The 122707-nt window shown below is 40.8% G+C and overlaps 1 protein-coding gene across 5 annotated transcripts; it reads right to left on the reverse strand.

Annotated features, from left to right (window-relative positions):
* Nucleotides 1-2611: 2611 nt before the first annotated feature.
* Nucleotides 2612-93394, reverse strand: znf618 (zinc finger protein 618). Of its 5 annotated transcripts, XM_067258339.1 has the most exons (14): nt 93040-93394; nt 55008-55282; nt 54674-54751; nt 53127-53171; nt 51966-52055; nt 47480-47560; nt 47110-47199; nt 40245-40325; nt 33308-33385; nt 32654-32698; nt 31431-31508; nt 19025-19189; nt 17752-18860; nt 2612-5226 (listed from the first exon to the last, which is right to left on the reverse strand). In XM_067258339.1, exons 2-14 carry the CDS (start codon nt 55261-55263, stop codon nt 4663-4665), a joined length of 2760 nt encoding a protein of 919 aa, XP_067114440.1. In that variant the 5' UTR covers nt 55264-55282; nt 93040-93394; the 3' UTR covers nt 2612-4662. The 5 variants fall into 5 exon arrangements, with proteins under 5 accessions (XP_067114440.1, XP_067114443.1, XP_067114442.1 ...); XM_067258342.1 differs by lacking the exon at nt 51966-52055; XM_067258341.1 differs by lacking the exon at nt 40245-40325.
* Between the last annotated feature and the right edge of the window lie 29313 nt (nt 93395-122707).

A 122707-nucleotide genomic window follows, 5' to 3' on the forward strand; every position in this document is an offset into this window, starting at 1 on the left:
ATCTGACCCCCTTGTTTATAAGATGCATCTAGATAATTTGTTCACATTGTGATGATAGTGTGAAGAGAAAGTACATACAAATCTGTCTTATTATCTGAAAATCTCAAAAAGGGGGCATATTTTCAATATTCTTGTCAATGCAAATTGCCCAGTAAATTTTTGGTGGGGCACTTGCACCAAGAATGAATTACGCTTCTTCACTAATTCTAAAGAGTCAGAGTTACAAATCATGGAAATGAGATGACGGAATGAAAATAAAGTCACTCATAGCTATATCATCCAGAATCCAGTGGCCCCTTATAATGACATGAGCTGGAAATGTGCCAAAGCCTGAGCTGTTTGGCCTCTTGAGTGGTAGAATGTAATTCCTAACCACCTAAAACTGCATGCTACCCTAGAGAAACTAGCTTTGAGTGGATACCAGTCTGTGTTTCTTGTCCATTAACAAAATGAATGTTGTGACAACATGGAAAATTTATTTGAGTGATATCACAGGAATTGTTCAGTCTATGTCTCATTGGTCTTATGATATATTTTAGACCAAATAACTGTTCTCTTTGTAGTTGTTCAGCCTGGAGTATGTAACTGCAAAACATCAATCTTTCCACATACTATATACAAATCTGAATTTTTAATATGTTTTTTCCATGTTTGTCACTTTTAAAGCATTCTCTTTGCTTGTTAGACATAGGGGTTTTAGATCATGACAACATTGAATAATGTTGGACATAGTATCGCCTATAGTTATGTTGGAGGTGATTTAACCTTGACTTTGTTTCACACAATGAGCACACACACTTCCATTGGCCAAGACTTCTACAGTTTCACACGTTTGCCTCCTCACCTGATTGCTCTGCCTTGATTTGAAAGGAAGGAAGAGCAAACAAAATGACATACCTGTGCATTTTATGACTCAAGGATTGTAGACCTCATTGTTTTGCCAAAACTGCAGGACACACCAATTGTATACAGTATATAGAAACAACTACGCATTTCTAATAGTTTCTCTTTTATGTTATCTCTTTACATACAATACCCTCTTTCATGCTCTATGCCCAAGTGGACCTAGCATTATGTAATTTAATTTAGACCTGTGTGTGTTAATATGTATGTGTAGGTATACAGAGGCAGGCAGGCACACTGTGTACCTGTGTGTTCAAGGGGCTAGGCGGAGTGTTAGTCGGGGCGACACCTGACAGTGGTGGGGTGGATGTGCCCTGGCAGTTCTGTGCATTGGTGTCACAGGGGATTAAGTCAGTGTCTTTGAGAGAAGGTGCTACAGGGGTGCTGCCATTGAGTGCTCACTGCAGGCCTAGCAAAGGAAGGAACTGTTCTGTTCTAGTGTCCTTCTATGTCTCACCCCTCAGTTACCTGACCGGAATGGACAGGTGGTGTGCCCACGGGTTAGGGTTGACTGTGGCAATTCAATCTTTATTTATATATATATTTTAAAGCTGTATTGGAGGGAAGTGCACAAGGATTCCTACTTAATCCTTGGAAAAGGAAGGTAGTGTGTCCCTGTGAAGTTCTGCTCACTGTCCCATGTAAATATAATGTGAAGACCTACACACAGCCAAAACAGTTGGAACTAAAGGGTCCCTGGTTCTTAGCAAGGACAGCAAACTGTTCAATAAAGGTGTTTTTTGAACAGTTTAACAGTTGAAGATTAGTGAGTGAAAAGCAAAGGAATTTTCTCTAAGCGATCCAAAATCAGGCTTTCAGTAACAACCATAGCTAGATACCGACACCTGGTGGCTAATACATACTGTAGGTGTGAATAGGGTATCAAACCTCATGTTCCTATAGAAATAAATTGATCAGATTTAGACCAAATTTCGAATTGGATCAAGGATATTTTTTTAAATAGAAATGTAAAGCTTGTGATAGGTTGCAATTTAAGTTAGTTGGTAAAAATCTGCTGCCGGCTGAACCTTTTCACAACCCATGATATATAGCGTATAACAGAAGCCATTGTCTGTTGCATAGGTTGTTTTTGCTTCTACAAAGTAATGAAAATGAGGACTTCCCAAACCTAATGCTGTAAGCAAATATAAACCACATCCAGCTCTGTGGTTACACGGTGTGGAAAAACTCACCTTTAACACAAGGGGAGGGGTGTGCAGGCATGAGTAGGAATGAGAGCACATATGCTGTGAATTAGGCCTTTGCGATGCAGGCTTCTGGTGGGAGTAACCTTGGAAACCAGTGTGGGTGTTTCTGCATGGCTGCAACACCCTGAGGTCTTACTGACCCGGGTGTAAGGGGGCTGAGAGTTACGCCCTCTCTTTTCCTTCTCTCTTTCATTCCCCTGTGGAGCCCTCGCACGCACCTACAGTAAGGTCTCTCCATGTGTGTCCTTATACAAGTTATCCCTCATTCCCCCACTACATGTTCGTGAAGCCCTCTATTATTCTCCCTTAGTCACTTATGCCTTCCTCTTTATGTGTTGGTCCTCCCTCTCATGCAGGACCGTGCACAAACATGCATCTGTTCCTCATGTACACTTAACTACAGATATATTCACACAGTGAAAGTATGAATGTTTTTTTTCTTCATACATTCCAATATCATGACAAAAGACAAAAGAACAATTCAAAAGAATGCATTAATTTCAGCAAATTTATTTAACAGCACATACTACAGTGGGTTAAGTATGAAGAACATTGTGTACAGTCCAGAAACTAAAGCCTTGGAATCCAACTGTCTGCTGTATTTAAAAAAAGTGTTGCTATAAAAATAGAATAGCTAAATGATCAGAGTTGAGGAATAGAGTTGACACAACTTAAGAAAAAGGGACTGCTAAAGTATTATAACGAGGCCTAAAGGTTTTTTATTTTTTTTGCAGTTAGGCAGAGAGTGAAAAATAAACATTAAGACTACAGAAATATTAACTGAAAGACAGAAGGGATGTAGATCAATTCATGTCAGTCGCTTTGCATTTACATCAAACATCACTAGGTTGTCAAAAACACCCAACATTTAAGAACAAAAATTTACTATGAGGGTTTAATCCTCTTTATAAATTGGTCTCCAAATGTATTTTACTCTTAATACAGTGAACATCTGTATTATAGTTTAACTGTTTTCATAGTTTCTAGTTGTACTTCTATTAAGATTTGTTTATCACAGCTTTTGAAATGATACAATATAAAAAAGAGGTATGGGGTTATAAGGTGTTCACTGTTTCTAAAACACTTGCTCCCTCTAGTGTAATACAACAGCAGCCCTCTTGTACACACATAGCTTCACCTAAACGGAGTAGGAGAAACCCACCCTTAGACAATTAACTCAAACCAGTTGTTTGTTTCTTTTTGGTTGAAGTTAGATTATTGGGAGGCTAAACTGATTCTAGTTTAGTGCCTTCACTAATTATTTAAATTAATTAGGTTAATTGGATCTACACTTCAAGAAATGTATATATCTTAGAAGAAACTCTGGCTTATATGATAGTAGATCAGTACTTTTAATATTGATTGCATGCATATCTCTGTAATATTTCTCGTAGCATTTTTCTTAGTCCATTTATAATAACTGAAGTTATAAAATAATCCCTACACTATGCTTGTATAGTAATGGAATGGCTATATACTATGACTATATAATTGTCTGAAAGGACATTTCGGACGATTTTCTTTTCAAACAATTCCCAAATTAAACATGCACAAGTCACCACCCCAAAAAATGATAAAAAGTGGGATGTAAAAATGTGAATATGTCACTGGCCATAAAATTGTATATAGGTACTAAAATAACAAAAATCATTACAACAGTCCTCAATCAGATAAATCAACCAATGTTTAAAAGAAAAGAATAATGTGGGTAAAACCTAGCGAATAAAACATGACCAAAAAGCACATAAAAATAAATCCAGTGCATTAGTTAAAATTAATAAAACAACCATAAAAGTATATTTCTTTCGAGTATTTGCTTGTGAAAAGTTCAACTATTTCCACATTCAAATAAAAAAGACCAATAAATAACAGAAAAATATTTGATTAATAACGTTTGGACTCAGGCAGAGTACAAACATGGTTTGACAGCTTTGGTCGAAATGAGCATCAGTTATACATAGATCCCGTCAAATCGTCTTAGACAAATTGAGTACAGTGTACAGTACAGACTTGATGGTATGGCATCACTGACCAAAAATCCATCCGAAACTAAATGTTATCCTCAGAGGGATCTGTCTCAAATGAGGAAAATTGATTAAATTCACAGTTTCTTAAAAAAAAAAAGCTAGTCAGTACTGTAAGTAAAGACATTACATGAACTATACTTTAATGGGTCAGAGAGAGAAACCTGGAAACATTTTGAATAAGCTTGATATTATTTTAAAATGTAAGAAAATTATAATTTACATTAAGTCACCATGTCCCAGTTCCTTACTGAAATCTTGAATCCAAAACAGACAATAAGTTAAAACATGTTGTTAACATCACTAACCAAGCTATGTTAAGAAGATAAATTAGGTTATTATCCAGTTGGTACCAGACAGTACATAACTGATCAAAACTTTGGATGAGTGTTCTATGGACATTCCTGTTCCAGACAAAAGCTTAACCTTGCATGGTACAATACAGCAATGGTTAGATACACTCCATTAAGCCATGGGAAAATGTAGTTAATAATCCCATCGGATGAACATTGGTTTTGTTTGGTTAGTTAGGCCATATTGGAACGGAGAAAGATGAGTTTATTCATCTCCTCAGGTGTGACAAGCTGTCTCCGCTTCATGGCTAAGCTTTGCTCACACACACTAACACACTCATTCCGCACACCCACAGCAGGCACTGCTAGCAGCCACAGTGCTAGACGTGCCAGTCTGGGGTACTTGTCTCCCACAACCGAGCTCCAATACTGGAAAAGGTCTGGGGAGCCCTGGAGGAGGGGCTCGGCCAGGTACTGGAACATCTCCTGTCTGATCTGGGTCTGACTGTCATCGCTATCTGAAACCGCACATGGCAACAACCCTGAGGGTACCCGGGCAATGCCGCCAACACCCTCTGTGCCCTCAACCCGGCTTCTTTTGGGTTTGGATGGATATTCGCCGTCCCGCTCCTCACCCCCAGACCCTCCACAGCTACCAGTGCCACTGAGGTTGGCATCTCGGGATTCTGTAGACATCTCACAGGCCCGAGCAATAATGTCCTCGTGTTGGTAAGCAGGGACGGCGCGCAGCTTTAGCTGGGGATCCAGAACCATGGCTACCTGGTGGGCTCGCTCCACCTAAGAGGTCAAGTTTCTTTGTGGTTAGACCCTGGTCAAACAACTTCATGAATGATTCATTCCAGTGTTGTATTTGTACAAAGCTAACCTACATAAAGCTGAGGGGTAGAGTAGTCCCCAGATGGAAATTGCATTTTTACAATACAGCTGCACAAGTACAATACAAAATCTACACAAAAACAAACAAGTACAAACAAAGTAACAGAATATTAACATTAATAGTACAATGTACATTAGTGCAAATAGAAAGTGGTCATTGGCATGCCTAGAAAGTGCAAAATATGCCCCTGGTGTGCAACATGGTGTCTGTAAATTAGTCTGTAAATCCATGGTATAAGTCCTAGTACCTTTCATTAGGATTACGGTCCACAGTGTCTGGACAGTGATATGCAACAGTAAAATGGACTTCCAGAACACACAATCCAACATAGTCTCTAGAATTACTTCAAGGACAGAGACTGCCCTTCATTAGTTTGTCAATCCTGTAGCCTGCTTTCACACTACTACCTCAGCACACAACAGCGTAGAGATGGCACTCGCAGACTGGTAGAACATTATGAATTTAGTGTACTCAGTAAGAAGTCAACTTTGGCCCTTCTTGCATATGGCATCAATGTTTCTTGCCCACTCCAGCCTATCAACCCTTGGGGAGACACCGTACTTCTGACCACTCACTCAGGCGTGCATCCCTCAAGTCTCACAAATTGTGGTGGATTGCAATAAGGTGGACAAATCAAGGAAAGTTTTAAGTCAAAATGTAATTGTAAATGTATTATTTAATTCATCGTAAATTTACTCATAAAGCCAGATGTTAAATAAACATTTAAAAAGATGAGATAGAACTTTATTCATCCCTGAATGCAAAGTGATGTGAAAAAGGTTGGCATTCTTCAAATCGCGCTAGAACGTGAAATTATATATATAAATTATAATCTATTTATATATTTAACCTCTTTTTTCATGTTACGAATTTAGTATTGAAGAAGTCACTCAATTTTGTGGGGGGATCACTGAGCACTCTGTCAGCAAAGTAGGCCTGTTAAGGCATAATTTCTAGTCACATTGTGGGAGTTGAGTTTGATAAGCATCTTTCATTTTGTTGGCTATACTAGTTTTGGTCAAGCCACCACCAATAAACAAAGATGCGTATGTTTGTTTGATTACCTTAATTATGCAATGAAATAGCCACTGTTAACAAACATATCGTTGCTGGTAAGAAAATCAACAATGAATATAGTTTTTCTTGGAGTACATGCAGGATGGAAATTAAACAATGTACACGATTCACAACACTGTTTTCTGCATTAAAATGTCTGTTTTGTAATTTGGTATGTTTAATATTTCCAATTTAGGGAATGTGTGAATGTCTAGCTATATGTAGGAAAGCATGATCATGTTTTTCTGTTGTGTGCTAAACTTGCAGAGAATCTACAGCCATGTGTTTGTATGCCTTCCTTAGGCAAACAGTTGTTAGGAATGTTAGCTAGCTAGTGTAGTTGCAACGTTGGTGTCCATATGGTTGGAGGTGGCATTAAGCAACTATTGTTCCCATCCATTGCCTGCTTGGGGGAAGTGTGGACAAGTTTCAAATCTTTCAACGGGATTTTCTCTGCCAGTTGATTTAAGGGGTACCACCATTCAACTAAACATATATATTTCAAATATTTTCAATAGATGTTATATGATTTGAAAGCTTACAATCTGCACTTTCATGATCTGTAAAGAACTGAGAATTGACCATGACCTACAGTACATGCAGACCAAAATACCAGCACTTTACAAATGTGACAGCAGTCCCGTTAAAATTTACATTAAAAGGAGTGTGAATCATCGGCATTGGCTATCTGCAAAACTGTTATTGTAAACATACAGTGAGGGAAAAAATTATTTGATCCTCTTATGGTTCTTCCCTTTGGCACTTACTTTGGTTGTTCACAATGTGTGCTTCATGTTTTGGCTACTCGCGATGTTTTTTGGCTATCTTGTTGTTATGATCAGTGACCTATGCACTTTGTAAAGCTCTCTCTTGGAAGTCGCTTTGGATAAAAGCGTCTGCTAAATGAATAAATGTAAATGATCCACTGCTGATTTTGTACATGTGCCCACTGACAAAGAAATGATCAGTCTATAATTTTAATGGTAGGTTTATTTGAACAGTGAGAGAGAGGGTAACAAGAAAAAAATCCAGAAAAACGCATGTCAGAATTGTTAGAAATTGATTAGCATTTTAATGAGTGAAATACGTATTTGACCACCTCTCAATCAGAAATATTTCTGGCTCCCAGGTGTCTTTTATACAGGTAATGATTAGGACACTTTTTACACTAGAAATTATGAGCCATTTTTACCTTAGAATTGACCCATAAGTCTACAGACAGGGACGTTGTTACTGACATGTAACAGATGGCTGAGCAGTTAGGGAATCGGGCTATTAATCAGAAGGTTGCTGGTTTGATTCCTGGCCGTGCGAAATGATGTGTCCTTGGGCAAGGCACTTCACCCTACTTGCCTCGGGGGGAATGTCCCTGTACTTACTGTAAAGGCCGATTTATACTACTCCGACTCCGTTACGGACAGACAATCGGACGGATTTGTTGAATTTATAGTACTCCGAAGGCTGTGGGTGCTGAAAACAATTCACTGCCAGAACAGTAGGTGGCGCTGCACTGCGATGCTAGCTAGGTTAACGAAAAGTCGGAGCAAATTTACAAATTTGCAGTTTCATCAATAAAATAAGCAAATTTTCAGCAACTACACTGCCCATTTCTCGTCACATTTTAATTCAGATGTTGATTTACATGTACTGTTTAGCTGAAATATGGATTGTAAAAACTTACAGCAATGGCCTGACGGAGGAATCCTAATGATCGCTAGATAGTGCTTGTTGCACAGAGCAAAAGTACGGTCTTAAAATGAACGTGTCTTCGGCAATGTCATTTATTGGCTAAAGCATGTCAAACATGTTGCAGGTTAGGCTAGATCGCAGTTGGTCATTCTACATTCTATAGTCGGCTGACAAGATTGCGTTGTTGTCCCCAGTCAGAAGTATAAACAAACACACAGGGACATCATAAACATTCAATGGTCTAATTAGATCCAGTTATATTGGAAAAACATGTAATGTTCTTCATTTATTGTCAGAACACAGTCCAAGTATTGCAAAAATAAGAGCTAATTGTTTGGAAATTCTAAGCAATATGGATTACTTGATATTAGCCTGTTGATGCTTAGCCTATTCGATTTAACAACTTTCGGAATGACAAGACACAGTGGATAATATGTCCGAAATAATATCCAGAGAGGTTGAGAATGTGTATTTTGGTTTTATGTAGGCTATTGTATTACTGTAATATTGGGACTCCAGTTTCAAGTGTAGATGGCGGGTTACGCATGGGCAATAGCGCATGTAAAACGAGAGTTGCATTTGATAAATCAATAGGCGGCCTATGTACTACAACTAGCCTGACAGATCATTTAGAAAAGCCTACGTTTTGTTCCATTTACATCTACGGACTAAATAGAATAAATAGGCTAATCTTGGGTAGCTACTGCATTGTGCACAGGATTTATTTTGTTTGTTGAGCTGGTAACCCGTGGATGCATCTTTCAAAGATGTGATCCCATCCCCCCTAATGATCGATCGCGTAGTGAATCAATGCATTTGATCTAAACAGTTCCTTTCAACGGAGTAGCTCTAGCTTAAGGCCGATTTAGGCCGATTTAGGGTATTCCGTTTTCCAAAAACGGACACATGGGAACGCCTTCGTCTGAGCTCTCCGAGAGCCCTCGGTGAGCTCGACGTGCACCTCATGAATTTCTTAACTATCCGTCTTAATTTCGGATAGTTACCGATACCCCCTTGGCTGTGATTGGTCCGCTAACTACATCATTACCGTTGCGCCACCTACTCTTCTGGCGATGCATTGTTTTCAGCACCCACAGCCTACGGAGAACCATAAACGAAAAAGAGTCGATCGTCTATCGGTTGTTGTAACTTTAATGGATTACAAGTTAATGTTTAAGTTAATTCATTGAGCTGTATCTAAAGATATATTCTTTAAAGTTATTTACATGTGTAATCGTATTACAATTTGTGAGTTGATGATTGAGAGAACTACATCCATATTGTTGTATTGGTTAATATTGAATTACGCCTTTGACTGCAAGTTTCAGAAGGCCTTGCGACAGGAAGTGGATAGAACGCGCCAGTTATGTTCAGATGACAAGTGATTAACCTGACTTTTCGCTAGCAACTTACCTTTAGTGTTCTGTGAAATCTAAAGTTGTTAAATGTAACGTGAACAAGTATTCTTACTAAAAGAAGCTTTCATTAGAAACCCGGCGTCCCGAGTCATTACTTTTGAAGATAGTTATTCTATAGAGGTGGGGGCAGATTAGAGCAGTGGTAAATAAAACTGTATGCATCTAAGGGTGTGTTCACACTTGGCAGGTTTGGTTTGATGAAAACGAACTTTGATGCGATTGCTCTGTCAGCCAAGACTATCTACTATAATTCAATTTTTTGGTCTGGACCAAGAGATCCAAGAGAATCAAACTACAAGTGGGAACACGAGTCATGAACTCCTTCCAGCGATCTGCAGTAGCCTAATTAGAAACTAGAATACAGTTTTAGCCCCATTTCGTGTTGATGTACACAAGCCACAGTCCAATTTATTGTTCAGGGAGCAAACAATTGAGAGCATAAATAAAGAACAATAACTGTTTTGCCAGGGTAACTGTATCTATCAGACCCTTGAATGATTATGAGACCATTTCAATAGCTCCTTCTATGGACCTACTGATCGAAAACTATAGTTTGAGAATCCACTAATTCGCCTTATATACATAGATTTTCATTGGTGATTTTATCGGTTAATTATTTGTTAGACCCATGTTTAAATGCATGCAAAAATGCTTTCATTAGTTACGTTTATCTGCTTTACAAAACATAGCTTATTTGCAATCGTAAATTATTGTTGTCGGTCTAAAATAATGAGACATAAGAATTGCGCTTATACAATTGTCTACACACAATTGCTTCACTTCACATACGGGAGCCCTTGCGACATCTGCTGGTTGAAAATAGAATCGCAGCTTTGGAATGCAAGAAAAAAAATGGCTGTACGCCAGGGCTCCAGAATAACTTTTTTTTATTAGGAGCACAGTAGCCCCTGATTGTAGGAGCGCAAGCAGAACATTTAGGGGCACACCTTAAATCGACCCGCAATGCAATTATTAATGTAACTGGAGAGGGTACAATTTCTGGGGAAATTGTGAATAATTTCTGGGGAAATTGTGGGGTGTGCCTGCGTCGGTTGCAGATGTGTCCGTTTTTTAACAGAAATGTTTACAGCTGTGTACAGCGACGCACCACACAAGCTAGCACAGTAGCTAACAAAGCTAGTGCTAAATAAGTATTTAGCTGCTCGGCTCCATGACGCCGGGTAAGAAGGACTCGTGAGACTGCTCACCAAAAGAACAAAGGGGAACCCACTTGTCTGACAGATTAAGACATGTTTGTAGGAACCTATCGAAAAATAGCCTAAACTTTCCAAGACTTTTAGCTAGGTTTATAGGTACCTAGCAAAAAGTAGCCTCAACTTTCCTAGACTTTTAGCTACGGTACTAATGCTGAAGGCTCGCTGATATCAGTGTTTACTAGAACGTCGTATCTATGCGTCGTTGCTAACGTGTGATGACGTTATGCACACCAAATACATTCCACATTTATAGGTCGCACTAGCCTGGGTTCCAGCCGAACTTAGCCCCGCCCACAAAACATTTTGGTCGGGAAGTTGGGTCTGGGGTCGCTCGGTTGGGGAAAAATTATGTCCGAACAAGAGCTGTTCGGACCAATCAATTTGTCAGGGAGGGCTTTATACAATGATGGACAGATGATCGACAGTAACGTAATCAACCACGTCACCAAAGAGCGCTTGTGTTGAATTTGTTTTCAACAAATAACATACTACGTTGCTCTGATTGGTTGTAGGTCTATCCAATTGAGAATTTTTTTCGGGTTCGGTTGAAACACGTCCCATACTCACAGCCCAACGAAGCGGTATCAGACTCATATTCTGACTAGAATTATGAGTATGACAACGTCAGGCTAAGGTCGCACATGTGCGAGTACTTGTAATAAATGCTTGCACTGTCTCAAAAACTGGTCGCAAAATGCGACCAGTTGGTCACAGTCTAGAGCCCTACCGTACGCGCACCTGGCAGCTATTTAACAGTAAACAGGAGTGAAATAGCCTTAAGTTAGCTTTTACCAATGAGATTTTGAAACATTTTAAATACTGGATGATAAAACAATTATATCTATGAAAAGTCAAGAAAGCAGGGTCCTGTAATTTGATCGAGTGCAAATATACAATTTGTTTTTCTCTTCACTGGGTCAAAAAAGCGCTTCTAGTATTAAAGGGAGTGCTTCTAATCTCAGTTTGTTACCTGTATAAAAGACACCACAGAAGCAATCAATCAGATTCCAAACTCTCCACCATGGCCAAGACCAAAGAGCTGTCCAAGGATGTCAGGGACAAGATTGTAGACCTACACAAATCTGGTATGGGCTACAAGACCATCGCCAAGCAACAGTTGGTGTGATTATTTGCAAATGGGAGAAACTCAAAAGTACTGTCAATATCCCTCGGTCTGGAGCTCCATGCAAGATCTCACCTCATGGAGTTGCAGTGATCATGAGAACGGTGAGGAATCAGCCCAGAACTACACGGGAGGAACTTGTCAATAATCTCAAGGCAGCTGAGACCATGGTCACCAAGAAAACAATTGGTAACACACAACACCGTGAAAGACTGAAATCCTGCAGCGCCCACAAGGTCCCCCTGCTCAAGAAAGAACATGTACAGGCCCGTCTGAATTGGTCAGCTGAGACCAAAATCGAGCTCTTTGGTATCAACTCAACGTGTTTGGAGGAGGAGGAAAGCTGCCTATGACCCCAAGAACACCAACCCCATCATCAAACACGGAGGTGGAAATATTATGTTTTGGGGGTGTTTTTCTGCTAAAGGGACAGGACAACTTCACCACATCAACGGGACAATGGACGGACCCAATCTTGAGTGAGAACCTGCTTCCCTCAGCCAGGGCATTGAAAATGGGTTGTGGATGGGTATTCCCGCATGACAATGACCCAAAACACATGGCCAAGGCAACGAAGGAGTGGCTCAAGAAGAAGCACATTAAGGTCCTGGGGTCTCCGGGCCTTAATCCCATAGAAAATCTGTGGAGAGAGCTGAAGGTTCGAGTTGCCAAACGTCAATCTCGAAAACTTAATGACTTGGAGAAGATCTGCAAAGAGGATTGGGACAAAATCCCTCCTAAGATGTGTGTGCAAACGTGGTGGCAACTACAAAAAACGTCTGACTTCTGTGATTGCCAACAAGGGTTTTGCCACCAAGTACTAAATCATGTTTTGCGGGGGTCAAATACTTATTTCACTCATTGAAATGCAAATCAATTTCAAGTTTTTTTTTGTTTATTATTCAGTCTCTCACTGTTCAAATAAACCTACCATTACAGGGCTGTAAGCTAACCTTTTCCGATGGTGGCACTTGCATACAGATGTGCACTTTAAGGCTCCCATGGCATGAAAATTTCACTTTATGTGGTTATTTAACATTAATATGAGTTCCCCTAGCCTGCCTTTGGTCCCCTGGTGGCTAGAAATTTCGATAGGTGTAAACCAAGCCCTGGGTTGGCCCTTTCCCCTTATGTCGTCATAAGAGGAAAGGTTACCTCCCCTTTCTCTGCTTTGCCCGCACAGAGAATTTGGCCCCCCAATGAGAAAATGAGCTACGACCGTGCGAGCACGATATTGTTTTTTCATGGCTTGCAATGGCTGTTAGCCCTGTCTTTCTCCTCCTCATAGCATTTAAAGTTATAGACACAGAAATGGCACGTCCTAAGGAAAGCCCATTGTGGGTCTGCTCGTAGTGGCTTTAATTCTGCACCAAGGCTGAATTTCAGAAATAAGACTTCAGATACAGTATTAGGGGACCACTAAGGCCTATATAAAAGCATCCAAAAACAGCATGCCATGGGACCTTTAATTACTTGCCATCTTTTAAACCACACGCCTTCTTGTTTTCTTTAACATTAATTGGGATATATTTACTGCAATAGAAAATACAGTAGGTTTTTTACATTATACATTATATCACATTTTACTACATTATGAAGTGCAAAATGAATTTATTTTAAATTTCAACATGTTATGGTTGGGGTACAGATGGGCAAACTCCTGAACACTTATGGAAAAATAACGCCGAAATGCAGTCGGGGGTGCTGCTGCGTTACGGGATATGTTGGCCAAACCTGTCTCTACACATCGCGTGCTTCATCCTGTCATTGTGAAGCTTCAATGTTTCGTGTTTGAATTGTTTTGACGCTGTTACAAATTTGGACAGTCTTGCAATTGAAGGCCCACAGAATTTACAGAACACACAGTGCATTGCTTTGCTCCGTCTTGGTACCTTAGCTCTAACCATTGCCGCCGCCGTCAGTATTGCCAGTATTACCATGGCAATACTACTTTTGAAACAAGAATTGCCTCATTTGCCTGGCAATACTACTTTTTCGCAGACCTTATGAGGTTTATTTAATTTAGAACACTTAAGTAAACTGCAATGACAACCACATTTTATGTAGTGAGGAATCTGAAGCGATACAAAAACATTAGACTTTTCAATAGGCTGCACGTTGCGCCTTGCACTGGTGAAAAAGTTTGGCAATAGGCTACTACTTATACGCTGGTGATGGCACATATGACCACTGGTATTCTTCGAGCCACTGGTGTCGAAATTCATATGTCCGTATCATTCTCACTCACATGCTCCGTACATGGCGAATTGTCCGCTTCCTTTTTAAAACGGCAGATTTGAGGACCCTATATGCCATTGCTGCGTGCATCTTGACGAGAGGTAGAAAAAACTTTAGGCTACACCATTTTGGGAGGGGGGGTCGCGGGGCTAAAGCCAACTTGATCTGTTGAATGCTCAGAGCACGTCGTTTTAAAACGTATTCTTAAAATACACATTACTGTTTTAACAAATGCTCATAATAAATCATAGCATATTGCCTAAAATCTAAGGTAAGCACAAAAATAATGATACAGTGATACATTTGCGACCCATTAAAAATGTTGGTCACAATGGCATTTCAAAAGGTCGAAAATGTGACCATTTTGGTCGCAGTGTAGTGCCCTGCATTAAAATTATAGACTGATCATGTTTCCCCACCTTTGTCAGTGGGGAAACATACAAAATCAGCAGGGGATCAAATAATTAATTTATGATCGATGCATCTCTAGTTGCTACACATACCCATCCATACACCATTGTCAAATACTCTTATTTCAATTAAATAATTTGTATTATTTCAGTACGGAGTACCGCAATACAACACTTGGTATCAGTATCAAAGTACAATTTCGGTATCTTGACAACACTAGAGTGACAACCTGACACCACAATAGAAAGTTGCAATATTCTGAAAGGGAAACTTTCAAAGTGACTTTGGGGGCATTTGTGGTGATGGGAATTAATGGGGACTTTTTTACATGACATATGCAGAATGTGGTAACCACTGGGAGGGTTTGAAGGGAGCTGTATATAAATCTAGAAGGATGAAAAACTAAATCAGAGGTTCATTATTTGGACGTAATCCTTAATCCATGTCACCAGGGGGGCTTTCATCTGCAGCTTCTTTCGCAGGAGTAAGGGCTGTAGAGCTTTCAACTGGAGAAATTAAAGCAATCAAAGCTGTCCTGTTCAGATAAGAGTGGGACATATGTAAAAGGTAGATTTCAGTGTTGTCTAGTCCTATCTGAGGTTGGTAGAGAAATTGCAGGGGGTCCAGGGGCCTGTTCCATAAAGGCCGCTAAAAAGTCTAAAGCGGTTCTAGAATATAAATTCTAGTTCGCGCAATCCAACAAATTCAAGCCAGATTCAAGAAGTCACCATAATTGCGGGTGCACCCTATTCTTTAGCAGTCCGAGAGGTAGAACATGGATCATATCGATCCACCACGGTAAAACAATGTTCACGACCATGTGACTTCTTTCCAAAAGAACATTCTCTTTAAGCCGTGTACTATGACAGTTCATCCACCACTCCATCTAGGTCCTTTTTTATAGACATTTACTTCATTAATTTAAAAAAACATACACCCTCTAAACACATCAAAATAGAATTTTTTTGACATTGTTTTAAATAAATAAACTCCTCGAAAAAATTATTTCGATCGATTATTCCTCCCCTTCAATAATACAAATTGGTATTGTATTTTATATAATTAGAAAGCCTGATTAGTCACCTTTACAACGAGGTACAACTTGTAAGGATTGTGCATTCGTGGAATGAGCAACACAACTAACCGTGTGGGTAAAAAAATTGCCAAAATCCCCTGCAATATTCTTCTGTTGGTAGGGCTGTCCCCGAGTAAGATTTTCTTTGGTCGAAGAAGCTATTACTAATAATAAGCCTCATGTCACCAGTCCTGTTGTTACCAAATGCCGATATAATACAAAATGCCTGATTATTTATTATCTCTTACAATATACTACAAATAAAAAATATTGTTTGTTTAACATGCAAATCAGCGCGCTATTCACTGCCTGAAAAAGTGCAGCATGCGAACTTACGTAGAAGCCGAGTGGGGAACGGTGCAACAGAGAAAGAATGGCATTCGATTTGGATGTGATTCTTATAATAGGCATATTCATTTTTCAACCCAGCGCGTGTTAGCATGAGCGAAGTAGGCCAACTTATGGTTTTCAGGTGGTAGGCTACATCATATTCAAAGTCGAACTATGAAAAATAAACCGTTGTTGGCAGAGTTTGCGTTCAACGTTTTTTTGAGTCACCCGGTACTTTGTAAATGTACTGTAAATTAAATGCTGCCATACCACAGATTTCTTTGCCATTTTGCCTAATAACACTGACAAAGTAGGCTATGGCAGAATTTGTAGTTCGGCAGCCAATTGTGCTCGTGCCGTGTGCAAAAAACTAACAAAACAACACATTTTCTTTTTAATATATATATTTTGTAGTTGCTTTATTTGTCTTAAATAGTATAATCTACAATTTATGTAGAACATTTCTTTAATTCTGCAATGGTGACACAAGCGGGAATCAGATCTCACACTGCCATACGGCCGCTCGACTAAAAAAATCTTAGTCGACCAAGAGCATATCGACCAGAAAACTAGTCAGAAGACTAGTCGACTGAGTGGGGACAGCCCTATCTGTTGGTATTCACTCTGGTTTTGAGCTTCAAGTGGGATCAGCTTGGGCGTGTTGTATGTGCCAGAGTGACCAAATCAAATATGTTGGCTGACTTGCGACAAATCCTGGTTGAGGAATGGGATTCGATCCCACAGCAGTGTGTGACCAGGCTGGTGACCAGCATGAGGAGGAAGTGCCAAGCTGTTGTGGCTGCGTATGGATCTTCCACACGGTACTGAGGTCCCTGACAGTGTAACATGAATAAAGTGTAAAAATGGCGAATATGTGTTGTTTTTTCCTTATTACTGTGGGAGTGCAATCATCCAATCCACCAAGCAACTGAAAACGAGACTATTTACCAGCAGAAGAATAGTGCAGGGGATTTTGGCAAAAACAATTGGCCTGCTACCCACTAGGTTAGCTGTGTTGCTCATTCCACGAATGCACGATCCTTACAAGTTGTACATTGTTGTAAAGATGACTAATCAGGCTTTCCAACGATATAAAATACAATACCAATTGGTATTATTGAAGGGGAGGAATAATCGACCGAAATAACGTTTCCAAACTTTTTTTTTGGAGTTTAGTATTAACCAATACATTATCCAGTAGCCAAACTTTTTAACATGGTTTTTGTGCCGGGAAAATGGAAGATAGATGAATGGATTTAGGTTTGTTTTGCAATTGTAGGCTACTGTTAACTATTATGTAGCTATGATAATTATACTGGGATAATTTAGATTGAGATATATGTAGCATCAGCCTAAACATTTGATATAAAAAACTACCATATAGCCATACGTTTAAAGTAGGCTATGTAGGTTTGTATCATTGTGAAATCATTGTTCATCATTGTGTAATGCATACTTTTTAGATTTTATTTAAGTTGATTATCTATATATGTACATATTGAACTGATAATGGTAAAAAAAAGGCCTCACGCCAGAAAGTCCGTGGTGAATCATCGTTTTCCCGTTGGGTCAGTGTTACAGGAACAACTGGTTAAGCAACAACACGTGCTAAGCCTCACAGTTAGTCTGCCCCGGACCAGGTTAGTTTTGCAGCATAAGTTGCCATAGTAACTGAGTTCGAACTACATAAGTGAAAAAAAGAACGTTGTAAAAGCATGTGGTTTTCATCCTGCGTATTTACATTGCTTTCCTTGAGATCAGAAATAACGGAGCCAAAAAATGTCTAAGCTTAAAAGCAAAACACCAAACTATACTAGAACACAGTATAATACAGTTCATGCATCCAGACATATATTTGTGGTACATACCTTGAAATTTTCCTTGAGTGCCTCCAGAAAGTAGTGGTAGAGCTTGCTTGCCGTGCCCGTCCCAGCCTCGCCGGCCTTTGAGGTAAAGAGCTTTTCCAGACGCAGGTAGACAGGCAGCACCTGCTGCAGGGTGGGCCTTCTCTGGCTGCTCAGTTCCAGGGCTGCTAAGCGCAGGGGAGCTAACAGGAATGCTAAGGTGCCCAAAAGGTGCTTGTTGAGGCCCTGCAGTAGTGGGGCGGTGGCCTTGCTGCGGCCATAAGACTCACAGATCTGCTCAAAGTGGGCATGTACTTGGAGTAGGGCCTCAGCTGTGCGGTCCCAGCATGGGGGTGTGGGGCACTGAGCTGGAATACTGGAACCAGAACTTGAATCTTCAGTTGAAGACCTCTGAGTGATGTTGGATGAGGGCTCTTCACATAGTGAAAGGCTAGTGGATGTGGCGATGTCTCGGCAGGTAGCAAGGAGCTCGGCAAGCTCATGGAGCCCCCGTGCTTGGAGGCTCCGTTTCCCTAGCACGGCCTGGACGACAGCACCCAGTGAGCATCCAGCACACTGCAGACACACCCTCCCTCGTCCACCACTCCCCAAAGTTAATCCCCCAACTCCTGTGGCCCATACCCTAGGTTCAATCACGTACACCGTGCGGATATCTGACATCACAAACTCCGACAGCACGTTCTGTACCCACTGATGGACTTGCTCTGGACCTTCCCTCAGGTCTGCTTCCTTCACACCCAGCACGTAGCGCTTTAGTCGCACCCCCTCAGCCTGGTAGGCAGTCAAGATGTAGCAGGCATCTGGTCCAACTGTCTGGGAATGACAGGTGATAGCAATACCCAGAGAGCAGTTGGAGCCCAGAGCACATGTGACCTTTACCTTGACCTGGTTGAACATGCGGGGCAGCTGGCAAAGTGCCAGTGTACTCATGTTTCCCAGAGTATCACGGGTGGAGTAAGCACCATGGCGGGCACCACTGTCAACCAGGGTCTGGGCCAGTTTCCAGAAGTCCTTGCTATTGAGCACATTAAGCAGGTTAAGATCAGAGCACATTACCCTAAGGAGACGCTCAGCCACCTGCTGTTTCTCCTTCTCAGGTAAAGTATTGTTCTCTGCAGAAGGAAGAGAGGGAAAGACAAAATGAGAAATGGAACATTCATTAAAAGAAAATATAAGAATGTGGAAGGACAAAGAGAGAAAGGGGAATAGCAGTGGAAGACAAGACAAGAGTTAGTTCTCCCGAATAAAGTTCAATGAGTTCAAATGTAATACTAACGATTTAAGAGGTTTCGTTGTGTTGGCTGAGGTTGACTGTGAGGCTGGACTTGAACTTGAGTTTGGACCTGGGCTTGGGGCTGAGTTGAATTCCATTGCTGGTCCAGTGATGCCTGGCCTGGGGATATCTTTGGAGAATCCACTTTGGTGTGGTTCTCATTATCGGCTGTTGGGACAGAGAGATGAATTGTGCTAAAAGTATACCCCAAAAACGTATTTGTGAATTGCCAATTGAAAGGAGTAAGTACGCCCTCGTTTGATGACGCCTATAGCAGTGTTACTCATTGCGTGGCTCGCATGGCAGTAAATAATACGGTCATTTGACCTAATGTGAAAATAGGTGGGGCAGCCAGAAATCTGTCCCAATGGCTCTCTATGAGAGCACGCTGCAGTTCCATCTTTCACCACGGATGAGAAAGTTGTGAGGCGCTGTAGAGCTAGGTAGGGCTCAGAGACAGGCTCAACCCGGCACTTAATACGCACATTATAACAACAACGCTAGCTTAGCTACGGTTATTTCCAGCTTATATTTATAGTGTTATATACAGACTGAAAATGGAGTCAGTCTGTATATAAGCTACAAGCAACAAATACAACATGAAGTAAAGGAAATGCATGCATGCTTCCACTCATCCCAGCATTAAGGTGATCCAGATTTTTTGGTCACAAAATATACAAATTAGAAATCTGTTACAAATTTTACTGGTAAATGTTAAAGAATGATACCCCCCCCAATGTTCAGGGATGACAGATTGATAAGCAGAGAGACATGCTATTTATGACTGGATGTAACATTTGATACTTTGCAGTAAAAGTGGCTCTCCTATTGACTTTGTCCTATCATTGTGGCTCTCATGAATTTTTTTTGGAAGATCACTGGCCTAAAGCAATGGAAATCAGGCTACACCGTAATAAATGTTTTTGTAGGCCTAGTCTACACTTAAACAATTGTAGCTTATAACCTTCCAGCTGTACATACTGAAATCAAGTATCCACTTCAATAATGTCTTTCTCCTGGATAGCTGGCCAGCATTTCACCAAAACAGAAAACCATGCTCATCATTGCGGACGCCATATTACTGGCGTCCACAATCTTTTGCAGAGTCCGCTTGTTTTTAATGAGTTTGTCATAGAAAGCGATGCACTTTGTAGGACTATTTAATTTTTACAAACCACTCATCAGATACACAGCATTTCAACTCCTCACAGTGGCGCGAAAGTGAACTGAAAGTGCATTGTAGCTAATAACATTCCAGCTACACTGAAAAAAAGTATCCACTTTCAATATTATCTGTCTGTTAGTTAGCTAGCCAGCATTTCATCTATAAAGACAAACCAGTTGTTAAAGAGCTTTGTGGAGCTAAGCAAAGCGCTATATAGCCTAAAGTGCAGCTCAACGCTACGTGTCGTGCCAGCTCAACATGGCTGAAAGAGTTTCATCATAAAACTGGCAAAAAATATTTTTGAGGGATTTTGAAGAGCTTATCCAAACAACCTGAAACGCGGAACTGTTCTCCCTTGGGTTCTGAAACAAACACCTGCAAAATTTGAACTTTGCACAGTGCCTGGTTCTCAAGACAATGGTGGGAAACTTGCTGCCCTAAAATCCCATTCAAAAAATACACAGGCAGACAGACACATATATTCTAATACCTATGTATTATAAGAGTGGTAAATAATTGTTCCAACATCACATTACAGTGTTTCCACTATATGCACCTAACGGCGTTCGGTGCATGATTATAATAAGGACGGGGTTTGAGAGCGTGTTCACACTGCAGCGTATTTTAACGCTCTGCACCGCTTGCCTTCCCACAGTACACCACACTCGGGGGTGTGTTAGACAAGTAAATGCAGAGTTGTAGTTCTCTAAGGTCACTGTTGTAGTCATGGCCAAGCGTGCAGATTTGTGTTCATGTACTCACAATATCGATCAAAATACCACTTTTACACAACATTTATGTAAAAATACAGAATTCTTATCAGTGCAAGATTACAGTAGAATACATGTTACGCCACCGGTCACTCAACCAGTCGTTTGTAGGCTGGACTAGCGAGCTAGCAGTGGCACAGAACAGTCACGTAATGTGACGAGACTGAATTTAAAAGTAGGCTATAAAAACACACTAGGAACACTGACGACATCGGCAACCATGCACTATTAGTTTAATGTAATCTTTAAATTCAGGCTCGTCACATTAGTAACTTTGTTCTGAACAGAACTGGGTGTGCAGACACATACGAAAAGTTTCTCCTCCATCTTGAAATTGTAAAACCTAGAAATGTTTATCATGACCAACGGTTGCTACGTTATAAGAAACAAGAAACCAATCCGATTGGCCAACGCTAGCGTTTTCACGCTCCTCATTTACATAAAGTTGAGAAAATCCAACTTGCAACGCTCCGCTCGCCTTCCCACAATGCCCTACGTGAGCATCAACGCCTGGTTTCATTGAAAATGAATTGGAAGTTGCCGCTCCGCACCGCTCCGCTGTAGTGGACACGCACCGTAAGCCAGGGGTTTTCAAAGTGTGAGGCCCGCCTCCCCTGTGGGGCGCCAAAGAGTTTCAGGGGAGGCATGAAAAAAGCAGGGATATATATAAAAATAAAAATACATGCTTTCTGGAAAATAATGATTTGGTAGATGAATGGAATTACATACAGAAATATATATTTTAATGCAATTTGATAATCACTCTCTGTCCTGACAGCGGATATGTGAAATTATTTTGAAAGGAAACATCTAGTTAGCTAGCAGTGAGAGCAACTTTACCCAGCACGAGAGAAAATAGGTGTGTTTGACATTGGCTGCGACTGCCTGTAATTGTTTTCGCATTAGAACTTGCTCAAACCAGTGCATTGAAATTTGTTATTGTGCATTGAATTATGTTCTCTTTTTCCAATCTGCAGATTGATAATACAACCAGAACTCAATTAAACTTCCGTTAGTTAAGAGGCGGACTTAAACCCTTTCTTCAACAATAGTAGGCTATCGCAGTCTGTCAATAAAGGCAACGGTGGAGGCTGCTGGTCTTTCAAAGAGAGGGAGCTAATTTTTGGACTACATCATAAAAATTGTCAATTTATTTATGTTGGCATTAGGTTAAACTGAAACAAGGAATGTGGTGTATAATTGTATGAAATGTATGATGAAAATTGGCTAGCAATTTCACCAAGCAAATACCAAGATTTAGGTTGCATCAGTTTTTCTTTCGACTACACTTGCAAAATCCGCGATGGGACTGAGCTCTAGTGATGTGTCGTTCGTGAACGATTCGTTCATTTTGAACGAATCATTAGTATGACTCTGGAGTAACTAGTAGTCTCAGAGAGAGAGATTTGTTCATTTTCTCGTGGCTGAGAAAAAAAAAGTTCAAATAACAAAACCTATAATTATCACTGGTGAACAAATAAAACGTCTTACTAAACCTAGTCACGCGAAAGTGAATGAAGTAAACAAATACTTTCTGTTTCCTCTTCTGAGCCTATGCAAGGCACGTGAAAAATGATTCGTTCATTTTGCCTTGGTCTTCGGAAAATTTTTGACGTGACCTATATAGGCTCAGAAGAGGAAACAGAAAAGATTCTTTTTACCTCGTTCACATTCGCGTGATTAGGTTGAGTAATACGTGAATGATATTCGTTCACAATTAATAATTACAGGTTTTGTTATTTTGACTTTTTAGTACTTTACTTAAAGTTAAGTGCAGTGTAATTGTTTGACGCGATAATTAAATGCTAGTGTGAAATGGATATTGGATCTTGGATATTGTCAGTAAATGTAAAAATAAAAGGTCAACTGACTGTGATGGCGTTGACATGACAATAATTAAGAAAGTAATTGAGGACATTATTCAGCCTCTGACTTACATCTGTAATCTGTCATTTCAAGTGGGTAAATTTCCAGAAAGATTTTAAATTGCAAAAGTCATTCCACTTTATAAATCTGGGGACAGACACCATTTCACAAATTATAGGCCTGTTTCTCTGCTTCCGCAATTTTCCAAAATTTTGGGAATTTTTTTTGTGTGTAGATTGGATACATTCATTAGTAAACATAAACTCCTTTCTGATAGTCAATATGGATTTAGATCGCAAAGATGTACAGCAATGGCAGTCCTTGAATTAATAGAAGAAGTCACTAGCTCCTTAGACAAAAAGAAATCTGCAGTTGGTGTATTTATTGATCTCAAAAAGCATTTGACACAATAAATCATGAAATATTAATCAAGAAACTGGAGCGCTATGGTATCAGGGGAGTAGTCTTGCACTGGATGAAAAACTATCTAAGCAACAGGCAACAATTTGTGCAAATGGATGACTGCCAGTCATCTTGCTTGGACATGTCTGTGGTGTCCCCCAGGGGTCAGTATTGGGACCAAAACTGTTTATTCTCTATATTAAGGACATCTGTAAAGTTTCTAAAATACTTAAATTTGTTTTGTTTGCAGATGATACCAATATATTTTGTACAGGTGATAATTTGCAGCAGCTTTTGGCTGAAATCAACTTAGAGTTATGTCAACTTAAGATATGGTTTGATATTCATAAATTATCTATAAACTTGGATAAAATTAAGTTCATGTTGTTTGGAAACTGCAAAAGCAAAACAAATTTGCAAATCCAAATAGATGATGTGTCGGTGGAGAGAGTTAATGTGATTACGTTTTTGGGAGTGATGATAGACCATAGGATTTGCTGGAAACCGCACATTAAATACATTCAGTCTAAAATATCCAGAAGTATAGCTGTTCTCAGCACTGCTAAACATTTTCTAAATTATGTTGCACTACATACTCTATATTGCTCACTTATCTTGCCTTACTTGAGTTACTGTGTGGAAGTATGGTGCAACAACTATAAGACCTTGTTGAGACCGTTATACACATTACAAAAAAGAGCCATCAGAATGGTTCATAAGGCAGGATTCCATGACCATACCAACTCATTATTTATAGAGTCCTGCCTCCTCAAACTCCCAGATCTGGTGGAATTTCAAACAGCACAGTTGATGTATAAAGCTAGAAATAAACAACTACCAGATATCATTCAAAAACTGTTCACTGATAGAGTGGGGGGCTATGACTATAGGGAAAACCTTAACTTCAGAACCTTGAGGGTTCGAACTACCTTAAAGAGAATGTTCATTTCAGTCAGTGGCGTGAAGGTCTGGAATAAACTTCAAAAAGAGCTGAAGCAAAGTCCAAGCATGAGGCTGTTTAAAAAAAGGCTCAAACGGGTGATTTTCAATAGGTACTGTGATGAAGAGGGGAGGTGAATGGTATCACTTCTCAGCACTGTTTATATGTGTGTATGCTATGTGTCTGTATGTGGTGCATTTAGGGGTGCTGGCCCACTTCACTTCTCCTGGTCCTCTGTTGCTGCATCCTGAGACTGCAGTTGTTGATGTCTGGATTCTCTCGCTGGGGGTTTGGGGAGGGTCTCTGTACTCTGTGTGCTGAGGTACAAGGGTGTGAATGTGTATTTAGGTGTGATCGTCTCACAAGGGCCTGCTGTAGCGTTGTTGTTATAGAGGTTGAATACAGTTTGGTATGTGGATATGTATGTACATGGATGTATGTACATATGTGTATATGTTTTTTGTTTTTTTTGTTTTGTGAATTTTGGATAAAAGCATAATAATCAAACAGGAAGGTTGCTATAAGGGCATTTAGAAGTAGAAGGGGTATGAATAAATACGTTTTGCTTTTTCATACCCCTTTTCAGACAATTTGTATGAATTCATGTCATATCTGAAGGTATATATATAATTACAAGTTTATTCAATTGGAAATCTTGTTTAAATGATCAGTTTCAAAATGTATTTATGAATATGTAATGCGAGGCTGAGCTAATACTGGTGAATATGTATATGTTGTTCGGGATTGTTCTTTTCTTTTTATAACTACTGTTTACCAATCACTTTTGTGGTAAATTGTCTGACATAAATAAATTCATTCATTCATTCAAATTCATTCAAATGACCATTTTGAACAAACTGTCATGATGCATTATTTTAATCGAGGAATTTCTTTTAAATAGTCTTTTCTGGTTTACATCCAGGCTTCCATGAGAATATGAACAATGTTTGCAGTGGACGTTTTTAGACCAGGGAATTGGCCAAAAAAAATTGAGCAACACCCCCCCCCCCCATTTTAAACGCATTTAAAATGTTAACACAATAGTAAATATTTGACCATGAATTTTTTGACATTTTAGGGAAAGCCGATCTTCCCTTGCAGTCTTAAAGAAATCGCCACTGAAAGGCAAATATTTAATTCAATTGCACTGTTTGGTCCAGATTTGAGCATTGGCGAAACTGAAGGTGTCAGAATAAATACAAAACACGCATCAAAGTTGTCGTGTGTGAGTATGGCCAATCATGAAATTGTTGTGTCGTCATCAGAATCCATGCAGTTGCTCTTGAGAAAATGCGCTCGGCTACACAGCCGGCAGTTCTCGAATCAATCTCAAGGTACTTTGATGGATACGTCACAGTGACCGAGCCTCGGCGCCGTCTCGAGTCGGACAAAAAGTCTAACCAGAATTCACTGCTTCATGCAACCGGCGCTGCATGAAGTCGAACACAGCAGAAGGCGTAGAAAGTATGACGATGTATATTTAAAGTTGGGATTTTCTTGGACAAGGCAAGCTGATGTTCCAAAGCCACAATGTGTGTTCTGGCTAACGATAGCATGAGACCCTGGAAACTCCGCAGGCATCTGAAGACCAAGCACCAAAGTTTGATGTTTAAGCCGCTAGAGTTTTTTAGGTCAAAGCTAAAGGAACTAAAGACACAGACGAAGGTAGTCGAAACATTCAGCACTACAAACTGCAAGGCAACTGAAGCATCATATCTCGTAGTATTTACCTACATACTAATTAACCATCAGCCATATTATTGATTTTTATTAAAATGAGAGATCGTTTAGGACTTGTGTTCAAAATTAACTTTTTCAAACCCTTTATGGCTGCAACAATTTATTTTTAACACAGTGTTATTGTTATTATTAATGAAATTAATATAATGTATTTTACTAAAATGGGGGAGGCCCCGGTGACTTGATGTTCTCTGATTTAATTTGATGTTTTAATGTACTTCCTTTCCTGTTATAAATCAGTCAACCTTGGTATCAAATTTATTTTACTCTACAAACCAAACCATTTATGAATGTTGTGAAGATATATTATGAAGTATATGCAAGGTATGAAAAATTTAAGGACACCATCCAAAAGTTACATCACCTTCACACCTATCTGTGAAAAAGTTTGGACAACACCCAGGCCAATGACGTTGTGTCCTTGGGCAAGGCACTTCACCCTACTTGCCTAGGGGGAATGTCCCTGTACTTACTGTAAGTCGCTCTGGATAAGAGCGTCTGTTAAATGACTAAATGTAAGGACCTGATCAATGAACTATCTTACTTGCCTCAAGACACTTCCCCTTTATTCGGATTATAAATACCAACAACAAACTAGAGAGGGTACAATTTCTGGGGAAATTGTAGGGTGTGCTTGCTTGCATCGGTTGCAGATGGGTCCGTTTATTAAATGTAATTTTTTAACTGATATATTTGTATATTTTATATAAAAATGCCTACTTATTATTTATGAAGATTGCATAGATTTAAAAGCATAGCCCACATTTGTTTCTGCTCATGTACAATTCAAAATACAAAAAGTGAAGTGTAGCATGTCCCTGTACTTACTGTAAGTCGCTCTGGATACGGGCGTCTGCTAAATGACTAAATGTTATGAAGAATGAACCTAACCTATATGACTTAAACGTCACCTTAAGTTTTTCCCTTCTACAGTAGTGATATTTTCAAGCATTTAGCCCACTCATATGGCATTCATTCATTAAGAACCAACTTTGAAACAAGCTGAACCCCCTTGAAACAAGCTATTCTAAGTAGTGCTAACAACGTTTTCACCAGCAGTATTTGATAGAATAGCGATTGAAACAGTACAGTACCATCTGCTAACTGAAAATATACCCCCAAAAAACATAAATAAGCTTGACATTTATTTAGGGGGAAATGGCTAATTCAAAAGAAGTTTGTTGGAAGCGATCATTGTCAGTAACAATGCCAAATACGACCATTTGATCTTAGACTAGAGCCCTGCACGGTGGAGAAGCTGACCTCGGTAAATTGTGCTAAGCTAGCCTAGCTGCTGTTGCTAGTGAAATTTAAGAGGATTGTTTGAATGCGCCGGAAATGAAAAACGTTTCTTTTGACATCAAGTTTAGGCTGTGGCATTGAAGACAGCGACACACCACACAAGCTTGAGTTTAAATACATTATTTAATGTGAAATTACTTACTGTACATGCAAGTCTTGAATTACTTAAATGTATGATGCTTCCAGTAGCCTACTGTGCGCAACAGTCTTACTACATCTATGCACGTTGTTGTTATGCGGGTAGTTATGCGGGGGGGGGGGGGTCACTACCTCTCTGCGTAGTGACTGAGATCGCTACAATATATATGTGAGAGAACAATTGTTGTGCTCGCCGAAGGCAAAAAGGATCTCGCCAAGCTCTTGAGATTCAACATGATGAGTCAATGGTCAGATTAGCCTCTGACGCAGGCTCTATCTCTGTCCTGGTTCTCCTGGACCAAAGTGCAGCATTTGACACTGTAGATCATTCAATCCTCCTGGAACATATTGAGAATTATGTTGTGATCTCTGGTACGACACTCCAGTGGTTTACATCGGATCTATCTGACAGATCACAATTTGTCCACTATGACGGCCGCTCATCCAGGAGCTCTACTGTAAAATACGGAGTACCACAGGATTCTGTCCTAGCCCCTCTGCCATTTTCTCTCTACATGCTGCCTTTAGGAAACATAATTAGAAGCTCCGGAGTACATTTTCACTGCTATGCAGATTACATCCAGCTATACATGTCCCTAAAGCCTGGAGAACTACCACGCGGTCTGGAAACATGTGTTTCTGGGAAAAGAACTTGGAAGACAGCAAATTTCCTGCTTCTCAATTCGGATACAACAGAGGTGCAAATTTTTGGACCTAATAAATCCAGACATAATTTATCCAATCTCACCTTAAACCTAAACGGCATCCAAGTCTCCCAAAGATAGCTAGTAAAAAATCTAGGAGTCACAATGGACCCAGACCTCTCGATCGGGTACCATACTACGCGTATTCCCAAAATAATAAATGTTTACATCTACGTAACGTAAGAAATTTCCTCTCAAAGGATAATGCTGAAAAACTAATACATGCATTTGTTACATCCCGATTGGACTACTACAATGTATTATTCTCTGGCATCCCAAGCACCTATATAAAAAATGTATAGCTGGTGTAAAAAACTGCTGCTAGACTACTGACCAGAACCAGAAAGTATGATCGTATAACATCTACTCTCTTCTCTCTACACTGGCTCCCAATCCAAGCCAGATCTGATTTTCAGTCATACTACTAACTTACAAATCTCTCTATGGATTAGCTTTATTTACTAATAAAGCATCTATATGTCTGCATAGGTATCATATAACTTGAATTTACATATAAAGTAAACCTGTTTCTATTATTGTTTCTGTTGCTAGTTGGAGATGACAGGGGATGGGGCCATAATTTTTCATATTTTAGAGTTTCTCATTCCTGGAACAGATTTCATGTTACAACCGAGGGGGGCTGGCGCTGTCTTAGTGTCTAGGGCTGCATCAAATACACTTTTTGGTCTGCTAAATTGCAGCACTAGTTCACACTTGACCGGTGGGGACCTCGTTCTTAATATTACTGTAACTTTTAGTTTCTCCTTGCATTCTCTAATTCTTGCTCTCCTCTCTGTCCCCCCTCCACACCTCCCCTGTGGTGTGGGGGGTTTGAGCTGTCAGCATCTGCCTGGTCGTCGGTCTGCCAACGTTGGACCTGGTCGCCAGTGGACATCGATCTGTGACTGTCAGCCAAAGCTGGATCGAGTCGCCAAGTGGACATCAAACTACCTGACGGACAACACCGTGTTCCTGGTTCCTTCCCTCATCCACCTGCCTGTGATGCTGGGACGATCACAGTCCTCCAGCCCTGTGGCTACCTCTGCTTAAACTGACATGTACCAACTCTGACCCAAGTCAGACCACCACTGGATGTTGATGTTTCAACACCAATTGACACTTCCCTGTTGTATGACTATGTTTAGCCTGTGTTCTGTACCTCTTTTTCACCAACCGTCTCTGGAGTAGGAGATCCCTCACTGAATTGCTCCTCCCAAGGTTTCTTCAAACCTTTTTCTATAGTAAGTTTTTCTGGGAGTCTTTCTTGAGGGTTTAGGTTGGTTGAGGGGCAGTTCTATGGGCATATGTGAAGCCTTCTGTGACATTGCTTGTAAAAAGGGCTATACAACTACATTTAGATTAATCATGTTTTTTGTACATTATAGTGACTGCAACACTTTCTGGATGATTCTGCAGAAGTAACCAAACGCAATTCTAATTGCAACACTGAGATAACCAAACTCAGTCTCACCGCAGATTAATAAAAATACTTTCACGAAATAACCTTTTGATAGTATAACATTTTTTTTTTTACTACAGCCAAGATTTAAAGGGCCCATGACATGACAGGAACATTTTCAAATCGGAGCGTTTGAGCTTTTATTTTCTCAAAGGCGGAGAAGAATACCCAGGGTTTGGTTTATACCTATCAACATTTCTAGCCACTGGGGGACCAAGGGCAGGCTAGGGAAACTCATATTAATGTTAAATAACCTCCTAAAGTGAAATTTTCATGTCATGGGACCTTTAAATGGACTCCGCTTTTGACCCACAACTTCGACACACCTGCGACTAGTTATATTTCTTACTTGTAACATTGGCATGAAGTAATTGATATTGTGTGTCTTTTCCATCTGACCCATTGTAAATTTTTACTTGCGTATTCCCTCATGTTATTTGATCCGCTCTACACTTAGATCAAATTCATTCCTTCAGACGAGACTGTTTATTACATATTAAACCTATTAAAGGGAGTCAGGTGGCTGAGCGGTTAAAGAATCGGGCTAGTAATCAGAAGGTCGCTGGTTCGATTCCTGGCCGTGCGAAATGACGTTGTGTCCTTGGGCAAGGCACTTCACCCTACTTGCCTCGGGGGAATGTCCCTGTAATTACTGTAAGTCGCTCTGGATAAGAGTGTCTGCTAAATGACTAAATGTAAATGTAAACCTGGGTTTCCCTGATGTCCTAACTCAATATCAGGGTTGTGCCCCCCTTTAACTAAATAACTGATTATAGATCAAGTATATTTATTCTTAAACGAGCAAGCCCCGCTACACATGCAGAATTTATTTTCTCCCTTGTCCCTTACACGTAGATATTTCTCCAGACTCTCAGAATTATTTTAATATAATGTATCTACAGTGCAATTATGCACTGTAGATGATGATATATTCAAAATCTTCACAATTTTATGTTTTATGGTTCCGCAATATGTAGATGAAGGTTTTTGCAGATTGGTGAACCTCTGCCTGTCTAAGATACTCATTTTATACCCAATTATGTTACTGACATGTCATTTTACCTAGTTAGCTGCAAATGTTCCTCCAGCTGTGTATTTTTTTGTAACACTTTCTTTTTCCAGCCTTTTATTGCCCCCGTCCCAACTTTTTTGAGACGTGTTGCAGTCATCAAACTCCAAATTACCTTGTTGTTTCCTTAAAATAGTACATTTCCTAAGTTTAAACATTTGATGTGTTCTCAATGATCTATTGGGAATGACATGAGTTTATGAGATCAATCTAATCATTGCATTCTGTTTATATTTACATTTTACACAGCGTCCCAACTTTTGGGGAATTGGGGTTGTATAATGTCATTTATGGTGGCATCCGGTCACATTGTGCCTCCCTACAACTACCTCCTGCCAACCCATGTAAAATGTTTTGATCTGCCTGAACTTTGATTATGCCAAAAGATGCATTCAGTCACTCCAAACCATGTGGGAAAAATAGTCTGATGAGACAAAGGTTTACATTTTTGTAAAAGATTCTAAAAGAAAATACAGCTCATCATCCGTGGAACACCATACTTCACCGACTGTGAAGCATGGTGGTGGTAGCATCATGCTTTGGGGCTGCTACTCTTCAGCTGGGTCAGGAGCTCTTGTCAAGATAGACGGGATCATGAATTGTCTTGATGTGCAGGTTTAGTATCCACAGAAACATTAGCAAAAGTAGTTATCTAAAAGTACTTGAATCAAAGGACACTGAATGGCTACTATTTCCAAGTATATATTGAGCAATTAGCCAGCCATGCTAGAACCCTAACTAGCATTTCAAAAAAGAACCACACTAGACAATGCAAATCACACCCTTTAACTTTTGTACACTATATTTGTAACTCTTATCTAGTAAATCTCTCTTTCCAGGTGCTCTTCACTCACCAGCGTGGGACTGCATGTGCTCCAGTAGGTTGTTGTAGAACTGAAACTGGATGCCACAGGCTCCACATGTGTATGGTTCTAAAAACACAAGACCCAGAATAGTGTGGCTGGTTTAAGAGCTTAAAACACAAGGCGTCAGTGGACCTGCCCATGTCAACACCCCACAGATCTAAGACCATGCCTTTACCAGGTATGGAAGGAGAAAGAAATGCCTGCTAATAAATACAACTAAACCTTCTTTATAAAACATATTCACTGATGTTGATAGGTATAGTTTTACGCTTTATATTTATAGGAATGGAGTTTGAACTCTTGTAGTACACTTTGGTGTACAAATAGATTGTTGTAATACATTTGTCTTCACTGATACATTTTCTCCATACTTTGGTATGCCTTATGCTCTGATTAAGTATGAGTCACCGAATACTGAGTGTTTTGTACTGAATTGCTGTTATGACAAGACTAAAGCTTGATTTATACTTTAATGTAAAGGGTCCGCGGACACTGCAGAGAGCCCCACAGGGCCGCACAGCCAGGCCACAAAGACTGCCTGCCCCAGCAAAAAAATCTAAAAGTGAGTAACTAGTGCATATGTCAACTGCGGAGCCACACAAATGATGATTGGTTGGATGGCGGAGGGAGGGTTTACACAGTAGTCAAAATTAGACTTCATGTATCAACAAAGACGAGACATCATTTAATTTCACTAGTTCTCTCAAATGCGTCATTCCACAAAGTTTTTTGCGTTGTCCCAGATATAGCTAAGTAGCTATTATATTATTTACCAACTACATAGTTACTTCTTCTGTGATGTTTTTCCTGCTCTAAAAGCAGACACACCATCATTTAGCATCACCTTGTGCAAAAGACATAATGGCTAGCTACACCAAAAGGCTGCACAACTATAAATACTGAGCAGTTCTCCGCACACCAGCACATTACATTAAGAACGCAGACCAGCAGAAGTAAAAACCAAGCTTTACTCTTAACATGCCAATATTCAAGGGGTCCAAATCTAGCTTCCCTAATCAAATATTACTGTCTCAGCAAAGACAGTCTCGTCTGCATTTCAAAAAAGAAATGCAGACGAGAACAATGACAATTGAGGTCCAAAATTATGAATTAATTTGAACTAGCCATAAATGTTTAATGGGAATAACAAACTACACAAAAGATTTAGGAATTGAATGTGTGAAGAAGCCAGCATGGGGTGTCAGACTCACTCTGTGATGCAGAGAAAGAACCAGCCACTAGGGGGCTTGGAGTACCTGAGAGAGAAAGGGAGAGAGGGAGGTTCAGAAGAAGCAAGGTTTCAATATTTTTTCACATACCGTATTTCTTCAATTAAACGCCACCCTCAAATAAACGCAGCACCAAAAATTAACATTGTGTAATAAACGCCGCCCTCAATTAAATACCGCACCAAAAAACGGTTATTTAATTGATTAAATTGAAACACAGTATTTAATTCACAAGTAAATCACAAGTGTACAATATAGCGAGGTAGCTGACTTCGCCCCTCGCGAATTCGTCTTTCATCAACCCAAAGTTTGCGTGCTACAGATCTGTTGCGGCTGGTGAGTGCTTTCTGCACAGCTTTCTGTTTGAAAGCTAAAGTGTGAGAACATTTCGGCATGCTATTTCAGATTTCTACACAATGTAGACACACACGAGGCTTCAATTTTACACTCGGCTTTGTGTTTGACCTCCCTGTCTATTCTTTGTTTGTCTATGGCCGCATTGCAGCTACAATTCACTAAATCTCTCTTAGTAATTAAACGCCCCCCCTCGAATAAACGCTGCCCTTGAATAAACGCAGAAGCTTTTGATCGAAGAAATACGGTACATTCAAACATGTTACCTACTGTAATGCTCACCACTTGAATTCTGTGAACTGGTGATGTCAACCAAGCTGGATTGCATTGTGCTCTCCATTTTTCGGAGGAAGGGACCATCTGTAGGCAACGGACAGAACAGCCAAGATTAAAGTTTAGTGTGAAATGTGTACATGAAATCCCAGTTAAGATTTTAAAAATCCTTTAACATAGTGTTTCCGGTAGGATTTCTTTTAGCAGTTTTTTAGCCGAATATCCATAAGTTAAAGCCGGAGCAAGAACAATCTTTGCTGAGTTTTGTTGGTGGTCATGTTGTTGTGGCCCTCCTCCCCACGGGGTTCGGGAAAAGTTAGATTTTCCAGCTACGGCAGCTAGCTCTGTGGTGAAGGAGTTGGCTAAGGCGAATGCTAGCGATTGGTTATGGCAGATCAGAGTGGCTCTGGGCAGATCCAATAGTTTTAAACTTCAACAGAGTGCCCGCCTTCAAGGAAGTTAACGCTTGTCAATGGAGCGATCCCAGACCCTCTGTACAAATGAAATGTACGAGGGTCTGGTTAGGACCAGGCTAGACTTTAGGTGCATCAATATGCAAAACTAAAAAGATTTGATTGACAGACAAATCTCACTTTCTAAATGACAATTTGGATATGGGCTGTAAAGAACAAACTGTATGATTTTTTTTATATACTGATGGTTCAGATGAGGTCAGCTCTGGTCTGTCTGCTAAACCAGCCTCAAGTAAATTTTTTTGAAGAGGTTGGTCTATAAAGCTATGGAACTATAATCTTACACTTTATGATTGTAGCATTTATTAAAGTATATATTTTTTTTTGCCACTGCCAGTATCTTAGCTGGAATCGCGATTCCAGCAGTACAATCTGTAAACTGAAAATATGTCCGCAAAAACGTAAACAAGTTTGAAATGTATTTCTGGAAAAATTACTAATATAACAAGTTTACGAGAAGTGATCATTATGTGTCAGTAACAACGTCTCTGTCTGAAGACTAGGGGGTCATGTGACCGGCTATCTGCACTAGAAGTAAGGAGACTTTATTAATCCCATAGGGAAATTGTTGAGACCTGGGAGAAGCCGGCTCTGCTCCGTTTTGCACCCTTCAGACCTGACCCTCAGACTGATAAGTAAGTTGTACAGCTGAGCTAACTAGACTACCGCTGTGTGGGATTGCAGGGGCTAACCAGTACGAAGGGTGTACAAAATTACAGGGTGTTGATATCACAGCCTCGAAACATAACTAGCTACATCTACATTCTACATTTACATTTAGCAGACGCTCTTATCCAGAGCGACTGACAGTACGTACAGGGACATTCCCCCCGAGGCAAGTAGGGTGAAGTGCCTTGCCCAAGGACACAACGTCATTTGACATGGCCAGGAATCGAACCAGCGACCTTCTGATTACTAGCCCGTCAAGCGGGGCTAAAGCGGTTCCATAAAGGACAATTTCAGCTCACGCAGTCCTACTAATTCAAGTCAGATTTAAGTAGTCAAGCTAATTGCGCGTACACCCTATTCTGAAGCAGCCCGAGAGGTAAAACATGGATCATACAATCCACCACGGCAAAAGCAATGCACACGGCCACTTGACTTCTTCCAGAAAGAATGTTCCCTTTAAGCCGTGTACTCTGACAGCTCCCTCATCCACCGCTTCATCAAAATAAAATGACACGCCATGATTGACGTGAACGATAGGCTACGTAGGTCGAGGTCCTTTTTTAGACCTTTACTTTGTTGATTAAAAAACAGACACCCTCTAAACACATCTAAATTGACTTTTTTGACGTTTTAAATAGCTTACTATTAACCAATACTTTACCCAGTAGCCTAACTTTTTAACATGGTTGTTGTGTCGGGGAAAATGGAGGATAGATGTAGCCTATGGATTTAGGTTTGTTTTGCAATTGTAGACTACTGTTAACAACTATCTATGATAATTATACTCGGATATTTTAGATCAAATCATTGTTCATCATCGTTTAATGCATTAGGCTAAATGTTGTAGCCTATGTAGGCTATTTAAGTTGATTTTCTATCAACGTTGAACATATTGAACTGATGAGAATAAGAAAATGAGGATGTCCGTGGTAAATCATCGTTTTCCTGTTGGGTCAGTGTTACAGGAACGTCTGGTTAAGCAAGAACACGGTCTAAGCCTGACAATTAGCCTGCCCTGACCAGACTAGTTTCGCAGCCTAAGTTGCCATCGTAACCAAGTTCGAACCACGTTGAGCTAGCTTTATGGAACCGAATGAACTAGAAATGAGTCAGACTAACTGATATAAGTCTGGTTTATTCGGTATACTCGCTTTATGGAACAGGCCTCTGATGTTGTGCCATAGGTAATCACAAGCGGGTTTGTGATGTTAGTGACTTTGTGACTGTGGCTAGCTAGTTACCATTTGTTTCAATTATGCCTAAACGAGATACAAGCAACGCAATCGGGACCAAAAATTTACACCGACATTATAGTGCAAAAATGTTTTTTGGGTGGGAAAGTAATAACTAGAGAGGGTACAATTTCTGGGGAAATTGTAGGGTGTGCTTGCTTGCATCCATTGCAGATGGATCCGTTTATTAACTGTAATTCTTACAACTTATGTTTCTATATATTTTATATAAAAAGGCCTACTTATTATTTATGAAGATTGCATAGATTTAAAAGCTTACATTTGTTGCTACTCATTTACAATTCAAAATACTAAAAATGAAGTGTACAATGAATTGGTTGACTTATTTCCCCTGCAAGAGGGAATAGTGATAAGCTATAGCCTCAGTTGAAAAGTTGGATCAAACGAAGATATTGGGCAATCCGGTGTAAAAATGGTCCTAACCTCTATGTCTTAAACGTCAAATTAAGTTTTTCCCTTCTAGTGATATTTTCAAGCATTTAGCTTACTCATATTGCATTCATTCATTAGGAACCCCCTTTGAAACAAGATGAACCCCCTTTGAAACAAGCTATTCAAACAACGTTGTCGCCGGCATTATTTCAGATGGAATCGCGATTCAAGCTTCAAGCTTGACATTTATTTATGGGGAAATGGCAAATTCAAAAGAAGATTGCTGGTAGCGATCATTGTCAGTAACAATGCCAAATACGACCATTTGATCTTAGACTAGAGCCCTGCGTGGGGAATACATCTTTTGGGCGGTTTGGAAGGTGCGATATCCCATCCCCCTTCAAATGATTAATCGGGTAGTGTATCAATGGATTTGGTCCCTCAAGTGTCTTGAACATATAGTCTACTCAAGTTGAATGCATCAACATTCCAAGCATTACAATGCTTACACAGCTCTTTCACCACCTCAAGAATCCTTTAGCTTTCTAAAGGCCGAATTATACTACTCCGTAAAAAGAAAACGGACACATGGGAACCCCCTCGTCTACTTGGAACGCCCTCGGAGAGCTCGACGCACACCTCCTGAATTTCGTAACTATCCGTCGTAGTTTCGGATAGTTACGGATACCCCCTTGGCTGTGATTGGTCAGTATTAAGAACCGCTTGCGTCAGGGGCAGGGGCGGGGTTGCCGTGATCAACAAGACGAACAGAATCCTTTGACCGCCATTGCTGTAAGTTTTTACAATTCATTTTTCAGCTTAACAGTACATGTAAATCAGCATCTGAATAAAAATGTGACGAGAAATGGGCAGTGTAGTTGCTAAACATGTGCTTATTTTATTGATGAAATGGCTCATTTGTAAATTTGCTCCGACTTTTCGATAACCTAGCTATCATCGCAGTGCAGCACCACCTACTCTTCTGGTCTGAATTGTTTTCAGCACCCACAGCCTACGGAGAACCATAAACGAAGTCTATCCGTCCGTATCCGTCCGCCCGTGCATCCGTAAACGGAGTCGGAGTAGCATATTTCGGCCTTAAGATGTTGTAGAATACGAAGAGTCAGGAGATTTCCCGAACGGACGGTCAAACGGCCGTGGCATAATGCAAAAACAAAATATATATAATAATAATACATGGTCTGTGTTTTAAAGTCCCGGGCCGTTTTTCAGTCCAAGTCCAGACCTGTTTACAAGATATAGAGGAGTGGAGTCAGGTGGCTGAGAGGTTAGGGAGTCGGGCTAGTAATCTGAAGGTTACCGGGTCGATTCCCGGCTGTGCCAAATGACGTTGTGTCCTTGGGCAAGGCACTTCACCCTACTTGGCTCGGGGGGAATGTCCCTGTACTTACTGTAAGTCGCTCTGGATAAGAGCGTCTGCTAAATGACTAAATGTAAATGTAAATATAGGCTTTTACCATTACAATTACTGTTGAGTGATTGAAGCAATGATTGATCAAACGTTCTAATCAAACAGTCACTGACTATCAATACGGATATGAATGACAGATTGACAAAGGCCAGTTCAGGTTCTGACCTTGCTGCATGCATAGGGTTGCCACCCGTCCCTTAAAATACGGAATCGTCCCGTATTTGAGAATAAAATAGCGCGTCCCGCTTTGAATCAATACGGGACGGGGTTTGTCCTGTATTTTCAGTGTTGTGTTGAATGCAGCATCTCATGCAAATCATCCCACCCGCATTCTGTGAAGACTCGTCCTATTCTACCCCTGATTGGGTAATACTCGCTGCCATCGTTGGTTTGATCGGTTTGTTTCAGGTTCACGGCCAATCAGAGTCAGAGGAGGGCGGGTCTCTTGGCGGAGCGTCGATTTGAAATAATGGCGGTGGCAGCTCCAGATAGCCCCCCCCCCCGCATACTAAGAAGTACACTTATAAAAGGAAGTAGGCTTGACATGCTCCAATACTGCACACTACTACTTCTGGTCCACTGATGTTATCATGTTCATGATGTTCATGGAAGATCCTTTGAAAGTCTCCTGCACTATATATATTTTTTCCAATATATCTTTTTGAGTATCAATGCATTTGTTTTATTTAAAGTTAATAAGTTATGGATCTGTTAATTTAATAAGTTAATAAAATATGGTTCACATCTCATAAGTTCCTCCAGAAGCCTATTTTTTGTGGTCTCACTGTCAAACTTTGTTGTCCTATGTTACACAGCTATGACGATATGACCACTTGAGTTGTTGAGATAGACTGAGTGCATCTGTTCACACTTATTTCAATAGCAGATATCTTTTTATAATGTCCATGTATCAATCTTAATATTTTTATGAAAACATGTAAGTGTAAGTGTAAAACACTTGACCGGTGTCAAGTGTTTTAAGTGTCACGTCATCGGGGCCCCCGCTGCGGCAGGTGTCCCTTATTTCTCTGTATTGAAGGTGGCAACCCTATGTATGCAAGAAGCGCCATCTAGCGATCATTAGGGGACCATTGACCCCCTATCCACGTTATAAGTATCGTAGGGAAAACCAGCTGAACCGTGATGCAAATCACATCACGCATGACACGCCCACAATTCAACTGGAAGCTTAGGTAAACAAGAACTATACCATACTATACTAGAAAACTATATACTATATACTGTTTTCAAAAACTCCACCAGACCAGTACTGTAACAAGACCCTCTCACATTTGCATGTTGTTGTTTTTTACTCTTTGTTCAAAACCTTTTCGTCTCCTAGCGGAAAATACCGAATTTTCATCTGATTGTGTCACATTTATGCATGCACCTTGCTGCAACTGTGTCGGTATTTCATACTGACCAGGGTTTTTCCTGCATGAAGAACATTTTGGCGCGCGCCAAAGCCGTCTTCCCGGGCGCCAATGACAAATCCCGAGCGCCAAAGGCAAAAAAAAAGTCAGCGATGAAGTAAAGAAAAAAGCTGTGTTCATCACGCGTGCAATGCATGTCAGCGAATATGTTCTCAATAGTATGTTTCAAGTAGGCTACAGCCGAACCCTCGTTCTGTTTTGATCAATAGTAATCGAGTTGATAAGCGTGTCTTCTCGTCTGATCAATACGCAACTGTGAGGTGCGCGAATGGACAGAGTGGCCACTAAACTGTCGTTCCGCTGCGAGGGCCAGCCCGACGTGCACGAATACACCTGTACAAATGCACATGAAATTTCCACTCAAAATGCTGACAAAAGTTTGATTTACGATTTGCAAACGCAGCCTCCATTGGTATTCTTAACCTGGAATGATAATATATAGTACTGCTATATATGCAATGATTTTGACCATAGCTTATAGTGGAGCTTATGTTCACGTATTATTTGAATTGAAATCTGCTTCATCACCTAATGCTATCCAGTTTACCCACCAGTGTGGGAGTATTACCCTTTTAATATATCTTCATAGCACACTTTCTGGCAGAGAGGGTGGTGGAGTGCCAAGTGTCTCACTTAGCAGTGAGAGACACTGCTAAGAGCTTTAGAGCTTCTTTTGAGAACATTTTGTATTAATGAAAATTAGTATTTAGTATAACATACACTACCGTTCAAAAGTTTGGGGTCACCCAGACAATTTCGTGTTTTCCATGAAAACTCACACTTTTATTTATCAAATAACTTTCAAAATGAATAGAAAATATAGTCTAGTATAGACATTTACAAGGTTAAGTATTATTATTAGAAATAATTATTTTTATTTGAAATATAAATTTTGCTCTTCAAACTTTGCTTTCGTCAAATAATGCTCCATTTGCAGTAATTACAACATTGCAGACCTTTGGCATTCTAATTCTAATCCTTCTAATCATCCATTAGTCTTCTAAGGCAATTAGCAAACACAATGTACCTTTCGAACACATACAGTAATAGTTGCTGGAAATGGGCCTCTATACACCTATGTAGATATTTCATTAAAAACCAGACGTTTCCACCCAGAATAGTCATTTACCACATTAACAATGTATAGTGTATTTTTGATTAATTTAACGTTATCTTCATTGAAGAAAACAGTGCTTTTCTTTGAAAAATAAGGATATTTTTAAGTGACCCCAAACGTTTGAACGGTAGTGTATGTAAATAAAGAAACAGGAGACATTTTTTGTCCCATTTGAAGGCCTTGTATGTTTTTCTTACCCATTTGACTGGAGTTGTATTTGTTGGTGTCAATGGTCCCACGCTGCATCAACCTTTGTTTTTTTATTTCAAATGAGCGACCTATTCGGAAGAAGGTGATCAGAATAAGTAATGAAGATTGTTCTAGTGGTTTACTTACCCACTATTGCAAAAATATGTTATTTATTCAATAAAACACGTTTGATATATTGGCACCCTTGGTAAATATGAGCAAAGAAGGCAATGAAAATGTTTTTTTATTTTTAACCTTTTAATTTTTTTTTATCACAAAAATGTTCTGCTCTCATTGATACGAAACAATTGCAAACACAACTCAGGTTTATCCAACCCCAAAAATATTTGATACCTATATGTGTGGTAGTGATGTTACGCTCGAAACCGTGCTCATGAAGCGGTATCGACCTTTCTAAGCAATGTTTACCGATACAAACATGCTTGTGAAACGTGTCAAGCCAAGCTTGACACGTTTCACAAGCATGTCCCAAAACATTAGCCCCTGGTCTACAATATCAGTAATCATTTATTCATTTAGCATACTTTGTCTAAAGTGAGGAATCAATAACACAATCTCTTAGCCTGTAGGACAGCGCTCTTACCACTAAGCCATATGACTCAACCTAGTTGAACATTTGAATAATGTTATCAGAATCTAAAAACTAACCTAACTTATTGACCCTTTGCAAAAACACAGAAAATATTTGTTAGGGGGCTATATTTATATATACACATATATATAATGTGTTTTGAATGTAAGGAAGGTTTGAAAGAGAAATTCAAAATCGTTTCAAAGAATATATGGCAGCACCCTAGTGTCGTCACGTTTATAATACGGGTAGATGAAATCAAGCATTCTGATTGGTTGAGAGTGAGTCACGGGGTGTGCTTTATTGAGCCATAAAGTACTGTACGCCTGTTTACATTTACCTTGAAGAGGAGCGTTCCATATTAGTGCGCACTCAAAATAACGGTTCGATTTTGCGCGACCGTTAGTTGTCATTTCCAGCTTGACAGTTAGCAAACATGTTTCGTGTAAACTTTGATCTTTTGGGGGGAATGACTTTTGATGAGTGGTTAGCTAAAGAGGATCATTCAGGTGGGCGTCATGCTATTATAGATAAAAAAGAAATTGAGGTCTATGAAATGTTGCGCAACGAAAGAAACACTGTCAGCCAAACTAAGTGGCCAATTAACTGCTTCACCAACTGGTGCGAAGAGATGGGTAAAACCGTAGACCTGAAGACCATAACCAGGGAAGAAATGAATGACATACTGCTGGATTTCTACGGCACTGTGCGCAAAGGAAAGGGTGACCAGTACGGGATCAGCAGTTAGTCTGCCTGCGTTCGGGACTGAACAGACACATAAATGATCCACCATTGAGTCGGTGCTGGTGTTTAATGAAGAACAGCGCGTTCATGTCCGCAAACAATGTTTTTGTTAGTGTTGTAAAAACCTGTATGACAGGGACACGACAAAACAAAACATCATGGATCCATACCAGCCTGCGATCCAACCACAATAAAGGCCTCACTGGATCCGACCAAACCAGAGGGTCTAGTTAGAAAAGTCTGGTTTGATATCCAACTGCACTTTGGACGCCGAGGGAAGGAGGGTAACCGCCAGCTAACCACAGGGTCATTCGCTGTTTTCACTGATGAGAATGGACAGAAGTATGCCAGCATGACATTCAATGAGGAGACAAAGAATCACAAAGATCCACAGGAGCGCAAGAAGGACAGTCGGCGTGGCTACATGTATTCTCTTCCAGGAAACCTCCGCTGTCCTGTCGCCTCCTTGGAAAAGTATCTGTCACTCCTACCCCCCAACGCACCTGCATTCTACCTGCACCCAAGGAAGAGTGCTGCCTCTTCGGATGACATTTACATTTACATTACATTTAGTCATTTAGCAGACGCTCTTATCCAGAGCGACTTACAGTAAGTACAGGACATTCCCCCAAGGCAAGTAGGGTGAAGTGCCTTGCCCAAGGACACAACGTCAGTTGGCATGACCGGGAATCGAACTGGCAACCTTCGGATTACTAGCCCGACTCCCTCACTGCTCAGCCAACTGACTCCCTACATTTGGTAGGCATTGGCTTTAGTAGGCTACTCTTTACGCGCTTTAGCCAACCCTAACAGGCATTAATAATAATATATTTTTTTTTTCTCTTCCGCAGGTACAGAATGGAGCCAATAGAGCTCCGGGAGTTGACATCACGCAATCCCAGAATGCACCGGTCATCGTCATTTTAGCAGGACAGTGGAGAGCCAAGTGGAGCGCCAGAGTGTACATACATATATACTTACATACATATTATACATATTTTAATTTGCTGCCTATTTCAATAAACATTGATTCAGCATGGTGGATAGCTGCTGTGTGCCGGGATGCCTGAACCACCAGGGAAAAGATAAAGGGAGAGCATTTTATAGGATTCCTAAGATCCAGAGAGAAAAACCCCATAATTCCTGAGAACCACCTATGGCTTCAACTGAGGATCATTCAGTCTCTTGGAATGACTTATCTGTAATAAATATGTAATGGCATTTTTGTGATGAAAAGTGCACTGATATAATGTACGTTAGCCAACGTTAGTAGCTAACCGTTGACGAACGTTGCTAACGCTACCTAGCAATTTGTAGCCGGTACACTTCAAAGCTGAATATTCATCACTAATCCAGCTGCTTGCGTCCATTTATATCCCTCCAGGCTTTTGCAGGCTTTCAAAGACTCTCCAGTGTAGGACGAATGAAAGTTGACAGAGAGTTGTAAATATCTGGATACAGAAGGTCAGCAGGGAGCATTATATGGATCACTAATGTTTAATCGATCAAGTTTTGCTTCATAGCTGCGTATGTCTTTGGAATTAAAGTGCGCAGTGAACTCGGACAGGTTGAAATCCGTGCTGGCGCCGTTCATTTTTGCCGAAGGGGACATCAGAAACGTTTTCCACAGATGCACAATTAATGGAGATATCCAAATCAACATAAGCAAACCTTAACAACAGCCTAATGTTAGTCTATCGAGTCCCAAGTCACTCGTAACTATAGTTTACAACATATATAGCATATACCCAGTGCCTATGAAACATTTATGATTGATTTAGAATGTTTAGGCCTAATGTTTAAGTTAAATATTTTATTGAAAGTGTCCCATTGTCATTGTTGTTATTTTAAAGGTAACTTTTATAAAATGAGCAATGTGAATGAATGAGATGGTGCGAGATCTAGCTAGGCTAACAAACGTGATGTTCACAGTGCTGTTTGTCCGTTGCATAGCAACAGCCACACCTACGGGACTATTTTCTCTCGGCTACTGAAATGCGATACACAACGTTTGTGAATATAACTATTTATTTACTATTTATAATGTCACAGGTGACCGTATTATGTTAACAACACCCTTGAAAACGTACTTTATTGATGATACAGTTCTGCCTCTCGTACCTTATTGCTTAATTACAAACACAAAGCTCCGATTCGGGTGGGGTGCGGTTTATAGAAAATGCGGCTTGTTTTCCGAAAAATACGGTACAGGGCTCCGTGACTCCTTGATGCGCCCAGCCACAATTGATTGTCTCCACTCTCTTCGCGTATGGAATGCCGAGTTAGTCACAATTAAATAAATAGATCGGTAAATGAATAGGTACATACATAAATATGGCTGTGAAATAAACCTTGATATTAAAAAAGATGGCAATAAATTCCTAAATAGAATCACATAATTATATAGCTGAATCCATTTACCTACATCAATAAATGTATTTATTTCAAAATGACGCTTTTGAAAAAACAACATTTATTTATTTCAAGGTACTTCTATTTCCTAATGACACATTATTCTTTATTTCCGAGCACCACATTTATTTCTGTGCTGTATTTATTTCCAGTCTCACATGCAAACGAGAAGGGCGTGGTTATCTTCAGACCAACGCAGCTGCACAAGATCGAAGGCAGATAGGGACACCTAGATTCGATAGATGATGGAAGACATTAGTTGTGTCAGTGATTGAATGCTGGCTCTTATAGATCAAATTGATCAGCATGGCTTGTCAGGATATATTATTTTGGCACATTGTAGATTTTGTAGAGGTTGGGCGGATACATGCTCTACAGAACATAGACATTGACCACAAAGTCTTAAATGGTTTGAGACTTATCGAGCACCGTGTTTGTGTGCAAGACGGCAAGTGTGTCCTTGGGCAAGGCACTTCACCATACTTGCCTTGGGGGAATGTCCCTGTACTTACTGTAAGTCGCTCTGGATAAGAGCGTCTGCTAAATGACTAAATGTAAGTGTAGAAAGCCACAACAAGAATCTTCCTTTAGGGTTAAGGGTTTAGCGTATTTTGATCGTAACCTATTGTCTGGGTTCACAGTGACGATTTAAGTAATTTGTAAGATGTAGTTTGATAAGGGGCTGTGGTATCGCGGGAAATTTGGCTATTGCCCCAAGACAACCCCAAATACGCGATTAGCCTACACATTTGGGTATTTTCTGGTGTGCCCACGATAACCAGTTGTTTTCGATGAACCCAGGCCATACAAAATGTTGTCTAAATGCCAATAAATTTGTGACTAAAAGCTCCTTTCATCCATGAGTCTGAATATCTTGCATTGTATAGCAACGGACCAACAATCATGTATTTTTGCTCTAGTGCGATCGAATCCCACCTCATGCCATCTTGCAATTGTTTTATTTTCTTAGCCTACAACAGCAAATATGAGATGCGACTTAAAATTCGCCAATAATGTTGTGTGAATTTGTGACGAATCTGGTGATAGAGGCCAACGGCAGCTACTGCTGTTAGGTGAACGCACAGCTCGCATGCTTACGGAAACCAGGTAGTCTGGAAACCAGGGGGATAACACCGGGTGTCCAGCACCTGTGCTAAGGGGATAGCTGTAGAGCTACCTGTATGGGGGGTGACAAGTCCCATCACACTGCCAAAAAGCATACAATGTAGACAAGCTTTGCCCACAATGTCTGTGTCATCTCTGCCTTTTTATCATTGGTTCCCAATTGGAGTGATGGCGGTGACATAGTAGCCTACGTGTCGGGACTTGGTCTTTGATAGCTGCGACATAGCGCTGAAAGTTACCTTTGTATACATTGCTTTAGCTCGTGTGACGTGTAAAGGCCGATTTATACTACTCCGACTCCGTTACGGACAGACAGACGGACGGAGTCGGACGAATTCGTTGAATTTATAGTACTCCGAAGGCTGTGGGTGCTGAAAACAATTCACTGCCAGAAAAGTAGGTGGAGCAACGTTTGAGCAGCCTGCCACATGACGTCTTTGTGTGTGGAAAAAATTGCGGACCAATCACAGCCCAGGGGGATCCGTAAAATGACGGACTAGCGGACGGATGGTCAGGAAAATCAGGAGGTGCACGTAGAGCTCCCCGAGGGGCTCGGAGAGGGCGTTCCTCATCGGAGAAGGCGTTCCCTGTGTTCGTCTCTGTGAAAACGGAATAGTATAATTCGACTCTGGAAAGCTAACAATCACTGCCACTACTACGTCTTCCTAGGTGGTATGTTGGCTATCACCGGTCTCAAGTCGGCAACTGTAGGCTAAGTGGTTGGCTAGCCGGCTAGCTAGTGTTGTGCTGTATTGGCACAGACCTGAACAACAAACCCGTTTTGTCACTGACTGGTCATTAAAACGAGTCTAGTGGCAGTCTAACCCGCAACATGTGTGACATCCTTTATAATAAATTAAATTTTGCTGAATGATTGAAAGGCTAGACAACAAACGTTCTAATGAAATCTAATGCACCCGTGATACAAATCAAATCAGGCACCCATAACTCAACAGGAAGCTTAGCTAAACAAGCATCAAATAATTTAGTTTCTTATATACTAGTGTAATAATTGTACCAATACGCTGTTCCTATTGGTCCAGAAGACGTTCTCAAAAGTTAATAATACCATTTATATACCTCCTGAAAGTTCGCAGAGGTAAATAAACGTTTTTACGGACCTAGCAACAAGCGGTTGCCTTGGAGATGTAGCCATTGACCTTAACAACGTGGCATCTGCTCGGCAACAAAGTAGCCTAAGTTGCCCCCAAAAAAACTAAAACAACCAAATATGGTTTCTGCACAGGTCCGCAAACGCCCCACAATCGCTTCCCATTTTAAAGAAGTATCTGAAGCAGACAGAAGACGAATTGATGTTGTTGATATGTTGCCTTGGAGGTGTAGTGACGTCACCAGTGCAAGTGCAGCTGATTGCTCTGACAACATGGCGTCTGCTCCAGATTCGACGTGTTTGATTTGTGATCTTCCCACGTATTGTTGTAGTATATAAGAAACCAAATGTTTACTCCTCGACAGGTCAGCAAACGCTTTGTCTCCTCGATTTGTTAAAACGATTTGTTTGTAAACCTCAACCTACGGTCTCGGTTAACAAACGTTTTAACAAATCTCGGTTTACAAAGGCGTTTGCAGACCTGTTGAGGAGTAAACATTTGCTGTGTATTTAGTTATCCTAAACAAGTTTTTTTATTATACTGAAAGAGGTCTTCAACACTTTAACATTTGTAATATGCAAGAAAACAAAAAATATACAAAAGAAAACAAAAAAAGGCACCAGACCAGACCCTGTCACATTTGAGATTTAGTTTTACAAAAGGTCAAGGTTAAACAATAAACACATTTTCACAGCCTTTTTTGCTTATATTTACCAAGGGTGCCAATATTAGTGTAGGGCACTGTATGTATGTATATATACACAGCACTGAATTTAACCAAGGTAGCAGTATAAATAACAAGTGTGTGGTATTCTGACAGAATGACAGCTAAATTTGGATAAAAAGCGTCTGCTAAATGCATAAATGTAAATGAGTCATTAAACATACCCATTGGGGTGTGAAGAGCAACGTGCTCCTGGTAAGGGTTGAAGTACTTGTACTGTTTACCGCAGAATTCGCACACATAGCTTCCAGTTTCTGCAAATAAATAAATAAAATATTAACATTTTGACAGATATGGTGTAAAAGTAAAAGAAAATAAGGGACTAAATAATTTCCTTTAAACACCAAAGTCCTGAAAATAAAGTAAATGATACAATATATTATCCATGCCTCATGCTAAAGGAGGACACTAACTAAGTGGCATTACTGATCTGTCAAGAGAGCAGAAAGTCATGACATTTTATTACTGTTTGAATATCTCTCATATGGATCTATTTCCTGAACATTAGCAGTCCACCACGCGGTGCATTCTTACTTGGTCCTAATTTTTGATAGGGTTCCACTCGATCCTCCTCCTTGAGATCGTCTATAGGTAAGATCACTGCCTCATATGGGTCTATAGAAATAGAAGAGAGAAAAATAAACAAAAAAAGTCTAGATCGTTTAATGACAGCCCGAGGGGTAATGTACCCTAATCTACGGTGGCCCTGAAGTGCAAAACACACCCACTAATAAGAGTACATCCCACAAATGAACACATGCCCCCACCAAATACGACTAACCTTCCCCCACATATGAACCCACTCCCCCTGAATATGAGTAAACTCCCTCCAAATACGAAGACACACTCCCCCAAATATGAAAGTCACTACAGAAAGGGTAGGTACAACACTTTCATTGCTGATTCAATGCCTAATATGTCTTTGAAAGAGCCTGAAGAGAAACTAATTGCACTGTACAGAAAAAGGACATTGTATGTTAACTTGCTGATGTTAGCGCAAACTTGTGCAGTGCGCATTCTATGTCATGGAGCCCATAGGAGATCTGCTCCTATTGGTTTATGTAGCCAATCAATATAAGACAAAATGTATCCACCCTATATAAGGAGACGTCAGTCCCCCGTTGATTCTCCAATTTATTTTAGAACGGTTTGTCAATTTTCTGAAGCTACTACGAGCCGCCGAGATTCTTCATGCCAAGACAAACCCGCTGGCATTTACTCGGACCAAGAATGTCGGCTCATCCTCCACCACCAAAAGCCCTTCTCATTTACATTTAATCATTTAGCAGACACTCTTATCCAGAGCGACTTACAGTAAGTACAGGGACAGTCCCCCCAAGGCAAGTAGGGTGAAGTGCCTTGCCCAAGGACACAACGTCATTTGACACGGCTAGGAATCGAACCGGCAACCTTCTGATTAATAGCCCGATTCTCTAACCGCTCGGGCATCGGACCCTCTCAGGGCTTACTGCCACTGCCGTGACAGTCTGGACAGCCACAACTTATACTTTGTGTGTCTCGGCCCACGTCATGCCAAGGATGGCTTGCTGTATTCCCATGCTTTCCTGCATTATGCTCGCTTCTCCCTCAGAGTACGACAGAGCCACTTTGCATTCTTTAGGGAAGAGGACCCCCTCAAAGTGGTCGTTTCTGCGATGCTCTCTGAAAGAGAGAGGTCAGTCACAGATTACGACACCAAGGACCCTTTTGACGAAGACTGGGCAAGCCCCTCCAGCGGAGGCCTCTTTAGACTCGCCAAACCTTCCTAATTTCTCATCAGGGCACACCTCTGCGGACAAAGAGAAAAGAAAAACCCTTGACTGCATGATCCTCTGCTTCCCCGGTGTCGGTGCAGAGAGATCTCCCCAAGATCGTCCTCCATGCCACCATCATTATGGGCGCTCCCGTACCGGGTTCCCCTCCAGAGGAGGAAGACGACCTATGGTTCTGGGGGCCCCACGCTAAGAAAACAAAGATGCCTAAACCTTTTGTCCCTTCCATGCCCAAACTACAGGACTACACGGAAGGTTTGTGGGATGCACCTTTCTCCAACCCATGCATCCGTGCGAGCGTTAATAACGTTCACATGGACAGAGGAGTACGCCGCATCGATGATGGAGGGCATTCCACCACTAGAACCAGCTCTGGCTGTTCATCTGGTGCCGGGATCTAGTGTATGAGCTTCAGGGAAGAAGACTCGTCTGACCTCCAACCGTGATCGCATGTCTGCCTCTCTGGCAGACAAGGCCTTCATGCTGGGTGCACACTGCACAGCGGGGCAGGATGTCCTGCTCTCTGTGGCGATCGCAAACTGACCACAGGGCGTCCTGAGAGCCATCTGCGCAGGCCAAGTGATGCCCACTGCCACGGTCGTCCAGCAACATCTCTGGCTCGCCCTCACGGAAATGAAGGAGGTCGCCCTGCTCAACGTCCCCCATCTCCCCCACTGGGCATTTTGGCGAGGCTGTGACAAAGGCCTCCCAGCTGGAGGAGGGGAAGAAGCTATTGGGCACTCATATGCCGCTGCAACAACTTTGAGTGACAGGTACGTGCACACCTGCCTTTTGTTCGGCTACACGCTGGCTCCCACGATGTTCTCCAAGTGTGTAAAGATGTCCCTGGAGCCTTTACACCACAGGGGCATACACGTTCTCGGGTACCTCAACAATCTCCTTATCCTGGCTCGGTCTCCAGATTTAACCGCCAAGAACACAATCTCACTGGAAAATAACCTCACCCAGTTGTTGTCAACTGGAAAAAGAGTGCCCCTTGGCCTTCCCGACAGTTATACGTGGGGCTTCAACTGGACATTGTCGAGAGGAAAACCAAGCTCATGGCACCATGAAGGGAGGCTCTGGCCTCCGCCCCTTCAAAACCTCCTGCACTGTCTCTGTACTGTCGATTATGTCCCTTTTAGGACTGATGGCGGCGGCTCATGCTGTAGTGCCTCTCGGCTTGCTTTACATGCGCCTGCTGCTACGGTGGTTCGCTCGCCTGTGCCTGGACCCTGTCAGGCATCACCGCAGGCTGCTAGTGATCCCACGTTCTGTTGAACCCGGCCTGGCCCATTGGAGGGACTCACAGATGGTTATTTGTGGAGTCTGCATAGGCAGGGTGACCTCCCATTACTCAAGTCTTCACAGACGCTTCCCCAACCTTGCTTTGCTAGCCTTAATGAAATGAAGGCTTACTTAGTAGACAACCTTTAAATTGGCAATTCACAAATGTGTTTTTGGCATACTGGCATCATTTTCATCTTACTATTACAGTGCAGATATGACCAGATGAGCAGTGCTTATGGACAAGGTTAGCAATGCTGGCTAGCTAATTGACAGCAAGACTGTAATTAATGCCCACAGAGACAGGGATGGCTGGATCCAAGCAGGAGCATTTCTAGATGAGAAAGTACTTCTAGAGGAGTACTAGCAGGTTTGGAACGGTGCCAAACAGCTAACAATACCTCACAAAGGACAGGGTGTGAATGAACAGTTTAACCCTTGTGTTATCTTCGGGTCATTCTGACCCATCTGTCATTGTGACCCACCGTCGTATTGCGACAACTTTTCCACATACAAAAACAAAGTGAAGCATTTTCTTTTAACCGTTGGGCTGTCTCAGACCCCCCACATTGCGAAGGTTAAAAGAAAATAATTTTTATTTGTTTTTGTATTGGGTAAAATTGGGTAAACACAACGATGGTTCGTTATGAACCTTTGGGTCATGTGACCCGAAGGCAGCACAAGGGTTAAGTAGTGGCAGTAAGTGGCTGAGGGAGAACAGGTGAGTCGAATCAGCAATTAGTACTCCGGGATCTACTGTGAGGGGTGCGTTTCCCAGCTCTGTGTGAAGGTTGCAGAAGAGGGTCGGGAAAAGACCTTACAAACATAATATGTATATTTTCAGTTACTCTATTTATGTTAGTGAAAATATTTGTTTACTGATGACAAAAAAGTCTGCCTGCATTAATGCGAATGCCCACAAACTCCAATTAAGCTAACACTGAATCAACTAACCAACATCTTAAAGGGGTCATTGACTGCAAAACCAAGTTTAACTTGTCATAGTTGAATAACGACAGTTCGGTGGGTAAAATGGACGTACACTGAACCTCAAAGTCCATCGATACCTCTTTCCTATGCAAATTTCACAATTTGAAACTGCCGCTGTAAAACGGGCGGTTTCCAAAAAGCCACTGAATTGACACCAGTAGCTCCACCTTTTTTGGCTCTAGGTCTGTACCTTTTGTCAAGCCCCAAAATGTATATACACATCTGACCGTATGCTCATCACAACCGCAAGCTGTAAGTATGATTTTGTCGCTTACAGTTATTAGCAATGTTAATGTATCCTGAATCTAGCATAGGTAGAATGTGTGGTGATTTAGTTTATTGGCAATGGGAATCGTTATTTCTTTTTCCTGACTGTGTTTCATTTGAATAAATAACCTGTGTTGTCATGTACATCTACAATTCACGATGCATGTTTGGCTATGTTGCGTCTTTGCTCCGCAGTTTCGCTCGTTGTAAACCAACCAATCAGTGCGCAGCTCATCTAAATATTCATGAGCATACCATAAAAGGGAGAAAACCTCTGGTTTCATTCTAGGGCCATTTCACAGGGTTGCATTAGGGCGCATAGAACAGCACCCGGGCCATTTTAAGCCCAAACAATGTTACATACCCTATTCGGAGACCTTGAGGAACAGTGTGAAATACCCTAGAAAATCAGTCGATGACCCCTTTAATCGCTGTCTGCATCATGGGCACTATCTATACTTCCAGGAATCTCTGTGTCACCGAATCAACTAATTCATCCTAATCACTCGCTGCTTCACAGGCATGGGCACTACACAAGTACTTTCAATTACCTATGTGTTACATTGAATGCCTGAAGTGTCTGGTGTTTGTTTTTTTGTGATCAGCCCTAGTTACATTTTGTGACATAAGAACATTTAAGCACAGATAATTGAAAGTATTAAAAATGTTATTTGTTCTCGTAGTGAAGAGGAAAGACAAGTTACCATCAACAGCATGCAGGTCTCGGTGCTCCTGGAAACAGCTGTAGTACTTGTACTTCTTGCCACAAATATCACAAGAGTAGCGGAAACTATCTGCAGTGCACACACAGAGAGACCAGCACTGTGGCTGTGGGACACACGCACGGGCAACAAGTGACATCACTGCCTGGACATAAGACTCAATAACATCAGTTCAATAGTAAAATGTGATTTTTAACAATATTTGTCTTAGTACAGGTCCACCATAACAGATCACAAAAAGGGTGGGGCAACACACTGTAATGGACAATACATTGTAGATAAAAAAAAAAAAAAAGATTTAAAAAATGATGGCACTCTGAGATTCAGAATGTAGAGTGCATTATAAATTACATAAATTATTCTTATTCTTATAAAGTAGTAGTTAGCCTGTAGGGTTAGTTAGTGTGACTGCAGAATCTTGTGATTAAGGGTCACTTGATGCTTGGAGAGGAGGAGAGAACAATAACATGGTCTTCTGACATCTTATTGTGTAAATACAGATGAAAGGCCTTGTGGCTTCAGAGGTGTGTAGACTTGGTGTAACTGCAGGTTTCTTTATGCACAGTGTTTTCACTTATTATATGCTTCTCAAGCCATCAAAAACCATTATTCCCTCAATTTTTGGAAACTGCAATTACATCACCAGAATCCAGACAATAATAATCCAGACCAAAACCAAACAATAATACAGGTAAATAAATACACATGCATACACATATATATATATATATATATTACTGTGTAATATACACAGTAGGGATGCAACAATACAATACAGTTAGCCCACAGTTCAATACATAACTCGTTTTTTTTGTTGTTTTTTTAATAACTGTAATTGTACTTCCGTTTTGTCATAGAAAGTTGCATCCCGTGATTTTAGAGAGCCAATATACAACCAATAACGTCTGGTGATTTTTTGGGCAACACTGGCACCCTCACAGGCACACACAAACTGAGCAAATTCAGAGAGAAATAAAATGCACAGAAATTATTAAACCGCAATACCGAAAAAATGCAATTCACAAGCATGTATTGAACCATGGATGTCATACCGAACAGTTCAATATTTTATTGACAATTGTGGCATCCCTAATACTCATGTGTTTTGTGTGTGTACGCTCATTTTAATATCAATTTACTCACTGTTGGGAGGCTGGAGTGTCACCTCTCCTATCGTGCCTTCAGTGTCTGCAGAGCAAGAGAATGAGAAAAAAATTCTGGCCTGTTGGTACGCACAGAAAAAACCCTAAACAGACAAAGCACACAGGACGGCATATTGACAGTACTTTCCTATAATTACAATTGTATCAGTTGAAAAAAAGAAGAAACTCAATTACAACAGTTTTTTTTGCTAAACACACAATGTTTCCCACAGGATTGTGTAAGACCGGTAGGTGGACCTCTAGGCCGGTAAAATGATATACATTTTAAAGTTAACCTCATCAATCTAGTGTACATATAGAGCAAAATTAAGAGGAAAGATCTATGAAGAACTTGTGCTCACAATTTTGTGCTATAATAATGATAAACATTTTGGTTGAATGAATGGTGATGAAAAAAAGTCACACCCACAATGCGTGGTAAACCATTGTAGGGCTGGGTGTCACCCTTATAGATGTATATAAAGGCTAGATGTCTCGTCCGCGTTGCCGGCCAACGGAGTCGAACGTCCGCACATGGCGGCCATCTTGCTACAGTCAACTCGCTCACCCATAACATTGTGTTGGTGCTACATGTATTTTTTTAATAACCATAACTTGCTTGGTTTGTTATCAACGTCAGAGATGTAGTTATGCAACTGCATACTTCTATTCTATAAAAAAAAAACATAATTATTCATAAGTATGCAATGTATTGAGACCTTCTATACTGCAGAAATGTTTATGTACCCTTCCCCAGATCTGTGCCTCGATACAATCCTGTCTCGGAGGTCTACAGACAATTCCTAGGACATGCACTGTCAACTGTGGGACCTTATGTAAACAGGTGTGTGCCTTTCCAAACATGTCCAATCAACTACATTTACCACAGGTGGACTCCAATCAAGTTGTACAAACATCTCAAGGATGATCAGTGGAAACATGTTGCACCTGAGCTCAATTATGAGTGTCATGGCAAAGGCTGTGAATATTTATATTTTGAACATTCCACTTATGTTGTGATAAAAAAAAAAAAAGTTTCCAAAAAACGTTGTTCACGTTATCATTATGGGGGATTGTGTGTAGAATTTTGAGGGAAAAAAATAATTTAATACATTTTGGAATACGGATATAACATAAACATGTGGAAAAAGTGAAGCGCTGTGAATACTTTCCGGATGCACTGTATGGCATTATTTTTGGCATACATTTTTGAGGGGGTTCTCGTAGGCCTGGTGGCCAGCCAAGGCTGTACAATTATAGGGGAAACACTGACACTTTCATAGAGAATTGAGTAAGAAGTCAAACAACATACTGTCACCAAGCACCCTACATAAAACATTTGGCGTACTTCACATTAAGACAATGGAGGTCAGGAGGAGGAATACTTGAATGTCAGGTTTATGCAAATAGATGATTGGAAATCCAATTTCTTGCATACATTTGATTAATATGTCTTTGAATAGAGCAGCATTTATTTGCTTGCCTGTACACTAAAACCGTACGCTGTTTGGATAGGAAGAGACTAAATGCTTTGAAATGAAGCCTTACCTCTGTGTGCGCGAACATGAGTCTGGAAGCAGTTGTAATACTTGTATTTCTTTCCACATACTCCACAAACATAGGAGCCTGTGTCAAAAATGGATTGAGCTTTAGAGGGAACTGGATAAAATACACATTTAGTATATCGACAGTTACTCTGTATTAACACGAGACCTGTGATGGAGGTGTTTGAAAAGTGCAGGTGTGTGAGTACAGTTGAACAGAGCTATTCCAGAAATAGGTAGAGAACATGTTCTCTTAAAGTGGGGAATGTGTTAAAGAGAGTGGTGGCTTGGGCCCAGTGTGTGCTTCTGAGTGAGCGTACACATGGGTGTGTGTATACCTTGTGTCTGGGAATTGCGCGAACCTCCACCTCCTCCTCCCCCACTACCACCAATAACCACACAGATTTCCGCAGGTTTGGAGTCACCAGCGTTTCCATTGCTGATTGCTGCGGTTCCTGGCTCCTTCTTCACTGTGATGTGGGCTTTGTTTTTGGCAGTGGTGTTTCTCGTTGCAGTAGGCGAGGAGCAGCCAGAACCTCCAACATCGTTGTCTACATGCTCCTGTCCAACTTTGGGCAACTCTGGCACACTCATTACTCGAGCGTTACTCAAGCTGAAAAATTCAAAGGGGGAGAAATTCAATTTAGTGTTGGCTGTATTTGACTTAAAGAGATTGATTCGATTAACGTTCTGCATAAGGTTTTATATTGACTATTAGTGTGCTTGCGATGAGCAAAGCTTACTATTGTTATTGATAGTATTCTTATTATTATTCTCGCTTATCTCCCTAAAGTGCCTAATAACTCAAGATCCCTTTGGTTAATTGGGCACATTGAAACTACAGGCCACCAGTGACTCCCACACCACAAATGGCCCACATTTGCCCAGAGGTGACGCTACAGGCCACACCCAAAGTCTACGTGATTTTCCCTCCACCCTATAAGTACAAAATATGTGAAAATTGGTATGGATGCCTTATTTCTCATGGGGAATAAAAACCCTCAAGGACCCATCAAAAAAAATCTTCTCATGAACCATTGGTCCAATTTACTTTAATTATGATACAATATGTGCAGAATACATGTCTTCCTATAGGGTTATAAGACATAAGGAATAAAAGATAAAATGGCTGAAAGGTGTGCATTTATGTAAATGTACACATGGTCTCAATATTTAGGTGTCCAGAAATCACATTCCATTTTGACCAGTGGTTTTAAAACTGACTCTGTAGTTGCATGCAAAATGTCACCTTATGTGATACATGTGAAATAATTACTGAATTATGAGAGGTGTAAACATGACCCAAATTTAGGGCTGCACGATTATGGCCAAAATGATAATCACAATTATTTTAATCATATACATTTGGTCATTTAGTCATTGAGCAAACACTATTATCCAGAGCGACTTAAGGCAAGTAGGGTGAAGTGAGTTTCCCAAGGACACAATGGTTATGGCAGATCAGAGTGGCTCTGGGCAGATCCAATAGTTTTAAACTTCAACAGAGTACCCGCCTTCAAGGAAGTTAACGCTTGTCAATGGAGCGATCCCAGACCCTCTGTACAAATGAAATGTACGAGGGTCTGGTTAGGACCAGGCTAAATGATAACTGCTTTCACATACATATTGTGCAACATTCCTGCTAATGTACACAATGTTTCCTTTAAGATTTTTTGTACAGCCCTATTTCTGATACCGTAGCGGCAGAAATGTTGCTGTGGCAAGCCACCACGCCAAAATCGACATATAGGAAACACTGGTACAAATATGTGCATCAAAATAAAATAGGTCCTATTATTCACCAAAATTCAGTGCATCTCCTTAAAGAAAATGTAGCAAAACTTCAACAGGGCACTATTTTCCATTTTCCATTGTGTAAATATATTTTAAGAAGCAAAAAAAAAACACTTTGATATGGAGCGTTCTATGAACAGAATGACATTTAAATATTGCTCGATCACGCGAATTTGATCTTGGGAAGCCGTGAGAGGGTCCGTGGGAGGGTCCGTGAGTGATTAATCAACTGCATGGGTAATGTCATCTACACTCGTTTCTAACTTTTGTGGCGCCACACATCGTCCGCGAAAGTCAACCAAGGCGGTAAAAATGTGACTGTGAACTAGGGCTGGGCGATATGACGATATATCTGGCTTGACGATAGAAAAACGTCTATTGTTTCATTTCATGCTTATATCACAGTTATCGTTTAATATTGTCAAATCCAATTAGTTACGGCATTACTTACAAACATACAAGGCGCAGTGAAAGGGAGTGATTGATGGCTAATATTAACCTATATAAAATATGCATTAAAGCCACAAGAACCTTGGTTTGAAATAGTGAAAATATATATATATATATAATATAAACGTTTTGCATCTCATTAATCATCCACAAAAATCGGAGTGAAAATAAACATTCAAAACAATTAGAAAAGCTAGTTCAAAACCAGCAAATTTTTCTGTTTAGACCATTTCTCAATACTGTGTAGGTGTGGCTGATTCTGTTTTGATTGACATCTCGACAGTTCCGCCTATGTCACAATATCTCTCATAGCAACAGTCATGCACAGCAATGGCGTAAACAAATCAGCTTAGTCCAACCCTATAATATTAGGTAGTGTTTGACTTGCAGTGCCGACAGCGCCGACAGCCGGCTGACTTGAAGCAGTGATTGCCGGTTAGACTTTTTGTCCAACTTGAGATGGCGCAGAGGCTAGGTCAATGTGACGCCTTCCATCAAAGAACCGTGAGATTGATTTGAGAACTGCCGGCTGGACAGCCAAGCACATTTTCTCGAGAGCATAGAGTCTGATGATGACACAGCAATTGGCCAGACTCACACACGACAACCATCACGTGTTGCGTGTTTATTCTGACACCTTCAGTTTCGCTAATGCTCAAATCCGGAACAAACGGTACAATTTAATTAAATATTTGCCTTTATTGACAGATATGAATACTATTGTTTAAGAAAGTGTTTTAGTCCGCTTCTTCACTAAACGAAAGACTAAGTTTAGTTGAGTTCTGGTTGTGTTAGCGCATGTATGAGCGCATTGTGTCTTGCTGAGTGTACTTCATGACATGTCATCTTAACTGTAAGTATCCAGACTTTGTTTCATTTATCGTGTTTAGCTAACTTAGTCTCACGGGTAGAGCTTAAGGGGATAACAGCTAAATAGGTAAATAGTAGCTAGCTAGTGAGTTTCGGGGTACTTGCCGTAGCAAGACTCGGCTTTGTTGGCTTAATTAGGGTCGTTGTCAGCTGTGCCTTAGCATATTTAAGGCAGCTAGTACTGCAGTGGCAGCCTCGGCGCACGAAGACTTGGTTGATCAAAGACAGGGAGTCCCCCTGCGGGAGTCCACTGAGGATGGCCGACGAGGCCGGACCACCTCTTCTGATAAGTATCACCTTATTTGTATTCTAATCCACCAAGAACATATTCATAGCTAGCATGTGTTTCTTCAGCATTCCCGTTCATTACACCACTCGCAGCCGTAGATATGTCACAAAGTATATACGGTCCACTTCTAATCTTAGTTACCTATCCAGATCTTCTCCACCTGCCCTCTTTCTTTCTATAGTGCTCTGGAACTGCCAGTCTGCTGTGAACAAAGCATACTTCATCCCGGCGTTTGCATCCCATGCTTCTCTTCATGCCCTTGCGCTGACAGAGACATGGATCCGCCCAGAGAACACTGCAACTCCAGCTGCTCTCTCCGTCAACCACTCGTTCTCTCACTCACCCCGCTCAAACGGGCGAGGTGGTGGGACAGGTTTGCTTCTTTCCCCGCATATTAAATACACATCCAACCCACTCTCTGACACTGCCAAATCATTTAAACACCATTATGTGATGCTAACTGATCCTATCAAAGCATTCTTAGTTGTCCTCTATCGCCCACCAGGGGCCTCATGTATAAAAGATTGCGCAGCTTTCATACCAGAAGATGGCGCACGGCCAAAACTTTAAAAGTATCTACTCACAGAAATATTCACATGCATTACGCCAGGTACTTCGCACCTTTCCATTATAAATCACAATCAACGTGAAAATGACCGCACGTGAACGAGCCACTGACCCCGCCTTGCCTCCTCCCATAAATGAATATGCAGATGGACTATAAATGCGCTCCTGAGGTCATTTCTTTGTCTGAATTAAAATGTCTAAACACGCAAAAAAGAACAATTTCACAGACTGTGACATCGAGGTTCTAACAACAGAGGTGGACGCGAGAAAATGTGTCCTGTTTGGCGGCCTGTCATCAGTTATTAGCAACAAAAGAAAGTCGGCGGAGTAAACTGTCAGGCGCATGCGCCCTTTCTTTTTTTTTTACCTGTAGCACTTTGAGATTTAGCTAAATATAAAGTGCATTACAAATACAATTATTATTATTATTAAAGGGCCGTAAATGCTGTGGGGTCGGAGAACCGGACCAAAGCAGAAATTAAGAAGAAATGGTCCGATGTAAAACTCGAAATTAAGAAACGAGTAGTGGCACATGACGCAACACAATGACTCTTATTGAGGGACTTGTTGCTCTTGTTGGTTAGTTGTAACTGATTTAACTTCTTGTACTCGCTGTGAATTATATTATTGTTGCTTGTTTTTTCTACAGGTACACTCTTGCACTTTTTGAGGTTCATGTTGTTTAATTGTAACTTGTTAAACCACATGCTCTTATGGTTCTTCCCATTGGCACTTACTTGCTTTTCACAATGTATGCTTCATGTTTTGGCTACCCGCATTGTTTTGGGGTTATCTCGTTGTTATGATCAGTGACCTATGCACTTTTGTAAAGCTCTCTCTTGGAAGTCACTTTGGATAAAAGCGTCTGCTAAATAAATAAATGTAAATGCATAGCCTCCACACTGTGCCGGGCGCACAAATTGTTTTGTGAAATAAATTATAATGGTTCGGAAATTAAATTAGTTTGGGCTTGTGACTTCATGACCAAGGACAAAATGTGGGTCCTGAGGTTAGACCAGTTGAGAACCACTGATGTATGACATATTGTTTCACAAAAGTAGAGCTGTCCCCACTCAGTCGACTAGTTGATTGTTTGGTCGATATGCTCTTGGTCGACTAAGATTTTTTTTAGTCGAGCTGCCGGTGTTACCGTTTTCCCTTTCGTTAACCTGCATTTAGTTTTTTGCACACGGCACCTGAGCACAATTGTAGCTGTTACCCTAAACTCTACCATACTTTGCAGGGTTTTTCCTGGGTCAAAATGGGTCTTCGGTGCTCCAAAAAAAAAAAAAAAAAAAAAAAAAAAAAAAAAAAAAATATATATATATATATATATATATATATATATATATATATGTATATATATATATATATATATATATATATGTATATACACTACTGTTCAAAAGTTTGGGGTCACTCAATGTCCTTATTTTTCAAAGAAAAGCACTGTTTTTTTCAATGAAGATAACGTTAACTTAATCAGAAATACACTATACATTGTTAATGTGTTAAATGACTATTCTAGGTGGAAACGTCTGGTTTTAAATGGTGTATAGAGGCCCATTTCCAGCAACTATTACTGCATGTGTTCGAATGGTACATTGTGTTTGCTAATTGCCTTAGAAGACTAATGGATGATTAGAAGGATTAGAATTAGAATGCCAAAGGTCTGCAAAGTTGTAATTGCTGCAAATGGAGCATTATTTGACGAAAGCAAAGTTTGAAGAACAAAATTTATATTTCAAATAAAAATAATTATTTCTAATAATAATAATTAACCTTGTAAATGTCTTGACTATATTTTCTATTCATTTTGAAAGTTATTTGCTAAATAAAAGTGTGAGCTTTCATGGAAAACACGAAATTGTCTGGGTGACCCCAAACTTTTGAACGGTAGTGTATATATTGTTTTTTTTCTTCTTTTTTTCTAATCAATGTATTTATTGCCAGGTGTTTGGCATTCTGTAGCAAATAATAACAATAAACCCACTTTTCATTAATTAAAACTACTTCAGCATAATAATGCACCTAAAATACAAACCTGAGCAAGGGCAGCAATCGCTATCGAATCAACAGACGTGAAATTTAGCAAGAAGCTGAAAGTTAGCCATAGAGGAAACATTGCACTATATATTATCATTCCAGGTTAAGAATACCAATGAAGGCTGCGTTGGAAATCGTAAATCAAACTTTTGTCAGCATTTTGAGTGGAAATTTAATTTGCATTTGTACAGGTGTATTCGTGCACGTCGGGCTGGCCCTCGCAGCGGAACGACAGTTTAGTGGCCACTCTGTCCATTTGCGCATCTCACAGTTGCGTATTGATCAGACAAGAACACACCCTTATCAACTCAATTACTATTGATCAAAACAGAACGAAGGTTTGGCTGTAGCCTACTTGAAACATACTATTGAGAACATATTTGCTGACATGCCATCTCGTCGTTTTCTTTTCTTCATCGCAGGCTTTTTTTGCCTTTGGCGCTCGGGATTTGTCATTGGCGCTCGGGAAAACGGCTTTGGCGTGCGCCAAAATTTTCTTTATGCAGGAAAAATCCTGCTTTGTCTACAATTGGTGTTATCAATCCTTTTGGCAAAATGGCAAAGAAATCTGTTGTATGGAGGCATTTTATCAAAGTACCGGGTGACACAAAACATGTTGAATGAACACTCTGCCAACAACGGTTTATAAACTTCGACGTCGAATATGATGTAGCCTAGCACTAGGAACTCGTAAGTTGGGCATCAGATCATTATTTTACAGTGTGCATATAGGCCCAGGATTTGTATGCTTCAGGAACGAAGTTTTAGGCTATGTCTGCTTATGCTGTGCTTCTGTAGTAAGTAAGTAAGACTTTATTTATATAGCACATTTCATACAAGAATTGAAGCTCAAGGTGCTTTACATAAAATCAATAAAAACAATAATACAAGTGATAAAAGTAATAATTAAAATAGCAAATTATAAAAACAATAATATAACTAATAAAAGTTGTAAAACCCTTCTGAGATAAAATTAATTAAATGCTTCGGTAAAAAGGTATGTTTTAAGCTGTCTTTTAAAAATGTCTAGCGTATTTGCTTCCCTAATATTTATGGGTAATTTGTTCCATAGTTTTGGGGCGTAATTGACAAAGGCCAAATCACCAATCTTCTTATGACTGCTTCTGGTGACCTCTAATAGGCCTGCATTTGATGATCGCAGTGTTCTAGCTGGTGTGTAGTTTATAAGGGAGTTAGCAATGTAGCTAGGTCCTTGTCCGTGTAGAGCTTTGTATGTGAGGAAAAGGACCTTAAAGTCAATTCTGAAAGTAACGGGGAGCCAGTATAAAGTAGCTAGGACAGGACTAATGTGTTCTCTAATTTTAGTTTTGGTTAATAATCTAGCTGCAGAATTTTGAATGAGCTGTAGTCTTTCCGTGGTTTTCTTGGGAAGACCAGTGAAAAGTGCGTTACTGTAGTCCAGCCGGCTGGATATAAAAGCATGGATTAACTTCTCTGCATCATTTTGGTTTATGAATGGTCGTACCTTTGCTATATTCCTCACGTGAAAGAAAGCTGTTTTGGTCACTTAATGTGAGAGATGAAATTCAAATCTGAGTCCAGGATTACACAGAGACTCGTCAGCTCTGGTTTAAGACAGGAGGTTAAGCCTCCTAGATTCTTAGTAAGCATCTCTCTTTTGGATTTGGGGCCACATAGTAGGACGGTTTTGTCTTCATTTAATTTAAGAAAGTTATCATTCATCCATTTGTTTATTGCCAACAGGCAGTTGTTAATGGAATTGATGGCCGTTGCATCTTTGGGTTCAGTGGATATATATAGTTGTGTGTCATCCGCATAGCTATGGAAATCTATGTTATGTTCTCTGATTATGTCGCAGAGTGGTGACATATAAAGAGAAAAAAGTAATGGACCTAAGCAGCTTCTTTGAGCAACCCCGTAGCAGTTCTCATGTTTCTTGGACCTATGGTCTCCTAAACTAACATAAAACTTCCTTCCTGTGATATATGATTTCATCCAGTTCAATACACTATCCGTGAACCCAATAAGCTTTTCCAGTCTATTGATTAGGATGTCGTGATCAATGGTATCAAATGCTTCACTGAGATCTAACAGGATAAGGATAGAGACTTTATTTGCATCAGAGTTTACTCTGAGGTCGCTAATTATTTTGGTGAGAGCAGTTTCAGTACTGTGATATTTCCTGAAACCTGACTGCGAGACTTCCAGGATGTTATTTTCTTCAAGAAAAGAATTTAATTGGACTAAAACTATATTTTCCAGTACTTTACTAATAAATGGAAGGTTTGATATTGGTCTGTAATTTGCAAGTAGACTGTTATCCAATTTGGGTTTCTTTAATAGGGGCTTTACAACAGCTGTTTTGAAGGCATCTGGGAAGACGCCAGTTCTAAGGGATGTGTTTATAATCTCTAGCACCGGACCTGAGACACTATCAAACACTCGCTTAAAGAATGTTGTGGGTATAGGATCAATATCTGAGGTTGTGGAGTTAGATTCGCTGACAATTTTGGAAAGTTCACTAAGTGTGATACAGGTAAATGTGCTCATGGTTATGTTGCAGAATCTACTGATGTCAGTTTTGACCCCACTATTAATAATACTAGCTCTGATAAAAGTTATTTTGTTCTTGAAGAACAAAGCAAGCTCTTCACATTTAACTGCTGAGGATGGAGGTGGAGCAGGGACAGTGTTTAGCAGCTGGTCAATGGTGGAGAAAAGAACTCTGGAATTTCTGGCATTTTCTGTAATAATGTTGGAGAAATATTCTCTCCTTGCTAGACGGATGGTTTTGTTATAGGTGGTTAGTGTATCTTTGTAGATATTGTAGTGGATAGTGATCTTTGTTTTCCTCCATTTTCTCTCTGCTGCACGGCATTTTCTTTTCGTTTCACTAACATTTTAATTTCTCAGCCATGGGGAGGTTCTGCTTGTGCACTTCTTTTTGGTTTTCAGTGGTGCAACAGAGTCTAACACAGATAATAGTGCTTCATTGAGGTTCTCTACCATTTCATTCAGAGAGCAATCATGGTTAATCGGCTCATATAGAGCAAATTGTTCAGAAAATGTCATCATAGCTGTATCGTCTAAATATCTTCTATGGACTAAGAATTCTTTTTTGGTATTTGTTAGGATAATTTCCACATTAAAAAGTATATAATGATGGTCTGAGAGGGGTAGACCAGTTATTGAAATATTATTGATATTTAGTCCAGTTGTTATCACTAGATCTAGTGTGTTTCCGTGCCGGTGTATTGGGTCTGTTATGTGTTGAGTTAGATTGAAACTGTCAAGGAGATTTAAGAGCTCAATAGTTCTTGGGTCTGATTTTTTATTTACTTGGATATTTAAGTCTCCGTTTAAAACTACTTTGTCATATCTAGTGACACATAGTGATAATAATTCAGAGAATTCTTGTATGAATATTGGCGAGTTCTTGGGTGGCCGATATATAATAACAAAAAGTATTGATTCGATTTTGAGCTCTATAGCAAGATATTCATATGATGTGAATTCACCTAGATCAGTGATTTTGAACAACAGTTTAGAGGAGAAAATAGCTGCGACTCCTCCACCCTTTTTTGATGTCCTAGAAACTTGGTGAAAGCTGTAATCGGGCGGACACGCATCTATCAAAGTTGCTGTTGCCGTGTCATTGTTTAGCCAGGTTTCTGTTAGACAGATGCAGTCTAAGTTGTTTTCTTTGACCAGATCATTAACTAGAAATGTTTTGTTATTTAGTGATCTAACATTTAGAAGGGCCAGTTTCATCTGTGGGGTATTAACAGATAAAACATGGGTAGATAAATCTGTTGGAAGAATATGGATAGTTCTGTGACTTCTAACACTAGTTTCAGGTTTGTAACCAGGCATTTTACCATGCCATTGTCTGTTTGTGATGATGACCGGTATGTCCAATGAAATAGCATGGTGGCTGTCCTAGCGTAGCTTTTCTTTGGGAAAGTTTATGTCACTGAGCTGTTCCATCACAAGGGAATTCATCTGGGGGGTGCAGACCTGTGCATGGCCCATGTCCTTGCATGAGGCTGTTTGAATGTTCTGTTCTGTTCCATGGGAAGTTGTTTGGGATGCGTCAGTCAGCTTAGACACAACAGGGATAGGGAGAGTAACTTGATTTGTGGTCAGGAGCACGTGATTGATGTTTGCTGTTAGTAGTCGAGTTCCTCTACGGTTTGGGTGGAGTCCGTCAGCTTGAAAACGGTTTGCACAGTTCCAGAACACATTGAAGTTATCGATAAATCTCAGTTTGTGTGTCAGACAGACAGATGCCAACCATGTGTTGAAGGATAGTAGTCGACTGAAGGCTTCTTTTCCTCTGCGAAAGCATGCAATCGGTCCACTGATGAATACATCTTGATATCTGTTGTGTGTTCAGTAGCTGGGTGAAATGTTTTTTAAGTATCTCAGTGCCAGTTTTCTTGTGTAGGATATCAAACAAGCCAGTGTGGATGATAATCTTAGGGTTGTTTGGTTTATTGTTGAGGATTGTTTGTACCTCTGACGACAGTTCCTCGACAGATGTGTTGCTAAGACAAATATGCCAGTCTTTGCCAGTTTAACATGTGCTGTCATGGCATCTCCAATCAAGATAGTGGCCATATGTGGTGTTGTGTTTGCATTTCTAACGTGTGCCTTATCAGTAGCTGCGGAGCCAGTTCTTATCTTATTTGGGTTAGCAATGATAGGACCTTGTGCTAGACCAAGGTTAGCCACTGCGTTAGTGCTAGCAGTAGATTCTATAGTGCTAGCAGTGTTAGCTCCTCTAAGTGTTGATGGGCTGTGGGTAGTCTTGGCATACCTTGGATCTTGATAATCCTGTGATATTGTTGTCTGATTAGGCTTGATAGGGGGTCGAACAGCGCCCCGAGTGGTCCGAGAGGAGCTTGGAGTGAAATGGGGGACTCCCGGTCGCAGCAGACGATGATGTGTTGGATTTGCATGTGTGTAGTAGCTACCATCATGGTGTGTCGGCGATCTGGGCCCTTCATGTTTGTTAGCTGCGTGGCTAGCACTCCTGTGCCTCTTCGCCTTGGATTCCACACACAAGGGAGAGAAAGTTCCCAGTGGTTCTAAACTGTTTCTGAGTGTGACAGGAGGAGAGGTGATGCGGGAAGAGTTTCTGCCTCGCTTTTTTTGCTGTTTATCCTTGGTGACAGTCCTATCTCCGATGAAGGTAGAAGCGGCGCTAGGCCTCTTTGGTTTAGCGCCGAGAGCAGGCCATGACTCATCCGGTCCAACGGCCGGTGGAGAGAAAGCTGGTTCCAAGGGTGGCTCATTGGCAGGTAGCTTAGCCTCCGGGCTAGGTAGCATGGAATCTATAAAGTCTTCGGTCTCTCTGAGATCTAAGAGGGTTCTGACTCTTAGCTCCAGTTCGACTATCCTCCGAGTAAGTTGTTTGCAGTCATTACAAGCCATAGTTCTACAGGGAACAAGCTTTAGCTTGCTTGCCTGTGGTCAGTCTTGGAGGGCAGCCCAAAAATACTTCTGTTCTCCTTGGGCTTCAGTCCTCTCAGGTTGTTCCTTTTTGTGGTTGTAGTCGATCCACTTTGCCCCTGTCCGAAGTATTTGATTTTGAGTAATATCTTCAAAAACTATCCAAATGATTGAAACTTTCAGAGCATTTCTCCGTGAATAACTAGACAATACGATAGAAGCCAAGCAGGGAAGCAAGCAGGGAAGGTCAGGGGGAGGAGAGGGAAAGAAAATGCGACTGCCTTCGCTGAGAGCGTGAGAGAAATAGTAGTGTGATGTCCTTTCCTGACGTTTCTGACAGTGGATAGTTAGTTAGCTACTATTAGCTTCACTTTTCATCACAAAAACATAAATTATAGCCAAACGGTATAACGGATTGTTTGCGCGGACACAAGCAGCGCAATCGTGACCAAGACGAAAATGTTGACACCGACATTGTCTATGTAGTGCAAATATTTTAGGATGAGTTAGGGTGGTAAAATAATTAAAAATAATAATACAAATATATATGAGAGAATATAGGTTTGTGCCTTGCCATGGCAGTCACACCCAATAACCTCACTGTTTATTTGGATTCTTATTAAAATCGACCATAAGATATCAACGTCAGTCGTAGCATGTACTTAACCCTTGTGTTATCTTCTGGTCATTCTGACCCATCAGTCATTGTGACCCACCGTCGTATTGCCACAACTTTACTGCATACAAAAACAAAGTGAAGCATTTTCTTTTAACCGTTGGGCTGTCCAGACCCCCCACATTGCAAAGGTTAAAAGAAAATTATTTTTATTTGTTTTTGTATTGGGTAATAATTGGCTAAACACAACGATGGTTCGTTATGAATCTTTGGGTCATGTGACCCGAAGGCAGCACAAGGGTTAACTTAACTTTCTTTGCCGAGCTAGAACAACGAAGGAGCCAGATATTCAAGTTTACAGTTTATGAGGGAAGCTAGTTCAGGCAGGGCAATCGGGCAGCGCACGTCATCCGCTCACTACCACACGTGTTAGCCAGCACAAGCCATTGGGCCACGTCTGATAAGACGACCTCTAAAGGCCGCGCGGATACGCATACACTCACCCCGGTTGTTGTATGGTATCAATAATGCTCAAATCTAATACGTGATTGTCTTGACTGAACATTAATCCGACACAATACCTAAGCAGTCATACTAAAAACATGAAGCAAAAACAACAACGTATATGTGGTGAGTCTGAGTCGTATGTGGAACATATGTTCCATCTAGAATAGGCTTATATTACTAAAAACCAAGTGAACGGAATACTAGTATACAGTGATAGAATTGATTTTGATTGAGTTCGCATCATGTATTTGATTCTTAATCTTTTACCCCATTCTACACGTTTTCTGACTACTGCAATGCCTTAGCTCACACGCTCGTGACCAGATATTGCAAAGTATGACGTATGAAGCTAGTTGCAAGCATGCAAGAGTTTCGGAGCTAGGAACAAGGCGAGACACTGTTTTGCGCAAGACCAGACAAGTCGGCCTGGAAAGATGGCGCGGTCCATTTCGCGCTCTCGCTTGCCTCACAGCGCACTTTTCATAGAAATGAATGGGGACGCCATCTTGAAAGGGCAGGCTTGCTGTGTCTACTGTATACAAGTCTATGCATTTATCGAGAATGCATCTGATATCCCACAAGTCATACTCATAGCGAGATGCCAGGAGAGCTGTGAACTGCGTTTTTACTTTTCTTATTTCAGGTAAACGGTACCTGTAAGTCAGCATCTGAATAAAACTGACGAGAAATGGGCAGTGTAGTAGCTAAATATTTGCTTATGTTATTCAAGAAACGGCTCATTTGTAAATTTACTCTACGGTAACCCAGCCCCCCCGCCACCAACGTAAACAGTGCTACGTTTTTCTGGTTCAGAGCCGGTTCTTTGGCTGTCAAAATGTAAAGAACTGGTTTGAGGTTAGACACCTGCTCCAAACCAGCACTGAAACTGTCTTGGTGGAAAATTATTATGAATTATGCAACAACCCCAAAATAATGTAATAATGAACCAGTATATGACTCATTCTAAGAGCTCGCCAAGGCAATCAATTCACAGTATGCTGGTCAACTATAGGGTGGCAAAAGAGATTTTTTTTAGTTGGAACCTTTAAATTGGAATTAATGGGAACATGGGAATTTATCGTAATAAACTGGAAATTTGCAGAATTGCAGGTTAGCATATAAAATGGAACGTAAATGTAGTTGGGGGCATCTAGCAGCATAATTTTGGTTAAAACCCAGTTTTAATTTTATGCTAATCTTGATGAATTTCTACCCTACGCATTCAACAATCACATGCACACAGCACATTACTCACTGCAAGGCAATTGAGGCCACACCCCCTGAATGCACTGTGCATTCCTCCACCACAGACAATTTCTAGAATCCTGCACACTACAGCAGAACTATTGAAGCCATACTACTGCATTTGAGCCCAAGTTCCAGCTCCATATTAACAAAAAGGTCCAAGGTGGATTGCTGGTAACAGACATTTTAGGATTGTTTGTGATTTGGTCTTAGTGACTTAGGACTCTTGACTACCCCTACCTTTTCACAGATTTAGTTGCTGGTTTTAGTGCTAAAACGCTTTGTGAAATACTCTTAAAACAAAATTTAGGAGTTTTAAATTTGGAGGGTTAGGGTTGGAGAGTATTTTACAGCATATCAGAAGGTTGCAAGTCCAAATTCCCCATGCTGTATGTCGCTTTGCATAAAAGCGTCTTGCTAAATGAATACATTCTTACATTAGTGCTTAATACTCTGGTATAAAACAAATATGACTGGTGATAAAGAAATGTTTCTTAATAACAGGCAGAAGAGGAAGATCGTCTTAAATTTTTTGGGGGGGATTGTACGACAATGTAGAGATGGCTTTCATGCAAGCACTATGTTGTAGTTATAGCTTACCGTAAAACTTCAAATAATAGCCGAGTCCCAAATAGACGCCTGTCTCTTTTAAACGCCTGGTGTGACAACAGATTTGGGTAAATAAAAGCTGGTCTCAAATAGAGGCCTGGCCTGTTTATTTATTTTTTTCGTGTCAGGTTGTATTTGATCTTTTAACCTGTTTTTCGTCCGGGCCCGCCCGCGGGACCGAAACACTGCCCCCTACTCCCCCTGTTACTACGCACTAAATGTTAATAAATATATTTTTTAGACTACTACACATGTTATACATCATTGGAAAGCTACGATTCTTGTGCTTGTAGATATGTAAACCATTTCAAGATCGAGTCACAACAACAAGTTTAGTCAACGTCTTTGTCCAGTCACCACTTTGGTGTTGTTTACAAAGCCAAACGTCTCTACTTACCCTCAAAGGTTCTGTGTCGTCCAGGTATGCAAACAACACATCAAAACTTGATCTGCGTACATTCCCAAGGGTTCAAAGTATCTAACCATGTAAAGTAATTCGTCCAAATACAATGTTTTACGTTCATGAATAGCCATTATCCTTTGTTTCATTATGCAAGTTAGCCGACGGAAGAAACAACTTGTTCACATAAAAGTGTTCTTTTCTCCGGTTAGCAACGGAGTATTTACGATATGAAGGCATCAAAATGTCCGTTGAACCCTCCCCTTTTGATTGACACCTTGTTTGACCCAATAGGAGCTTCCATGCCCTGTTGACAGCCCTCTAAAGCCAACTAGGTCTGTGCGTCCTGGCCAGTGAAGAGCTGGAGGTGAGCGTGTGTGAGTGGATCCACAGCATGCGGGCAAAGCATCTCAGAGTCTCACGTAAAATGATCAGGGCCAAGGCAAAAGAAGTGTATGCAACAGTGAGTGATGGCATACTGCGAGCGCTGGCTGGCTGGACAAATTCCTGAAGCCCAACGACTTTTCAGTCAGAAGACGCACAACTGTAGCCCAGAAAGACGGCAAGCACTTCACTGAGAAACTGGTGAATTTTGTAACATATACAACGCGGATTATTAAGTCAAAGAAAATACAGCCGAAAAACATTACAGCCATGGACGAAACAGCGGTGTGGTTTGATATGGTGGGCTCTACAACGGTGGATGCAAGAGGTGCGCGCAGTGTCCCACTGAAAACCACAGGTCATGAGAAGAGCCACTTAACTGTGGTGTTGGCTGCGAAAGCAGACGGGACCAAAATGAAATTGTACGTTGTCTTCAAAGGGGGGATCAAGGAGGTGAAAGCAATGCAAAATATCAGTGGGGTGGTGGTGACCACGTCCAAAAATGGATGGATGAACGAGGAGCTGACTGCAGACTGGCTTCAGAGAGTGGTGGGAAAGCTTAACTTCGCCCCTCGTCTCCTAGCCTGGGATTCATATCGCTGTCATATCAGCGCAGCGACCAAAGCTGAGCTCAAAAGGGGCTACAACATAACCACGGCTGTGATACCCGGTGGCTGTACAAAGTACATACAGGCCCCTGACGTCGTATGGAACCAACCGTTCAAAGCCAGCCTGCACGAGTCCTATGACAACTGGATGGCAGGAGATGTGGACAAGGAGTACACCGCTGGACGAAATATGAGGGCCCCAGCTCGCCGCTTGTTGGTGTCCTGGGTACTTCAAGCGTGGGAAAAGCTAGATACGGAGCGGCTGAAAAATCCCTTTAAGGTATGCTTGTGCGCAGCACGCGCTGTGTGTGTGTGTGTGTGTGTGTGTGTGTGTGTGTGTGTGTGTGTGTGTGTGTGTGTGTGTGTGTGTGTGTGTGTGTGTGTGTGTGTGTGTGTGTGTGTGTGAGGGAGAAAGAGGAGATAATGTATTTCATTAACTTAGGGATGTTATCCTTAGGTATGTGGCCTGACAGTAGCTTCTGATGGAAGCGAGGATCACCTTATCCATTGTTTCAAAGAGGGAGAACCGTGCGCATCTGGGCGGGAGCTGTTACTGCAAGCAAGGCAGGCAGAGTTAGCGGAGGCTGGAGAGGGAGAAGTGGAGGAGAGCGACGTGGAGGAGGAATTTGCCAATGAACTTGTCATTGAGGATCGTGGGGATGATGATAGTGATGAATAGAGTAATTTTCTATCACATGATTGCAGTTGTTTTACAGGGTAGCATTCTTTCTTGTTGATGTGTTTCGGGCAACAAGTTCATATATGATGGATTTTAGCAGTAGATATTGTTCTGCCCATTGCTGTCACATCGTTTCTTTTTTATGCTGCCAATACCGGTAATCTAAGACATTTCTTACATTAAATGATTTTTAAACATACCGGTATTCGTTTAGCAGTAATTTATATTGTTCTGCCTATTGCTGTCACATCGTTTCGTTTTTTGTGTTTTTTTATGCTGCCAATAGCCAAAGACAATTCTTACATTAAATGATTTGTTAAACACATTCAAATTAATTATAAATATTAATTAAATACGAATAATACGAATTAAAAAAAAATAATATAATGTGGTAACCTCCTATTGTCAATTAAAGGCCTGTCTCTTATAGACGCCTGTCTCAAATACAAGCCGGTGCATTTCGGCGATTTGGGTAAATAGAAGCCCGGGCTATTATTTGAAGTTTTACGGTACTAAAATTGTATAAAAACTAGAGCATAGTGCCCATGATAAAATTGGTGGCACACACAGATATCTGGAATTATACATAGTGCAGTGCCTGTGATGCAGCTGGTGATTACAGTTCTTCTCAGGGGTTTTGGTACCTATAATTCTCAGATCACAATAGAAATTCTCTGTCATCTCTGAAGTACTTGTTCAACCTCCACATCTATTCTAGTCAAATTGCCAATGCTATGATAGCCTACATTCCTGCATATGATTATGTATCCTTCCATTGTCTGCTGTTTCCTACATTATAAATTGCTTATGTTATGTTGATCAAAATGTACTATATTGGTTCTCTGTTAAATTGTCTTACCACCACAAACATTTAAACATTTAGTTCATAACAGAAGTCATTACTTGAGCCAGTTGCCACAATAGTTGAGCCAGTTGTCACAATTGTAGGCCCAATTCACCATACAGCGCTTGTACATCTGCAATGTGCTGGCAGTTTTGACATCAGTAAACACATTCATTTATGTAGCCATGTAAATCAGAGTATAAGCCGCACTGGAGTACAAGCCAGACTTCATAAGCAAACAATGTTACCATTGCGTGGCCCAATGATGACAAATGATCATTTGCACATTCATTCTCTGGCTGTGGACAGCTTGGATAGCGATCTAACTAGACAACATTCCCAATCAGGGTGAACACTCAAATTATCTAAACTATAGACCACAGCATTACACATATCAAAACAGAACGACCACAACAATAGAACTCCAAACAATGCTTATTTAACTAAGCTAATGCCCTTAACTTAGTAGCTTTTCAGCTTGCCCCAGGGCATTCTGGGTACCAAGAGCAATGCAAGAGAATAGGCGATCTTACAGCATTGTGTAACACACTTCGGTTGTGGATAGTATGTCCAGAAATAAATCCAAGTCACTCATTTAGTGGCAGAATCCATTGTTATGTCTACAAAATTATTGAGATATATTATAAACTTAGCTAGCTTGCAAATCCTGAGGATAGCCTACTGTAGCAGACCTTTCTATGTGACAACGGACAAGGGTGTTTTGTCCCTCGGGAGTTGCCGTAGGCTTGATGCTGAAAGCATTACGTGAAATCAGTGAGGGCTGTTCGAATGGCGATGTCAAGAAGAGCAGTGGTAAAATACAAGTTATGAAAAGAGACCCCGTCCGTGTCTTATTGTCCACACTATCATATACAATTATATCTCAAACGAACTTACAAAGAGCTTGGTTAGACTACCAAAGTTGAATTAGTAATGTTGTTAGCGATGCTAGCGTTATTTTGCTAGCTAGCCTAGCCTATAACATTTCACTGGGTTTGCAGCTGTTTGATTAACTGAAATGATTATGAAATTTTATGTTCTACTAGCCATTTGCTTACTTTAGCAAGTCACTGTATTTCAAAGCCCTGATAGTGTAACTGAGAAAACAGTAAATAATTACTCTTTCAAGTAATAAGCCCCCGTTCAAGTGTTGAGCATAAAATTATCTGCACGGTCAGTGAGATCTTGAGAAGCCACTTTTTTGTTCTAAAACCGGACTATAAGCCGCTTCAAAATATAAGCCGCACAAGCACAAGAAAACTGTAAAATCGGAGTACAAGCCGCGGCTTATTTTCCGTAAAATACGGTAGTTCAATCGCAGCATACTACTTAGGCAGTTTTGACATCAGTAAACACATTCATTTATGTAACCAAATTCACTGTTCTATACTGAAAGTATATCCACTTTATATTGACGTTCTGTTAGCTATCCAGGCCCTTTGAAAGCAGCTGAAATCGGTTGTAGAAGCGAAATTAGCTAATTTTCTTCTAAATAGTGAAACATAATTTCACTATTTTTATTACTAAAATTAGTTTAATTTGATTGCAAGTACCTTTGTCTATGTAGTCCAAATATTGAGGGATCCTTAGGGGTGGGAAAATAATAATAATAAATATATGAGAGAGAACAATGGTTGTGCTCGCCGAAGGCTTGAGCCTAATTGTTATCCGATTCATCGAAAAAAGAATCGACAGATTAATTGATTATTAAAATAATCGTTGGTGCAGCCCTACTTCCAACAAGAGACTCCAAAAGAAAATATAGCTGCAAACAGCAATTTGGGTTCCTCCAAAACATTGTAAACAGTGGTACAATTGACATGGGCAATGTTACAAAGTGTCAAAGACACAAAGACAGTTGTTTGTCTATCGAAGCATGTAGCAAGTACTTACGCAAAAGTATACATTTCGTTTTAAATGTAAAAATCGATAGCCAAACAACTATCCTGGTCCATGTAACTCTGTCATTATTATGAAATTGATTGTTTCGGTTGGAAGAAAAGAAGAAAAATGAGTGTTAACAATTCAGAGAGTCATGTAATTGCACCAATTACTCTTTATTTTAATCAGGGACATTACAATGAAATAATCTTAGACATGATGTTCAGTGTTGTGCATGAACGCATTCAAAAGAGCGTTCATTGAACACGTAAATTTTTATGAGAACGATGAACTGAACGAAACTTAATGACAAATAATGAATTTGAACGGTGAACACGTTCATATATTATCTGAGGTCTAGCTAAAACGTTACGGAATGTTTTCCTCCTGAGGAGAGACGCTGTCTAAATCAAATTCTTGCAACATGTCGTTGCTCAGTGCCTGTAAAATTTTCGCTATGTAGCCTTACCGAAACCAACTAATTCGACTTCGCACAACGTTACCCATGATTCATCGCACACACATGTAGACCAAAAAAGCTACATATTCATAGTTTTCACGTGACGTCACGTTCCAAGGGGCACGCTCCCTTGGAGGGCAAAAAATACTTTTCGCTGCCCGCCACACATTATAAAGTTATACATTTTCTTTGAGTCTGTTGCTTTTGTGTTGCCAAAATGTTGGATAGTTGTTGCTCTATCGGATTCAGTAATCGAAGAGGAGACAAGCCTGGGCTGTGTTTCTTTAGAATTTTGTCCGATAAACAATACCCAGAGAGGAGGAGATTGTGGATTTGTGCCAATAAACCTGACATTACCTCTGTCTCAGGGTAGGGCAAACAATGCCAGCCGTTCATATATACACATATTTGCAGCTACTCCAGCTCAAGTAAAGTTGAACACAAGAATATACAGGTATATTAATTATGGTATTTTCTTTATGTAATCGGTTTGACATTGTTTGTTGTGTATCGAGGAAACCAACTGAAATGGTCGTAGTGAGTTAAAGTTAGCTAGTTAGTTAAATAGTTTGGTTGTTAGGTTGTTACTTTCCGTTTGAATAGTTAGCAGCTGTTTAAGAGAGGAGTTAACTAGTTTACAGTAATGATATTTACATTTATTCATTTAGCAGATGCTTTTATCCAAAGCGACTTCCAAGAGAGAGCTTTACAAAGTGCATAGGTCACTGACAAGATAGCCCCAAAAACTAGGGACGGGAATCGGCAGGATACGATACTATCACGATACTTTGTGATAGTATCGATTCAATATGTATCGTGATTCTGTGGGTATTGCGATTCTGTAAGTATTGTGATTCGATATTACGATTTATTTTGGTTATTTTTTTAACACTGGACCATGGAAAACAGTTGAATCATACCTTCAAATAAAACACAGTCAAATTCACTTAGAGCTTAAAGTTTTAATTCCTAAATATAAACATTAACTTAATGACTGCCGGGCAGCCAATAGAAAAAAATTATAAAAATGTGCCCTATTATTTTATAGCCCCAGTAAACTGCACACAAACTTAGGCTACTTTTAAACAATAAATAAAAGGTAAATTAAATATAACAAATAAAAGTTTACTGAAAATATAAACAACCAAAACAAACTAGGCTATGCAAAGCTAGTGCTTTGGTATGTTCAGATTCTTGTGCAAAAACAAGAGCTGCTCAACATGCTCTGGGGTGAGGTTGCTCCTCTGGGCAGTAACGAGTGTGATGGGCTGTTACTGTTACATATGACTCAGTGGCCCTCGACGTCCACGCAACGCACGTCAGAGTAACTCTTGGGAAAGGCTGTGTCCGAAAAGAAACGTCTTGATTAGGGATGGGTATCGAGAACCGGTTCTTGTTTAGAACCGGTTCCCAGTGAATCGATTCATTGGAATCGTTAGCAAAATTCCTTAACGATTCTGTTAACGATTCTCTGTGCCGTTGCGCATGCGCAAACTTTTATAGTTTATTCAGACAGACTGCAGCAAACATGGCAACTAGGAGGAAGCGTTCTAAAGTTTGGTTGTATTTCACACGACAAAATGACAACAACGCCACTTGTAACGTGTGTAAAAAGTCTATTTCGTTGAAGGGAGGAAATACTACAAATATGAAGAAGCATTTGAACACACAGCATGGAATGAAGTTACTGGAACGTCATTTGTTCGATGCATGCAGCAGCGCAGCTAACGTTCGCGCTTCATCTCTAACTATCTAAGGTAGAGCTAAACTGCTCAAAAGTGATCACAACCACTTGTTACTGTGTGAAGCAATTTGCCTTTATTGTATGTAGTCGATCTAGTTATCTTCTGTCCCGTCGTTTGAAGCATACATTTTAGCTCCAGCATTCGTCGCTATTCACGTTAATTAATGGAGGGCGTGTTTTATCAGCAAACGTTCGCATTGTCATGTTAACCCATTATTAAACTGAGCATATCGATTTTTAATCCATTAATAAACTTTGCATTTTAATTGTTTAACACAATGGCCGATGTTTGACACTGTCATATTATATGATTTGACCTTGGCTGAAAATGGAAGATTCTATAGCTAAGCTAGCGTAGCTAATAGAAGTGTAGAAGAAGAGCAAGGGAAAATTTTAAATGTGTATGTGTACATACTGTATATGATGTGCAGCATTATAGAAAATTATATAAAAGAAAATGAATGTAAATAAACCCGTTTGTGCTCTTTTTCCCCCCCCCTTGCCCAAAAGGAATCGATAAGTGAATCGATAAGGAATCGGAATTGTTAAAATCTTATCAATACTCATCCCTACTTATCATCCAGATCAGAAGTACGAAATGCCATAATGACAGAGTTACACGGACCAGGATAGTTGTTTGGCTATCGATTTTTACGTTTAACACGAAATGCATACTTTTGCAGAAGTTCTTGCTACATGCTTCGATAGCCAAACAACTGTCCTGGTGAACGTTACTCTGTTATTATTGCATTTCGTACTTCTGTAGATCACTTTCTTATTTACTGTTAGTTACTGTGCTTCCAATCAGCGACGAAAGTGTTGTACCTACCCTTTCCGTTTTGAGTTAATTTAATTTTGTTTCCCATTTGGGGGAGCGTGTCTTTGTATTCGGGGGGAGGTGAGCAAGTCATCCTATTTGGGGGGAGTGTTTTAATTTGGGGGATATATGCGTATTAGTGGGTGTGTTTTGCATTTCAGGGCCACCGTAATTATGCCACTCACCCTACTATTCCAAATAAGGTTCAATTTGTCATAAAAAAATTCTGATCCATCACCAGCTTATTGATTTTCTCAAGTTTACACATCGCTAATTTAGTCATTTTTTTACACGTAAAAAGGTGAAACTTTCCAGATTAGTAAATGTCATGCCATCTTCAGTTTCAAAACCATTGGTTGAAAGGACATTTCTTTTCTGGATACATGAATATTGAGACTTTATTTACATAAAGGCATACCATTCACTCATTTTGTATTTCATTTCTTATTCCTTATCGCCCTATAGATAGACATGTATCCTACACATAATAGACCATGAATCAAGTCAATTGGAGCTATGGTTCAAGAGAATATTTTTGAAGATGTAATTTGTTTTGACTGTACAACACACAAGATGGCAGACTTTATGGGTTCTTGAGGCTTTTTTGTTCCCCATGAGAAATAAGGCATGTGCACCAAGGATCAGCAATTCAGGACCAATGGGGTGGAAATGCCATCACTTTGTCCTATGGGGCCAACCATGCACCAATGTGGGCCATTCTTGGCCATTTTTGATCCAACATGGTGCCACGAATGGCTGTCTCGGTCGGTCGGTGCGCTGTTTGTTTTTGTTTTGTTCGTAAATTCAGTGTTATACCAGGTTACCTAGAGTTATCTAACCAGGGACGAACTCCTCAACATCAGTGAAACCACTCCAATGGATTTTCTTCCCAGTTTTCTGCTTCCTTTAGTAGAATTAGCTGACATTATCGTCAAAGCCACTCTTGGCTTTGCCCTCGTAGCGAAGCATCATAGGAGAGGCAAACTTGCCAGTGGTCTGGTGAGACTTCGTCGCCATGTAGTTTGTACACCACTACCAGGGATATTTCTCTCCAACATGCTTTCGCTGAGAAACAAAGTGGACGAACTTCAGCTGCTGGTGGTGAAAAATAGAGACTTTCACTCATCTTCTGTTTTGTGCTTCATGGAGACATGGCTGTGTGAACTGATCCCAGACTCTGCATTACAACTGGCAGGTTTTAAACTGCTGAGAGCAAATCTTGACACAGTACTTTACGGCTAAATGAAATTGTATTTGTTGTAAATGTTGTATTTCTTTTTACACCAACAGTGGCTGGTGTGAAGATATGACAGTGATTCTGCAGCACTGTTCTCCTGATCTGGAATATTTTTTTATAAACTGCAAACCTCTTTACTCGCCTCGCTAGTTCGCGTCACTCATCCATCTACATGCTACCCACAGGCCATTGTCAAGGTGGCCCAACACGCGCTCGCCGACCAGATACTGAGTGTGGAGCGAGCACATCCGGATTCCCTGGTTATCGTACTTGGCGACTTTAACAAAGATAATCTCAGCCACGAACTCCCCAAATACAGACAATTCATCAAATGCCCCACCAGAGAAGGGAAAACTGGATCACTGCTACTCTCGTCAGTAGAGCCTACCATGCAGTCCCTCGAGCAGCACTGGGCCACTCTGACCATGCCATGGTCCACCTGATTCCTGCATACAGGCAGAAACTAAAGCTCTGTAAACCTGCTGTGAGGACATCAAAACAGTGGACTAGTGAGGCTTTGGAGGATCTGCAGGCGTGCTTGGACTGGGACATGTTCACGACTGCTACCAATAGTCTGGATGAGCTCACAGAGACTGTGACGTTATACAGCTTCTGTGCAGACTGCTGTATACCAACACGCACCAGGGTGAGCTACAACAACGACAAACCCTGGTTTACAGCTAAACGCCGATGGCTTAGGTTGGACGAGGAAGCATTCAGGAGTGGGGACGGATCCAGATTCAAGGGTTCGAAGAACAGGTTTAGCAAGGCGGTGAGAAAGGCTAAATGACTGTACTCTGAGAGACTAAGACACCAGCTTTCTCAGCTAACGACTCTGCTTCTCTCTGGAGAGGGCTCAGGCAGATCACCAATTACAAGCCCAGAGCCCCCCACTCCATCAACGACTCTCGCCTGGTTAACGATCTGAACGAGTTCTACTGTTGGACCGTCCTGACCCACACCTACCCACCCCAGAGTCCCCCTCCTCCCCACCACAGAGACGACTCTCTCCATTTAGGAGGGAGAAGTTAACAGACTTTTCAAGAGGCAGACCCCCGCAAAGCAGCTGGGCCGGACTCTGTCTTTCCAGCCACCCTGAAGCACTGTGCTGACCAGCTGTCCCCGGTGTTCACCAACATCTTTAACACCTCCCTGGAGACATGCCATGTGCCAGCCTGTCTCAAGTCCTCCACCATCATCCCGGTGCCCAAAAAGCCAAGGCCAACAGGACTTAATGACTACAGACCCATTGCCCTGACCTCTGTGGTAATTAAGTGTTTTGAGCGCCTGTTGCTGGCAAGCTGATAACCTGGTGACCTGGTGCAGCCAGAACAACTTGGAGCTCAATGCTCTTACGACAGTGGAGATGGTTATGGACTTCAGGAAGAACCCAGCCCCACTCAGCCCCGTCACCCTGTGCGACTCCCCAGTCAACACTCTGGAGTCCTTCCGCTTCCTGGGCCCTATCCTCTCCCATAGGCCGTAAGGTGAACCCTGTTATCGTTTCAACCCGCTCCACAGTCTGGCATCTACACAATCTTTAGCTCATAAAAAAGAACGAGTCGTGCTTAGCTACCAAAAAAAAGTTTGTCGCTGAAATTCCGGTCGATTATCGTTGCGTCTATGTTTTATGCAGAACTAGTTTCTTCAGAGCGTAATAGGATTTTGGTGGCACCGTTCGACACGTGATCATTCTACACCAATAAGGTAGCTGATTTTTGTCAACATGGATGGATACGTTTGGCAAATAGAGGATGGGACCTTGCACGTAACAGAAATTCGGCCCCTGACAGTGTTTTGCATGTGATACACTGCGGCTGCAAAAGTGCGTGTGAGACAGGCAGATGTTCATGTTTTTCTGCAGGACTGTGTTGCACAGACTTATATCGTTGTTGTAATTGTGCCAACACAAAATAAACTGAGGAACTGGAAGATACACAAGATGTCCTGACACTGACAGTGAGGACTGAGTGTCATTAATCTGTTATTCCTTATTCTGTTTTGTACAGTTTTATATATCATATTTCATATTTTTCATAACGATTGTTTTTATGGTTGATCAGTGTCTTCATTTGTGGAAGAATGAATGAATGTTACAACAACGACATAAGTCTGTAAGTACTCTCAAGATAAGCACCCATTAGATCCCTGAAATCTTCTGGCACTGAACTCTTTACAGTTAAAAAAGCCAGGACAAAGAGATATGGAGAGGCTGATTTTTTGCTTTCCATTCCTTTGGAATACGTTACAAGAGAACCTAAGAAAGGCTAAAACTGTAGAAACCTTTAGGCGAAATCTTCAGACATACCTCTTAAATCTCGTCCATTATTCTTTTTGATATTGTAGCAACAAAAAAGCGGCATACATAGGGACGTCGTAGTCTGCAATATCTCTGTTCACCATTCTGCTCAGTGACATCTAAAAGCCAACAGCATGGATAGATACTTTGTGGTCTGTACTGTCTCTTTACTATTGCTGCTGAGTGGCTTTGCAAGCCAGTAGCATCTCCAGTTAGCTCTTTACCTCTGCTGCATAATTAGCTTTACAAGCTTGATGTTAAATGTCTTGTTTTCTAGAATTCTGTATGTGTCCTGTGGTATTAATATAGGCAATATAGGTAATATTGGCCCTTTTAGGCAAGTATATAGGCCTCTCGTTAATCCAATATTTTCCAGTAGCTTACTTTTCAATGCTAAATTAGTTTAGTAACGTATATACTCTTAATGCACATATCGCCTACCATTCATTGTAAAAATAATTCTCCAGGAGAGTGCTCGATCGTCTAATTTCAGAGAGGTCAGGGAATCATTTTTACGGTTCTCTTATATTGGCCAAAAATGGGTTCTCTGGTTCTGTGCTTCCCTCTGGAAAATAAGTGTCAAACGTAAGTGTTTGTATTTTCTTTGTTTTACCTGGTAAACCATGAATACATGGCTTTGGAAGGTGCGATATCCCATCCACCTTCTAATGATAGATTGCGTATGAATCAATGGATTTGGTCCCTCAAGTTCCCTTGTTGTTTGTCTGTTGTTCTTATTTATTGTTGTTTTGCCCTATTTGATGATTTTGTACAGCACTTTGGTCGGCATTGGCTGTTTTTAAATGTGCTCTATAAAAAAAAATTACTTGACTTGACTCAAGTTCCCTTCAACATATAGTCTACACAATTCAAGTTACCGTCAACATTCCAAGCATTTCAAAGCTTACACAGTTCTTTCACCACCCCAAGAATAGGCCTACATTTCCTTTTGCTTTCTAAGATGTTGTACAATACTCACTTGACTCATTTATACCTCTTGATATTTCAGAGATGCATTTATTTCTTATCCGCTTTAAAAAACATAGGCTACTTCATTTTGCCAATACATTATTGTTGCTGCTAATGTCATGACATAATTGCGCTTACCTGTCTAGACACAAATGGCAATGTAGTGAAGCAAATGCAATTCATGGAATTCAATTCCATTGTTGTCATAATTTAGCTATACATATAAATCTTATTCAGATTATAATCGTCTGAATTACATACTTGTGCAAGGGAGCCCATGCGACATTTGCTGATAAAAAAGCGAATCGCAGCCTTGAAAGGCAAGGAAAAAATCACAGAATGTGCAGCTGGCAGCAAATGAAAAGAAACAGGAGGAAAATAGCTTTAAACTAGCTTTTCTCTGTGTGATTTTGATAAGAAAAAAAATACTAGGTGATAAAACATGTGTATGATAAGTCAAGAAAGCAGGATCCTGGAATTTGATCGAGTGCGAAGATATCTATTTATCTCTACACTGCGGTGAAATTACCAGCGCTCTGCGCTTCTAATGATGAACACAAAAACAATCACACCCTTTGTGAAGATGTGAAAAGGTTTACCAACATTCAGACTATCAACCGTTTTCAGATTTCAATGTATGACACAATGTTAACTTTACAATCTGAACTTTCATAATCTGTAAAAAACTGAGACGTGGCCGACAACGACCCCTTTTCACCAGAGCGTGTCACAATTATTTCAAATATTCACAAAAATAGGTAAATTCATCTTACATTTACCTATTTTGTTAGATTTGTTACTAAACATTGTCAAGAGGCTTCATATGAGCTGGGCACTGTTCCATAAAGAGAGTTTACCGAATAAGCCAGGCTTATGTCAGTTAATCAGACTCCACATTTCCAGTTCATTCGGTTCCATAAAGCCAGCTCAACGCAGTTCAAACTCTGGCTGGTTACTATGGCAATTATTCTGCTAAACTAACCAAGTCCGGGGCAGGCTTACTGTCAGCCTTAGCACGTGTTGTTGCTTAAACCAGAGGTTCCTGTAACACTAACCCAACAGGAAAACAATGATTCACCTCAGACTGGCGAAAATTTTGTTTTAAAGTTAAATCCATCAATCTTGTGCACTTTCAGAGCTAAATTGAGAGGCTATCTATAAAGTATTTTGTGCACACGAGCACTCTTTTCGTTATAAAGATTATGCTGTTTGTCATGTAAGTGCAATGGGTTAAAGGTTTGGCAAACATCTTGGTGACCACAGTCATAATTCAGGATGAACCTACATGGCATTAACAAAATAATGATTTCCCACATACACCAGGGCTCGACAATAACGATGGCCCGATGGCCGGGGCCAGTAAAAAGTAACGTCGGGACATTTAAGCTAGCATGGCCCGATCGGGCCACTGCAAATTATTGATTGAAAAAGAAATTTGCATTGTAAAAGTTGATATCCTTCATATGTTTTGCTATCTGCTAAATGAATTAATAACTTTGCAGCTCCTGGGGCGCACAGTTGGCAAATCAAGACTTGAGTAGTGAGTGACGACTGGTTGTCAAATTGTTATTCTCTAATCTCGATACATTTTTTAACAACTGGCGCGAGACTGGCGCGAGACAATAAAGTGAAGATGGCAGCAAAGTGGAGCTACGAGCTCAAACAGAAGCAACTTTTTTTATGGAACGAAGATGCACTGTGTCGTCTGTCGTATGTTCCCGTCTAAAGCAGACAAAAGTGGATATTTTTACAGAGGCACCGACAATTTTCGAAAACAATACCTGACCAGCCATGCTACTAGACAGCACATGGTTTGCGTGACAGCTAAGCGGATGGTTGACAATCCATCTTCGAGGCCGTTGACCATGCTGGTCAGGAATTTAAATGTAGATGCCCATCGTGTTATTGCACGATGGGCAATAACACGAATGGTGTTGACTTGGGTACTTAGTATCATACTGATGAAATGCTATGGAAGCTTTTATATATTAGCATTGAGGGACCAGAGGTTTCAGTTTCAGCCAGACAGAGTTGTGCAGAGGTGGCTGTCAGCAGGGAAGAGAGCACGTCATGTTTGAGGTTAAAAGACAATTGTTTTGATGACTATTACCTTTTTTTTTATGTTGAGCCCTGTACACCAACTGAAACTACTCCAACGTACTGTCCATTTCTCTCCTGTCAAACTCACTTGCTGTCCTGTTGCCCCTAAGAACTACCTGCCATCAAACTATCCTAGTTAACTGAGCTAGCTGCTTCTGTGGCTGTTAATTACTCAACTGGTGGCACTGGTGGATTTTGTTCTCTTTAAAATAGCCTTAGTATGCTCATGCTCAAGGATAGAAACATTAAGCGTTAAACAATAACATTAGCTCCTTCAACTTCATTTATAGCCTATGATGAGCCAACTTGCTCCTCAGAAGCTGAAAAAAGTTACGTTGTCAGAGCCGCTTGTAATTACGACTAGGGCTGAACGATTAATTGCATTTGCGATAATATCGCAATGTGACAAAACAAGACTTTGTAATCGCAAAGGCTGTGATTTTACTTTGGTCACGTGACACGCGAGAGTAACGCAGTTTGCAGACGAAGGCAACTTTGCACGTTACACTTTACCTTGACCTGTACGATGGCCTCAGGCTCGACAGAACCTGACACTACAGACGATTTGCCAATTTTGCCTTTAAAAAAGATGCTGCGCAGTGTCAAGTATAGTGCAAAACCTGCCTGGCTAACGTTTCTACCTCACGGGGCAACACTACCAACCTAATTCGGCCCTAAAAAAAACACCACAAAGCCATGTACGATGCATAGCTAAAATGCTGAAAATAAGCCAAATAACACCCGACAGGATCACTGATCGAAATGTTTCAAAGCCTAACTCCATATTAATGTACTACTAAATTACTTGAGCAGTAACAGCGTTCATCACGAAAGATATGATACACATACAGTAGGATCATGGATATGGATATGGCTGACCGTGCCATACTGTTTCTGTTAGGCTACTGACTGGATCAGAAATGTTCAGACCGTGTTTCTTTTTCTTCTAAGATTTAACCTTTAGATGCGTGAGTTCTAAATATTTCCGACTGTCTCCACAGCGCAAGTTATTTTTCCGAAACGGTAGCTTGGTAGCTAGCTTTAGTTAAGAAACTGCAACTAAAGCGTATACGTTTCTAGTTTAGCTTTGATTTACCAAAATATTTTCTATGAGGTAGGATACAGGCGGTATGTTCTCCTTAGTTTATTTTACTTTGTGTGTTATGTTTCTGACTGGAGATCAGTAGGCTATATATCTGTATTAATAATAGGCCTACATCATATAATAATCGCATATTAAATTGCAATTGCAAATTAATCGCGATGTTATTTTCCGAAATCGTTCAGCCCTAATTACGACGTTAACATTTATAATGGTATCTAGCTAGATGTAAGAGAGGAGACTGACAACTAACTTAGCAGTCATACGACGTGTCGGCAAAAAATCTATTGGATGCAGGCGGCCAGGAACATTCCACTGAGCGCGTATGTGACTGAAAGAGCGTGCACAAGTACCATGGGGGACAAAGGGGGTGACTGACTGGGAATGAGAGATGCATTTTTTTTAAATCTCTCACAACGTTAGAGATTTTTTATGTAATGAGAAGTGTACTCATATTTTTGGATCATTTTGAAACTTGAAAAAATGGCGGGATAAATTTGACTATGGCGGGCTGCCAAAGTCTAGCCAATGAATGGGAAATATTGAATAGAAAATCAACTTCTAAATTTTACAAATGTCATGCACTAAATACAAAAATTTACAAACAATTCATTACATACATATTTATACTGCATGTGTGTTTGTGTATGCGTGCACTAAGGGACACATCTGTGGAATATGGAAAGATAAGACGCAACCAATTGGAAGCATAGATGTCATATGTCATATAAGGCCATGTTTAGAGGGCAATTTCTGTTATCCTAAAACAGCCAAATGTGTAGTGTTAAAGCAAACACTAAATTACAGATGTTGGAGTTTGACTTGAACAGCACATAACCATCACCAAAATCACACGTTGACCCAGAATTTAGACCCAGAGTTTGCGATTGCAATTTTTTTCTGTAACATGTAACATAGACATTACATTGGACTGATATTGTTATTCTGTGCAGTCAGACATGAATTTGTAAGTTTGTTACATGTCTGTGATGCTCATCATGGCTCAAACCTAGCCAACTTTACACTTACCTACAGTTTGGCATTTAACGTTAACTATTATCATATCAACAGATAGCCTGCTATGTTTCATAAGTTGTGAATTATATTAGAAAAAGAAATGTTGCAATGTTATGAACTATAATACAAAAATTACAGTGACGCGAGAGTGCGAAAATGACAACCCAAAGTTATTTCAACCTAACATATTTGGTGCCTTTGCGAAAACATTCAGGGCTCAAGCCCCAGAAGCCTAGCCTGGTCCTAACCAGAGTCTGGCCTCGCTCCATTGACAAGCGTTGACTTCCTTGTAGGCGGGTACCCTGTTGAAGTTTAAAACTATTGGATCTGCCCAGAGCCACTCTGATCTGCCATAACCAATCGCTAGCGTTCGCCTTAGCCAATTCCTTCACCACTACTGTAACAGAGCTAGCTGCCGTAGCTGGAATATCAAACTGTTCCCGAACCCCGTGGGGAGGAGGGCCACAACATCATGGCCACACATAATGGACCGAATGGCTTCGTTCCCATCTTTCTCTGCCGTGATTACGGAACTACAACACAAACTAGCGCACGACAGCCACTCCCTCTGTTCGCTGATTGGCCGGTGGAAAATTAACCTGAGACATCTGACTTAATTACCTCATGGCCAGACCTAGTACAGAAGCAAAAGACAGAAGAAGCCACCCCTCTGGGTAAATAGATTACGGTAGTTTGTCATCTTTAGCTGCACACTGTGCTAAATTTTTGGGGGGCGGGTTCGCACATATCTATTTTTAGGGGCAAATGCGAGTGAAATACTCACACTGTAGAGCCCTGCAACCATATGGTGGCTAACAACACTCTATCCATTCAGCCACACATGAACTGATGATTCTGATGTTGCTCATTAAAAAGGGTTGTAACACTACTGTATTAGCATGAGTCAGATTTGGTTCAAACAGCTATAATAGTCATCTTTTCACATATCAAGGTGAAACTATGCACGGTACTAGAGTCCTGTTAGTTTTGAAAATGGTCAACACCCAAAATGGGCGACATTTTATATTTTTCGACTTGGTATGCCACATAGAATCAGAAGAGACCAATCTTGTGATTTTTGGTCAAACTGTTCAGAAGTTATAAGTAAAAAGCCTTTTGTGGTATTTCCTGACCAGTACGTGGAGATACTGTCTACATTGCACTGTACCTGGCCCAATTATGGTTCAAGTTATGTGTTAAGTTGTTGTTGTGAAGCGCATCTTTCGAAAACAGCCTGAAAGATGTATTCATGGTTTACCAGGTCAATCAAAGAAAAATTCATCCTGTGCACAATGCAATGCCTGAGAGTAGCCTATTCATTCTATTTAGTCCGTGGATGTAGGCTAAAACAAACATATGACAAAAATGTATGCAGAACACGCAGTATGGAATGCTTGAAAGTTGACCCAACTGCTTATGAAACATTATATTTAAGGGTACTTGACTCAATACCAAATATGCCGATTCACTACTTGATTAGGAGGGGGGATGGGATCGTAGTGTTTACGGACAAACACTGCCTACATACGAAAACAGTATGTAATAGCTAGTACCCCCGCGCTATAAGTAGCCTAGGGACAAACCTGCTGCACCGTGAAGCAAATCACATCACGTTTGACGCCCACAACTCAACTGGAAGCTTAGGTAAACAAGAACAAAGAACAAAAGTATTTAGTGATCCTAAACATGTTGTTTATCTTAAGTGGCTTCTTCAACACTTCAACTTTTTTAACATGCGAGAAAAAAACATGTTTTCGGCTTCTAGCGGACAATACAGAATGCCAGCGGTGTCACATATGGTAAACAGTTGCAGATGTATAACTTTTACCAATTGGTGCTAGAGCCCGACCGATAAAGGATTTTTAAGGCCGATACCGATACAAATATTTGGTGATTTAAAAATCCGATATTCTGATATCGGACGATATAAAAAATATTTTAAAAATCCAGAAACGCGTAACAAAACAAACTGATTTCCCTAACAGTAGTTATTTGTAGTTTACATTTAGTCACTTTTAGCAAAAGTTCTTATCCAGAGCGACTAAGTACAGGGACATTCCCCGAGGCAAGTAGGGTTAAGTGCCTTCCCAAGGACCCGTCATTTTACATGGCCAGGAATCGAACCAGCAACCTTCTGATTAATAGCCCGATTCCCTAACTGCTCAGCCATCTGACTCGTGTTATTATTTCCTCACTAAAATAATATGTTAATGCAGTTTCTGATAAATACAATTTATACAAATACAAACTTAAGATATGAAACTTAAAGTCCTTTGAAAAAATAAATAAAAACATTCATATTCATTTATCGGACATTATAAATGCCGATACCGATAGTTTGGAAAATGCCCAATATCGGCCGATAATATCGTCCCGCCGATATATCGGTCAGGCTCTAATTGGTGCAGCTAGAGTGCTCGAGAAACTGGCATGAAACTTGGTGAGAAGAGGCACTGCACTGTCCCCAACCACTGTGCCAAAATTCTAAACTTTTCCGCAAGTAGTTCTATGGGCTGCCATAGACTCCCATGGAATAATAATAATAACTAGAGAGGGTACAATTTCTGGGGAAATTGTAGGGTGTGCTTGCTTGCGTCGGTTGCACAGGGGTCCGTTTTTGAATGACATTTTTACAACTGATTTCTGTATATTTTATATGAAAATGCATACTTATTATTTATAAAGATTACATAGATTTAAAAGCATTTTTTTTTGCTGCTCATTTACAACTGAAAATACGAGTGAAGTGTAGAATGAAATAGATGTCTTCTCATTTCCCCTGCAAGAGGCAGCCTCATCGTTGAATCAAAACGAATAAATTTGGCAGACCGGTGTAAAAATATCTCTATGACTTAAACGTCATTTTAAGTTTTTCCCTTCTCATGATATTTTCAGGCATGTAGCCTACTCATTGCATTCATTCATTAATAAAGAACCCCCTTTGAAGATTATTCTACGACGTTACCCGGCAGTAGAAGATGGAATCGCGATTCAGACAGTCCCATCTGCTAACTGAAAATATGCCCCCCAAAACGTAAATAAGCTTTTTATGAATGAGCGATTTTCCACGAAATAAATTTCGTGGAAAATCGCTCATTCATAAAAAGCTCACTGGTAGCGATCATTGTCAGTAACAACGCAAAATGCGATATAGCCCTGTGTTGAGAAGCTGCCCCGGTAAATTGTACTACTACGGTACAGTACTAGTAGACTACTGCTGTGTTCGTCTTGGTAGCGATTGCATTGGTTGAATTGGATTTAACGTTCCGTTGTACGGTTTAGGCTGAAATTAATTATTTTCATGAACAGATTCACAACGTTTAGGCTGTGGCAATGAAGTTCAGGTTAGTAGTTAGATAGACTTTTGATTTAAGTAAGGGGAGTGCCGAACATGTTCTGTCGCCGTTTGACTTCCTACAGCTGTGTAGATGTTTTTGTAGTGTCTCGCGTAGGCTACAGCGTTGCAGTGAGCAACACTGGTTTGAAACCACAGGTAATGATAATTTCACCCACAAATCGTTTACTTGTAATGTAATGTCATAATAAATCCTACAACGAAAATGTATTTGTGAGGAATTTTTATTTTAAAGATTGAAAACAGATGCATCATAGACCACTGTAGTATGTGTTGCCCGGGCAACAGAGGCTAATGTCATGATGCTAATGCTTCAGTGAAATAGTAGACTACCGTTTCCAAAAGTAGATGTGGGCCTACTTCCTTAATAACATCAGCTAATATTGTACATTACATTTCATAATTTGTTTCACATCACAAAGTAAAATGAGTAAATAGTTATCACCCTGGCCTCTTTGCTTGTGGAGTTCCTGCAGCTGCCTTGCAGTAAAGCTATAGTTAGCCTAGCTATCCCCCAAGCTAACAGATGTGAAACGAATGTTCTGCTACAGGTAGTCACGCGTGTTTTCGTGACGTAGTGACGTTAGTATCGCTACCAAGACGAACCTTTTGACACCGCCGTTGTGTATGTAGTCCAAATATTGACTGATCCTTAGGGTGGCGAAAATAAATAATAATAAATAAATATATATATGAGAGAACAAAGGTTGTGCTCTCACCGAAGGCTTGAGCACACCCAACTAGAGAGGGTACAATTTCTGGGGAAATTGTAGGGTGTGCTTGCTTGCATCGGTTGCAGGTGTGTCCGTCCCCTTAAGTTTTTCCCTTCTAGTGATATTTTCAAGCATTTAGCCTACTCAGCATATTTCATTAAGAACCCCCTTTGAAACATGCTGAACCCACTTTGAAACAAACTATTGTAACAACGTTGTCACCGGCAGTATTTTAGATGGAATCGCGATTCAAACAGTACCATCTGCTAACTGAAAATATGCCCCAAAAAACGTAAATAAGCTTGACATTCATTTATGGGAAATGGCTAATTCAAAAGAAGTTTGCTACGAGCAAGTTAGCTGCTGTTGCTAGCCAAACCTCACTGTTTGAATGAGCCGGAAATGAGAAACGTTTCTTTTGACATAAAGTTTAGCTGTAACATTGAAGACAACGACGCACCACACAAGCTTGAGTTTAAATACATTATTTAATGTGACATTACTTACTGTACATGCAAGTCTTGATTTGCTTAAATGTAAATGTACGATGCTGCTACACCACGGCACGATACGATACTCGCTGTGCAACCGCACATCTATACACGTTGTATCCATGCGTCGTTGCTAACGTATGCTGACGTTGTGACGTTAGCACTGAGTTCCCTTTGTTGACACAAGGCACTTTTTGCCACAAAATCTTAATTTCAGCCTAAACCGTGCAACGGAACGTAAATAGAAATGCAAGCAACTCAATCGCTACCAAGATGAACCTTTTGACACCGACGTTGTCTATGTAGTCCAAATACCGAATATGCTACGGATCATTAGGGGTGGGAAAAAAAGAAAAATAATAATATATATGTGAGAGAACAATGGTTGTTCTTGCCAAAGGCTTGAGCACACCCAATAATATTAACAGAAATAATAGGTGCCTTTGCAGCTTTGCTGTTTGGCCCCTAATAATAAAACCACCCATTTTTGAGAGACCATCCCTAAAACTTGATATTCAGGCTGGCCCCCAATCTGTGCTAAACCCTTGTACACAGGCAGATTACATTTGTTATGGAAATCTAAATTGCACTGCAGACTGAGGCAGGCACAGCCAGTAAGATTTGTTGTGATTCATGGATTACTTATTACCAAAAAGAGTCATCCCCCTTTCTCAGACAGATTTAAACCTCAAACATTTTAAGCATAAAGGGGACGACAGTCCTGTGCTGCAGAAATGTATACGCCCATCTGTATTATTCATGAGACCAATAAGGTATGTTTTCAGCATAAAGGAGGAAGGAAATATCCACTGAATATTAAAATGCTAAATACCTTCCCCTGATCACCTAATAAGACAATTATTTAGTTTCCTACTGTACATACAGACTATTTTCCACTAAACCTAGTGGCCACTCAAGTTACACAAAGCACTCAATTTGTGACGGATATCTGTGACATGCCTGTCACAGTACATGTATTATAGGTTATCCTCTTCTTTAAAAAACATGGCGCTGGTTGCCTTTCTCAAATTTCCGAATGTAATTATAGTACATTTCAATGAGATTTAATGCAGAATGCCAGAGTTTGTATTTAGAATTTGCATGCATAGCACAATTTAGTTTTCCACAAACTCTTTCAATTCAAAGGGTTCTGAAGGATCAATTGGAAATAGCCAAACCTAAAACGGCTTCCATTACATCTTACAAAGACAGATCCAAAGGATGGGAAATGTTTTGTGTGTACAAAATGAAAGTCAACAGTTGGAAATTGGTTATAGCTGTTTTTCTTTCAAGAAATATGCTGACTTGATGTTTCCTTGCAAGCTTTGTTTATAGGCTGTTTCCCTCTGTTTTGCTTGTGTGGTGTTGTTTATTTAATTATTTAATTTTAATATACTACCCTTCTGTTCCTCACTCAAAATTGTCCTTCTCAACTTTTTTTTCATGAAAGAAAAAGGTGCAGTGGTCAGGTGCAGTTTCACCAAAGTTATTGGTGTAAATGAAGTTCATTACTGTACAGCATTTTCCACAATGTTAGGTAAGAATTTTTGTTTTAGTTTTGAAAATACCACAGATGGCAATTCACAACTTTTAGCTTTAGAACATGTTACATTTCTATTAATTCTGGAAATAAATACATTTGCATACAAATAAATCCATAACAACTGCTATGCCATGCTGTGTCTAGCAGATACTGTGGAAAAACTCTCCCTTTAAAGGTTGCACCTTGGGGGTCCCCCGGTCATATCTTTTTCAGTACTGTTAAGAACACATTTAATACCTTAGGTGAAATGCCAAATCCCCATATGCGTATAAAACATCTAATCAGAATCAGACAGTGAATGTTTTGTCTTGCTCATTTATTTAATCATCAACGCAGGTTAGACTGCAATCAAAACATCAAATGAACTGGTAGGAAGGTTGAATATGATATGACCACTGCACAATCGCTGCTTTAATAAATAACATACCCAACAGAATCTAGTTTAAAGGCATTAATATGGCTCAATTAACTGGACAAATTAATTGCAATGTTAATTGCATCTTTAAGAATAGCCTTGCCTTATTGCATACCCATATTGAATAAGGCAAATTACTTGTGTCCACTTAAACCACAGTAAGAGTCTAATACTACCCCAAAGAGGATTTGACAGTACACTGAAAATTTTTGCAATTATTAGGCCTAATTAAATTGAGTGCATGTGACACAAAATACATGAAATTTAAGAAATTCTTCGATTGTTGAAATTAATGCCGACAGATGGCGCCAATTTCATAGTGAAAATGAAAAACCATTTAGCAGAGCATAAAAGTAAAAAATAAATAATGTAAGATGGAGCCAAATGACTAATTTCGTCTGGTCACTTTTCATTGAAGTTAGAACAATATCTCAGAAAAAGACACCGCCATACCGGTCGAATAACATAACTGAATGTGGGGAATTTGCTCGCAAATTCACAAAACATGGCTGCAAGAGGTTTTGTTTTCAGATAGTTCCTCCTCGTCCGTCATTCCCCACGTTTTGAAAATGTGCGCTACACAACTGTGCCAGTTCTTTTAACAGGAAGTCTTGATTTTGAAATTAACGGTTGTTAAACAGCACCAGACACATTATATATTACTGTCAAAATCAACAGATTGTTCTGAGTGGTTTAAAGACAGGACCTTTATTTATTTATAATGTTTCTAGTCGTGCAATTGATAGCCCAACGTCAGACATCCTTGCTAGTGCTAATTATAATGTAGGCTAGAGGACTAACAACTGCGGCCCGTGGAATACAAAATATGTATATTTTCTTTTACAAAACGAAAACAATATATGTATGAGTGGATTGACGTTACCTTTCAAAAAACGATTCGAAACAGATTTCTTGCGCTCCGAAATCCTCCTCCGCCAAAATGTGACTGCACAACTGCTTCTTTTTAATAATTGAAATTACTTAGGCTATAGTTTTCATTTGATGAAAACGAGTAGCCTACAGTTTATTTCCGCATCACAACCATTACATCGTCGTACCAGTCGAAGCATTTGTTGGTTTGTTTTGACGAGGCTTTTACAATCCGTTAAGAGCTTTTTTTCCTTTCTTTCTTTCTTTCTTTGCCGTATTCTGGGTAGGTTCAGGTTGCGGTTTCCGTTCACTGGAAATTTTCGTCAGCCATCATGCAAGGACGGAATCCAAAATTCCAGCGCCTGCTAGCTATAACATCAAAAAATTTCTGGGAACTAGGGAAAAAATAACTAACAACTATAAAGTTGCGCAGGGAAATGTGGAGAGACTGTAAATCACTTGGCCTATAAGATATTCCATCTAATATAGGTGTAATGTTGTTTATTCCTCAAAAGAGACCTGGATAAGGAACTTTTTTTGTTTGTTAGTTTACATTGGCAAACTACTGTCAACCATTTTTCCACCGTCTTATGACAATGTGTCGTGAATATACTATATTTGGGCTGAATGTAGGCTTATTACATGCTTATTACAGTTATTGTATGGGATTACTCTTGTATGTGTAAGGTGTTTCATTATTATATTATGTAGGATGGATCACAAGAGTAGCCCATTTGAAGCTTATAGAGCTTGAAGCTTTGTAATCTAGGGCAAGTTTTTGTTCGTCCACCATTGAATTTGATTTCCTGCAGTTAATGGTTTATTTTAAAAAATTCTCTGGAGAATTATGTGGTGTTCTGTCCATCAGTCTCAATGTAAGACGAGAATCTACTAATGGTTTTTAGTCCATACCAGTATGTATATATTTGGTTCTTGATTTGAGAGGGCCAATTCGTTGAGCAGATTCCTCATATTACATTTAAAAGCCAATCGTAAACTAAATCAAAGCATGACTAGTTGGATGGCGTTACACATGCAAGTTGTGTTCAATTTATAAAGTTAAAACAAAGGTTTTTAAACAATTATAATGCGTTCCAAACCCCCATGTTCAAAGGATAAAAAAAGATACTGTACTGTTTTTCCGGATAATGCCAAAAAATGTATTAAATCATTAGTTAACAATGGTTGTTATTTTGTACATTAAACATTTATTGCTCATTCCAATATATATTGCTAGTGTCATGATTTTATTTGTATGTTAAATTCATCAGTATCAAAGACAGATAAATAAATTGATCACTAAACTATAGGGGGCCAGACCCCCAAGGTCTATTTGATGGCACGTCTGTCCACATACAGTGTGTCACACATAGGACTATCTTGGATATAGTATTTAGAGAAGTACAAATTATTTTAAATTTTCTCACAGGTCATGAGCAAGATACATCATATGATAGATCATTATGATATAACCAACATGGTTACATGATAGTCTGTTTGATATTGCAACAACAGGTTATGGAGCACTGATGGATACTGCATAGGTAACTAATAAAACAATCATGGTTTCAAGATTCTTTGGTCTGATGAAACTAAAATGTAATAATTTTAGCTGAATGCCTAGCATCGCTTCTGGAGGAAAGCAGGCACCCTCCATCATTTGGCAAATACCATTCCGAAGGCAAAGTATGGTGGTGGCAGCATCATCCTTTGGAAATCTTTTTGTAGTAACAGAGACAATGAGGCTAGTCAGGATTGAAAGAGAAAATAAAACATTGTACGGACAGATTCTTGTTGAAATCCTGCTCCACAGTGCTCAGGACTGGAAAATGACCCCAGATCCTGAACCCAATCGAACATCTCTGGAGAAACCTGAAAATAGCTACACTCCTTATCCAACCTGACAGAAGTTGAGAGGATTTGCAAAGAAGCATGGGAGAAGTTTCCTAAATATAAGTGTGCTAGGCTTGTAGCACATACACTATAATAATCTAGACTGTATTTGTGCCGAAGCAGTTTCAACAATGAATGAATGCCTTTTATTGTCATCGCACTTCTCCTTACAAAAAAAAGAGTAAATTAATTATACAAATAGATAAGTAGCTAAAAGAAGACATAGTCCATAAAGTGCAGTGCGGTCCCTATGGGTCATGAATTCAGGTGTTTTATAGCACTTGGATAAAAACTATTCAAAAGTCTGGAAGTGCGACCCGGAAAGATTTGTAACGCCTTCCAGATGGCAGCAGAGTGAAGAGGTTGTGACCTGGTTGGGAACAATCCTTAATTATATTTTCTGCCCGCTGCAGGAATCTGGTGTGATACAGTATATATCAGTAAGTGAGGGGAGATGTGTGTGAATTATGTATTGTGCTGATTTCCTGACTCTATCCAGCGCTTTTTTGTCAGCAGCGGTGCAGCTGCTAAACCACACCAGAATGTCGTGCGAGATGGTACTTTGGACAGAACATTTGTAAAAGGTTAAAAGCAGCTACTGGGGGAGGTTGATTTTGTTGAGTGACCTGAGAAAGTACAGTCGCTGCTGTGTTTCTTCACAAGGGGTGTGGTGTTGGTTGCCCAGGTGATGTCCTGTGAGATGTTTGTCCCCAGGAATTTGAAGTCCTTAACCCTCTGCGTAGCATCCCCATTGATGTAAACTGGGGCAAGGTCAGTCCTCTTCCTACGGAAGTCTACCACCACCTCTTTGGTCTTAGAGGTGTTGAGTGACAGGTTGTTGGTGGAGCACCAGGTGGAGAGTTTTGGAATTTAGTCGTTGTAGGCAGACTCATCATTGTTGTGAATAAGTCCTACCACAGTGGTGTCATCCGCAAACTTTAGAAAAATATTACTGTCATGAACTGGGGTGCAGTCATGAGTGTATAAGGTGTATTGCAGGGGACTCAACATACAACCCTGGGGGCCCCAGTGCTGAGTGTGAGGACAGAGGAAAGTTGGGAGCCCAGCCGAACTGACTGGGGACGGTCTGTTAAGAAGTCGTGGATCCATGTACAGATGTTAGTGCTGATGCCCAGGCCGTGTAGCTTGTACACCAGTCTTCCGGGGATGATGCAGTTGAATGCAGAACCACAAACCACAGTCTTGCGTAGGTGCCAGGATGTTCAAGGTAGGTCAGCAGACAGTGCAGGGCTGAGTTGATGGCATCCGCGGTTGACCTCTTTGCTTTATAGGCGAACTGGTGCTGATCCAGTGTGGAGGGGAGGGAGGCTTTTATGTGATTTAGCACCAGTCTTTCAAAGCACTTCATAACAGTGGAAGTGAGGGCCACTGGTCTAAAGTCATTGAGGCTATTTACAGCTGATTTTTTCGGAATCGACACAATGGTAGCAGATTTGAGGCACTTGGGGATGGAGCAGGAAAACAGAGAGGTTGAAGATGGAGGTAAATACCTCAGCCAGCTGGTCGGCACAGTCTCTCAACACTCTCACCGGGATCTCGTCAGGGCCGGCAGCCTTCCTGGGGTTCACACCAAGACATGCCCGCCTGACCTCCTCTGTTTTCAGTGAGAATGTGGTAATGGTGTGGCTGATTTTAACTCAGTCCTGGTTCCATTTGCCAAAGAAATGGTTGAGCTCCTCAGCCAAATTGCTGCTGGCAATTGGGCTTGATTCTTTTGAACCCTTAAAGTTCATGAAGTGTTGTATTCCCTGCCAGATGCGCCGGGGATCCTCCTCTTTGAAGTGTTCCTCAATCTTCCTCCTGTAGGCTGCTTTTGCTTCCTTGATGCCTGTCTTTAAGTTGGATCTGGCAGTGCTGTATAGTTCCATGTCCCCGGACCTGAAGGCTTTATCACGGTTTTTCAGCAGCAGCTTGACTGCCCTGTTCATCCATGGTTTGTTGATTTGATAGCATTTGACCTGTCTCTCAACAGTGACATTGTCAATGCAGGTCTTAATGTAGTGCAAAACAGTGCAAATGTAGCCCTCAAGAAAAAAGTGCCCAGTCAGTGCGCTCAAAACAGTCTTGCAGTTGTGGAATCGCAGTAGCAGGCCACAGTTTTATTAGTTTCACTGTGTGCACAGATCTCTTAAACACAGGTATGTACGCTGGTGCGAGAAAGAGGTTCAGATGGTCAGACTAGCCTAGATGGGGGTGAGCGGAGATCTTGACAATATGAGTTGAGAAAAAGGCTGTAACATAAAATGTGAAAAAAGTGAAGCTGTATTGAATGTTCACAAAAGTCCTTGTCAAGTGTTTTAAAACGATCTAAGGATATAAGTAACTCAAGGTCATTCCATGTCTATGCAGCACTAAAACTAAAATCTGCTTTCCCTAATTCAGTGAAGACCCTTTGCGAGACAGGGCAGGTATAGGGAGTCAGGTGGCTGAGCGGTAATCGGGCTAGTAATCAGAAGGTTGCCGGTTTGATTCCCTAGCCATGCAAAATGATGTTGTGTCCTTTGGCAAGGCACTTCACCCTACTTTCCTCGGGGGAATGTCCCTGTACTTTGGATAAGAGCGTCTGCTAAATGACAATGTAAATGTATAGAGGATTGACCAAGGAAAACATGACAGTCAATAAATAACAACAATTTCACAGAATGGGGGTAGATTCCAGGGTTCACATGGTTTGAATTTGCCATGAAGGATTCCAATTAGAACTGATAGTCATTAATCCCTGTATATATAGAATGGTATGTTATAGTCACTTAGGTGTCACTTTTCACTCTATTGCCCTCTCCATTTGTAGTACCGATTAAGTCCATCAGAGGGCATCAAGCTACAGCTATGTCCACCACCCTTTTTTCATAGGCCGTTTGATAGTTAGATCCCTCACCCCTTCTCTCTCTGTCACACACAGAAATGTGTCACAAACCTGTGTTAGCACAGGTTTGTGTCAACTGTGCTCTTGTATGGGCACAGTTGACTGTGCCCATACAAGAAGTGAGCAATGGAACGTAAAAGTATAATTGGTAAGAATTTTTCAGTAAAAAGCAACATGTTCTATGAACATGTGTAATCTAATGAAGCCCTCTGAGAGTTGTTTAGAAACAGGCAGCTCAGTGCCAGTGGAATGTCAAATTTATTTGAATTGAGCGGTGTTACTTTCCAGCAATCCTGTTCCAGAATAATTGGCGAGTCGAGCCTTCCTCCTTGGCTTATTTTGTGAAACAACTGTTGTTACAGCCCTTAATAGCTCTACGTAAAAAATACTTATAGTTGAAATTCATTTAAACACAGCAATGCCAAAAGAGAACTGTGAAATGTACCAAGGCAAACAGCAAAACTGTTAAATAAACTTGCCTAAACCAAACAATGCCTCACTAGAAAAAAGCACATAGGTTGGCACCCATCTTTACTTAATGTCCTCAACACATGTAAACTATGTGATGGGAGTCTATACCCATGGGCAGCTTATATGTCGCCTTGCCCCCATGCAAAGAATCAAATGAACAAAAAAGCTCTGTAGACAAATACGGATTTTTTTTTTACTTCAACACTTCAAAATGGGGAATACATTAAAAAATGTTTCAAACGCATACTGTCACACAAAGGGGAAGCCGACACAAAATCACAAAAACAAACAAAGAACAAAAGTCACCTCTCGAACAGACAGGATTTTAAAGGAAAATTGAATGGTAGATCCAAGATGGCGCCGATGATGGCAGCCTCCCCTTACAAAAAAGAAGTATATTAAAGTATACTATAAGTATACTAAAATATGGATAGTACACTTTTAGTTCACTTTTGATATACTTTTAAGAAGTATGCTTTGAAAATAGTTCACTTTTGATATACTTTTAAGTATGCTTTGAAAATAGTTCACTTTTGATATACTTTTAAGTATGCTTTGAAAATAGTTCACTTTTGAAATACTTTTAAGAAGTATACTTAGATAATAGTTCACTTTTGATGTACTTTTAAGTATGCTTTGAAAATAGTTTACTTTTGATATACTTTTAAGAAGTATGCTTCGAAACATAAAATTGTATACATTTCTTCTGGAGTAGGATGTACGTTTTCTATTATTATACAGCAAAAACAGTCAAAATAATTTTAAAGTACATTACAGGTTAAATTCTTTAGATCCATCTCATTCTAATTATTCATGTCTAGGAAAATCTATTATGCATTGCACATTGAATCTTTTTTCGTACTGAAGCTGTAACCTTAATTACGGCAAAAACATTTTGAAGCCCTATACTCTAATACTAATAATTATCAATTGGAGAATTAATGGAAAAAACGAAAAAGCTACCTGAGAAAGAAGCAGACAGAAGGGTTGCATTGTGCATTTCAAGGTTATTCAAATTGTTCAATTCAATTGTTTCAATTCAATTTCAAGTCAATTCCCATGATGCAAGGCGGTAAATAATGTAAAAATTTGCCGCTAAGTTTGCCGTTTGTTCGAAATACAAATGTAACTTCATGAATTTCGTTTTTTTTATGTGTCTGCTTAGAATTTAGTGTTTTGTTGCGTGGTAATTGTCATTGTTGTACCGGTTTGGACTGTCCAATTTAGACAATTGGACAGTCCTGAACTACCCCTTCCCACCCAGGAGGCCTCCCACCTCCCCCCCTCTACAGTGACGACTCTCTCCATTCAGGAGGGTGAAGTTAACAGACTTTTCAAGAGGCAGAATCCCCGCAAAGCAGCTGGGCCGGACTCTGTCTCTCCAGCCACCCTCAAGCACTGCGCTGACCAGCTGTCTCCGGTGTTTACCTACATCTTTAACACCTCCCTTGAGACATGCCATGTGCCAGCCTGTCTCAAGTCCTCCACCATCATCCCTGTGCCCAAAAAACCAAGGCCAACAGGCCATAATGACTACAGACCCATCGCCCTGACCTCTGTGGTAATGAAGTCTTTCGAGCGCCTGGTGCTGGCACACCTTAAATCCATCACTGACCCTCTACTGGACCCCCTGCAGTTTGCCTACAGAGCCAACAGGTCTGTGGACGATGCAGTTAACATGGCCCTCCACTTCACCCTACAGCACCTGGACTCCCCAGCATCCTATGCCAGGATCCTGTTTGTGGAATTCAGCTCTGCCTTCAATACCATCATCCCCGCCCTGCTTCAGGACAAGCTCTCCCAGCTGATTCCACCTGCAGGTGGATCACAGACTTCCTGTCTGACAGGAAGCAGTGCCTCAAGCTGGGAACACAAGTCTCTGACTCCCGGTCCATCAGCACCGGATCACCTCAGGGCTGCGTCCTTTCTCCTCTGCTCTTCTCCCTGTACACCAACAGCTGCACCTCCAGTCATCCATCCGTCAAACTCCTGAAGTTTGCGGACGACACCACCCTTATTGGGATCATCTCTGGTGGAGACAAGTCTGATTATAGGTGGGAAGCGGCCAACCTGGTGACCTGGTGCAGCCAGAACAACTTGGAACTCAATGCTCTTAAGACAGTGGAGATGGTTGTGGACTTCAGGAAGAACACAGCCCACTCACCCCCATCACCCTGTGTGACTCCCCAGTCAACACTGTGGAGTCCTTCCGCTTCCTGGGCACTATCCTCTCCCAGGACCTCAAGTGGGAACTGAACATCAGCTCCCTCATCAAGAAAGCACAACAGAGGATGTACTTCCTTCGGCAGCTGAAGAAGTTCAACCTGCCAAAGACAATGATGGTGCACTTCTACTCAGCCATCATTGAGTCCATCCTCACCTCCTCCATCACCGTCTGGTACGCTGCTGCCACTGCCAAGGACAAGAGCAGGCTGCAGCGTATCATCCACACTGCTGAGAAGGTGATCGGCTGCGATCTGCCTATCCTCGAGGACCTGCACACCTCGAGGACCCTGAGGAGAGCGAGGAAGATTGTGGCCGACTCCTCCCACCCTGGTCACTCCCTGTTCCAGCTACTCCCCTCTGCTGCGGTCCATCAGGACTAAAACCTCACGCCATAAGAACAGTTTCCTTAGCCTCTTCAACAAGGCCAAGGACTCCCACTGATATTAACTATGCACTACGCACATGCCAATTCCTCCGTCAGGAGGATCCCTATTGTAATTGTTGGTATTATTAGGGTTCCTCCAGTAGGAGGGAACCTATTGTTATTATTGGTATTCTTATTAGGGTTCCTCCAGTAGGAGGGAACCTATTGTTATTATTGGTATTCTTATAATTTTTCTTCTCCTTGTGCCTCAATATCTCAAAATGTCCCTGGTCATAAATGTTCTAATTTGGCACATTGATACTACATCCGAGTGGGTACCCCAACACCAAATATGGGACACCTTCGACTGTAGCCACAGGCCATGCCCTAAAGTCCGATTTGCAAAGTGATGGCATTTCCACCTTATTGCTCCAACTATTCTGAAACTTGGTGTACATGCCTCATTTCCCATGGGGAACAAAAAAGCCGCAAGGACCCATAATGTCCGCCATGATGGATTTTCCTGTACAGTGATAATCTGGGAAAACCTTCAAAATTCCTCTTCTCTTGAACCAAAGCTCCAATTGACTTGAACTTTTGAACAGATATGTATCATGGATGTATCTAAATACGTTAGTTAAGACAGTTGAATCAAATACAAAATGGCTGAAAGGGGTGTACTTATGTAAATGTAAAACATTGCCTCAATATGTTTGTGTCACTAAATCAAATGTCATTTTGAATGATGGTTTTTCAAACCTAATAGGGTTCAAGATGACATCACTCTGAAGTACCATAAACAATTTCACCTTGGTATGTCAAAATATGATTGAATTAGAGCTGTTTCAACCTTGGCTGAATCTAACAACGCTTACCACAGGAGAAACAGCTTACTTTTTCAGACAGTAACTGATCAAAGACAACATTCAACACTGAGAATAGCTTAATGGGCTGGTACGGTGACTTGCAAAGTAAAAGGTCGTAGGTTCGAATCCAGCCACAGTGGTTGAGCCTGTCTTAAATTTGAATATCTGTTTAGTTAAACAGGATGACATCGTTCTGAAGTACCATGCGCAATTTCACCTTGATATGTGAAAAGATCATTGAATTACAGATGTTTGGCCGAATCGAACAATACGTGCTACAGGAGAAACGGCTTCCTTTATTTGTACAGTAATTGACTACATATTCTCATCCTTGAGGGTAGCTCAATGGGTTGAAACGTGTCCTACAAACTGCAAGGTCACAGGTTCGAATCCAGGCACAGTATTTTGGCCTGTCATAATTTTGATTACTTGTTTAGTTAAACAGGGAGACATCATTCTGAAATACCATGTGCAATTTCATGCAATTTCACCTTGAAATGTCAACTGTTTCTTAACCTTTTTCCCAAAGCTGATCAAAACTTAATGCTCATATCACGCAGTCGGAGCACAGCTAGATAATCAGCGTCAGCACCCTTGGGTACCCAGCATGCAGTGCGGCATGTCAAAAAACGCAAAGACTTGTGGAAAATAGTTTACATTTACATTACATTTATGCATTTAGCAGACGCTTTTATCCAAAGCGACTTCCAAGAGAGAGCTTTACAAAAGAGCATAGGTCACTGATCATAACAACGAGAAAACCCCAAACATTGCGAGCAGCCAAAACATGAAGCATACATTGTGGAAAACCAAATAAGTGCCAAAAGGGAAGAACCATAAGAGCATGCAGTTAAACAAGTTACAATTTAACAACATGAAACTCCCCACAAGAGTGCAAGAGTGTACCTGTAGAAAAAACAATCAACAGTAAAAATATTTCACAGCGAGTACAAGAATTTGAAACCGTTACAATTAACCAACAAGAGCAACAAGTCTCTCAATACGAGTCATTGTGATCCTGGAGGAAACTAACATCAGGTCCAGCCAAGAATTCCTAAGTGCTGTTGTACTCCCGGAACAAGTGCATCTTGAGCCTTTTCTTGAAGGTGGGGAGACAGTCAGTGTCCCTGACGGATGTGGGGAGTTGATTCCACCATTGGGGGGCCAGACAGGAGAAGAGCTTGTGTTGGGACCGGGCGCTCTTGAGCGGTGGGACCACCAGACGGTTGTCAGAGTTAAAGGTTTAAGCTTAGTTAGATAATCATTGTTTGGAGTTTTGTTGTTGTGTTCGTTCTGTTTTGATATGTGTAATGTGATGGTCTCTAGTTTGGATAAATTAAGTGTTCACCCTGAGCAATAAAAACTTCAAAATCAAATACCTTTATTTCAAAGAGCAATGTGAATATGATGACTGCTACTTTTAGAAAATGGAATAAAAGAAAATAAACCCTGTTGAACGACGCTAATCCTTCTTACAGATGTAGGAACATGTATGCAGGGGTGCAAACTCATCAAGGATGAAAAAGGTGACAAGGATCCGAACCCCCTTGTTGGGTCCGGGGCATGCTCCTCTGGGAATATATATTGTTAAATATTTAAATATATATATAATCGGGAGTCAGGTGGCTGAGCGGTGAGGGAATCGGGCTAGTAATCCGAAGGTCGCTGGTTCGATTCCCAGCCGTGCCAAATGACGTTGTGTCCTTGGGCAAGGCACTTCACCCTACTTGCCTTGGGGGAATGTCCCTGTACTTACTGTAAGTCGCTCTGGATAAGAGCGTCTGCTAAATGACTAAATGTAAATATAATATGCTTCAATGTTATTCCAGTAAAACACAAATAAGCTGCGGCTATTCAGCTTGGATGGTTTTCAACTTTCACAACCCCTTCAACTTTCACCCCTCATTCGCTAACATTACATTGCAGGGCTCAACGTTAAAAAAATGTGCCAGTGGGTTTGAAACCTACTGGCCCCAAGACAATTTTTACTGGCCCCCCCTCCAAAAGTTGTAATTTATCATTGTTACAAAAAAAACAAAGACTTATAAGTTCTGTTATTCTGTTAACATGTTTAACCATTTATTAAACATATCCTGGATATAAAAAGAACAAAAATGTAATCACATGGTCAGCTAAACAATTGACTTTCAACCTCAAACATGACGTGCTCTCTCCCCTGCTGACAGCCATCTCTGCACAACTCTGTCTGGCTGAAACTGTGAAACCTCTGGACGTATCCATCAACTTACCGTGAGATCGATTGAAGAACAGCCGGCTGTGTAGCCGAGAGCATTTCCTCAAGAGCAACTGCACGTAATGACTACACAGCTATTTCATGATTGGCCAGACTCACACACGACAACTTTGACGCGTGTTTTGTATTTATTCTGACACCTTCAGTTTCGCCAATGCTCAAATCCGGACCAAACTGTTTAATTGAATTAAATATTTGTTGAAGAAATGGTTTTAGTCCGCCTCTTCACTAACGGAAAGACAAAGTTTAATTGAGTTCTGTTGTATTATCAATCTGCAGATTGGAGACAGAGTTTAACACGGCCCAATACATAGAATGACAAATTTCAGTGCACTGGTTCGTGCAAGTTCTAATGCGAAAACAATTACATTCGCAACCATGCAGTTCATCAGCGATAAACTAAGCAAACAGCTCTTGATCGGCCATGACTGATGTCAACGCAGCAAATCACGAGAAGCAGGAATGTCCGACTTTATGGAGGCATATTTAACTCCTCCCCGACTGCAAGCGGCAACTCTTTTTTTTACTGGCCCCGGGCCATCGTTATTGTCGAGCCCTGATTATCCTCGTCATGGCCAGCGTGCTGTAGCATCTTTTGGATTATGGCACCTGATGTTCCGATGTCTGTGATGAAAGAGATGTACGCCTTGCAAGAATTGGCCCGGGTTTTTGTGGCTTCCCCATTGCTTTTGTCTGCAGAATGATTCCCACGGTCACAGCCATAGTGATAATAGTCCTGCCGGGGGCAGACTGAAGTAGCAATGCTCCTTCTCCTGAACTTCGTTGATATAACCCTCCATGAACTCCTTGGCATTCCCCCTAATAATAACAACATCTTGGTGGACCCTGGAGTCACGTGGCTTCTTCAACCGTTCTTTAACACCATTCACCCAGTGTGTCTCCATATTCTGAAATTAGAAAAAGACACTGTATACTTGAACATAGGGAGTCAGGTGGCTGAGCGGTTAGGGAATCGGGCTAGTAATCAGAAGGTTGCCCGTTCGATTCCCGGCATTGCAAAATGACTTGCCTCGGGGAGAATGTCCCTGTACTTACTGTAAGTCGCTAGGATAAGAGTGTCTGCTAAATGTAATGTAACATATTGATTTTTGGAGAACCACCAAGCATCAAACTCATCGGTCCTGAGAAATATGTTGAATATTTTACTCTGCTCAATAAAATAAATATTACACCTGCCCTGTGGCCAAAAGAAAAATGCCAAAAGCATTTTTTTTGCTGCTCATTTACAACTGAAAATACGAGTGAAGTGTAGAATGAAATAGATGTCTTCTCATTTCCCCTGCAAGAGGCAGCCTCATCGTTGAATCAAAACGAATAAATTTGGCAGACCGGTGTAAAAATGGACCTAATCTCTATGACTTAAACGTCATTTTAAGTTTTTCCCTTCTCATGATATTTTCAGGCATGTAGCCTACTCATTGCATTCATTCATTAATAAAGAACCCCCTTTGAAGATTATTCTACGACGTTACCCGGTAGTAGAAGATGGAATCGCGATTCAAACAGTACCATCTGCTAACTGAAAATATGCCCCCCAAAACGTAAATAAGCTTGACATTTATGTAGTGGAAAATCGCTCATTCATAAAAAGCTCACTGGTAGCGACAATTGTCAGTAACAACGCAAAATGCGATATAGCCCTGTGTGGAGAAGCTGCCCCGGTAAATTGTACTACTACGGTACAGTACTAGACTACTGCTGTGTTCGTCTTGGTAGCGATTGCGTTGGTTGAATTGGATTTAACGTTCCGTTGTACGGTTTAAGCTGAAATTAATTATTTTCATGAACAGATTGACAACGTTTAGGCTGTGGCAATGAAGTTCAGGTTAGTAGTTAGATAGACTTTTGATTTAAGTAAGGGGAGTGCCGAACATGTTCTGTCGCCGTTTGACTTCCTAAACAGCTGTGTAGTGTAGATGTTTTTGTAGTGTGTCTCGCGTAAGCTACAGCGTTGCAGTGAGCTACACTGGTTTGAAACCACAGGTAATGGTAATTTCACCAACAAATCGTTTTCTAATGTCAGAATAAATCCTACAACGGAAATGTATATGTGAGGAATGTTTATTTTAACGATTGAAAACAGATAACGCTACATCATAAACCACTGTAGTATGTGTTGCCCGGGCAACACAGGCTAATGTCATGATGCTAATACTTTAGTGAAATAGTAGACTACTGTTTCCGAAAGTAGATGTACTTCCTTAATAATATCAGCTTATATTGTACATTACACATCACAATTGTGTGTCATATCACAAAGTAAAATGAGTAAATAGTTATCACCCTGGCCTCTTTTCTTGTGGCGTTTCTGCAGCTGCCTTGCAGTAAAGCTATAGTTAGCCTAGCTATCCCCCAAGTTAACAGATGCGAAACGAATGTTCTGCCAAAGGTAGTCACACGTGTTTTCGTGACGTTAGTGACGTTAGTAACGTCAGTGACTGTGGCTAGCAAATTAGCCACCGTTAGCTTCACTTTTCGCCACAAAAACGTAACTTAAGCCTAAACCATGCAATGGAACGTAAATTCCAATAGAAGCAACTCAATCGCTACCAAGACGAAACTTTTGACACCTACGTTGTCTATATAGGCCAAAAATTGACTGAGTTTTAGGGGGGCAAAAAGAAATTAAAAAAATAATAATAACTAGAGAGGGTACAATTTCTGGGGAAATTGTAGGGTGTGCTTGCTTGCGTCGGTTGCACAGGGGTCCGTTTTTGAATGACATTTTTACAACTGATTTCTGTATATTTTATATGAAAATGCATACTTATTATTTATAAAGATTAAATAGATTTAAAAGCATTTTTTTTGCTGCTCATTTACAACTGAAAATACGAGTGAAGTGTAGAATGAAATAGATGTCTTCTCATTTCCCCTGCAAGAGGCAGCCTCATCGTTGAATCAAAACGAATAAATTTGGCAGACCGGTGTAAAAATGGACCTAATCTCTATGACTTAAACGTCATTTTAAGTTTTTCCCTTCTCGTGATATTTTCAGGCATGTAGCCTACTCATTGCATTCATTCATTAATAAAGAACCCCCTTTGAAGATTATTCTACGACGTTACCCGGCAGTAGAAGATGGAATCGCGATTCAGACAGTCCCATATGCTAACTGAAAATATGCCCCCCAAAACGTAAATAAGCTTGACATTTATTTAGTGGAAAATCGCTCATTCATAAAAAGCTCACTGGTAGCGATCATTGTCAGTAACAACGCAAAATGCGATATAGCCCTGTGTGGAGAAGCTGCCCCGGTAAATTGTACTACTACGGTACAGTACTAGTACACTACTGCTGTGTTCGGGTTAGATTCACCTGCCCTCAGATAAAATTGCAGGAAACGATAGTCTCTGCCCTAGGACCAGATGAGACAACAGCCAAGAAGAAGCTAAATTAATAAATTAGACTACACTGCCCTAAATAGCCATTGTTTTTTGAATACGAGTACAGTAAAGCTTAATGCATTGTACATTAACAAGCTTTATAGCTCATCTGATTAGCTTGAGTAGCTGGCTTAGCTAGCGCTTGTGGGTAACATGTATGGGCACACATAATGTTGATAGCGCTAGCAGGTAAAAAAATCACACATAGCTGCACCATTTTCGAGAAAATTACTCAGGTTTTTGTTTGTATATACTTAAGGTCTTTGCACACCGAGTGCGAATTTTTTTTGTGTTTTTTTCCGTAATCGTCAGGCAAAAACTTTGGTGGCTCTGAATTGTCAAAAGAAATCCCCAAATGCTGGCTACGGATGCGAAAAACGCAGAAAATCGAACCCGATCCTAACTTTTTTTGAAGGACGAAAGTTTCAGAGGCAGTGCGTAAGCGTGATTGACATAACATGAGGTTGGTCCGTGTACATGAATTTAATTCCTTATAACGGAACATGCATGAATACGAAAAACGTTTTTGAATCCGTTTTTTAGCAAAAACTGAAAAACGGATTTTGACGTGTTATTTTGTTTTCTCGTTTTTTACACACAAACCATAAAACGACGTTATATTTGGATTTTTCTCACGTGGGTGGAGCTAAGTCTGAAATGCCTGTCATTGGCCGTATGTGTCGTCAGCACTACCTGTTCCTTCAAAGTAAAAGTTTCCCCCTTCTAACTCGATTAGCCTAATATACAGTTACATTTTAGGCTATTCACGTTTATAAACTTGCCAATTACTCTACATTGACTTGGGAGTTCGCCCTTCCAACTTCATTCAATGCATCTACTTTTTCATAATTGATGTAGGGCCTACTGATATCTACATGCTAAATAAACTAATGCCAAAATGCTGTAGGCCTAGTCGTGTTTTTCCATTTATATTTGTATTAGTAATATTATAAGATCACAGCAATCAATTGTATTGGCCTGTTAGTGTGGTGGTGTTGCTGTCAATTGTTAGCTAACTGATAGTGCTTATAGATTCAACATTCCATTGAACTTCTTTCACATTATAGGATTAGATTAAACTTTGTCATTGAACAGTACAAGTACAACAAAATGCAATTAGCATCTAACCAGAATTGCAAATAGTATTTACAAGTAAGTACAAATAAGTAGCCTACATTAAGTATATGTATATTACAAGTGAAATATATAGATGTGCAAATGGATATTCTAAGTGGCATTGTAGATGCCAAATGAAGGCGAAGGTTGCATGGGCACCCGGGATGCGGAGATAGCCGCCGTCGGGTCCCCGAGGTAGACATGCGTATAACAACTGTAAAAATATATACATCATGGCAATTCTAAATGTGCAGAGGAAAATGGAATGTGCAAGGAGCATGTGCAACTGAAATGCAGGGATAGCAGCATGTGAGGTTCTTATGCACTGATGATCCTGTGCACCCTGCTCAGACAGAGCTTGTGCATGCGTCCAGGCGCTTGACCTCCTCCATGTAGTCTGTCACTGACGCAGAGTTTCATGCATTCAAATTTCCCCCCACTCATCTACACACCATACTCCACTAATTTAATGGTTACTTTTAAGTGTAAAAAATAAGTCGCACTATTAATAATACAAAAGCTGTGTCAAGTTGCATGGGTAGTTTTGATGGAGAGCAATCTTCAAGACATGCCACACATCTTTCATTGGATATAAGTTGGGGCTCTCACTGGGTCACTCAAGGATATTGACCTTTTTATTTCTTAAACCAGTGGTCACCAATCCTGTTGCAGGAGAGCTCCCTTTGTGTATAGGTTTCACTCCACATGGCCTTAGCTGCAGTTAGTGAGTGGTTGCACAACTAACTAGCACACACATACACTTTAAGGTGTACTTGTTTCTGTTCCTTTGTGATGCAACATTCAAGTACCATACAAAGTCAAATACATTTCAACACCTAACTGCGTCTTCTATTTCTGCATGAAATACTGTATCTTAAATATATCCAGATACATGTGTTATTTAAACTACATTCATTTAAGAACTCTGAAATCCAAACAAACATCCATGCACTTAAACTTTATAAAGAATATCATTTCTGAAGAAGGATCATTTCAGGTTTCAAATAAATTTTATTACTGAGAAATGCAAAAGGGTAACATGGCGTTGAACTTGGTACACCTGTTTTATATTCAAACTGTATATGTCAAAACTTAGTAGGGCAACAATAGATGTTAAGGGTGTTAACACGTTTGTGTGTGTGTGTATGCATGCAGTTGTTTGTCTCTGGGAAAGAGGAAGTTATCTTTTCATAGGTTTACAGTTGAGTAAGATGGATCAGATGCATAATAGCATCCTGGAAGGGTGTGTATGTATTGTTTATTACATTGTCATAAATAACTTTCATGTCTTGAAACTGTTCTTCAAAGTGTCTCTCCACTTGGGCTTGCTCTTTTGCATTTCCAAACGGGTTGATGCCAAATGTTGAGGATCTGGTCAATGACGATCTGGTGTCTGCCTCATAAAGATCCGCTGCTGCTGAGGCACAGGGTAGGAGATCCTCTGTGACCTTCTTGACACAGCCATGTGGTGCCAAGATGTTTGGAAGTCCTCTGCCTGGTGTGAAACTCTCATTATTTCATTGTTATACTTCACTTTTTATTTATAACAATTCAATCGTGATTCACAAAAGCACATCTTGAAATGGATTTAGAATCACATCTTTGAATATTGAAGTAATATATTGTATGTAACTGGATGCATTGTATATTCATTGGAGCAATGTAGTTAATTACTTGAGTTTTTAATTACTGCTTGAATAATTTTACTCATAATGATACAGGTTGACATGAACTGATGTGAGAAGGCTGCATTACGTAAAATACCTGGAATTCTATGGGCATTCCATGAGTCCACAACTCTGTTGATCCCAATGCTGGCAATCTGACATGTCAGATTAAAAACACAGAACCTCACTGTACTATCTTCCATGTTGATCCGCTCCTGGTCAAGTAGATTGACCAAAGCTGTCTTTATTGGGTAGTTGACCCTGTTGTTTATTTCAGGCCAAATCCGCTAAATTCTGTCAGACTGTAGATCAAGAAGAAAGAAAGATATAGTATCCCTGACATTTGAATAATTTGAGAATATACTGTAAACAAACAATTTTTGCAGATTCTTATCCAAAACTGACTGAACATCTGCAGCAATGCAATACAATTATTTTCCAAAGTGCATTTTGTACATTAATTAAAGTAATTCAATCCCAACATTCTAATTTTAAGCATTTTTTTCTCAGACAGTAGAAACAACAGTTTGACAAACGAGAATTGTTGAGTTTATTTGTATAGACCTTTTTTGGAACGTAAACAATGATGAGAGCGGGAGCCAGGGGTGCGCAGAGTCGGGGTGACCAGAACCAGACGCCGATGCGAGCGGGAGCCAGGGGTGCGCAGAGTCGGAGAACGCGGATCCAGGAACGAACGGCGGCCAACGACGGGACCAGCATCACGTTACCTCTACAGACGGAGTGGAGTACTGAGTACAGCGTACTCCAGCACGACGCTACTCGTGCACGTCGCTCTTTCTGACCTTCCTCTCTCGTCGCAAGTTGTGGTCACCAGTACTCAATACTACGCCACGATTGGAGCCAGCAACTCTGGGGACTGGGCTCATTGGGGTTGTGGACATTATTTTAATACCGGGCTGGGCGCGTAGGGCTCTGGATTTAAGAGGGACAGCACTAGGCTGCCGGGTTGTTTCTTTTGTATCTACTTAATAAAGACATATATTTCTTACGAGCCAGTGTGCATTGTCCGATTCACCTCTCCCCCATCCTGTACGAAAGTACGGTCCGCTACACTGGCGGCAGCGGTGGGATTGTGGGTGTTGGTGAATTGTTACAATGCCTGGCGGAAATTTGTTAGAAGCAGGACAAGCAGCCCTTGCCGGTGGCATGGCGCGCCCGGTGTATATGCCTGAGAATTTCTCCGGAGCAGGTAGAGCGTGGGCTGATTGGTCAGACCAATTTGACTTGGCTAGTGACGCCAATGGATGGGATAACGCAATGAAGCTTAAAATGATGTCTCTCTTACTTATTGGGAAAGCCAGGGAGGTGTATTAGCTCCGGAGGCTCATACCAGCTATGCTAACCTTAAAGCAGCAATGGGGATTCATCTGGGGCCTGAGTCACAAGTTGATTGGAACAGGGCCCAGCTGCAGGATAGGAGTAGGAAAGCTGGAGAAACTGCCAGGGACTTTGGTAATGTTATCCGCCGATTGGTTGACACAGCCTACCCTACTGTTGACATTGCTACCCGAGATATGTTGGCCAAAGATCAGTATGTTGATAAAATCGGTAGTGGGGATGTAATGGTGCAAATGCGGAGTAGTAAACTATCTAGAGGCAGCTATTAATTTGGCAGCTGAATTGGAGCATATAAAAGCTTTGGAGAAGAAAGAAACTGTAGCTGCCATACAGATGCTCTCAGAGGGGTCCGAAGGGAGAGGAGTCACCCATCAGGAGATGCAATTAGAATTCCAAAAGTTACAGAACGAGATTTGTGAACTCAGAGTTCAGCAGGCTAAACCTGATTTGGGGGCATCTAGTGGGCGTATGCCAGGGAGACCTTTACGGTATGGCTTTCCGGCAAGCAATACCACTTCCCAGAAAACAGCAGATGCAAGTTCAAGGGTTTGTTGGGAGTGTGGGTGTAATAGACACCTCCGCAGGGATTGTCCTTATGTATCGGGAAACGCCAGCGGGTGGTCATGAAGGGCCAGATGCCCACCCCAGGTGAATCAAGGTCCAGGGTAAAGAGCAGTTTTTGAACGGTGATTCAGGACTGTATTTGGAGGGGAAGATATGTGGCAAGGATTGTAAACTGTTAGTTGATACTGGCACGCAAGTGTCCATCTTAAGTAGATCTCGATGGGTAGAGATGAGTCCCCATAGTCAACTTAAACCCTACGACGGGCAGGTGAGAGCGGCTAATGGGGGAGTGCTTACGGTATTAGGTGCATGGACTATCATTTGTGAAGTGGACAATTTGGGCCTGGGGTGTGACTTCCTTGTGGTGGACTCTCCCTCCAGCCAAATTATACTGGACTTTCTCGGCAGATATGAGGCTGTAGTGGATATTGTTAGGCGCCAATGTCGATTGCTGGGTAAAGAACTCCCCCTCGTATGTTATCTGGGTGAAGAAAGTGTTTGCCAAGTTACGCTGAGTAAAGATTATGTACTTCCCCCTCGGTCCGAGATGGTGATGAAGGCTAAACTTCAGGGTCTCTGTGAGGCACCCCTTTCTGGGCTTTTTGAGCCAGCTGAGGCATTTTCGGCTGGGCTCCAAAGTAACCCAGCAGGTCAGGTTGAGGAAGGGACAGTAGATGAGCTTATGACTTCTATGGGGTTAAGCAACAAAGGGTTGTCTGTGGAACAATGGGCTAAAGCTAGGGAAATGTTGGGATGCACTCTCCCTGCATTTAGTTTCGGAGAGTTTGACCTTGGTCAAACCCCTCTGGTGTACCACAGCATTGATACTGCAGCCAGCCGGCCTGTTGAGATGCACCCACGTAAGGTACCAGTACACTATGAGAAGGAAGTCGGAGACCTCTTGGAGAACATGCAGACCAATGGAATTATTAGACCCTCCCAAGGCCCATGGGCAGCCCCTATAGTTATTGTTAGGAAGAAAAAGATGGTGGTATCCGATTTTGTGTTGATTATGGGAAGCTTAATGAATTAACTGTAAAGGATGCCTACCCACTCCCAAGATTTGATGACACCCTTGATGCTTTGGGAGAGGCAAAATGGTTCTCTACCCTTGACTTGGCCAGTGGATATTGGCAAGTTCAGATAGACCCTCGTCACAGAGAAAAAACTGCTTTTGTTACTAAACAGGGACTGTTTGAATTTAATGTTCTTCCGTTTGGCCTGTGTAACGCCCCAAGTACCTTTCAGAGACTTATGGCGCTGGTCTTGGCTGACTTACAATGGATAACCTGTCTTGTTTATCTAGATGATATTATAGTGTTTGGAAGGTCTTTTGAGGAACATGTACAGCGGCTAAGGGTAGTGTTAAATAGACTGGCAGCTGCACAACTGAAAGTTAAACCATCAAAATGTGACCTGTTTGCAAAGAGGGTGACCTATTTGGGCCATGTAATTTCAGCTGAGGGTGTAGTCACTGACCCTGGAAAAGTAGAAATGTTAAGGGCGTGGCCCACTCCGACAACAGTGACTGAAGTGAGGAGCTTTCTGGGGTTAGCTTCATATTACAGGCGGTTTGTGGAAGGGTTCAGTTCTGTTGCACGCCCACTTCACTGTCTCAGTGAGAAAAGAGAGACTTTCAGTGGGATGCGGCATGCCAAGTCGCGTTTGACACTCTAAAAAATAAATTTATTACAGCATTACCTATTTTGGGTTTTCCTGACACCACAAAGCAATTCATCCTTGATACAGATGCAAGCGATACAGGTATATGAGCTGTGCTCTCTCAAATCCAGGAAGGTGAAGAGAGGGTGGTGGCTTATGCTAGTCGGGCCCTCAATAAAGATGAGAGGAATTACGCAACCACTCGAAAGGAGCTTCTTGCTGTGGTGGCATTTGTACATTATTTTCGTCACTACCTGTTGGGGCAGGGGTTTCTATTGCGGACTGACCACAACTCACTGAAGTGGCTGCATACTTTTAAGGAACCTGAGGGCCAGGTAGCGAGGTGGCTAGAGAAGCTAGCGTCCTTCCAGTATATCATCCAGCATAGACCGGGGAAACAGCATGGTAATGCGGACGCCTTATCGCGCTGAATTGAGAGGGCGTCAACACTACATATCAAGGAGTGCCTGGGGTTAGAGTGGGACCTAAAGCAAAAACAACAAGAGGACAATGTTCTACGGCAAGTGATCTCACTCAAGTCCCGGGGCCAGGATCAGGCTCCTTCATTGCAGACTACAGCTGAGTTAAGACCATTCGTGCTTGTATGGCAGTCACTATGCTTGCAAGGAGGGGTGCTGGTTTATGTGGATCCAGGGGGTAGATTGGGCCCACGACAGGTTTTACCTAGGTCATTGGTACCGCTAGTCCTCCACGACCTACATAACTGCAAAACAGGGGGGCATTTGGGGGTTGGGAAGTTGTCTGATAAAGTGCACACTCTGTATTTTTGGCCAGGGTGGAGCCAAGATGTTAAAGAGTGGTGTAAAGCATACCATGATTGTGCTGCTAACAAGATTGTGGGCCCAACACCAAGGGCACCCATGTCAACATCAGCCACCTCCCGGCCCTTTGAGAGGGTGGCGTTAGATATTGTAGGGCCCTTGCCAGTGACTACCCATGGCAACCGATATATACTGGTTCTGGCTGATTACTTTACAAAGTGGGCAGAGGCTTTTCCCATGCCAAACCAGGGGCCCGTTCTCCGTACGTCGCTTATTACATCCAAGATCAAATGACACATCCAAGATGACATCATCTTGCTTATCATGATCTTGCTAATTCGGTTTTTCGAACACACTTGTTGTTTATGATTAGTATAGCTGGATTGAGTCATACGTTGGTCTAAAAGGGGGTATGTATCGATAGTAGAAACCTGGATCAGAAACGCTGTTATTGGCTGCTCACATAAGTCTATGGCTGCTCACCGTGGCCAAAATGAGCGCCCTGTTTTTTCCGCAACAGAGCCAACAGAGCAACAGCTTGCTCGAAGGTTACTCCGAATTTGAAGATTTTATCAGAACGCCAAGGAACACCTCAAAGTCTGCAAAATCCAAGAAAGAGGGCTGGCAAAAAGTAGCAGACCAAATTAAATGTAGAGGAGTGACCACGCGTTTTATCGCTTATTACAGTAAGCTAGGCCTATGTTTTTACTTTCATATTTTCATTTATCATCTTTAATGTCATTGTTCTACAGTTTTTTGATGTAGCTTCAACAAATGTATTATGTAAATGACACCCTCACAAAAAAACGATAGGCTATCCTCTCAAAAAGTATAGGCTAGCATACTGTATCGCGCTGTGCTTAAGGAGCCTATCTATCACGCAATGAGCAATTAATTCGGTTTCATGTTAAATTCTGCTAATTATTCTTGCACCTTCTGCAACAGGTTCCTGTAGTAAAAACGGACAAGACATGTCTGTGACAGACTTCCTGTATCACCTCTGCTTGTAAAGCCTCAATCTAATCGTGTTTACATAAAATAAACCTGCTCCTGAGCAGGTTTAAGCTTACGGACCTGTTGCTATGACAGCAAGTCCAGGATGAGCTTCGAAGAACCGAACAATCCAAGATAATGACAAATCGTCAACAATCAAATCCAGCTAACTGAGTTAGCGACGTACGGAGAACTGGCCCCTGGAGGCGGGCACAGTCGCTAATTTACTTGTGAACAAGTTTATTTTGAGGTTTGGAGCCCCACGCTCGATTCATATGGATCAAGGGACCAATTTTGAGTCAAGTTTTTCAGGAGGTCTGAGCTTCTTGAAATCCATAAGACACGTACTACCCCCTACCATTGCCATTCTGATGGGTTGGTGGAGCACCTAAACAGGACATTAACCACCATTTTGTTCAGTTTTGTAAATTCTAACCAGACTGACTGGGATGCGTTGTTACCCTTCGTCATGATGGCATACCGTAGTAGTGTGCAGGCCAGTACGAAGCACACCCCGTATGAGGCAGTGTTTGGTCGGGACATTACATTACCTGTGGACATCCTGCTGAATAGGGGTGACGAATCGTATCCAGATGTAGGAGATTATGTGCACACGTTAAGAGAGCGGTTGAGCTCGGTTGGGGGAGCTATTCAAAGGCATCAAGCGGTAGCATCCGAGTCTCGGAAAGCTTTTTATGACTTGAAGGTGTCTCATCAGTATTACGAACCAGGGGAAAAGGTTTGGGTAAGGGACAAAAGGAGAAGAAGAGGCCAGTGCCCTAAGCTGAGACGACGATATGCCGGGCCATTCCTAATTATTGAAAGAATATCTAATGTGCTTTATAAATTGAAGGGGAGTGATGGGGAGAATGTTGTACATTTTAACCGTCTTAAGCCCTGCTATGGTTGTAATTCTAGATTGGTCTGTCCAGCCCCAACCAGAGTTGGCAGTATCCTGTCCCCAGCCTTGACCAGACACAGCCCAATTACCCCTGTTGTGGGGACAGTGGCCTCACCAGCAGGCCCCTGAAGCCAAGAGATTTTCAAGTGGATGTAGTAATTGGATGCTATCCACTTCAACGGGGGGGGGGGGGGGGCAGTGTGATAAGTGGGGTGTATCAGCCCAGCAAAGACAATTAAGCACTGATTGGCACACCTGGGGGTGATTGGAGGAGCGTGTACATAAAGAGAGAGAGCATGAGAAAGAGAGAAAAAGGACTGTGTGTGGGCCAGAGAAAGAGGAGGTTGCGTGCGGCCGAGCGGGTTGACCAGACCAGAACCAGACGCTGATGCGAGCGGGAGCTAGGGGTGCGCAGAGTCGGGGTGACCAGAACCAGACGTTGATGCGAGCGGGAGCCAGGGGTGCGCAGAGTCGAAGAACGCGGAGCCAGGGACGAACGGCGGTTACCTCTATGGACGGAGTGGAGTACTGAGTACGGCGTACTCCAGCACGACGCTACTCGTGCACGTCGCTCTTTCTGACCTTCCTCTCTCGTCGCAAGTTGTGGTCACCAGTACTCACTACTACGCCACGATTGGAGCCAGCAACTCTGGGGACTGGGCTCATTGGGGTTGTGGACATTATTTGAATACGGGGCTGGGCGCGTAGGGCTCTGGATTTAAGAGGGACAGCACTAGGCTGCCGGGTTGTTTCTTTTGTATCTACTTAATAAAGACATATATTTCTTACCAGCCAGTGTGCATTGTCCGATTCACCTCTCCCCCATCCTGTACGAAAGTACGGTCCGCTACATTACTGTGGCAAAAAATGCTTTTTTTTAAACAATGTCAATTGTTGCTGTGTTTGGCTGTTTGTCGAGATTGGGGAAGAACAAGTTGTCAACAAGTTTACATTTCCTATAAAAACGGGACAAAAATGTTGCTGCTGTAAAGAATAGCTTGTTGATCTTTCAACATGTTTCAATAGTAATATTGGTGGAAAAACCGTTAGAATCTCATTGGTTTTTCAACGTTGTTTCAATATTAAATAAGGGTGCAAAATGATGGGTCAACATCAGAGTCTGATGTTGGTTCAATGAAATTAGCATTGAAAGCGGAATGTTGATTCAGCGTAGTTTAAATGAAGTTTGCTAGTTTAAAAAGGTTGTTTGGGTGCCATAACTTATCATGGAAGGGAATTTCCAATCATGCCTAGCATCAGTGGCGATGTGTCCTGGCTTAGGTTACTGAAATAAATTTGCGCAACAGGCAAGGGATCCATCTGAACAATAAATATACTTCAGTAGAGATAATCGGTTGTGGATCTGACACTGCGTGCAAAGTCCTAGGCTATGGCTAACTCTCATATCCACCGGTCTTTTTAACACTCGACCATATACTGGGTTCAGAAATGACAGGTGGGTGATGTAAAAACAGCAGATAATATTGAACATTTATCGGTGCGTTTATTAATTACTACAATTTGAAGGACAGAAATTATTTGTGTCTATTCCAATATGTAATGATGGTATTCAATGACACAAGTCTGTGTTCTAGAAAGAGTGGTCTGGAGTCGCAGAGGTCCGATAATATCAGCTTTAATGCAGCAGTTGGAAATCAACAAGTACAGAGCTCTGGGGTTGTCTACGTTTTCCTACCCGCAACAGAGTTTGGGTTGGTTCACGAAGTCCAACTGGCTATCTGTCCCTGCCCCAGCATATATTATACAGTGCAATTAAAACACAAAGATGAAAAGAGGGTTGAGCTTGTTCTCTCGTGCATCAGGGAGTTGTTCTTGCCTACGCGTCCCACCTGCTCGGGTGCCATCTCCACCCGGTTTCAAGGTTGTTTCTGAAAATGAAGAGATAGAGACACAAAGAACAGCCTGCTGTTCCAGTGTGAGACCCAATGTTTAAGCCTGAGCACACTTCTAAGTTCATAAGACATAACTTTAATAAGCACAATGCATAACTTTACTAAGCACAATATATTCTTTAAATTTCACAGCAGTTATTCAACAAGTAACCAGCAAATAGCTGTTGCACACCTCCCCAGTTGCTTTTAGTATGCAGGCATTACGTCTTTTTAAGCCGTCTCTGTCTTAATATGTACATTGTTTGTTGACTCACATAAAAAAATAGTTGTAGGCATCAGACTTTTATAGTCTACAATAACCTCTTTACTGACTGTAAACGCACTCTACCAAATACTATTTGGTAGGCTAATGTACTATTTGAAATAGTGGTAGACATCGGGATAGATTAGCTCTAGCTCTACCTTAGGTAGGCTATCAATTTCAGATCAGCCTAAAATAAGTAACGTTCTGATACAGTGGGTCGGTTAGGGGACACTATTCGATGTATCGCTGCTATTCACAGCCATTTAATTGATGGTAATATGCGCTAGTCATGTTAACTCGATGGTAAAGTAGCTAGCGACTAATGTAGGAAACACGCTAGCCGGATGTAGTTCAAGGCCTTACGTTCTAAACTGATCTGTTATTGTTTACGTTCCAAAAAAGGTCTATGGACTGGACTAAAGTTTGGAAAATGTCTGGAAAAATTGCATTACTAACAAAGTTAAAGAAGTGTCCTTTAAAATTGTACACAGGATATATCCAGTGAAATACCTTTTAAATAGATTTACATTTATTCTTGATCCTAAATGTGTTACTGAGAATGAAACAATCATTCATTTGTTTTGCAATTGTATGTATACTAAATCCTTTTGGTCTGCTTTAGTTCATCATATCCAGTTAATTTTCTTTACTCAAAGTTGACCTGAGGGCAGAAACGTTTGTGATTGGTTTAATCTGACAACCAATCGCAAGAGAGGAGAGAATTGCAGAGGCGGGGCCACCATTTTCTAGGGCTGTCCCCTACTAAGATTTTAGATGGTCGACCAAGACTCGACTAAACACTTCTGAAAATCGACCAATCGAAATTTTAAAAGTTTTTTTTTCTATAAATGTCACAATGTTTTTCATCAAACCCTTTTGTGTGATGTTTTACCTCACTGATTTAAGAGATAATATAAAAGAAATACATATGTAAGAAGGGAGATTGACAACTAGACAAACATAAATGAACAAACTTTTTCCCGATCTGACTCAATGTAGCTGCTGGACATTCCAGATTCAGTCGCTATAAAATAAGTTATTACTAATAATAAGTCTTGTGTCACCAGTCCTGTTGTTACCGAATGCCGATATAATACAATATATTGATTGGTTATGTATTATCTCTTACAATGTACTACAAATTAAAAAATATTGTTTGTTTAACATGCAAATCATTAGAGCGCACTGATCACTGCCTGAAAAAGTGCAGCATGCAAACTTATAGAAGCCGAGTGGGGAACGGTGCAACAGAGACAGATTTTGTGGTCTTGGCTGGAGAAGATAATGTCATTCGATTTGGATGTGATTCTTTTAATAGGCACATTCATTGTTCAACCCAACGCGTTAACGCGTTAGCATGAGAGAAGTATAGGCCAACTTACGTTTTTCAGGTGGTAGACTAGGCTACATCATATTCAACCTTGAATTATGAAAATTAAACCGTTGTTGGCAGAGTTTGCATTCAACGTTTTTAGAGTCACCCGGTACTTTGTAAATGTAAATGTACTTTAATGAAATGCTGCCATACTGCAGATTTCTTTGCCATTTGACTAATAACACCAACAAAGTAGGCTGTGGCAGAGTTTGTAGTTCGGCAGCCAATTCTTCTCGTGCCGTGTGCAAAAAAACAAAGTGCAGATTAACGAAAGGGAAAATAGTAACACCTTTTCTTTTAAATTATATATTTTTAGAGTTGCTTTATTTGTCTTAAATAATATAATCTACAATTTCTGTAGAACATTTCTTTAATTCAGCAATGGTGACACAAGCGGGAATCAGATCTCACACTGCCATATGGCAGTTCAACAAAAAAAAAATCTTAATTGACCAAGAGCATATCGACCAGAAAATCGACTAGTCGACTGAGTGGGGCCAGTCCTACCATTTTCAATCTTTTTCAATCTCAACAACGTGCCACAGCCTGTTTAAGGATATATTAGATATTATTAGACATTCCAGAGCCTGTTTAAGGAGTACGTGTTCATTTTAGGACAGCCTCAGATCTCAGACTCATGTGTCAGACTCAAACGAAAAGGTGTCAAGTCTCAGACCAAAAGTCGTCATTCTCAGACAAAACGCCCTCAAACTAAACGGCGTCATTCTCAGACAAAACGCCCTCAAACTAAACGGCGTCATTCTCAGACAAAATGCTCTCAAAGCAAACGGCATCATTCTCAGACAAAACTCCCTCAAACTAAACGCCATCATTCTCAGACAAAACGCCCTCAAACGAAACGCCGTCATTCTCAGACAAAACGCTCTCAAACCAAACGCCGTCATTCTAAGACAAAACGCTCTCAAACCAAACGCCGTCATTCTCAGACAAAACGCTCTCAAACCAAACGCCGTCATTCTCAGACAAAATTCTCTCAAACCAAACATGGATACTACAAACAAACTCCATATACCATGTCCTAAAATGAACACCTTAGTATTCATTTTAGGACATCGTTTGAGTCTGACACTTTAGTCTGAGAGCTGAGGATGTCCTAAAATGAACACCGTATGCTAGCTAGCTGGTCAGAATAACGTTATACATGCTCACATTTTTTATTCTGTTCTGTAGGAGTCAAGTGATCCCTTTTGGTAGCAGCAATCCATTTCTCACAACGCTCAGTGTTTTTTGGGACATTGTAAAAGGTACATTTATGTATTTGAGATTTGCTGTTATCACAGCCCACAGCACAGCATAGACGGCGTCTTGCAATTCAGTCCTTAGATTGGCACCGCGACCACTGTGTGACGTCACATGAAACCCACCATGTCCTAAAATGAACACCGTACTAGCATTATGCTAGCATTAGCTATATCTAATGCTAGCTGTCCAGAATAACGTTGGTATAAATGTACTGTACTAGTAACGTTAGTTATGTAAGGTATTTTATTATGAGCTTTCATTGTTACAAGGGGAGTCATTGTTCTGACGGTCTGGCGGAGTGAGTTAAATAAAGTGAGACGTGCAGTGTCGTCTTGGTTCCAGGGCATTGGAAGCCTGTGTACTTCTTTTAAAGCCCAAACCTAATTAGCACATAGGCCTACTGTAAATACATTTAAAACCCTCGGCTACAGTTATATGGTTGAATTATGTTATGCTACTTGTTGGAGTGGCTTTCGTATGCTAAACTACTTTTCATTTGGTGTCCTGATGTGACTGATATTACAACAGAATCTGATGGCAATTCAGTTCAGTGATATAAATGCTTTGTATTGTTAATATCGCTTGATGAACAGACTGCCACTGACCCTTCCTATGATCAAGAACATTTTCTTCATCTCAAGAATGATACATTTTGGGATCATTAACGCATCCTGATGAGAATAGCAAAGATATCCAAACATTTATATGATATTGCTCTATTTCCTAATTCTTTAAACATTGATCATGTTTTTATGTTTGTCTGTGACCTGTGTGGTCCAGGCATATACAAACTATGGATAAAAGGATAGTAAGATGTCACTGAGATTTGTTTGTATTCTCAATGATTGAACCAATGACTTGCCAGATCAGAATAAAACAAGTGTGAGGCTCTGCTCCACCAGAAGTCCATTACAAGTTTGGGATTGAGTCCAGCCACTCCAGAATATATCAAATACCTTTAAAAAAAAATTCTGGTCTATATGTATGCAATGTACAATAAACAAAATAGCTAATCAATACTACTTATTTATAATAAGAAAAATAGGGCAAATTATGACTTCATTGCAATTTTTTTTTTGTCTGTTTTCTACCTCTGCAAATCATGCAGGTAAAGGACTCTTTCAGGTGGGTAGCCAGGGGGCGTGGGATGTTGATGGAGTCTCTGGTGACCAGAGTGGACAGCTCCCTCATCTGGTTAGTTACAGCCTCTAGACCTGGGGAGGCCTCCAGCACTTTTTCAACTTTGTCCAAGACCTTCTGCAGTCCAGAATTGTCATCTCTTTGGGAGAAGTAACATAACAAAACAGGACAAAGTTAATAATTGAGTTGTTTTTGATAACTTGGTCAGTGACAACAATGTCAAACACATTTTACATAAAGTTTTCATTCGTTTACAGCATCAGTCAAAAGTCGGGAGAAAAACTACTAATTTCCTTGCATGAAAGAAAGTGTCAAAGCAATTGAATGGTAATAT

This window comes from Osmerus mordax, chromosome 20 (genome assembly GCF_038355195.1).
Source record: "Osmerus mordax isolate fOsmMor3 chromosome 20, fOsmMor3.pri, whole genome shotgun sequence".
NCBI classification, from domain to species: domain Eukaryota; kingdom Metazoa; phylum Chordata; class Actinopteri; order Osmeriformes; family Osmeridae; genus Osmerus; species Osmerus mordax.

Bases quoted from the DNA above. Each gene is read 5' to 3' on its own strand.
- znf618 (XM_067258339.1), bottom strand. From the start codon at position 55,263: ATGAGTGTGCCAGAGTTGCCCAAAGTTGGACAGGAGCATGTAGACAAC. The intron at 47,200-47,479 runs GTAAGAATGCAC...ATTTATTTGCAG, and splicing joins CTATCAAAAATTAGGACCAA to AAACTGGAAGCTATGTGTGC. The intron at 18,861-19,024 runs GTTAGTATTACA...TTCCTTCTGCAG, and splicing joins ACAACGAAACCTCTTAAATC to AGAACAATACTTTACCTGAG.